The sequence below is a fragment of the Centroberyx affinis genome, unplaced genomic scaffold (genome assembly GCF_046629955.1).
Source record: "Centroberyx affinis isolate AG114_WGS23_722 - 3 ecotype Tasmania unplaced genomic scaffold, CSIRO-AGI_Caff_v1 ptg002095l_1, whole genome shotgun sequence".
Classification (NCBI taxonomy): domain Eukaryota; kingdom Metazoa; phylum Chordata; class Actinopteri; order Beryciformes; family Berycidae; genus Centroberyx; species Centroberyx affinis.
This window is the reverse complement of record NW_027280421.1, coordinates 44,561-187,008: the sequence shown is the minus strand read 5'-3', so window position 1 is coordinate 187,008 and position 142,448 is coordinate 44,561. Positions and strand designations below refer to the sequence as shown.

The following is a 142,448-nucleotide window of genomic DNA, read 5'->3' as shown; positions in this document are numbered from 1 at the left end:
GGGGTATAACAACGCAATCATTGCCTTCAGTCATTATACTCACTGAACATCAAACCAGTTTCTTTTTGTGCAAATTCAACTGTAATCCCTTTGTGCAAGGAGACCAACAAGCTTTTGAATACCGCCAGGCTGAAAAGAGTGGCAAGTTAGAGAAGAATGATCATTAATGTATGATTAATGTAAAATAGACTACAGCAAGATTGTTATAGTCTACTGACATCATCTGTACAAAAAGTACATAAAAATGTCAAAAGAAGATTTGAACCACTATAGAAACAGGAACAATCTGTGATTTTTCTATTAAATTTCCAATATATAGACTTAGGCAAGTAAAGATTTTGAACATGATTGATGGCCATGACTGAAAAATAGGATTAGTGTGTATTTACACTTTAAGAACTCAGTTTTTAGACATTCTTTAGTCTTTCCTAGTCTTCTGATGTACTTGGAAAAAACATTTTTGAAAGCCCCATTAGTTGTGAGTATAGACAAACTCAAACATAACATGTATTTCCAAGGGTAGTGTTATCACTTGCCTCTTGTTCACCCTGCTAGGCCTTCCTGTCACCATGGCAGCAGCAATAGGAAGCGGTTTGATAACTCTGTTTCTTTATCAGAAAAAGCCTGGCTGACATTTGGACTAAGATGGCTGATATAACATTGTGGCCCACATTCATTTCACCTCTTTCACCTCACCTCTTCATCTCTTTCTATACATATTTTCGCAGGTGAATAATCATAGTGGGGACAGATATGTTGTGATAAAGCGGTGGAATGTATTATTGTCAGCTACACTGCACTGTGAAATCCAAAATGCATGATGTTACCCATTCATCATACATGTTCTTCTGATGAAGAGGTTGGACTGTCAGTTCCTGTGGAGGCTTTGGAGCCGCGGCACAAATCGCCTAGCAACCACGATCATGGCTACATTATATAACTGGATTAGAGATACTTGAAGACTGTTGTGGTGTGTTGCGAGTGTTGGTCAGGGTTAGGGTTAGGGTTAGTAATGATAAGGTACTTTTGTTTCCAAATTTAGGTTTTGCTGTTTCTTTGGCTTTGGTAGTCAATAGTGTTGCAGCAATAGGCAGGACATAGCAACACTAGTATACTTGCTGGTAGGTGATGTTACCTCAAACAATTTTTTTTATGCACCAAAAATCAAGAAAATGTGGTGACCACAGTTAACACTGGCCAACATTTCTCTGGTCATAGGAAATGGATGGAGTAGTCCATCCATTGTCCAACTCTTGTCCAAGGAAAGTAGCTATTGGCTGCTGAAAAAGTCACTAGAAGTCGCCGGATGATGTCCTACTCTAATTTGCATATCAAGACATTTGCTACAGTACCTGCTCTTAGTGGAGGGGAGGGGCTGGGCAGCGTTATGATCATCAGAAATCTTTGGATTAGACAAAGGAGTAGTGCAAACCGGCCTCAGATGTACAGATCTGTCATCAAATGCTTTGGTAGTCAACATAGTAACGTTGCTTCTGTGGGAGATTTTGACTCACCAGAAGGCCTGTGTAGGCCTGCATGAATGTTTAATTAGTATGATATCCAGGATACAGGGATGTTGATGATTATAGCTAACAAGCATATGATGTCAGTGTTTTTAATAAGAAGTATATTGACACCATTTTTGATTGTGTACATATTTCTAGATTAGAACTTTTTATTGAATGTTTGAGGTCATGAGAACACCATTATTTTATCAGAATTTAAGGTCACGTTAACACCATTATTTGATTATGTACGAATTTCTAGGTTAGAGCTTTTATATTGAATGTGAGAAATCATGAGAACACCTGTATTTTTATCAGAATTTGAGGTTACATTGACACCAAGCAGAAGTAGCAATTAAAAATAATGATGTATTATGATGAAGGAAAGTTAGGGGAGTTATTGAAGGAGGTATCTGTTATTAAGCCCCACAAAAGGTGGGGCGTATTAAAGAATATAAAAGGATGTAAAAAAACAGAAATCAAGTTAGTTGCTCCATGGTCCAACTCGGTTTACGTGTACTTGTTTTGATTTTTCAGTAAACCTATATCATATTGAAGGGTCATTATAGGGTCAGAAAAGTCTCTAAATCTGCAACAAAGACACCAAGTTGGCAACAGGGCTTCCCAAGACTAGTTTCTTGGGTTGGGGGTCACAAAATTCAAAGTGAATCCTACAGTATAATATCCCTTATCTTCTTGTCCTATATAAAATAATAGGTTAAGGTCTATCTATCTATCTATCTATCTATCTATCTATCTGTCTGTCTGTCTATCTATCTATCTATCTATCTATCTGTCTATCTATCTATCTATCTATCTATGCTGCTTATATCTCTTAAAACACTGTCCGGGGGATTTAGTTTAACTATAAATTAAGCTGAATATAAATGGACTTTGATGCCCGAGGAGGAGCAGACTAATTTATGTTCAATTAAATTAGTCATGTTGAAAGTGATAATTACTCATGTTAAGTGAAATGATCATCCAACTCTAGACGCTGATACGATGTGCCATGATTATGGCTGCTGGGCATGTTATTTTCTTAGTCATAACAGGGGATGGACCAACTCATCTTATTTAAAGGCGTGTAGGCTGAAAATATCCCAACTAATCGCTAAAATGGGTTGGGGTAGGGTGTGTGTATGTGTGTGTGTGTGTGTGTGTGTTGACGGCGGAGAGGGGGGGGTGGGGGGGTGCAGTGGGATATACACAAGATACACACAACCCACACATACAGTATATGGTTGGTGGGATCACAATATAGCCGTCTTGGGAGTATACCTCCCTTTACGTCTATAATAAACTGATAAACTAATTAAAATCATAAACTTTATTTATATAACTCTTTTCAAAACATAAGTTAAGTGCTTAGCAGGCAATAAACAGAAACCTAGAAGAAAAAAGACAAGCAATGGAAAAAAAATGAAGGATAAAACATGCAAGTTGAATTATGAAAAGGCCTTTTTGTACAAACAGGGGTTTTGAGAAGTGATTTAGAGGATGACACTGATTCAGCCAGTCTGAGCTCCTCAGGCTTTGTCTTTAAACTTGATAGGATTCTAAAACTGACAGGCAACCAACATAAGGACTTTTTTTTATGATTTTTTTTTTTTTTACTTTATTAGACAGTGCAGTGGAGAGGGGACAGAAAAGACTGGGAGAGAATGGGGGATGACATACAACAAAGGTCCTGGGCCGTATTTGAACCCTGAATGCCGCAATTACATGTCATGCACCTTCGCCAACTAAGCGACCAGGTCAGCCCAATGTGAGGACTTGTGACTGTCTGTAATGTAATAGGCTCCACTCTTGAGCTCTTACACAGCAGCCAGTCTGCTGCTGTTGTCCTGTTTCTTGTATTTTACTTTATTGCACTCTTACCTGGTGTTTTTATATTTATTTTTATATATTTCACACTGAACTTGCCTATTACCTGTCTGGGGTTTATTTTATTATTTTTTGTATTTTATGATGTTTATGTTTTTTGTATTGCAGTTTAACAACCTGATTATCTTAACAGTGACTGTTTTATAGTCAATAGCTGCTCGTGTTGTGGCGCTCCGCCTGACAGATCAAGCTTCTTACTATGGGCTAGTCATACTAACACAGTTTATGTTTTATTTTTGCTGCTGTTTTGTGGCTTATCCACTTGAGTGTCACAGCTAGCATCGCTCTCTTAAGCCCAAGTCATGGATGTTCTGCTGCCGGATGAGCTTTTACACGTCAAGCCTCTGAGATAAACCTCCTGCGACGCGCTCGTAGCTGTTAATACGAGGGGCCAATAATCCGCTGTTTATGTGTTGAAAATGTAAACAGAATATTAAACTCAATGACCAGGTAATAGAGCTTTATAATGAAATCAGGGCTAGAGAAGTGGATGCTGCATGTCAATCCATGCTCGGCTGGAGTGGGATGGTTCTCAAATATGACAACAATCCCCCCCCCGCCTCCATGGAGGAAGCTCCTGTTGGAAAACAAATAGGCTCTAAGGTCTGTTCGACCCGTCTGGTTCAGGAGACGTGTGCATGTTCCAACATCCGAGAGACAGGGATCCAACCAACTCCATTCTCTATCTTTGCTCTATCCCTGATACAATTTCCAGGCACTGGGTTCACTGAAGCCCCTCCCTGCATGTCAGCCCCTGAGTCTGCAGTGTTTTGGGTCACGGGGGGCCATGGAGGTCCCACCAGCACCACCAGCTCCTCCAGGGCTACACCAGACGGCCCCACTGCCCTCGACACCGCTGCCTCTGGCTCAGACACTTGTGTTGGCTGCTGGATCTGCATCTGCCTGTGCCAGAGATCCACACAGTCCTCCTGCTGGGGGTCAAGGCTGAACTTCATGTGGATCCACGAGGCCTACTGCTGCTACCACTCCTGGCACTTGCCTTCCCTCATCTCCTTGCCATGGCCCATCACCTTTCTCCTTGATAATCCGTATAGCTCAGTGGTTAAAAATATGACTCTTCCCAAGGCAAAAACATTTCGCTATCCTGGAGCCCTGGTCCTAGACATTAACCACCAGCTTCCCTCGCTCGCTGCCAGGAACAATGTGGTTCATGTAGGATCTAATGACATCAAACTCGCCAGCTTAGAGAAGCTGAAAGATGATTTTATTAGTCTTATTAGCACCGATAAAGAATCTGGCAGGCAGTTTGTCCTTTCAGGCTCTTTCAGGTCCCCTGTCTTCCCCCACTCCATGGCTGCTTCAACTTTAAACGCCTTTGCTAGTTACACATGTGGCTAAAAGGCTACTGTAACTCCATCAATATCACTTTGTAGACAATTTTGCTTCCTTTTGGAATAGACCGTCCCTTTTTAAACCTGATGGCATACATCCAGATGCATAGGGTTCAAAACAACGCTGTGTTGAGGCAATAAATCCCAATTGTTTTCCCAGTTAGATACTCAAAACTATTAGGCAAGCTACATCCAGCAAAAGCAACCTAATCAATGTTCAGCAGCATCTCCCTGCTTTTTCTCTGTGCCGTCTCTCAGTGTGTCAATGCTAAACTGGCTCTTAATTTCATTTAAATGTATTCTTAATGGTTTTACTACATGTGTGAAATTGGATGTTTTATTTTCAACTGCGCCCTGGTTTAGGCCTCATGAGCAGAGCCACCTGGTTGAACTTTGTCCCCCTGATTATTAATTTTCCAGCTCACTGTGGGTCCCTGTCACTGTTTCACTGTTTTTAAAAACCTTTTTGATGTCCCTTCCCTATTAGTGATTTTTCTAGCTTTGAAATGCTAATGTTAAAAGCTTATGCACTCTAAACCTGTCCTTTGTATGGTTGTATATCACCCATCCCACCTCCTAAAAAATAATTGCTTCATTGGTGTTGAACTACAGTGCCGTTACTGCAGATGATTTTAATATCCAGATTACTGCTCATCTGCCAACTGAAAATCATATTTTGTTGAGAAGTCTGAGGATATTAAATTCTAGATCACTCACCCAGTTACTTATGTTGAAATTCTCTGCCCTCACATAGTCACTTTACTGCAATTTCTCTGCAAGGACTCATTATTTTAAATATCTCCCTGACAACTGGTTGTGTCCTTTTAAGATGACAAGTGTCCAGCCTCCACTGAAGAAACCCAACCTTTATTCAACCATCCTTAATAACTATAGACCCATTTCTAAGTTGCCTTTCTCTCTAGGATTCTGGAGAAAGAAATAACATTTTTAACAAATTTCAATCAAGTTTTTGCCAGCACAAAAGCACTTAAATGAGTTATTAATGATCTCCTGATCAGTGCAGATGCAGGCGAGTACTTTAAGTTACTGCTGCCCAATCCAAGTGCTATTTGACACCACTGATCATGATAGACATAGGAAATGGGTTGGGATCTCTGGGACTGCCCTGGAATAGCTCTAAATTTACCTGTCAAATTGAAAATGTGTGCTTCCATTAGTACCTCAATTTTAGGCCCAATTTTATTCTCACTATGCATGTTATGGCCACCTCATCTACTGGCATGGCATTACTTTCCACTGCTACACCTAGGATACTCAGCGATGTCTTTCAGTAAAACCCAGTGTTCAGTGTTAAGGATGCCAAATGGGTATTATGTGGTTCCCTTCTTTTGGACCTGGTCAAAAGCCTTGCTACAGCATTTTGCACAACCTTGAGCTGGGAAATGGCCTGTTGGTTAAAGCAGGTCAATAAGGCATTACAGTAATCAAGACAAGGAAGTGTAAAAGCCATTGGGAGACAGGATCAATCTAATTTTGGTAATATTCATTAGTTGGAGAAAACATAGCTTTTTGTAATGGTGTTCGAGGTTTAAACTTGGATCAAAGGTGGCACATAAATATTTAGATACAGCCTTGACATTATCTGTTAAAGGACCAAAAAAAATGCAGATTTTTTTCTTGAAATGCATTCAAGACCCATAACAAGAACTTAAGTTTTGTCAGAGTTCAACTATGCAAAGTTCTGGGGTATCCAATCCTGATGTAATACGTCATATCTTACTTAACAGCTGTGAGACTGTCCTATACAGCTATTCTGTATACACTACATTAGTATATACTCTACATTGCAAACTATCAGCAAATCTTCCCGTCTACTTATTATTTAGTTGCATGCAGATAAAGATGATACATTATACAGAATTTGTGGAAATGTATTTAGTGAAAATCGATATAGAAAATGTCATATGGTACATTTTGTATTGCAACAGACTGCACTGCAAGTGAGCTCGTCTTGCAAAGGGCATGCATGAGTGAAAACCCCCAAAACCCCAAATCCCTCTACAAAGCACCAGTGACTGTTTAGGGAGCTTGAGGGAGCCATATTCTTTCCCACTGAGCTGTGCTTGGCTGAATACAAAACCCTATAAAAAAAAAAAAAAATTAAAAAATCACTGTCTGTCCTGTCAGTCTGCTGTGCCGATCCCAGCTCTGAGGAATTGGTGTGCGACCGCTAAATAAGCAGTTAATATGTTTCATCATTTTGCACCAAAGATAGAAATAAGACAAATTAAAAGGAAAGTGACTGAAATGGCAGAGGGTTAAAAGAGCCAATAAAGACAAAAAAAAAAAAAAAAACGAATGGAGAAAGACTGACTTTGCATGACAGGGTGGCTTATTACCCCGGGCCTGATTTAGCCGTCTACTAATCATTCTCATTCTACCATTCAGCTCATCCTCAGTAATTCAATGGCCTCCTGACATGGACTGTACCTTCTGCTGCAAGATTCAAACACAGTGAGGCAGCTATCAAATATTGAGAGCCATTTTTTTGTGTATTATCCATCACAATGTGACTAAAAGGCTAAGGGAATGCATTGGAGATATGCTTCTCTTTTGAAAGATCTGTGTAGAATGTTATGCAGTTTTTTGTTTGCTGTGTTTTTGATGCACAGTCTATGGGACAAAGAAGGAAGCTGTTGTGATAGTGGGTTAAACATTTTCCTGGACCATCACAAAACAGTGTGAACACAAATGGGTGATTACAGGGAGGCAGGAAGTATGCAGTGATAGGCACGGTAAATGACAGCAGTTATATTTACAAGGATGCTTATGTGAGCTAAATATCGTCAGATTCTCTTTAATGTCAGGCTTCAACCTGTGATTGCACATTAGCTTGACTGATTGGTGCTCTCTGGCTTTGTAATTATCTAAGTGTCTTCAGCCAGGGGAATGGCAGTTCACACAGGCAGGGGGCAGTCTTTGTCTCAATTAGTCTGCTCTATTTCATCTCCTTTTCCCTCCAAACACACTCCGGCAGCACTGAAGCCGGCGTTTGTCCCATATACAGCTGGTGGGTCTGTCCCGTCCTTGACACAACAGAGAAATGTCACAAAATAGAACGGAAGCAATTCAGAAGCTTTCTTTGAAGTCAAAAAACGTTCTTTTGAAGTCTGATGCTGCTTTACTGTTGAATATGTGATCTGCAAACGAATGGCATCCTTTTGATGAAGAAATACAGCATAAACATCTGCTGCCTCCTATGAAAGCAGCCTCTCTGATAGAGGTTTGATAGCTGACAGCTTCTGATAAGTCACTTATGCCAATTTGTCTTTTTTGTCACCAGTGTTTATTTCTCTTGTTCCCATTAATGCTCAATCTGGGGAAGGCTGAAAGCCTTTGTTGTCGAAAAATTATCAGAAGGGTGCATTTTCACACGGTATATTTCAGTTTTCTCCCTACCTGTTATAACGGAGGAAGTCACAATCAGACCTTTCTAGAATTGGATAATTAGGAGGAGGAGAGGCTTCCACCACATCCCATAGATACTAAAGAATTTACAGCGCATGTCAGATATACAACATAAAACACAGAGCAAGATTATGTACATCAATAAATACTAGCAGAATGAATCCAGAAGCACACACACACACACACACACAGCACACACCCACTCACACATTCACCTCGCCTCACCTCTCCGGCGCAGTTGTACTTTATGGTTATGTACCAGTGTTAAAGCAGGAGAGGGAGAATCACCAGCAGGTCTTTGCTCTCTGTGAGTCCACTTCATCATGTTCCAATCCACCACAAGCTATACACTCTGTTCTAAAAGCCCAGAAAGGGTAAGAGGAAGAACTGTCATCATGACAGGGCACCAGGGGTGTCAAAGAGGCAGGCGGCACTACAGGCAAGGTCTGCCAGCGCTGAATGAGGATTTTGGTGACACACAGGTCGGGGCAAAGCTGCAAATGGCTCGCTGGCCCTCCATGCAACACTACCAGAGAACGGGCAGCTTCAACAGCAGGGTTTGTGCATTTTAATGCTGAATTGGATTAGGTTGTTATGTAAAAATACACCCGTTCCAGTCTAAATCACAAAGTGGGGATGCAACAGAGAAGAGAAAAATTAAATTTAGGTCTCATATTGAGACCTAAATTAAATTCTGATGTCTTGAATGTACCCTTCTCCCTCTCTCGCCCTTCTTCTCTGAACTCCTCTGAACTTACAAATTTGTGTACTATTTTTTTTATATTTATCTATTAATTGTGACTTACAAGAAAAATATAGTATGTCCGCCTCCAGCTTGCCCCGGCCCAAGACTTAGCGATTCAAATTCACTTCTAATGATTATCCAAAGTGAGGTGCAATGTTTAAATATGTAGTAAAACATATGGATTCAAAGCTTCTAATTGGTGTTTGAATTGGCGTCAGTTTTATTGCACTGTAAACAAGACATGATTTAATTTCACATTCACTCAAGCAAAGTGCCCAACACTCCCACACAATCACCGTGGGGAAGATTTGAAGAGGAATGAAATGCCAAAATATTTTAGGAGCCATTATGCTGCCCATTACACCTTTTTAACTCGATAACAAACAAGATCTAGACTCACATAAGAGAAGTTGAGTCATGATATAACAAACCACAAATCTCAAACTCAAACTCGACATCTGAACACTGATGTCTGAAAATTACGGTGTTTTTCGTGGCGCCTTCAAATTGCAAAGTGGCAGCCAGCCTGTCCGCGGGAAATCGCTGCAGGTACGTTCTGAACTCGCCGCCACTCACACTATTGTTGGATACTGTCGGTATTGGCACCATCTGGTATACAGTGAAGCACTCCGAGAAATATGGCTGCCGCGTAGATGTGTAGCTGCCAAGGGCAACCTGGGGCAAGCGTTTTGCAGTGGAAGATATCTTTACAGTGGATAATAGATTGGGACGGGGCCAAGAAACTGACAATCCACCTAAGGCCACAGGCAAGGGTCACATAAAACTGGGGATACACCACACAACTTTGAAAATCCTAACAGATTATGAAAAGACTGGGCGTATACACTAACCGACAGGCTTCTGCAGATTTTTTATGATCACTGGGGATCAGACACTTAACGACTACGCCAGATGAGGGATCACACACTACTCGACTTGTCACTGCAACTGAACCAAACTGAACGCACCAAACTCACATGAAAACATGAGCTCTCGCGGTACGCTACGAGATGCCGGTAGCAAAGCAAACACAGGGATACAGCATAGATATAAATTCACATTATACATTTTTACGGGTACTAGAGCTTGCTGTTGTTGTTGCGCCACCATCTGCATGGAATAAAGGAAGAAACAGAGGGCAAAACAGTCCATGTATTTTTTGGCCATTCTATTTTCTTTTCAGAAACAGAAAATGATGATTTAATTTTCATTTCAAAATCCATCCAAGTATATAAGGCATTGTCCATTTTCCTGGTGAGAAACGGCAGATACAACATTTACAAAGGACTTGATTTTCCTTTTCTCCTTTGTAAAACAGAAAATAAAATAACAAAAATTAAAAAAAAGCCTATTTTGGGATTGCAACCTGTATATAGAGCTTTCAGCACCATCAAGGCCTGGAAAGCGGAAAGGAGAGAGAGAAGCAGAGAGGGAGGAAAATAGAGTTAAGCTACCAAAGAATACACAGACCCAAAACGCATTTTAAGTTGTGGAAGGACAGACGTAGCAGGATGGACCGCAGAGGAGCTGCAGGTGAGCAGCAATGTGAATCAAACACCTGTTGCTACATAAGGAGCCAAAGCTATGAAGTGGGAGCTGAAAATGTTTGTAGGCGATGTTGGCTACGATGCCAGATGATATGTTGCAAAACCGGACTGCGCACATGGCTAATAAATAATAATTATAAAACCTGACTTTCCGGTCTAAAATCGGCATCTGGTAGCTAAGGTTTTGTGTAATCAATAATTGAGTCTTCCCTGTATTTTTTTCCTGTGTGCCTTGGTACCAGAAAGATCAGTAGGCCTATCTATAAATGTATTGTATGAAGAATTAACTAGTTGATTGCTCCTTGGTGTGGCTTGTTATGGCATAGCTTCATAGTTTTTCATTGGCTATTGACGGGATCTATTTGCATTTGAGTTGTTGACGAGTACACACTAACCGACTGTGTCCAGATTCTGCATGTAAAAATCAAACATGTTTGATATGATCGTAGTGCTCCGACTCACGTCGGGAGGCAAGAGATTAGAGTCTGTTCCCCTCACACACTCGTCGATTGGAGGCGGTGGAGTGAGATGTTGAGGTTTAATCACTGAGCACTGAAGTGTCGAAGGGCAACCGGAAACCCAACAAGCCTTCTTCACGCCACAGGCAAAATTCCTCTGCTGTACTGAAAAAAGAAATTAGTTTATTTGCATTTATTTGGTGGAAAAAAATGAGACGGTAGAGCCATGTGATTTCCCTTTATTATAGTTTTCTCAGTCTCGTACAACTGCCAAGTCATTTTCTGTTGATGGTTCCCTTTAATGTCAAAATTCAACTCCACGTCCGCGGCTTGAAGAATTTGCATGCTCGGTATCATCTATTCCCCCAAGTCACAATCCCCATAAAACTCGTTGCTTCCCCTCCCCTTGCCCCCTGCGCAGGTGACAAGCTAAAATGAGAGATAGCTCCATTTGCTTCCTATAGCTAATTGGATTAGTGCTTAAGGCACTACAATAACGGCTGAATTTAGAGAGGCAGGCAGAGAGAATGGGGGAGTGGGGAGCTGAGTGCTAGAGCCAATTTTCCACTGAAATGAGCTTTGCTCCAGGTGAAGAGAAAACTCCTGCAGAGAAAGAGAGAAGCTCTGTGTTGGAGAATTTTATGCTACCAGACACAGTAATATTGTGTCACAGAATTTACATCCAGTGCATTACAAGAGGGGGCACACAGTTATAAATGACACATGTTTACACCTTCACCACAATGCAGCAGATTAATTATGCATAACGATAGGAGGATATTATGTCTGTAAAATAGTTGTATATGGTCAGGATCTATATGAGCGTGCATTAATATGTAGAGGGGCAATAATTTATCCAGATTTAATGAACTGATATATAAAACATACAGGAAAACTGGACTCTGTTTCACTAAGTAGCTTCTCCAGCCTTCCTGCAGCCTGGCAGCCTGTCTTGGCAGTGATCAGAGCAGAGCGACTGAGGCAGGGAGAATAAAAGTATATATATATAACGGTGGGAAATTACACAAGAAGTCCATTCAAGAACTTCCCGAGAATGTCTTAATTAACTTATTGGCATGAAACCTCTTCACCCTCCCTCGCAGCTCTCTTTAAGAGCCCGTCCTCCCATAGCGGTGTTCATAATATTTCTTTTCCTATAGGGCTTTGTGACCAGTTGATTGGCACAAACCACATGATAAGCTGTGCTTTTACTTATTTCTCATTAATTTTGGCATCCATCTTGGAATGCAGATATATAGAATTAAGAGCCATGTTCTGTAATTTTCAGTCGGTTCACCTGTAACCAACTTTTCTGATAATTGAAAAGTTTTCTCAATTCATCACGCATGACTTATACCTGCAGTAGGCACTTTTGCATGTTGGTGCAATAGGAAACAGTTTGTTTTCATTCTTAAGTTTTGATTTGTCACTTCTTTTGGGTGGAGAAGTGTTCATACCCAACACCAGAATTTGATTTGGGCAAATGTTTCCAGTATAAAACAGGATAATTTCAAGGTCAGAATGGATGAGCGAAATTCACATAATACGGATTGTCATGCGGTCATGTAGTTATGACAAAGAATCTTAAACATGTACTTTATTATCCTGCTGTATTTTCGATACTCAACATTTACCTGTTGGCCATGCCAACATGAGCCGTACAGCTTTATGCAGACTGTAAATAAATGTAACAGTCAAACTGGCAGGAAATGAGGGGATGAAATCAATTAGGGGCACAGTATTTAAAAGATGACATAAAATAGAATATTGCTGAGATGCGATGGAGAAGACCATGACTTATGGCCATTCCACAGCGGTGATTTATCTGATGAGAGAGGCAATTTAACACTTCTGCTCTGATTTGTGGATGTTCTTCATGCCCTGTCCACCTACATCGATATGGGTGTCACAGCTATGGCCCTAAATTACTGTTAGATGCTCATTACGGAGCAAAGCTCAATAGAATCTGGGGTGTTAGTATAGTTTGTGGTGTGTATGTGTGTGCGTGTGTGTATGTGTGTGTGTGTGTGTGTGTGTGTGTGTGTGTGTGTGTGTGTGTCTGTGTGTGTGGTGCACCTGGAATGCATCTTTTTGAAGTGCCTGCCAATACATACCAAGGCCATAGGCACTTTGAGTTACAGAGGTTTAATCAACCAGAGGCATCATCTCTCTCTCTTTCTCTCTCTCTCTCTCTCTCTCGCTCTCTCCCTCTCTCACACACACACACACACACACACACACACACACACACACACACACACACACACACACACACACACAACAACATGAAGCAGGGTTAAAAGACCAAACTCTCCTTGAAGTATACCTTCCGAGAACATGAGGCCCTTACTCTCGATGGTACGATGCTATACAATATTACATAGCAAATAATTTTGCCGCGCAGATAAAACATGAAATAGTGTTTCCACAATGGGACGATCAAAGGCCAGAAAAAGCAATAAAAGAAGTGTGTCTATCCATCAACGGGCTGCTGAACACCTAGAATGATCTCAGTCTCAGGTGTAATGGATGCCTGACAGAGAATCTCTCCTCTGTAAATCACATGGCTGCTCTCTTATTTCCTGGATGACTGGACTGTTTCTCCCCTCAGCCAGGTACAAAACAAGCAACTTTTTAAAGGGAAACTTCACCATCAGTCAATGGTGAGCCACATTTTATGTATTATTGATTTCCTGCTCAAGCATGAGTTCATCTTATGAGGGCTAAGGAATTAATAGAATTCAACAACGTGTAAAGGTAATTGTTTCTGCTAACCACCTCCTTGCTTTGTGCTTTATAATGAAAAATCATTTTTATACATTTCAAAACTAAATCCCCTAATCCCCTTTTTTCTTTGAACCTTTATTAATCCAGAGAGGACTGGTCAGGCATGCATGATCATTTTACAGCAATCCCATACTTCTCATTTATGCAGTTACACATATTCACAGCTGGTCATTATCCAGAATAACCCTGTATACCCACAGATTTCCCCAGTCTGGGGATTCGAACCGGCAACCTAACAGTGACACTGTGCAAACCACTAAGGCAGTGGTTCTCAAACTGAGGGTCGGGACGCCCCAGGGGGACGCAAGATCATTTTTGGGGGGGTTGTGAGATGAGTTATGGGATAGGAGGAAAAAATCATATTTCTACTATACAAATGTATTATCGTAATTTTTGCTTTTTTCTTGAGAAATACTGAATCGTTTTCAGCCTCTAGTCCTGGAGCAAACAGCTCCAGCTGTGATGGTTGTCGCAACTAGGCATCACTTTGATTTAATGGGTCACAAGTCAAAAAGTGTGAGAACCACTGCTCTAAGGCAGTGCCTAGCCAACAGGGTTCACAAGTTTATAATACAAGTTCCTTTCCTATGCATGGGTCCCATCTGTCTGGGAATGGAAGTGGCTGAGAAGGGTTTAAGTTGGACAAACACAATTTCTTTTGACTGAAAAATGTTGATCTACTTGGGAGGCAAGAAGTGTCTATAGAGTGTGTAGAATAACTCCTTCAGATATAGGAATGGGGTCATTTGTCTAAGTAACCTTATAGCCCTTGTGTAGGCAATTTACCCATTTTAATGAGTTAAATGTTTTCAGAATTTGTTAAAAAAAAATTACTTTATATATTTCACAACAGATTGTCTTGATCAGGAGATCAAGGAATCTTCAAAGTCTTTAGGACCTTCTGAAAAATTAAAGCCCATATGTCTTTGAATGCCTAATAAAGCATTCAGGCAGCGTGAGGAGGTGTCTTTGCTCTATTAACCAAAACTTGTCAAAACGACTTCAAATACACAGTTAAGCAAGCAGAAGCATTGCACAGCATTGCTGAGGCTCAAATTAATGCGCATTTTCACCCTCTCTATATTGAATATTTGAATTGGTGAAGCTTCAAACACTTGTACAGTTAATTGGGCACTAAAAGGCCTGAATTTGTAATAGCCCCAAACCTCCCAGACTCTTCAACAGCCACATTGTCTCAGGTCTTTGGATTCTGGAGGCACCGAGCTTTTTCATGTGGTCCCTCTGGTTTAGACATTAGCATATGTTTATTACAGATGGAGTAAACTAGACAGAAGAAGACAAAAATGGGCTGATAACTTGAAGAATATATTCCCCAAACAGTATATGAACAAACAAACAAAGTGAGTGAATGAATGAATGAATAAATGAATGAACGAAATGTGGTGTTTCAATTTAATAAGGTGTCTCATATTTCAAATACTGGATATTTGGAGTGAAATTCCTCACAGGTTAATCTTAAAACAACAACCAATGATCCATTAAGATCCATATCTGTTGTCTCAACACATCACTGTTCCCAGTCGCTCATGGTGAAATATTTCGGTGACTCCATGTTGCTAGAAACACACAGTGCCATTCAGCGTAATTAGGATTTTGTGTGGCAGTGTCTACAAAGCTTGTTGCCTCTGTAGATAATCCTAACAGGCCACACAGTGTGTTTGTCTGAGCTATGGGAGGACGGTGAACCCAAGCCTGAGCCTGTAAGCTGCCACAGAGGAAAATGAATGAACACCCACCTTCACAACACAGCAGACTTAAAGACAGAGGCAGGGAGAGGAAAGACAGAGGCAGAAAGGCCGGCTATTCTAGTGATGACACACGGCACATTTCTTCATAGCTCCATTCTATACCGAAGAGGAATTACTTTGAAAACTGGTTTTGCTTAAAGTTTCAGCCGGTGTATAAGTCGGCCCTGCATTTGTCCTGCAGCAGTAGTTTCAAAACAGCTTTTCAGTGCTGCAGCATTAGTGCAGTAAGCATGCAAAGAGTGGGACGTCCAGGATGCCTGCATCATGCTACGGCAAGCCTTTTATCATTTAATTACTCCAGGAAATTCAAATTATAGAGTCTATTATTCATTTTCATTGTCATATATCAAGTCATAGTCATAAATTCCAATTGGCATATCCATAATGTAATTTTGACTAGTCGTAATTCTAATCAAAGATAGTTAAAATGAAAGTATGACTAGACACATGGCGATTCTTGGCATTTACAACTCAATTATGGCTAATCAAAATGTGAATTTGACATCTACATATCCACAGTTGTGACTAATTCTAGATATCTAAATATCTGCAATTATGACCAGTCAAAATGTCTTAATTCGTCATTCTGACAGTAATTACATTTTGACAGGTGAAAATATAATTAGGACAAGAGAATTTGAGTGATTAAATGTTAAAACGGCTTGTCATACATGTGTACACTTTCTGCTAACTTGATGTTAGATATAGATGATAGTAACTTGGTACAGCTGCCACACATTATTTTTAAACTGCGTGTGTGTTTGGGTTTATGTGTCTGTTACCTTGGTGACTTTTTCACTAAGAATGTGATTCATTATTCAAATATTTGGTTTAGTAGAGCTGAATAGTTGTGTTTCTGCTTAAAGGAATCCAGTTCTTTTCTCACATTCTTGACTCATTCCACTGAATTCTGTTGATGAATTTGGAAATAAATTAAATTATACTAATTCATTCTTCTGGGTTGTTTACCCAATTAATAACAAAGAATGAAATGTACTTGATTCTATCCAGTGTTTCTATTCCTGAAATCCCATTAAGATCTCAGGGGTTTCTTCCTTTAGTACCCATCACTGGTATTCTTTCTTATAAGATCATCAGTTTTATCTTCTAAAATGACATCTATAAAGAAAAAAGGAAGATCTGTACCCTTGAATCTCATCAGCTTTGACATAAAAATCTAATAGTTAGGTTTAGTTTGCTTATCTGTGCATAAGACTTCTCACTTCTCACATCTCACTTCTTCATATGCATATCTCACTTAACTTCTTCTGAGCAAGTCGTACCATTGTAAAAGTAAAACTGATATAAACCCATTGATGCTCATTTAATTGTTGATGACTTTATGTGTCTGGGGCTCATTAAAACAACAGTCTGATGCACATGCACAGCCGAGCGCAGTCGAACTCACATCTCTGACCTCCAAGGACCACTGCATTTAACAGGGAAGTGCCGCTCATTACTTATCCTTTATCTGCTGTCTCATTATACTCTTGTTCTGCTTTTTGAATTTTTCTATTACTGTCTTTGCAATGCAAATCGACTGCTTAAATCAGCAGCTCTGTGTATACAAAGGCAAGAAAAAAAAATGACTCATCCTATTAGCTTTGAGAAATCTGGGTGCTTGGGGAAGTAGTCAGGGTGTAAAAAGGAAAGAGCTTCTGAAGAATTTCCACATCATCCTAAATGTTGTTTTTTTTTTTTTTTTACCAAAGTATGATTTATTTGAGAGGGAGAGAGAGAGAGAGCCTTCCCATAATCTCTGTGCCGCAGCATCAGGTCTGCGGTAAACTAATGTGTATGTGCTGATATGCCTTCCTGGATTATGGATGATAGCTCATGTGTCATGACTGCAGGCCTATCGCTTGCTGTGTTCCCCCCGCAGCACGAGCCAATATGTTCAGTAGACATAGATGTGGGCATCGCCTAATGGAATCCAGTCAGCAAACGGCAGATACCATCACCAAGTCACACTGCCAAGCCTCGATAACACCGAGCTCTCTCCCTCTTTGGAGCCATGGCAAGTGTCCTGGAGAGCCCTGCAGGATGTTACATATTAATACTCCTCGACATTTGCTAGGCGATAAGCAGCTCGGATATAAATATTTCTTTTTATGAAACCACTTCGGCACAGCTTCCTTATAGAAGACAATCTCAGGCTATTTTCTCCTGGCGGACTCCTATCAGAAAACAAATGCTCTGTCCTCAGTAACCTGTGCTTCTAAAAGATGCATCGCCACACTACGGGAAAGGTAATGCATACAAGGGAAGGGTCCGCCCCAGTGTGATGTTCCCAGTGTGGCAGGAATAGGATTCATATGGTCAGTGCTGCATCATGTGAAATTAGTAGAGGGACGATCTGCTTACACAGCTGCCACGGGCTATCTGCCACATCGTCTTCCTCTGTGTGTGTGTGTGTGTGTGTGTGTGCGTGTGTGTGGTGAAGATCCTTGAAATCAAAATGCAGAGAGAAATGAATACAGACCACCAGGATCTTCTCCTCCCCCCCTCCCTTCCCCCCCCCTCTCTCTCTCTCTCTCTCTGCAGAGTGAAAAATTCATGTTCTATTACCCCATCAAATATGAATTGGAGTTTATAAGATCACATTTGAAATTCCGGTCACGGCTCATGCATTCCTAAATACTTTTGGTAACATGGCTGGCCTATTTCTGGAGCTTGATCGCTGATTGATATAGAACTAGTTTAGAACTGTGTTTTTTCGCATTAAAATGATCAGAAGATTATTACATAAGGAACAAGTTCAGGTAAAAATAAGTCACAAGCAAAGCTAGGACAAGCAGATTCTATTTCACTTAAAATGTGAAAACAAAGAAGGAGAGCTACACTGCAAAAAGGTCATTTAGTCTCATATTCAGCCTTCAAACCTTACTTTTCTTAAACACAGAGCAAAATTCTGCTAATGAGGTGAGATAACGCCACTTGTTTCCATTGCAGCTTCACTTGTTTCAGGGATTTTCTACAAATGAGTGTCAGGATAAGGCAGATCACTGCACTACTATCAAGAAAATGACACTTGATTCTATAAAATTCTTGAAAGCAATTAATCGGCATTGGAAACAAGTGAAATTATCTGACCTCATTGCCAGATTTTTTTCACTTATTTAAAAAAAATACGACTTTAGGACTAGACTAAATGACTGAGATTGACTGGAGATGTTTTGCAGTATATATGCAGATGTATGCTACTCAGCTACAGCAGTACTGCATGAGCTATGAGATTGCCTGATCACTTGTCATGGGCTGGCATAAGGGAATGAGGCATGTGTCATATCTTGTTTAAGCAGCCTGATGCAGTGTGTTTTGGTGGATGCTTCACAGCTACTCCTCAGCCTCTCATTCCAGCTCATGTTGTTGAACGGTTCCTCCCCTCCGGCTGTTAAACTGACTGGGGAGGTTTCCCGCTGGATACCATGACGACGGCTGGCATCCGTGCTTTCCGCCACGGCAAATGGAGGTCATCTGAACAGACAGCACCCTTACCTCAACCTTCACCGCGCTGCCATGGTTACGTAAGCCGGCAGACTCTCTCTCAGCCCTCAGCCGTCCCAGCATGCAGTTCACCTCTCAGCGGGTTTGAGCCACGCAGCCGTCCAAACGTACATATGCTCATAGAGAAGAACTCAGGTGCCAAGAGACTCGCACAGCGTGTACCGGCATCCTTTACATATTCAAGTACTTTCGAGTTTTACATATCCAACTCCCTTAAGCTTGGTGTAGAAATCCACCAGAAAAAAAAACAAAAAAACACATAGACGCGTCTATCTGTTAACTGCTGCAATGATAGATTCCAGCATCCCCCTCTTGGCAAGTAGCCCACAGCGTGAAATGATCAAAACACATTAATCATTCATCACAAAGTAAAGATTCCATATCTCTGAAGTTTGCATGAGCGGGTTGTTTAACGATTTTGGTTTTGTTTCTTGATCCCGTTCAAATCCACAAAGTGACCGGCAGGATTTTAGGAATTATCTATTTGTGTGTGTGTGTTCTGTGTGAAGTTTCGCACCGCTGCCACTACTTGGCGAGTTTTGAGCTTCACAGGTTACATTCCCATCTACTGGTGTAACATCAAGGCCATAAACATCAGACGAAAATGTGAAATATTAAAGTAGACTAATCCATTTTGCAGTGCGCTGCTGTGGATCTGCTCCTCTCTCCACTCGGACTGCAGCACCTCTGAAACACATAACACAGATTTCATTGAATGTAAATCTCTTATCTGCTGGTATGCTCCATGCAAACTGAACTGAAGCCAGCTAGTCCTGAGCATAAAGGCCCCATGGTGTTTTTGTACTAATGCAGTGACATGAATACCAATACTCTGGCTTTTGTTGTCAACAGTGCTTGATTCCACTACTGTACGTCTTGATGTGGCTCTGTGTCGGGCGCTCGGGGGGGGGAGGGAAAACGTGTGATTGGCAGGCTGTGATGGAAGCGGTGGTATAGAAGACACTGGAAGAATAATACAGCATAGCCACCCGCTGATAGAGAGGCCAGGTACAGAGAAGGATGAGCCGGCAGCGAATATTGAGAGGGAAAGTATTCAGCTGTACCATTCCAGATCGTATTGTAAAGTCCCTCTGGCAATCAAAGACACAGACAGTTGGGATGTAGTCGGAAATAAGGCGGCATTTGAAAGACGTTTTTTCATAAGACTAACTCCATCTGTATCGATGTCAAGCTTACCGTACATATATTTTACAAATGTACACACACCATACCTGGAGCCAAGCCCGCTCTCTTTCTCCAGTATTACACTCCATTCAACGACACAGTGAGGACAGTGTGAGGTGAATTGCCAATCACAGTGAACCCAAATGGCGTTGCGAGAAATTGGGAGCATGAATAACAAACTGAATCAAATATTAAATCCATTCAAAGCGGATAACACTGGCAGTGACAAAGTAATCAATCGTCATTTTGGCCCTGATCTATTGTGTAACGGCACAGACAGGAACACAAATGAAGGGAGAAGTCGATTTTCGTCTCTGCTGTGAAACCCTTCTGCTTTTCACTCTTTCATTCTCTGCAATTATATGCCTTTAATTCATTTCCTTGTGTTTTCTTTCCATCCTCTTTCTGTGCTCAGTACAGCTTAAGTTCAATTAAAGTCAATTTCCTTGACAAGAGATGTTTCCGCGTGTGTAATTTCTGTATGTTACTGTTTCGTATATATATAAAAAACATGTCGTAGGTTCACATTTAAGAGTTATTTTCTCCATAGCAGCAGTGGTTTATATGTGGCACCAGTACAGTGCAGAGACTGTGCGTTTCATTTCTTTCCTTGTGACAGATTTCATCCTCTCTATATCCATCTTTCTTACCAGCTTGGGCCACATTGCTTCTGAAACAGGAAGAAAAGGTCAGAGCGTTAATGCACAAAGTGACAGCAGATACATCACCTAAATCTATGGCGACTTTTGGCAATACATCCCACACATGGACACTCAATTTTCATTGGGAAAAAACAGGAGTGATGAGAAAGATTTGGAAACTGGCTCACATACATTCTCTCCTTCTCTTGTTTTTTTTTTTTTTTTTTGCCTTGTTGTGGTTTACAACACGGAGATAAACACGGAGAAAATGAAATAGGGAAGTTGTTCTTTCTAATATCGCTAATATCAAAGATAAAATGTTGGCTCGCTTGCAATCCCATTACATTATTCTTAATATCACATAATATAATATTGATTTATGTGCTAAAAAAAAACAGATGGTAAGGGATGCATTTCATTTTCATAATGCGCCCCTCGAGACTAAATTACGAGACCCAACTTGGGGCATTTCCTTTAACAATGAATTTCAAATACATTTTAAAGGCTCAAAGAACGTTTGTTTTAGCTTTTTATCCACTTATTATTTTTCCATTAGTAGCACTATCAGTTATAAAGCAGGAAATGCGGCCACAACACCAAGGATATTGTCACAGTGAAAGTCAAACTGAATTGTCCAAGGCCAGATTATCGAGTCTGTGAGCTTTTATTATTGTGCTCATTAGGCTGGGTTTTCCCTTTTAAGGATTCAGCAAGAGTTCAGCAAGAGTAAATTTCCAATAGAATGCAGACAGTAGGAAGCCCAGCAAGGAGCCATTTTGTGTAAGCCATTCTCTCTCTCTCTCTCTATCACTCTTTGTCCTTGTGGGTGATTAGAATGCACCCTGGTTGTCTGTCTGCTCTCTCATTAATCACACTCTAAGAGACTGGGCCGAACACTAAATATACAGTTTGTCCTCATCTCAGCACTCCACACAAAACGCTATTACAGCAGAAAACCACACAGGGTCATAAATGACTCATAAGCAGGGCGAGGGGTTAGCTCCCGCTCATATGGGTGCTGGAAAATATAATAGCGCTACCAACGCACAGAATGACTCCCCTCCCCTTGTGTCACTCCCACTAACTAGAAAATGGAGGGTTGAAAAATTAAAAAAAAAAAAATGCTTGGATCCTAACTGTATTGGATTCATAAGAGCATTCTGCATAGATCAACATTACAATAACTAAATAGAAGATATCATGTTTTCAAGGCTTTCTTCCACCAGAAAATATAAGAAACAATTGAAATTTGATAATAAAACATGTTCCTTTTCTGAAGAAATAAGCATCTGGCTGTTAGCAGTCGTCACCTATCTGACTGAGTATTTTGTCTCTCAGTAGATGAAGCAGTGAATCTTACAGCGGCAGACAGCCAATCTCCAGGCAGCGTGTTATAAATCAGAAGCAAGAGAGTATTTGAGCAGTGCCGAAGACAGTGAACACACCATAAAAGTATCTCCGTCAATAAACAGCCATTATACTTAATCACAGTATTGAGGTTCTTTTTTTTTTTTTTAGGTGTATGCTATAATTGAGGCTACTTTACATTACATTGTAGCCTCTGTGGCTGGTTTAGCTGCATCAGGTTTCTCCCTTAAGCACAGACTTGTGTTAACATGGACTGGGAGACTTTAAACTTAATTTTGAGCGCAGTTCTCTAATTTGAGGAATTGTGTAGACACAAGAAGGGCGTTTCAAAGGGCAAATAGCCTTCTTGGACTATGGGAGGAAAGGTATATGTTAGGGATGGGACAATACGCTTATCTCACAATACGATTAGATACATGATATGGGGTTCACGGTTCGATACGACCATGACACGATGTAATAAATAAAGTCAACAAAGTCTGACTGTGCAGAATTATGTTTATTTCTGAGCCACAAATCTTTCTAGCAATGGCATTGGCTTGCTAGAATGCAAACAACAATCTAAAAATGTCATTACAAAGTGTAAATAATATAATTTGGATGGAGAGCTTGTCAAATTGTGATGGGCAAGCCGTCTCAGTTGTGTGATACCTATTGTCACATTTTTGCATTGCGATATATTCAATTTCGATATATCGTCCAATCCCTATGTCCATGGTTCAGCCGTTCCCTTTCTGGATGAAGTCAAACGGAGAGCTTGGTTTTCTGATGACTTGATCTTGATCCTTACAGACACTTGAATGGAAACTCTGCCAATATCAACCTGAAGTTAAACTTAGAGTTACAGTAAATCAACTTTTTGAAGCCAAAGGTTACAAAGGATGCGAATGGAGACCTTCACAAAACAGCAGCTTCGGTAATAAGGGCGGACAGCTTTCCCCCCCGTCCAGCCTCATTGCCAACAATAATTTTAGACAGTTTTAAACACCAAGGAGAATTTGTGATTCAGAAGAGAGCTTTCATCAATCAACAAACTGCCAAAACGCAACAGAAACTCAAAGAAAGTGGCAACACGCCCGATGTCCTTAACCGCTCAAATGCCAAAGTCAAGTCTCCTCAGAGGAGAAGTCGCACTCAGAAGAGCTGTAGTGTTCCCGCAGGCATACTTACCATCCAGCACACAATGGTCTGTGACGTCGAGGATATGATTCAAAAGAACTGGGACGCTGTAATAACTGACCCCGTTTTCATATTCTACTTTCCCTAATTATCCAGAATTTTCCTTTAGATGGGCGCCCACATTCAAACACAGACCTGAGGCCAGTCATTTACCTGCAACCTAAACTCATAAGCCATTATAGCTGCAGAGATTCACAGGCAAACATAATGAGGCTGCTGCAGTCGCCACACTAATGGAATCCAAACAAACCCTCTGTTTTTAGATATTTTCCATCCAAGGACTTGCCAGATTCAAAGTGCTGTGAACTACGACTGCGCGAATGTGGATTGTTCTCTATTTGTATCAAGTTTCTGCTCTTTGATAGATCAGCGTACCACAAATATGCAATGCACACACCCAATACCAATTATCTAATGGTCAAATATAAATATGAATTCTAAAACAACTGCAGGTGTAAGCCTTAATTCAATAAAGGTCATGGGCATTGGGGTTATTCCATAGTCTCTTAGTGGAGGGGAAAAGTTCAAGCCGCTTCTCCAAAGGGAAATTTGGGAATTATGGTTTGTGACCCTTGACACCACCATCTTTACGAGACTGAATGCAGCGAATTTTCTCCTGTAAGTATTGCTGATATTTTTTAACTTTATGTGTTCTAGATGGTCGGTCTGCACAACTACCACATCCCGAAATCTCTAAAATATGAATGAGCCATCAAATTTTCTATAAATTATGATCTGTCTTTGCAGTTGTATGACTGTATATTGTTTTATTTTCTATTGATTACCCAATTACTCTTCTTTTTTCATCCTCCCTATTGATTGTCATTATGTCTGACTGTTTTGATACATGGATTAATTTTATGGCCTTGTGTCAAGTCAGAAACACGTCAGTCTGTATACAGTATTTTATAATCCTTTGCCACAGCATGGTGAAATCAAAGCTTTTTAACTTTTGTATCAGACATCAACTTTTTTTTGTGAGTATTTCATATTTTTATGGCAAACAACCATATGCAAACTGTTTTTATTTCTTCAGTTTGATGGGTTTAAGAGTCTGTGGGGTGAGTTTTTCTCGAGGTACATGTTTGGGTGCGAGGTAGAGTGCTTTTCTGACAGGTTGTTGGCTCAGGTGGATGTCAGCAGTGGTTCATCTGCAGCATATTCACTTTGAAATGCACTTTAATTCAACCTGTGAACAGTATTTTTCTACAAGCGCAGGTGGAAAAACAAGCTGCAAAACAAGATCTATACTTACTCTGTAACTGTATGCTGGGGCTTCCAGTACGACATTAAGGTCTTACAGTATGACAACCAGGAATGCTGAACGCAGACTGTGCAATATTTGAGCGTAATCTACAGGACGAGCAACGAATCATAAACAAGTTGTCTTATTGACTTATCGACCCTTACACACCTCGAAGAGGCTGTCTGTTTTGTGTGTGTGTTTTCAGTTGCGCACACACACACACACACACACACACACACACACACACACACACACACAAATACACACAACCACACCAAAGAACATAAATATATCCATCCCCCATGCCATTTCAATTTGAACCACAATAATTCTCTGGAATGCAATTCTTACATTTCACGGTTGATTTCATATTTCTCTCCACATTTATAGAAAAGCATTTGTGCTTGCTTACGCAATTGACTTTAATAGCTCTGGAGATTGTTTTGCCATGGCTAAGACAGCCATAATGTGTGAGAAGTTGGTTTATAAAAACAGTTGTACCCATTGTTACAGGTCATCTAGCATCGTTTCACCAGGGAAATAGGATACTGTGCATGGCATAAAGCAAGGTATTTTACAGACATGTCAACTTTCCAAACTATTACAGTATCCAGTTTGTTCAACACCTTATTTATAACCATTAACACTGTTATGACCACATGTCATTACACACTGGTAAATGGATACACAGCTATTAATATTTCAACAAGACTACTACTAATAACAATAACAACCATACTACTACTATTCCTTCTACAACAACTACTACTGCTGCTACTACTACTAGATAATAGAATAGAACAGAATAGAATAGAATAGAACTTTATGACACAATACAATAGATACAATACAATACAATACAACACAACAAAAAACAATAGACATAGCCAACAATATCAAAACATGTGAGCAATGAGGAAGAATGGAGTTAGGAGTTCAAGTTCTACTACTACTACTACTAATCAATCCACACCCCCTTCCCATCCTTTGCAGTATCTTAAATCTGGATTTATTCCTTAGCATTTTATAATAAAAGCAACAGTAAAGTAAGGTTAAATACTTCTATCACCAACATTACAAGCAACCAATAGCACAGACTGCAGGAGTCAGAGCCACAGCGCCTTGACAGTCTCTATAGTAAATATTCCTTTGTTTGTAGAAGGATCATGTGATGAGAGAGAAGTGCAAACTAAAGAAATAAGGTAGAAACACATCTTCCACCTGACTCGTCCACACACCCTGCCTGGGATGGCTGAAGCTCCAGTTCTTTCTTTTAGCTGACAGCCGGTAGTAAACACACCGCAGGACGCCTATTTTGGCTTGACCAAAGAGCGTGTGTGCATGTGTGTGTTTGGAGACAGAGAGAGAGAGAGAGAGAGAGAGAAAACACAGGGACAGAGAGATGGTTGCGTGTAACACCATCGCATAACTCCACAAGATCCTTCTTCATTAATATTCTACATACTCTTGTAAAGCACAAACAGCTCAGCTCTCCATTGCAAACATGAGCAACAGTGAAGTCCAAGCTGTGAGGAAACTGCAGAAGGGCTGTGTTTGTGAATCTTTTCTTTTTTTTAATGAATGCTATCCAACAACTTTAGAATTGATGTGCCCTTCCGAAAGCGATCTGGGGGTCAAGATGGTTTGGTCCATATCGGCAGGGGCAAATTGACTTCTCTAATGACTTACAACCTGCCCTTTGATGTCAAAGGTAAGGCGTAAAGTGAATCTGAGCATGACATTTATGGGTCATATCTGCTGTAAATGACTGGAGGGCCCTTTGTCTTCATGGTTTGAGTTAATGGTTGTGTCAGAAAGAAGGTGAGGCCGTGTCTCAGAAGTGGAACAGATGGGGGAAAAAAAGAGGCCGGTGTATGTGTATATGTGTATACTAGGGATGGGACGATATGCTTATATGATATAGATATATATATATACGATTTAATACGTGATATGGGGTTCATGATTCGATACAACCATATGATACGATGTAATGAATAAAAGTAAATAAAAGTTCAATGACAACAAAGTCTGTGCACACAAATGATTCCTGGCAATCTTTCCAGTGGCACTGGCTTGCTAGAATGTAAACAATATAAAAACCTCATTACAAAGTGCAAATAATATAATTTGGATGGAGAGCTTGTGAAATTGTGATGGGCAAGCCGTCTCATTTGTGATTACTGCAGCAGAGTAAAATGGAGCTAATATCACGATTCATTTTTCTGCCCCAGGATACGTATTGTCTCACTTTTGCCTTGCGATATATTGAATTTCGATATATCGTCCCATCCCTAGTGCATACGGTATAATTTTGTGTAGAATTACTGCACATCCCTATGGAGACTTTTAAAATGACTGAGCAGGTAGAGGTTCAGTTTCTTGCGGGACAGTTTGACGGGACACATGGCTGTTGATGGCCATACTGACGGGTCATGGGGATTAAATATGTAAACCTTCAGTAACGGGTTTCACTAACCATGGGTCAACAGCTGAGGCCGGTGCAGAGCGTCACCTAACCGCTGAAAAGACAGACCTTTATAGACCTGATATAGACCACTGCCCTTTAACACTCCATCATGATTGATTTGTCCAGAAGGCTTTGCTCCTCATTCAGTGAATATTAAGTAAATCACTGTCTCTGAAATTAGACAGCTAATACACTTAATACGTCTTTTAAAAAGAACCTGTTAATTACAAGAAATTAACACCTGTGATGCAGCAACGTTAATGGTTAGTATGCTGCGTAAGCCTTAATAATATGCAGGCATAATTACTGACAGCATGCAAGTTTACTGTGCACACATTTGGATGACTGCACAGCTATTCTCTCACGACTACTACTTTTAGATTTCACATTTTAATTAAAAAACACTTTGAACGGAGCCCTGGGAGGAAATCACTCCGAAATAAGACAAAAATTGTAAACAAAACATTATCTAAAAATGTCAGCCCCCGGCATCTCCTCGAGTTCATGCATGAGCATGCTGTCGCTCGCTCTCTCTGCTCTTTCTCTCTCTGCTCTTTCTCTCTCTCTGAACACACACACACACACACACACACACACAAAACAGCACATTAGCCATTGCACAGCCCCTAGTTGGGCTGACTCACTACTTCAAGGAGCAGCGTGGCCCGAGGCGCCGTGATGCACTGAAGGTCACATTATACTTCACTTCCCAAAGAATCTCAAAGGTTAATTCAAAGTCAACACATTAATTCTTCAATAAATCACCCTTAACTCTAATTTTTTTTTTCCCTCCGCTCAGCCGTCGACGGGGAACTCAGGTAGCACCTCCCATCCTCGTGTCATCCTGGGACAGTATGGCGTACTAATGCTGTCCTACTGTAAGTTAACAAGCTCCAGCCTGTGTAAATCTCTGATTAGCCAAATATGATAAGGTTACGGATGATAATGAAATCTGTGCACATAAATGATTCCTGGCAATTTTCTGTTTCCAGCAAGAGCCAGGTATGTAGCTAAGTTCAGGACAGGCTTTAGCCCTCTGCTGGAATAAGGAGAGTCATTACTTTCATGCATATGAGCCCTCCAGGTGAGGATGAATTCACTCTGTCAGGTCTACCTGCCAGACATCATTATTAATGGACACGTGTCTATATTTATGGGCTTTGGTTCAAGGATGAAAGGTATATCTTAGTCATGATTTTCACTTTCGCAAAAGCTTATGAAATCTATTTGATGGATTGAGATGCTTCTCATTTTCAGCCAGATCCTCCTCCTCCTCCTCCTGCCTAATCTTTTAGCACCACACTGTGGCTCACTTGGGCAGTACAGCAGTGACAATTTAAGTGTGTGTGTGTGTGTTTGTGTGATGCTCAGTGTGTGTGAGGACATTTTGCTGGTCCTCAATTTTTTAACTGGCTATTTTGGGGTTAGAGGTTGAGGGGTGATGAATAATTTTATAATAAAGACAAGTTTGCCGTCCGTTGATTTAGTGTTCTCTTTAATGATACAATGCTGCATGGAGAGAAGTACATCATAGCAAAGGGAATGGTGCAGTTCTCTGACAAGGGACTAACCAGGCTTATATCTTCAAGGACAGCCACCTGCAAGCCTCCCCCCCTAGACAAAGCATTGTCTCATGATCCTAACACTGCCGTATTTGTGCGGATGTTGTATCAGTGTGTCTAAGGCAGTGATTCTCAACCTTTTTCATATCAAGGACCCCTAATTTAGACTACATTAGGGCCACGGACCCCCATTTGATGAGATTTTGTCTCTCAAACCCATTAAATGATTTTGTCCAGAATTCCATGACTCCATTCCAGACTATCTGTATTGTAGGTAGAGAGATAACAGAGAAACTATGATCAAAATAGTCATTCTTCTACATTCTCTAATTGTGTTAACTTCTTGTAAATGAAATAATGTTTAACAATTCATCAGTTTGCTGGGGACCCCCTGGAAGCCCCTAAGGACCCCTGGTGGTCCCCGGACCCCACATTGAGAACCACTGGTCTAAGGAACAATAGGATCTTGTCTATGCATGAGAGTCGTAAACCCTCACATGGAAAGCACATGATGAGCTCATGACAATCAATACACTGGAATTGTACATATTTTCTTTGTGTTGAAGGTTAGGGTTATGGGTTAGGGAATGAATGTATGGCCCTCACAAGTATAGTAATACAAACCTGTGTGTGTGTGTGTGTGTGTGTGTGTGTGTAAGTGACAAAAAAGTGGGAGAAAGAGAGAAAGAGGGAGAAATTACAACCAGCAGTAGGCTACCATGGCTCTGTAAATACCGTCACAGGACAGACTGGCCATCTGCTGCTCTCTGGGCTTCATGTGATGGGCCTTCTTTTCTCTCTGCCAATTATGCTGTCAGTGTGTGTTATTGTTTACCACCCACCCCAAGAAATTAAACATGTCATCTGCATTTCTTGTTCTATTGAGCTCCTGCCTTAAATTTCATGGGTGGCTGTCCTCTGTGTGAGAAGGGGGGGACACTTTCAGGAGGCCCCAAGCAAGAGCATTCCTGTTGACCTTATTCCCACGGTGGCCATTTTTAATTTACGTCACACTCAGTGGGAAGCTCTACTCAAAGGACTGGCATAGACAGACCTATGAAAGTAGTGTTACTTCAACACGAGTGAGGACTTCAGCTAGACCTAGAACAGTTAGCTGGTAATCTTGGGCGTATCAAGACTGCTTGAATTCAACAAGGAAGTTAGCTTAGTTAGCTACTAGCTATAGCTACGTAGGCTTGATTCAAGTAGTTGGCCAAATATCCATTCATCCATCCATTCATTTTCTATACTATAAAGCACTTTTTTATCTTCTTGCACTGTCTTTTTAAATATGATTTTCATGCACTTTCACTTTTTATACTTATGTCTTTATTTTTGTTTTGTTTATGTAAATCACTTTGAATTGCCAATGTATATGAAATGTGCTATATAAATAAACTTGCCTTGCCTTATTCCGAGGGGAGCTGGAGCCCCCCAACAGGTCCTGTCTCGGCTGCTTCCTCTTCCGGGCACAGTTTCCCACTCTGAGTGTGATGGAAATTCAAAATGGCTGCCATGGGAATAAGGTCTAACACCTTGTCAGGAGGCTCAAACTCGGTGTGCACCTCTGTTGATGAGGGCCTTGGCAGCCAGCAGGATTGGACTGAATGGTGGGATGTGTCCTTTTTAAAAGTTGGTATATATATAATTGGATATAAGTTTCCAAAAGGTGAAGAGTGCTGCTTTGGTTCAAACCTGCGATATCTTCCACACCCCGCCAGCCTCACTTCTCACAATGCTCTGCCCTTGTTTTTTGTCCTCCCATTAAATCGTATTCACTGTTGTTTCAGTCCCTCACAAGAAAATATGATGCTGCCAGTCTCACTGAAGCTCGTGTAAATTTTCTGCAATCCATCATCCACGCCATATTAATCACAGACTGGCTGCCATCACACTCCGAATTAGCTTTGCAGAATGGAACCCCTCTGAGATAATCACTTTTTCAGCAGCAGCGACGTGACGTGACAAATTCATATTTGGATGGAATGGGTAAAACAAAGGACAGATGTGTGTGGAATATGTCTCTTCTTTTAGCGGCATGCAAAATATCATTCCATGGGTGCTGCTTTTGCCATTTGTGGCTCCATTATATCCAGGAGGCAGTATGATTGGTGCATCAAGCTTTTTCTAACCCCTGCTGCCCTGTGTGGTTTGTATTATCTTTGCTGGCTGGATGAATGACTGTGAGAATGATAGCATCTGAGGCAAATTAGATTAGGCAGCCTTTAATGCCTGTCTGAATAGCAATTGCCAACATTTGAATATTTCCTAATATGAGTTTTTGCACTCTGATCCTCCTGACTGAAGAGAAATGATGTGTGTGTGTGTGTGTGTGTGTGTGTGTGTGTGTTGGGAATGGAGAGCAGAAAATACTGGGAAGAGACAGGTGCATAAAGCATAAAGATAATAATAGTAATGAGTAGCATTTCATTTTTTGATAATAATCCATGATTGATTTCTTACTCTGGTGTATGTAGGATTACACATTACGAATTGTTCCAGTTGGATTAACATTCCTCTGATAAAGCAACCTGTTTTTAAATGTATCCTCAATTCATTATTTTAAAAATGAGTTGAGCTCTGTAGCAAGATAACACTCATTATAATGGAAAAAAATGGAATTGAATACTAGGTGTTAAGAAAGACATCCAATTAATAAACCAATAATGTTTATTGCATTTATTGAAAGCAATAAACCCTGTGGTGTGTAGAGGATAATCTCCCAGCAAAAAGAAAGATCATTAACAATGTGATATACCTTCATTAATACAGCTATTTTAGGACAGCTTTCCTCTTGCTCAGGTGTTTATATACTATAGAAATGTAGAAAATATAGTTAGTAGAGAGTACAAACTAAGATTCTGTCCCTAAAAGCGCAAACAGAGATGGGGGATTGGGGGGGGATCCTTTCATCCCCTGCATGTAATAGCCTTCAGAGAGTTGAAACCATTTCTCTTGCAGAGTTCAAAGCGTGAGTTAAAGCTATAGAAGTGAGTTGGAAGTTGTCGTCCATTGGAATGTTTTGCTTTCTTCCTGACAGTCGCGCTGCTCTACATCTGTAGCTGAGATGATGTTATCTTGTCTGAAACTCGATGTGTGCTGCTATCTCCTTGGCCATGTCTCCCTTGGAAGACAAATTGGATCTCAGCAGTGCTGGCCTAGTTAAATAAGTGCGTTTTTAAAAAAAAAAGGGTAAAGGTTTTCATGCTACAGGTATTGCCAAAATGTGTCTATTTGCATAATACTGACTCACTCAGAAGCTTGTCATCAACACATTGACTGTCTGTATGCTGATTGAAGGAGTAAAGATTTGGTTTTGAGTGAGATGGACGGCCCACATTTGCCTTCAGTCTGTCTCACCACCGAATGTCAATCTGCATTTGAGCAAAATTGCATCGTCTGACTCTGCAAAAACCACATTCATGTGTTGCAATGAGCACACATTGCAGGTATGTGATAGTGTGGTGGTATGTGACATGATACTGCCACCCAGTGGTGTGACCCATGAGGTGACCACATTAATAATTGATCATTCATCATGTACACCATGGGCTGATTTCACAGACAGGAATTAATCCTAAAGACAAATTCAATGGAGATATCCATTGAAAAACATTCTTGGTCTAGGACTAGGCTTGATCCGTCCGTGAAACCAGCCCTATATGTAACAGGGAGAGCAATTTCAGCAACAGGCCTAGCAGTAATGAAAGAAAGACACTTGTACAATACGTTATTGGCATTTCTTTAATAAACATTTGCCAAAGGGGTGGAGGGGGGGACAAAATCATTTTAGTACAAAAAAAGACAATGTTGTTCGTCTCCTTTTTGAACTTGGGTTACGTGTTTGTTTTGCTTATGATTTTACAATGGCTATTGGCAAAAAGGCGTGTGGAATTTAAAGTGAAAACAGCCTTTCTCCATCAAGTCATTCAGTAGCTTCAGTTTTACTGCAGTCATCCAAGTGCTACCAGTCTCTCTGGGACCAACAGTCCTTTTCGTCAGATACCTCCCCGTCCTGTTACCCTAAGCCATCAACCCAATCAACGGAGCCATCATTATTTCAACATATTCTTGGCCAAAAAAGAGTAAACTACATTACTGGTCATATTCCTAATTGTGCATATAAAGCACATCATTCATTTCCTTTCATAGCTAAAATAGTTTCCGCCTACTTGAGTCAGTAGTGCAAAACATTAATACTAGTCTGCCCTGGAGCAATTACAGAAAGGCTAAGGTAGAGATTTAAAATTTACCTGGCCTGATAAATGTACACTCAAAAAAGGTAAAAGTTTAATTTAAAAGACAGCAGAATAGATTACAAAAAAATATGAAAATGGTATGAGCAAGAAAAGCTCCTCCGTTGTTATTTTGCTGTCCTTCTACAACGTACTCCACATTCCAGATAGAGGAGGAATACAATGCCTTACACAGATTTAAGTTATTACAAATTGAGTGTGCATCTCCAGATCCCCCTGGTCTGGCCTGAGAGGCTTCGGGCTCAACATTCTGAGTCCTCCAGTCTATGTCCATTGTCACAAACTGCCAATTCCTATTTCCACAGTCTATCAGAAGGGCAGGCCTCGCCCTCTGATCGTTGCTGTCGAGTTCACATGCGGGACGAAGCCGAGGGGAAGTGGTGGAGCCCCCGCCTGGGAAGGGGAACCCCAGGACTGGCCCGGTGCCGGGATGGGTGGGGGAGGGGGTACACCGTCCTTTCTACCCATAGCGTGGTTGTACAAGTGGATAGCATTGGGATTGGGCTGTCCCTCCACAGGTAAGGGGCTGTGATTGTACTCAAATCGGTGGTCCTTGTCCCCAGTGAACACCATGCTGCTGGGGCCAGCGGCTCCGGCGCCTGGAGGGTAGGGGTCCTGGTGGGCGGGGGGCAGGGCTCCTGCAGCCGAGGAGGAGCCAGCGGCCTGGGCAGGACCGCTGAACACCTCTCTCAGGGTGTGAGGTGGGAGGCCTCCCCCTAACATGTGACCCATGTAGCTGTCCCCAAACCCTGCAGCAGTGAAGGGTGGAGGAGGTGGATGGCTGTAATCTCCCCCGTATCCCGGCCCTTCTGCAGTGGGGAGAGGTGGGTAATCTGGCTCTGGGGGTCTCCCTCCATCGCCTCCGCTTGTAGATGCAATGGGGGGAGCGTGGCCCGTCTTGGGCTCAGGTGGTGGCTGTCGGTAGTCCAGGTCGGCATGTGGAGGTGGCTCTGGAGGCTCAGGAGGTCTCTGGTCTGGAGGGAGGATGGACACTCCACCTACCTCAGACACTGAAAGACAGAGAATATGATAATGGTTACTGGTTGATATAAAAGGGCGGAATCCAGTTCTGATTCAAAGTTGAGAGTTTGAATTTCTGTTTCAGAGCAATACTCAACATTTCAGACTGTCATTCAAAAGTAAAAAGAAGAAAGAAAGAAAATACTCTGTTGGTGGGTTTGTATCTTCTAAAGAAGTCTTACCTGGGGAGACTGGGCTGGGCTCTGGGGGCTGTTTGACCTCTGGAGGCGGAAGAGGCGCCCCTGGGGCTGCTGCTGCTGCTGCTGCAGGATTGGTACTCTCTGCTCCCTCTCCACCATCACTGGGTTCCTGCCTCTGAGCCTGCTGAGCCTGGAGCAGCTGAGCCAGCAGCATAGTCATGGCTGTCTGGGTGGCAGCTGCAGCCTCTCCTTCTGGAATACCTGATGGTGCAGAGACTGCAGACAGAGGTGGTGAAGGAGGCTTGGGCATGGGGGGTGTGCGGGGCACTCCTGCTGGAGCAGCGGGCTGGGGAGGCTTGGTGGGTGCGGGCTGAGGAGGCGGCTCAGCAAGCCTCTCTGGGTCAGTGGGAGCGAGGACTTTGGAGAGCTGCTGCAGTGTCTCCTGGTTGACCTTGGAGCTCATAGCCTGGACAAACTGGGCAGTGTTGACTGCACTCTTGGGCTGGCCAAGGAAGTTCAGGAGGACAGCCAGCTGCTCCTGGGTCAGCTGAGAGTTGGGACCCTTTGCATCTGCAAGAAGAGAGAGAAAAATTATATTGTAATGCAGAGTCATGTTATGAGTCAGTCAGTGTGTGTAGTCTGGGAAATAACATTTTAATGTGTTGGATCTTTTCACACTGTGCTCTTTGATATAGCCCCAAACACATCTGTGCACCATATAATATATGTATTTTGTCCTGCTAATATACTTGATATGTGTATCTGAGTTTTTGTATCTGTGTATTTGGACTAAATTGAGAACAAAGAACTACACTTTCCTCTGTGACATGTTGGTTGCCACAAGAATTGTGCAGCAGAGGTATTCTGCATACAATTGATTGTATATATCCTTGCCCAGTTCATTGAGTGTATTGTATCTCTGAAGAAGGTCTACCTGACCGAAAGCTTGGTTTAATAAAGAAACTCGCATGAATCTGTGTGTGCAGAAGTTTTGCTCTTCCACAATGTGTTGAATCTAAACATGACCAACATAGATATGTGGCAGACAGAATGACTAGATATACTCTCACCCAGCAGCGCAGAAGCAGCCGCAGTCTGGGCTTTGATGCCTCCAGGAGCAGGGAAGCCCTGAGGAGTGTTGCTGCGGCTGTCATCAAGGCCCAGCTCTTTACGGGGAGCCTTAGGGGCTGCCAGCTCCTCCGGCATCTGCTTCTGTCGCCGACGTTTCTTACTCCACAACTCGTGGCAGTCCTGCCACAGTGGAAGACTAGAGAGAACAGATGTGAAAAAAGTTGGGACAAAGTGAGAAAATGTTGGAATTTGGTAGCTTTGATAAGTTGACCAAAGGCTCCAGGCTCAGCATGGTGACAAAACATGAACCGTAACATACTCTGGTGGTGGCATCTTGTCTGGATCCACATCCTTGAGGAACTCGCTGCCCAACGCTTGTTCAGCCGTACAGCGTTTGCTGGGGTCCAGGTTTAGCATGTGGTCAAACAGGTCCAAGGCTGATGGAGGGATACTGACCAATGACAGAAGCACAAAATCTTAGAACAATGAACTGCTGGAAGGCCCAGTCCTTAATACAACGAATGAGCTCTGTTGTTATCAAACAGCTTGTAGATAAACTTACAAAGCAAACTCCTCCCGTAATCGCCTCCGGTACTGTTTCTTTGGTTTCATGGTGTTGAAGAAGGGAAGCTTTATTACATCTGGCCAGACAGCAGGACAGGGGCTACCACAGATTCGGCTAAAGGAGAGAGAAATTCATTTGTTTAAGCAGAATAGTACATAAAACATGACAATGCTTTCCCAACAATAGTTTATAAACTTTGAGGTTACGGTTGTTTCAGAATGAGATTCTGAGTAAATAAATGATACCCTTTCACTTAATTTCTCGCTTTTACCATTCAGTTTGTGAAAATAGGGGATTCTACTGGCACTCTTGCTAATTATACAACCGTGAAGATTTTTTATTTTCCTATGTTTGGAATGGAGCGGAAAACCTGTTCCAGCACCAATAGTGTCAAAATTGTGCTGTACGGAAAGTATTCTGTTATTGGCTCATTCTACTGTAATGGCACACATTAACATTTGCCTGCAGTGCTTGTTTGTGTCTGCCATGTGACCATCGCTCACACACACAACACTCACCACTGACATTTTGCAGGGGATCTGAAATATCCACTGGCTATGACGGTTTTTAAAAGGTGTGCAGACTTTGCCCTCCCAGTCTGCTGCAGGCGTGCAAAGAGTGGACCGATTTGTGTGTTTAACCCATAATGCACAGTGCTTCATAGATAGGGTGGTAGATTGGATTACATCCTCACTGGGTTTTGAAACATACAAGACCACCGTCCAGTTCTCTTGTTTTGGTCCATTTTTTTTGGTCCGTTACAAAGCCTAAACTTACCTGATGAGCTCTAACTGGGCAAGCTCCTGATTTGCTTGAAAGATGGGTTTCTTTGTGAACAGCTCTCCAAGAATGCATCTAGGATGGATAAAACATTCATGCAATTTATGATTACACTCTCAAAAAAATGGCACTGAAGAGGCAGATAATAAAGTAACACAGTGAACCTGTGTCAATTTCAGTCTTGCTCTTACCCGCAGCTCCACACGTCAATAGCAGGTGTGTACCTTTCTTCTCCCAGGAGCAACTCTGGGGGACGGTACCATAGTGTGATCACCTTATTGGTGTATGGTCGACTGGAAAGGAGAACACAGACGGGGAAATCTGTTCATCAGTACCAACAATCATACAGATGAATGCAAATAATCGTGGACATGGATCTTTGATAAGGCAAAAGAGCTTACAGTTGTGGTACACTACAAATGCAAAGTACAGTAGTCAAATCTATCAGGCCTATAGCCTATAGGAGGCTCACCTCTCTTCAGAGTTATATAGCCGAGCCAGACCAAAGTCTGCAAGCTTTATTTGACCCCTGTTGAGCAAGAAAAAACAACATTCAGCCAATAAAATCTGGTGGGGAAACATTTCTGTGACTAATAAAAACGCATTGCAGCATTGTGTTTATTTTGGTGGAGGGTGTCTATCCTGAGGACTCACTTGTTGTTGAGCAGGATGTTGGAGCACTTGATGTCTCTGTGCAGAAAGTTCTTCTTGTGGCAGTAATCGAGGCCCTCCAGCAACTGTCGCATGAAAGACTTGATGTGGCTCTCGTTGAAGTGGACCAGGCCAGACTCTAGCAAACCCATCAGGTCGTGGTCCATGTATTCAAATACAAGGTAGAAAGCACCTGGGATGGAAGGAATAAAGACGTAGTTATCAGAAAAAGATGTATTGTTATACAAAATTTTTTTACAGTATTGTATGGCACGTATTGTATGTATTGTATTGTCTTTTATTATATTGTCTTTTATTGTATTGTCAGTATTGTATGGTCTTACTCATAGGGCAAAAACATACCCTTGTCGTTCTTGAAATCCAGAGCATCCTCCTTGTCTGTGACAATCTCCTTCATGTTTATGATGCTCTTGTGGTTGAGTTGTCGCAAAATCTTGATCTCTCTGATGGCTGTGATTGGGAATCCCTCCTTTTCATTGTCCAGTCGAACCTTCTTCAAAGCCACCATTTCAGCTGCGGGGTAGAAGGAGGAACTGAATGTCAAGACTAGATCATGTGATGATCTGATCCTTAACAGATTCTCATGCCAATTCCTAGTTTTTGCCATCATGAGAATTGATTGTGTTAAAAATGTCATCACTTGCTTCACTGTAGCTTTACATACCACAAGTTCGCAGGTAGTGGTCCTTTACAATACACACACCCGGAGGGCCAAAGCAAACTCCAACAGTCAAACCAAAAAGTGAACAACACACGTCCTTTCAACACAACAAACACACACTGCAGTTCCACGTCATTAAATAGCTGTGATTGAGTTATAGTCCATTTAATACTTTTTAGCCTTGCTCACACACTTCCTCATTCACTTTGCTGGCTGCCTGTCTTCTGCCACGTACACATCGTATCGGAAAAAGAAGCAGAAAACGTGATTCTGTTGCTTCAGCTTGAAAGCGTTCATGTGTATGACTCGTTGGAACACAAACATCCTGACAACAGTCATTTGTATCTATAAATTTTAAATCAACCATAAACAAACTGCGGCAAATACTTGCTTTTCTTAAGTATGGTAGATTTTATTAGTGTGAATATAATTGATATTTTAGATTTTTATTACCTTGGACAACCAACATCAGTAGCAATTTGTGACGCCAGGTGGGAGATATCAGTTCCAGATACCAGTTAGTATTCACAGAAAATCAGATATGACATGAATCAGACTACTTGAACAGTCTACTTGCCAACATCTAATACCCCAATATATGCAAGTTTCAGGCAATGTATAAATCAGAAAATCAGATGTAGGCCCATCTCATTGCAGTATGAGTGTTACTATTTTGAATGCACATGCTTTAGTGGCTTTTTGGGTTCAATTGTTGGAGATTGCTTTGACCATGATGGCCAATACACACCAGTATTGGCCAGTAGCACTACCTGCAAATTTGAGGAAGGTAAAACTCTACAGTGAAGTAAGTGTTGAAAGTTTGAACACAGTCATGATGGTATAAACTAGGAAAATAAGACCAACGTTAAAAATAGCCAGACTTATCCTTTAACACACTCACCGGTGTCTTTGTCTTTAGCCTTGTACACCTGACCGTAGGTGCCCTCCCCTGTGATTCCAATGATCTCAAACTTGTCCACACAGCGTTTGCCCCAGTCTATCTCAGTCTCCTTAATCTCACCAAACCGCGGGCCACAAATTCTGGGGATTATGAATAAAAACAAAACACCAGATTAAAGGAAGCACAGTAGCTAAACAACAAACAGTGGCAGAGAGTAACAACGGTATAAAAAATATGATATGGTACAAAATGCACCACAGACATACTTAGGCCTGCGGCGAAGTGTTTGGGCCTTTTTCTCCTCAGGTGGGCTGTGCGGGGAAGACGTTGTGCAACCAGGAAGCTCAGGGGGGAGGGGCAAGTCGGTCAGAAGTTGACGGGCTTTGCGCTCTGGCTTTTTCTTCCCTGAGAGCAAGCCGTCCTTCAGGCTGATAGTAGGAAAAAAAATGCAAAAGAGAGTGAGACTAAGCCCCGACGATCAACTATAAAGGAAAATGCAAATTCAAATGACAGTTCACCCATACCTTTCTCCTTTATCTATGTGCTCAAGAACTGTTTGGGGCAATGGTAGAGATGATAGTGTAGAGATGACAGGGCCAGGTACTCGCTCCTTGTCTTTGCCCTGTGCAGAAGCTGGTGCTTTCCTCTTGTCTCGATGTACAGAGTCATCCTTCCCCTTTCCGTCTCGTTCTCTGTCCCTGCTAGGCTGGTGCTCAGCGGTCCTCTTGGAGGGCCGGTCAGAGGGGGACTGAGGCTGGCTGGGTGTGGGGGTTCTGGGACCTTTCTCGGGTTGTGGCGGAGAGGGAGGGCGGCCCTTCCTGGATGTGTGATTAGACTTGGGGCTGGGCTGGTGAGCAGATGAGGAGCCCTTGGTGGGAGTAGAGGTGTTGCTGGAGCTCTTGGCCTTGGCAGCCGCTTCTGCAGCTTTAGCCTTCTTCTGCTTACTGAGCTCAGCGGCAAGACTGGTTTTGAAGGTGATGGTGCTAGGCGAAAGGCTAGAGGGGCGACTGCGGGAGCGAGAGTGGCGGTGGCGGCTGTGAGAACGTGAATGCCTTGTGGATGAGTATGGACTTCTGCTACGTGACCTGGCGGATCGCCTGGAGAGCAAAGACAACCATACGTTTTTAGATTTTGTTTCTATATCATATCACAAGTCACAGCATTCAGTCTCAGTTTAGTTTAGTTTACTTGCCTGTGTTAAAAATGTAATTACTAGAGATCTAATGTCTGTATTGAATACTAAATAGAGGCAGTGAAGTCTCTGGTGCCCTGAACTGAGAACATGAAGGCAAAACATAAGCATATCAAGCAAGGCAAGCATTACACCCTTCCTATTGAATTGAGTAACACATCACATGCAAAGATTTTTTAAGCTAAACAGACCATCTGGTCTGAGGCTTTTGGAAAGGCATGCCAGCAATATCGCGAGCAAACATAGGGCCTCATTCATACAAATGCTATTTGACTTTATCCTCTTTTTGATCGCACAATCGGCCAGTGATGTAGAAAATCAATGCTAAACCAGGCAACATTTTCAAAAATCACAAATTTGTCTTGAATTTGATGATATAACAAGGCACACAAATCTTAAGTAAGCCTAAGTAACCATTAGCTATCATCTTTGAAGCCTTACTTATTATAGCAAATTATGTGAATACAGCAATTAGAATAGAGCCAACAGATGAAACACACAAGTCCTGCTTTATGTTAAGAGCTCACCTGACATCTGGACTTGGGCTCAGTGACTTTCTGTATGGACTTCTTGATCTCCTGCGGTTCCCATAAGGACTTGAACCAAACTCGCCTTGTTCATATGGACTATGTCGGCCATAACTCGGAGACCTGCGCCAGTTCACTGGGCTCACAGGGGACCGCTTTCTTTTGTTGCTTGAGTATGAACTGGGTGACTTCGAAATGTTGTACGCCCCATAAAGCTCTGCATCCCGGCCGTAATACGTTGAACTAGGAGACAGTCTTTTGCTCCCATAAGTCGGGCTTCTTCTAGGTAGCAGCTGATTATAACCACCAGGAGACTGATAGTTGTATGAATATGATGTCCCATAGGGACTTTCTGCTTTCAAACCAGGACTCCTCCTGTATGCCCTGAGGTCTTCACGGTCGTCTCTGTAAGATTGTGGAGCATCTCTGTATGCAGACGGGGGCTCTTTGTCAGATCTCTCAGATCTCGTTTTACTTCTGTGGCTTTTTGAATCCCTTTTATCCACAGACACTGGGGGCTGAGTTGCAGATGTCTTTTTGCCATTTCTGTCATTACTCCTTGTAGTGTCCCGGTTGTTTTTAGAGCCACTTATGCTACCTCCACTCCGAGCTTTCGAAGAGTCTCTCTCGCGACTCTGACGGTCCTTTTTTCTTGGTTCCTTCTCCTGCCTGCTCCTCTCTGATGGTCCCCTGGTTTGCTCATCCTTCGTGGGGTGCACTACATCCCGATCTCTCGGGTGACCTCTGTCTGGGGATGCTGGTCCGTTGTAGTCGCCTAAGTCAACATCGCTGAGTCGGTCCACCGAGAGCCTATCAGCATGTGGGTCAAGTTTGGGAGAGGGGCTCCCAGAAAAGCGCTCTGACTGGGAGCTCACGTCATCATACTCTACCAAAGTCCGAAGTTCCCCCTCTCTTTCGAAAGTGCCTTTTCGTTCACCATCAGGCTCGTCTGGCGTACCGGTATGCCACGAGTCTCTTTCCCTGGCCTGTCTACGTTTCTTTCTCCTAGACGCCGATGACCGCCTCTTCTCACGGTGTCTCTCTCGCTGAACAGCACCGCTTCCAGGTTTACTGCGCCTGTCCTGTCTATTAGCATTTCTCTGTGCAGAGGGACTCCTTCCCCGACCCTCGCGAAGCACCTCTGAATTAGGCATTTATCTATGAAATATCAAATATAGCCACGTTTGGGAATAATATTTATGTTATATATCTTGCTTAAGCTATACCCCTCGTTGCACTGTAGTACAAAACATTTGGCTAGCTGGGTAGTGGGTAGCAAGCTAGTTAGCTAACGTTACAGCAATTGCACAATTACACAGCCAGCCAGCTAGCTAAATCACGAGCCTAACGTTAGCTTTCCAAAGCTAACTCACTGGAGGCTTGTCACTAACCATCTGAAGTGTGTTATTCCAGATGATAATCCATTACACTCAGCACCACCAAGGTCCACGGTCCGATCAAATCCACAATAAAGTGTTTAGTTACGGAGCCAGCCGATAATCAACCATTGTATTCCCGGGCTGAACATCTCCCAGATTTGCTAGCTAATGCTAGTCAATTTAGCCAGCTAGCCGCCACTAGCTAACTGTGCCCTGCTAGACAGTCGCATTCCATTTCATGCTCAAAGCATAGGCCTGAAGACCCTCCAATTTTAAAAACCAGTTCTTTCGAAATGTGGCAGTTCACGTAAACATTTAAATCCATTCGCCAAATAAAGTTAAAGTAGGAGGAAAAAACTATTTCTCCTTCCCACAAACTTCTTCACGCCTTCCATCACACTCCAATGTGCAACAAGGAAGTGACTAGCACGCGAGTTGACTGGATAGCCACCGCTAGCTAGCGGCTAGCAATTTAGCCAGCTAGCCTTCTTTCTCCTTGCGTGGAGTTCAAGTCAACTCCGGCAGATGCAATAAAACAATGCCATTCAAAAACACATCTGCTCCCACGTATCCTGGCGAGTTGGTGCTCCTTTTGGCAACCGCATTGTCAAGAAAAGCAGAAGGTGCCTTTTAGGGTAAAATGGCCAAACAATTCCTTTAATTTATATCAAAATATTAGAACTTTGTTCGCAAAGTAGCTAACGTTACAGCTCGCCTGGGCCCCGAGAGCTTTCAAACTGTAGGCCTTGTGCGTCGGTGTTAACCAATGATACCCGTATGCGTAATCCAGATCAGTGGTTACGTCACCTGCAAAGGAAACCCCTGCTTTCACGTTATAAAAACTCCATATGAAAACTGTAATATAACTGTAATACACAAATACATAACTGAGAGTGGACAAGCACATATTTTTTGGAAGGATTGTAAATATTTGTACTCTGTACACTGTAAAATATGTCTATAATAGGGAAGTTGTGATGAGTTGTGAGTCTGTTGATGAATTTATATAAGTAGTATACTCAGACCTCTGCTTGTTTCACAGTATTTTTTGTAACTATGTTAATGCCAATATCTTGTCTCCTTGTGTTTACTGCCAGTGTGTGTACTGTTCATGTTCAATTGACTGAAGCTAGTGAGTGATTTGTGCTAATGCTAAGTTGTTACAAAAGCCTGCAAATTGCCAACTAAATATTGATTTAATTGGAATCCTATATAAATATAGGATATACCTATTCTGCACTGGCCTGATAAAATCCTTAAAATTAGGTGTTTTAATACTTAACAAAATTGATAGTAATAAGAACATCCATACAGTGAGATTGCAAGTTATGGCCTTTCTTTGTACTACCTAAAATGGATAATAACCCTCCATCCATGACATTTGTCAGGTATACTTCAAGCATAGGACCCCATATACAGTATGTACCAAGTGTCATTGTGACTATGCAAACCCCAGTTATAAGCTATTATAGTTGTAGGCTAAGCCATTATGTGTGGCATGCTATTCCCACATACACAGGTCTAACCCAAATGTCATACATACTGTAGAACGAAACCAAGTCAAACTGTCTTTGCTTGCCTGCACATTAGGTAGACTCCTTTGTTTATGGTGCTGTCTAATTTCGTGAGCACTGTCTTAGGATACAAAGATCCAGCAGCCTATGATTTGAGGGAAAAACAATATGAAAAACTGAAAAGATGAGAGAGCATTGCTTTGATTTATGCAGGAAAAAAGGAGTGACATGAACACTGTCTCAACTAACTTATGATGTAAAATTGTTTAAATTTTAGCGCCCCCATCTGGCCAATATTGCAAAAGAAGCACTGTCATTGTGCAGTTTCATGTTTCTAGAAAGTGCAATATCACTAAAAACCAATGAAACAAGACTCCAACCCTTGAAAAATAAATAAAAAAAGGATTAAAAACTCTAGGACCTTGAACCCCTCAATATAAATGCTTAAAGCCTATTCAGCTACAGTTTTGACAATGCTGTTATGATACTCTCTCTCCTTCAGAAAGGTCAAAGGTCAGGGTCTGCTGCAGGACAGCAGCCTGGAGCTGGGAGGGATTCAGTGTCTTGCTCAAGGACACTTCAGCAGGGCAGCATGCTGTCCCATCCTGCTGCCCAAAGATTAAGTTCTTAAGTCGAGACACAACTCTTCACATAAGGACTATTTGAATAGCTTTAGAAAATGTTATTAGTAATATCCACTTTATTTGCCATTTCCAAATAGCTCACAAAAATGAATTGAAATGTATGTTTCATTTCTTGCAGTCACAAATAGTTAGGCTACATTAGTGGTTATGTTTAAAATAAGTAAACATGAAGGAAACAAATGTAACTGATGGCATACATACAACCATCCAATCAGACATAGATATCTATTTTATTCCGAGGGTGTTTATATAAAAGGCAAAACAAGTTATTTATATACCCCAAAAGAAAACAAAAAGAAGAAAAAAAAACAAAAAAAAAAACAGTATGCTCATGGCTCTCACACAAACATCACAAATTGTTGCTGACAACTGTTTAAATATCACCCATTTAATCCTGCTGCAAACATTTGGGCCATCAAGTCCATTAACCTACACATGAAGACAAAAAAACAACAAAAAATAGTAGTATAATGATTCTGAATAGTGAATTTGTGTGATTGCTAATACGTATTAGAACAAGAATTAGAGTTAAGCCGGTGTTAGAGTAAGCAAGCACCATGGCAGTCACCGTAAGTATAGCCTCAATCCTCAAAAATTCACACGCACAATACTTCATTTAATGGCCTTAAGCTAGGCAAGGTACGCTATATCAGAATCAGAAACTTATTTTGCAGTACAAGACTATTCTCACACTTTATCTCATTTTGTATACCTGCCATTTTAACTTTCAGCTGTTTAAATCATGGTATGTACTGTAGGTTAGCCCTTAAAATATATTAAACCAAACAACTTTCTGAACTTGCCTAAAATTGTGCATTCTGATGACTCAGCACAGGCCATGTATTCATGACATTGTGGGTTCGAGTCCGGCTCACAACCTGTCATATATCAAACCGCCTCTCACTCTCCCACCTTTAAACTTGCTCTCTCTCTACTGTGTGCTACTTAATAAAGCAGAAATGCCATAAAACATTCTTTTGAATTCTTATCATTTTGTAGTGTCGGGGAGTACAATTAACACCTTGCATTATATTTGACAAAAACTGTTAACGTATCACTTCAAGGAATCAACGCAACAGTTTAAAGTATGTTGAAGTATATTCAAACATGGCTCATAACAATCTTTGAATAATGTCGGATTTTCTATGCTGTGGACAAATTACCGGCATCCAGGTTTAAGTGCTTCTACACTCAAGAGGATACCAAAACAGTGTCACAGACTTAGTAAAAATATTTTAAAGACACTGACAATATCTTTTGTACTCTCTTCCTTTTTGCAATTTAAATAATCATTTTTGCATAGTCTACAGTGTTTGGCATCCTATTGGTTGCAGAAATCCTACAACGTAAATTCTGGACTGTTGCCCTTGGCAGTATGCACCACATTTAGCCTAGAGCAATGAACTACAAAAAATAAATAAATAAAAAATTACCAGATCAGAGTACAAAGAGGCAAATCTTTACCCTTTGATGAAGAGATTTTTTGTGATGGGTTTTAAAAACTACTGAAAAGATGAAATAAATTCTTTGAAAAGTTTTCTGTAGTGAAGACATGAGTGGCTCAGAGACAAAAAAAGGGAAACAATGAGAATGGAGGGAGACTTCACAGTGTGCTTTGGTCTATGTAATTAAGCTGTAATCATGTATTGCATTCTCATTTTGCCAATTTCTTACGTTGCTTTAATCTCCACTTGACTGTAAAATCACTCAACCATGACAGCATGATCAAATAAACCAACCAGATATTTCAAGAAGTTGTGTTATTACAGCGGTATTACACAGGGCAACTTTGCAATTAAGTATAACAAAAGGTAAACAAAGCAGTATGTCAGTGACCTCTGAACTTTGCGTATCATTGGCAATCTAAGAGCACAGACAACTGGGATGGGAAGGGGAGGTTATTCACATTCACAGTGGACAGAGAGGCAATAGTGATCTACTGTACAAGAATAACTAAAGCCCTCATAACCTTGTATTCATTCCCAGGCTGCGTTGAGAATGAAATCCTTTCGCTTCTACCGACTTCCCTTTGACCACTGCCATCATCAATCTAAAGGAAAGTTTTTACACAAAGTCCTGGGTCGCACTAAAAAGATGCGCTGTAGTGCTTACTCTTAAAGTTCATTACAGCGAGATGTCATTCGCCTTAATTAATTACGGTGGCTAAGTGGGCACTTGTTTGCACTAGATAGCATTTCTCTTTGGTGATGAAGTACAACCACGTCAGACAGGAGCCACCTTACTTTGATATCGCCCGCATCCGATTTCTATCATTTTTGCTCTAAAAGAAATCTACCCATGAATTTATTCCCACTTCAATCCCCATTAAAAAAAAAACTTAAATAAATAAAAAAGGGGGAGTGCAAGGTAGTGATTAACGGTCTGAGCCAGGGGAAATAAAATTGGCAAAATAAAACGTCTTTCCTTACATGACCGGAATCAACTCCTTTTATCGATTCCAAGATGCGTTAAAGACATTAAGATGTGAAGGATTTAGTGTTATGGAATCACCTTTTATCAGAGCACCAGGGATTCCTTTGACAAAAAGGCAATGAAAATCTTTAACCAAGTGAGGTAAAACTTCTGAAATGTTAGAATGAAATATTTCAAGTGTTGCATGATCCCTCGCAGATTTAAGGGCAACGATCAACGCAGCTTGTGCAATTGAGAAGAATCAAAAGAGTGACTCAAAAAAAAAGGGGAGAAAAAAAAAACTGAAACATTAGTGCGCTTATCTTACACTGGTTGATATCCTAGAGAGGGAGAGACAAAATAAAGAACAGTTTGAATTCACAGATAAAAGTGTGTGTTCATATCCATAACACATAATAAAATCGAGGTGTAAAACGACAAATAGGAATGGCATCAAATTTCCAGCCCTGGCTTAAATTATACAATTATGTTTCAATTAAAAATGCTTTTCAAGATTCACCAGTGCAATGTAAGCTTTCTGGGTGGCACTCAAAGAATTCTGGGTTGACATCACACTGCTGAGTCTAATATTAACTTGCAATTCTTCCCCAAAAAGATGGACTAGACATATGGATTCGGGGCCCTGCAACGTCCAAGTTCCAGCAACATCTTCCCAACTTAAACCTTGGCTCTGACCCTTTCATTTCTCTTATCTGTTTAACTTCTGCACAGTTGTCTGAAGATATCATACACATCGAACTCTACAATGAACGGTTTTTGTAACATCACTGGGCTTTAGCCTCATCTCAAGCTTAGGCCTAAATTAAAACACCATCCATTTATTACACTCTGTAATGTGGTCAGAGAGAGAGAGAGAGAGAGAGAGAGAGAGAGAGAGGAGAGAGAGAGAGAGAGAGAGAGAGAGAGAGAGAGAGAGAGAGAGAGAGAGAGAGAGAGAGAGAGAGAGAGAGAGAGAGAGAGAAAGAGAAAGAGAGAGAGAGAGAGAGAGAGAGAGAGAGAGAACATTAATTATTTGGAGTGTCAGCACATAAAAAGTTAAATTGAGCTATAAATGGTGTATGAAGTGCCGCCTTACTACTCCTGACACATGGTCAGATGTCCTGGGAACCAGAACAGAAAGTCATGGTCAGGTTTGGGCACAAAATAAATGCAAAAGTCTGAGAAATGTATATGTACATAAGCAGTCATCCTGCTCTCTTTTGCCACTATAAAATACAGCATCTCTCTCTAATTCTCTTGGCCAAACTTTTACTCTTCTTCTTTCCGTTTTTCTCTTTGCTGTCCTCCATTTTCCTCGCCCGGATCTCTCTCATCAGGTCAAAGAACACCTGTAAAAAATGTTGTGTTCAATTTTGACAAAGCGGTTTCATATTTCTGTGTGTGTGTCAAATACCAACCGAGCAAACTCAACTTGAGCCAAGTCAACTCTTATCTTTAGCCAACCAGACTAACCTTGTCAACATTGGCACGGGTTTTGGCAGAAGTCTCCACATAGCACACACCCCACTGCTCGGCACGCGCCTTGGCCTCATCTGCGCTAACCTGCCGCCGGTCCTCCAAGTCCGACTTGTTACCGACCAGGAGGAAGGGCACATTCTCATCCTCCTTCACTCGCAGAATCTGCTCCCTGCAAAACAGGAAATCTCATTCAACTCATCCATGAATTGTGCAAATGAACTGACCACTGCGTGCAAAAAGTACATTAATGTGAATTAATTTACTGAATCAAATGCTATTTTATGTGGCCAAAACAACTGGCCGGAGAAGTAGGAGAAATCTCCAAAAAACCAAGTCACTCTGTTTGCAGGTACAAAGAATAAAACGCTTTTATTGTGGTGGCTCCATATTAAAAGGTCATTTAGGTCATTTTTAATATGGAGCCACTACAATAAAAATATGGAGCCACTACAATAAAGGCTTTTTATTCTTTGTACCTGCAAACGGAGTCCTTGTTTTGTTTTGTGCAAGATTTTACACATTTTGTTTCCACTGGTCATCTCCTGCAAGTTCTTGTTTTGGTTACTGAGAAGCCCATTCCCCAATAAGAACCTGTCTGCCTACACATTGACCAGACCCAAGCGCCTACTTCTTTCTCATGTTTTTCCTGCTGTTTTATGTAATTCAAAAAAACAAAAACAGGTCAGCATTGTTTTTAGGAGGGGAAGAAAAGGCTGTGACTGTTGGCATGACTTCTAACGCACGGGAAGGTCTTTCATGAAAACCTACTTTACCTAAAGTCTACCGTTGCTGCAAATGATTCCAGTTCTGTGATGGAAAATACACAGAGGAAGCCCTCGCCGCTGCGGAAGTAGTTATCCCGGATGGCTGCGTAGTCTTCTTGTCCAGCTGTGTCGAGGATGTCGATCTGTACCTCCTCTCCATCCAGCACCACTTTCTTCCTGTAACTGTCTGCTTTGGTGGGCTCATAGTCTTCAACAAACTAGGGAGGTAAAAAAAAAGAAATAGAATGAGAAACTAATCATTATGACAAAAACAGTGTGTGAACAACCTTGGTCAACTTCGATATCCATTATCCCACTGAGAAAATACAGCACAGCTCAAAACCTTTTCCAACTTAATCACTTATGAATTTACTTTGACTGCAATGTCAGTTAATGAAACTACACACACACACACACACACACACACACACACACACACACACACACACACACACACACACACACACACACACACCTGCTCACCTCATCATACATAAACTGGAGAGTGAGGGCCGACTTCCCCACTCCACCACTGCCCACCATAATCACTTTGTGAAGGGCTAGAGAGTTCTGTCCTTTTGGCTTCGCAGCTGCCATGGCTCAATGCACCGACTGGTCCAAGTGTGAGAGGAAGCAAGTTCAAGGTGGAGGAGTTGGAAGAGGAAAGGGAGGATTGTGAAATTAAGACAGTGAAATTGTACCACAGATCCCAGCTGCAGTGAGGGGCAGAGTTATTATTCCTGGTGGGAACAAAAAGAGAAAGGAAATTACAAGATGGGTATTATTGTTCCTCAGGCTCTAGATTCCATTCCTGTAGTTACATTGCATGGTTATCATTATGTCCTATAGTCATAAAGTCCATCGTCATCAATAAATAACATTACATAACTAGGAGACACTGCCATCACACGAAGGATTTTCTGTAACTGGCCTACATTACTGCAAATACTAAGGACCACTGGCATTAGATTGATGAATTTGAACTGCTTTTTAATCAGCTTTTTCATTAATACCCCTCCCTACTCTTTTAGATGTGTCTGCAAAAAGGTTACATATTGAATCAACAGAATAACATCACTGGGGTTTATACTGTAACAAAATTTTTCTTTACTTTTTGCAATTAGAATGTGTCATCACAAATAATTTCACAGAAACAGCTTGTATTGCTGAAAAAATGTCCTGCTCATCATCATGGCTTTTTTTTTTTAAGTAAGCAAGTTCAGTGGCATATGGATAAGCATGCTTCAATATATCATGACACACAGCAGCTAAAATTCCACTCGGCCAGGAGGAACCTGTGAAAGACATTTTGCAGGGGAAATAAAAGCTTCACCAAGCTACCGTTGCTTCTAGTTAACATCTGACAGCGCTTTCAAAAGTTTGATAGGTTTGAAAAAAAAAACTGACATACTCTGTGCAAGAGTGGCTCAGTGGTCAGTTTTCCAGAAATACTGAACAGTCCAAGATGTTCCCCTTTAATGCACTTGCCTGCAGGCCTACACAGAGCTATGGGGGATAGGGATGATGCTGTGGGAATGTAGCCAATATGTCATTATACAAATTACCAACAGGGGCCTATGCATTGGAATTCAATATTACGATTTATGGCCCTTTGATCATAACCATTTAACCCCTCATATTAAGGAAATAAGTTGCTTAACTTAAAGTGTATTCTTTATAGGAAAGATAGTTTTAATGCCAACTTCCTTTCTAATAGCTTGAGTCTGGCATTATTGTCCAATCGAATTGACAAATGAGTTGAGCATTACTGCTGCGATAGTGAAAACACTGTATGAATACCACCTTTATTGTAGTAGGCTTTGCTGTGGTTAAAAAAAAATAAAAAATACTACATGGATGCACTTACTTGCATCCATGTACTAGCTGTTCGTGACAGATTTTATTTGTAATTCTGAAGAAACATTCTATACAATTTCTAACAAAAGTTATTAAAGCTATTGAGATAAGTTACTCAGCTAGAATAGTCTCAAGAGGAAGATATTGCAAATATAACTAGAACAAAAGGCATTACAGTGCCACTCCAAATGAAGTATAAGCCTATTACCATGATATTACAGTTTAATCAATCAGTTAAGCCGTGAAATTGGCTACTTTGATACACAGGCAGGAGAAGAACACAATAACCTGGTCTGGTTAACATTAGCTGGCTCAAATGATTAACGTTACTATTTTTACCTTATTACAACAGACAACAGGATAGACAGTTATAAGAATGACGTACAAAATACTAATAACCATGTTAACTTATTAGCAAGTTAGCTGGTGACATGACAGCTGTAGTCAACTACAGGTTAGCTAGCTGACCACAGTGGCGTTATGGCTAACAAGCTAACCTGTCTAGCTAGTTAGCCAATTAACGTTAAACAAAGTTCATGACAAAGATCATGGCTCAGACTATTTATAAAAGACCAAGCCTAAAAATCTGATACCTGGCAACAGATGTTTCGTCGATCGTTTCACACTCAGCAGCTGGGCTGCCTCAGTTAAGATGCTATCTCGCTAGCCAGCTAGGATGGCTAAATAGCAGCTAAATAGGCAAAAGGCTAGCTAGCGTTAACCAGCAGCTAATCAGAACAAAATGATGCAATGTAAAAGAGACCAAACATGACCGGCAGCAACCACGATAACGTTGACATTTGTGTAAACAATACGAGCTAGCGTTAAATAAAAAGATGCTCACCTTGGCACAACGTTAGATGAAGGCTGAATTACTGTGGCAAAATGACAAGACTTTAGCTAGCTACTTGTTAGCTCATGGCTAGCTTCCTTGCTAACTCCAGAGACTGGGCTCGCAGCTCTCAGAGGCAGACTGCATGTCCGGTGGGCTTGGCTCGTCTGGCTGAGTTGACAACGCCCGCCCGCCTGGGAGAACCACACAAATAACATTGTACTTTACTTTTTCTGCTGCTTATGATTTTAAGAATTCCTCATTAACACAATTTCAGTGCAAAGGAATACTAATTGAGTTTTGGTAATGATATTTGTCTTATGGTTGAACATAAACTGCAGATTGAGGGTAATTGTTTGAACATGCTAGATAATTGATTAAGTTAATTGGCTATTCCGCTTACAAGTTAAATGTTGGCACGTTTGTTCAGGAGGAGACCCTTTGTCAAGAACTGCCCGAGAATAAAATGGAATTTCAGAGGCCAGGTAAAGTTGGTATAAATGTTTTTGATGTAGGCCTACAAAATCAACATAAACTTAAATTAATATGGACTGCAAACATTCTGATTAAGAAATGCAATCATGCAAGTAAATTTTGTGAAATGAGGTTGATCTATCACACATTTCTGACTAATTGAAGTCCAACAAGAGCCTATGTGATGTTGCCTAAAGTTAAAATAGGCTATACTACTTAGACTATATTAAGGCAGTGGCTACTTATTAGTTTCATCGTATCAGACTATCAAATTGTTCTCCCTTTGTATGCATTAGTGACGAAGACCAAGTCCATAATCTCTGAACTGCACTTGAAATTTGCAGAGAAGAGCTGGAATGACACCTTTCAGCTTGTCCGCAGATGCATGGTGAGACAAACTCCAGTAAACATGGCTCCTTTATGAAAAATGTGACTTTGCATCTGATGTAATTTCCTCAAAACTGAAACCAAAAGATGTTTGACTGTAAGATCAGAATTGCTGTGTAACATCCAGTTCCCTCATCTTGTCAAACAGTAATATTTTGCCACTGTTTGACTATTCGTTTTAACAACTTAATCCCCTTTAATACCACAGGACAAATTATGGAGATCACACAAAATTACTTACTATTTGAATGTAACTAATTCATTTACAATATGTCCCTTATTTGTTCTTCATGGAGTGAAGTGATAATTGCATGAATAATAGTCATTAGAAGGACTCATTACTGAATGGTTTCTCTTTTGTGATGATGTGCTTTGAATAAGGAAACTGGTGCGGTGAGGCATTGAGAATGAGATCATCATTACTATTCTGGAACACTTAGTCTTTGTCCGATAAGCACTTCATGCTTTGACCGTTATTGAGTTTACTTTGATTCACTTCTAATCAACTGCTGGGCCTATGATGGGTAATTAAAACAGAGTCAAATTGGTCGGCTGTCTTCCCTCATATTACTCATGCTGCCTTCTGACCTCACTTGTTTCCTTTGACACACTGTCCTGTTTTAGAAAGACATTGCATTCAACTGTGTTTGGTTTTGCAATATTTAAATGCACAAAGACCTTTATGCCCCATTCTTTGTAAGATGCTCCTCTAGCAGATGCTACCATTTGGTTCTAGGTTTCAAGAAACCAAAACTAGTAATGCCTCTTACATTCCTATTTGTTTTACATTCAACAGACTGCAAAGTATGAGGCTAGAAAGTGTGTGACACTTAACTGTACTGAGCTGTCCATTCAACTGTCAGGCCAGTCTGAGGCTCTGCAGTTTGCAGAGGGAGGTTTAGTTTTGATTTGTCATGGGTGGAGCAGCAGGATGGATAATACTTCGGCTTAATAAGAAGTTGAGCTTGGCAGGTCTGCTGGAGGAACGGGCTTACTAGGTAGTGATGTGTGGGCCAAGGGGATAAGGCAGCTGGGGTCATGCAGCTGTATGCCAGCAGTGATGCTCAAAGGGAGTTTTTGTAGGACTGGGCTTGTCAAGAACTGGGTAATGAGGGCACAGCTCTGAGCTTTCCTGATGGTACTTTCAATGCACACATTTATTTTGAGTGGGCCAGGTGCATAAAGATGACAACCCTCTCTGGCAAATGTCAACATTTGCTATTGCCATTGTCTCACTGCAGAAATGACACCATGTTTGTGTGTTGCACAGAGGGATGGGCCGGGGCGAAGGACAGTCATCGCTACACAACTGGTTCATTGTCTTTTGTTTTGTTTTCGTAGGACAAATCCAGAGATGACTCTAAACCTCGTGAGCCGCTGGTTAGATGCCTGGAAAGGCTCCATGAAGCTCTGAATGGTAAACAAGCAATATATAGGATGATTTTATATTTTCTTCCCCCACCAAAAATGTATAAGCATTTATGTGTTCGCTGTTACAACATTGTCTTTAATGAAGTTGAAGAAATTAAGGATATCTACAGTCTTCATTATATTTTGGCATTACCTGTGAATAAGTCAAAATCTTTACGTTTCAGTGTCGTCTGTGAATGTCATGATGTCTCGTCTGGAAATGATCGCTAAACAAAGAGGGTAAAGAGTTCACCCATCCTTGAATTTTTTTTTTTTCATTTGTTTCATTACAGCCTTGTAATATTAGATTCTGTACCTCTTTACTGGCTTAATTTCTTGTTTGTTTTAATTACCTAAATCAACTACAGAGTCTTGACTTAAAGCAATATTTAATTTTTGCAGAACTTTTTCACTTTTTTAACCTATAGGAGCGCATGGAACAGCCAGACATCAATATTGTCAGATTCTGCTGTCTGTACTGCTGACTCTGACTTTCTTACCTGTCCTCCCTGTAGGATGGGCTTTCACTTCACTGAGGCCACATGCTACCTGACAGCCGACCTGTTCTACCTGGAGGTGGTGTTGCTGCCAGGCGGCGGGGTGGAGGAGGTCAAGGTGGCGCCGCACGGAGAAGCGCCTGTGGTAAGAAGACGAGTCTGTTTTCCAGCAAGCCACTCATTCGCCCCCACACCCCAAATTACTCCATTATGTTAACAAAAATGAAAATTGTTTTGCAGTCCAGTGAGTTCCTTCTTCAGCTGCTGAGGTAAGTTTATGTTTTGGATATTTTGCTTCACACTGCAGCCAATAGTGACTATGGAGATGAAGTGACAGTGTTATTTGAATTATTTTTCTTAAGATTTCAGATGCATGTGTTTCTGCTTATTAACACAGGTCAAATACATTTGCGGAGTTCTCTATGAAGTTGGCGGGCCTCTGTACCCATTACAACATCCCTGGAGACAAGTGCTGCCTTTAATCTTTGTTAGCCATCAATATTTTGGACCTCTGGTAGTCTTTACTTGTAGGTAATTCTGTCTTTTTTCTTCTTTTTTTTCCAGTGAAATCAAAATAAAATTGTTTACATCTCTACAGCACCTGGGGAAAGATTTGCAGAATATATCACATTTGCCAAGGTGAGTAACATGAATTGACCCGGCCTAAAAACCTGTTGTGTAGATGTGAACCAGCAGCATTTTTTTCTGTTTTTTAGGGCAATAAAGGAGTGTGACACCCGAGTGGACATGATTCTCAATGGCAGGATTGGGTGTCTGATAGCTGGAAAAGAAGGTGCATGACAAGAAGGAAAAATACCAGAAATGCATACATACAGTATTTTCTTCAGATGTTTTAATGGTGTACTGAAAAGAAAAAAATCTATATTTGTCACTCCAGATTGCCCACTGACTATCCAGTTCTATATCAGCCCCACTGATGTTATGAAAACCTCAGATTCAAGTAAGGAGCCACATCTCTTAACCAGCAACAAATGCTCATATTTGATAATCCAAGGGCCAGTCTCAGAAATGCAGACCAATCCTGGTCCTAAACAGAAATATTTGCTAATATTCAGTATGCTAATATAGATCTATTAAGATAATTTTCTTAGTCAAGGACTGATCCCAGTGTTTGAGTGCAGACTGTGGACTCAGGCCTTGAGGGCTTCGTTTGTGGCAGGCCACTCGAGGTATATTGTGAATGAAAATGAGGTGGATTTCCATATGCAAATTAAGTCCTAGAGCATGTGAAGCTGGCCTTAAAAATGTGCAGATTTTCCTTTTGAAAAGCTCTTGCGTTTTAAAGAGATTGCAGACATGGAGCCAGTTGTCCAGGCGGCCCAGTTGATTGTGGGGCTCAGTGATGCAACTCACACGCTGCAGATGACGTCTTTGATCCCGCAGCCTCCTCAGCTTGATCCCCAAGGGTAACAGTCTCTCCCTGCTGGGGCATAATGTGTTACTGCATAATCTAACAACAGGATACTGCATTCATATTAGATTCTGCAATGAATTTGAATGTCGGTGCCAAAGAGCTATATTTTGGTGTTTTTGTAATATGCTAAAATTATGTCTTGTGGCAGTCATCCCGTGTTTATTCCTTTGAGTGAGGTGCAGCATGAGACTTTGCCAGCCTGCTTCCTGCTCAAACTACAGCCAGCGCTACCAATGTTCTCCTCTTTTGTAAACAAGCTCAGCCAAGTTACAGGTCTGGAAACATTGCACAGAAAGTACTTCTACTGAATGAAAATTGATATGCTTGTCTATTCTTCTTGTTTAGCTCACACAGGATGGAAGGGTTAACACATATTTTTACACACTTACTTTTGGAAGCTAGTTGGCACAACCACAGTTTTGTTCTCTTGGCTGGGCAACTCCAGAGAAGCGCTGAATTACAATGACACTTTACAGCACTTTAAAGGGTATTTAAGGATAGGAGGCTGTTTTTTATTCACTCCCATGGTTTTCTATCCAGGGATTTGAACATCCAGCCTACAGGCAGGTATTTATGTCCTACCACATGCTCTTCTTTCCTTGCCTGCTGTTATTTTTCATAGATGTTACTATACCAGATGTTGACCTGCAGTGGGCACCCTTTCCCAAGCTTCTGATGAGAAGTTCACTGTGCACAAACAGTTGTGGGGAGACATTTGATGAGCAGGATACCATGTTTATAGTGGTATGTACAATGTGTCTTGACAATGTTTAAGTAATCGACATCCTTGTCTGTTCAGATTGACGCACACGTAAAAAGTCGTAGTTTCATGCAAAGCCACGCAAGCCTTAGTGAGGTGAAAAGAATGAACTCTTCTTTCTGTCCAGCCTCTTCCTGGTGAAGTGACACACAGTTATGTCTTCCCTGGAGCCGCATGGGAGGCGCCTGCCCAGAGAGGAGCTGTGGTGGACAGCGTTCCCCTCACACACCCTGCCCACGTCCCCGCCCTGCTGGAGCTGCTTCGTCACCAGTGTGCCATCAACACACTGCTGAGCAGCTGTGTCACCTCCCAGTGGGCCAGTCCAGGTAAACTGCTGTACATGATGAGTTTTTACATTACAAAATAACAGTTAATATGGATTAAGGTCATCCTATTGTTTGGAAATGACAAAATATTCTTCATTAGTCACTAGTTCTGTAATTCTGAACTTTATTGATGAATCCTGTCATCAGGTTCAGTTTACGATCTGCACTTTGAAGTCCTGCCGGAGTCTGACACCAGCCTGTCTGTGACCTTCCACCGACCCGACATCGACTGCCTCGCTGTTTGTGAGCATTTGGTGGAGAGAGATGTTTTATTGAAGTTAACATGTCACTGTTGTTGGAAGAAAACCTTGTAGCTCCAAAATGTAAACTTTTCAGGAACTCAGAAAAATAGCCCTGTTTTTAGCTTGACTAGCATGTATTTTTGAGTTTATCTAATTGGGTTTGAAAAGGTTTGATAAACCCAATGGTTGTATAATTTTCTCAATCAATAGAGTTTTCACCCAACAGTGACGATATGACAAGTTCTGTCTTAATAGTGCGTTCCTGTCTGCAGTGCTGGTGAACGTTTCTGGCTCTCGTCAGCTTACCTGCAGGCTTTTTGCAGCAGGAGTGGAGGATCCCTCTATGGATGAATACATTTCCAGTGTTATGAACAGGTATGGTTTCATAACCTGTATCCTCCCCTCCTTGTTCCACCAGTAGTCAGTTTAATAGTGTACAGTACACACATGTAGATGAAAACTGCAGGAGTGTTCAGGGAATGTGTGACCTGTTATCTGGACATCCTCAACACTTTGAAGCATGCTTTCGATTGGTCAGTGAGGCTGTGCCCCATCACAAAGCCGACATGTGCATGATTGCTGTCCTCCAGCACTTTTTGGCCAGGTTCCCATTGATTGGATTTGAGAATTGTATTTTTTTTTTATTATTCAAATATAACACCCAAATTCATCAATATGCCTCAGCTCTCTGGACCTCTCTTCGTCCGAGGATCAACGCTTCACATCCTGAGGAAAACCCTGTGATGGATATTTGCCTTGATATAGCAGAATTTCTTGACATGACAAGATTATGAATAAAAAAAGATGTCTAATTTTGATCAGTGTCATATCTTACAAAACTTACAGAGTCCTTGAATTTCAGTAAACAACACCTTGAAAATGTCCTAAACTCTGATGTCAAAGTGAGTGTGGAAACCCTGTTATCACCATCTTTGCATTCTGCTCTCAGAACCAGCTTTCTTCTAACTCACGCATCATGTTGTATGTTGTAATGACTCAGGTGCATGTCCATTCCCGTGACCATGAGGGCGTTGTATGATAAGCTGGAGAAGATCCCCTCTCCCCCACTTCCTCCTGTGTGTCCGGCCGCCACAGAGGCTGGAGATGACCGCCCAGCTCCCCCTCCTGTCCCCGTGTCCTCGGACAACGAAAGCGCCACTGCCGCAGAGCCCAACGCCGTTCCCTCTCCCTCGACCACCTTCTCCCAGAGTGCAACAGGGCCAGAAGACAACTCCACAGTTCCTGGTTCAGCCTGCTATACCATGTCTGTAGCCACATCTGAGCTTCTTCCTGAAATAAACGCAAGTCCTCCTGTCAACCCTTACCCATTTACGGCTGTGGGTGTGTTTTCACATTGGATAACCAGTAATGGCCATCATCCAGAGCTTATCTGAAGTTTAAGTGCATTAAATGTGATCTCCTAAAGTTGTTAAGCCTTTAAATTGTTGCATTACTGTTTTTAGAATTGAATAAATATATTGACCAATCAGTTGTTTTGTTCATGCATCAGATCAGTATAATCTATCTGTAATATAATCCATGTAGTGTAATCATTTTGTTTACAGTTGTTACGGCTCAATTTCAGGCTCATTCTTTCCAGTTAAATTTGCTTGTAGTTTGTTTTTTAGTTGGTAAACTGACACACCTTCCATTTAAACCATACTGGTTTGAATCCTGCCTTTTTTTTTTATGTTGTCTAACTTACTTTAGCTAATTTTCAGACTGTGGTCAACGGGACATGCTGTGCAACTGCAGCAGTGTGAGTTTAGCAAACTATCTCTATTTGTTAATTCACTTCTTACGCTCGCATGCAACAATAAAACTAAACGCAGGATGCAGAACACTTTCTCGGTGTGCATTCCAGTGTGGCAGCGATGTTTGGCTGTAAAGGGGTTTGAGGCTTGGCATTTGACCTCTCTCAGACAGCCAAGAGCCCGGTTGATTGGTACCATGCGAGCCAATCAAACATTGTTAAAGTATATCATGCATTTTTGATGGTTCCAAAGAGAATGAACCAGAAATCAACACACTGCAAATTTAAATGAGTTTAAATGGTTATGTTGGATGCAAGAACATGAGATCAAGGGTGTGGACTAAATGTGCATATTTAGAATAGCTCTGTAGGCCCCAAATTTTGGTCAAAAAAAGTCTACAGAAGTTGTATTATAGCAGTTTATTTGAAATGCATTGTCACTTTATTGTATGTATAGCAGTTTTCCTTTAAGACAAGATGTTTGGTACAATTATTAAATGGCATTAAATGTGATACCAGAAAGGAGTTCAGCACTCTGGAATGGAAATATTATGGTCTGTAATCTCTAATTACTGCTAAGAATTAGTGAGTGCCGTCTGCACAGCAGTGCTGCTTTTCCTGGGCGCCAGCCAGAGCAGCAACCAATATAGCCCAAAATATGTGAATAATCCAGTGCATACCAGAAGTCTGGAAATAGACTTTTAATTATATCATCAATATTATGCCAGCTAATGCAGAGAAGCAAGCAATGTGTTTTGCATTAAAGCTTCATCAGGTCCACAATGTGTTGAACAGCAGAAGATTTGACCTTTTGTAAATTTGCATCTCACCACTGAATTTAGGTACTTCATTGGCCAAAATCCCTCTGTTGGCCCTCCGAAAGGTAAACATTTATCAATGTACCTATACAGAATGTATTCCAATTTTGTGTGGTTATTTACTTACCACCCATTTTTTATAGGGGTTATTTCAGTATACCCTTAATTATAAAAGGGATAGTTCCAGTCCTCGATTCTAATTGGCTGAGTCAGTCAGTAAATTTAGTCACACTTGTGATGGCATAACAGTTAATAAAAAAAAAAAAATACTTATGATTGGCAACCACTTTGTTTAGCTACTGTTCAAGAGCTTTGCTGAGTAGTAGTTTATGATAAGTTTTTCTAGATGGAGATGTTTATTGTACATTTGCGTTCCTTTACAGCTCTTTAAAAGCAATGCGCCACTCGTTTCGTCTCCAACAACGTCTCGTAGCTGTTCTAACTTCGCAGTGAAGCACGGCCTCTCCTGTCTTTTGTGTTTTTTATTTTTTTTAATATCCACATCTCCCTCCTTGGTCTGCGGGCTCTTTAAATCCAAATCCACTGGCCGACTGCTCTGCGTCCTCAAGAAAGTTGCTTGGCGGCTGTGACTGGCCGCACTCAACCTGATAAACAGCTGCTTACCATTTAGGGCAGTTGAGAAAGTTTTCTCGATAGCCTGCTCCACGAATCGGGATTTTTGTGAACAACGCAGCCCGGGGATGTTCAGATATAGCGAGTCTACATTGTTGGGAGCTGAAGTCTGGATTCTAGGTTTGCGTAATGTTGAGGCGTTCTCTGTTCAACATCTGGATTAACTATTTGGAGTCAGAGTCAGCGGCCCTGTCTAGCCTATCTCCTCCTGGAAAGACTGTCTGTTACTTTGGAATTTAACTACTTTTGATAAACCGAGTTTTGCGCATAGATTATGTATTCTTTACAATGGGTGCGAACAATGGAAAACAGTATGGAAGCGAGGGTAAGTGCTGTAATTATCACTAAAACATCTGTTTGTTTTTTTTACATTCGACTTTTAAAGAACGTTTTGCCTACAAATCCATTTAGATTGACCTTTAGTGCTCTTCGAGTGTAAAATAACGTTATATGCGGCGAGTGCGCTTGGTTTGGACAAAATTGAAAATGCCAACGTTACAGTGTGCGTTTTGTTGGGTCTGATACTTCAGTTTTTGCTCTTGGATATTATAGTAAGTTAGCTGAAAGCTAGCGACGCTTGTGCTATTCCCACTATTTCTTTATTATTATGATTCTCACTAAAACTTTAACTTTAACTTCTTCTAGGTTACATATTTTCAGATGGAGGCTCCGTTCCAAAAATATTCAGGCTCTCTAGGATATGTGCTGACGCATTCAACTTTTGTTACTCAACTTTTTATACTTTTTATAGATAGGCTACGTAACTTAAATATATTATTCCCAATAGAATTGAATGGTGTTAGAGTGAATAGTGACATCTGGTGGTCAAGTTTCAAGAACTTCTCAAAGATTAGCTCTTTCTAACGAATTCAACTTTATAACATTTCAAGCTGAAGCAAACTTTCAGCTCGCCCACACATTTTCTCCAGGAAATGGCCATTTCTAGTTGACCTTATTGTCCATCTTGCTCCAGGCAATTCGTTTCCGCAGTATCCCTAAAGAATTTTAAATTCATGTCAAGGCAACACAAACTTGCATAGTAAACATTTGACTCGTATCATAGGTCTTTAAGTTGAAGTTTATAGCACAGATGAAAGTTTTGACCAGTAGCAGTTATTTAGGAATAAAGTGAAGTTTAGTAAAACATTTAGCCTATCTCACACATTTAACCATATTTTATTCCTAATACTCAACAACAAAAGACCAAATGACCATATTCATACTGCAGTCTTGCCCCATTCAAACAACAACAAATAGTAATCTATGAGATTTTTTTTTTAACTTATCCCTGCAAGTCTAGCTGGGTTAAAGGACATGACCAGTGTTTTGACATCATCAGTCATTCTTATCTTGATATGAGCTAATTCCAGAGTTTTTTGTCCAAAATCCTTGACCATTGTTGTTTGATTTGGTAGCCATTTTGTGCTCATTCTTCACTGCCATATGCTTCCAGTTCATGTTACAATGTGTATTAGACACCTTGAAAATACACAAAATGACTACATTCATGAAAAAATATGCTAACCTGAGAGGTGTCACTCAGAAAAATTGTGGTTCTTCAGCTCCGCCCGTTGATGTTTAACTAAATAAATCATTTCAGCCTCCACATTAGTAATGTTTGTATAAATAAAACTCCAATCTGCTCTCTTCATAGGCCAACAACTAGAGATTGGAACCAAGATATAAAATCTGGACCTGCTCCTTCTGGGGCTGCCACTTTTTTCTGCTGCAGAATTTATATTACAATGGAATTAAGCCAATTTAGGTAGAAAAAGTCATTGAAAAAATAATTGGGAAAAAAAAAAGTGATTTCTCCATTTTCTGCTGAGCAGCTCCAGATGGGTCTTACCCAGTTCATAGCAACTTGGAACTCATGAATTTGCGACGACTGATCTTGGACCAGTGAGCTCCTTTACATTCAAGCATTAGGTGGAAAAAAACTGATGTTGGCTATGGAGCTTTTAGGTTTGTTGCTGAATAATAGTCACCTTGCAAGGTCTTGACCACTGCTAGCACAGATAAGATAACAGATGATTTATAGTTGGCACTTGGCGAGTTTGCACCTCTTGGCATACTTTTTCATCCTACATTAGTGCAGACAGCTCTAAAAGCAAACAGCTCAATCAAAGTCACCATAGACCCCTGTGCTGTTTGTTGATGTGGCATCACCTGGCGTTAAGATGAGGATATCAGAGCTCTAACCTAACTTCCCCACTTGGAACTCGTACTTTTTGTGTCCACCCAAGAACTAATTTAATTTTCTGGTTTTAAGGTAGAGATTTATAAATCAACAAATATTGCCTGGAGTATCCTACACCAAAGCAGTATTAGTAGTATTCCCCTTTATTACTTAGCTTATGAACAACTTTGCAGGAAAAAAATGACACCTCAGATGTGAGTGTGTCTTCTTCATCAGATGGGGTACCTTTGGGGGGTTTCAAGGTGTTTAAGGCACATTTTCTCATACAGTGGAAATGTCTGTGATAACTCACCACAACATGGCTACTGTTGGAAGATACTAACCAATAGTCTGATGTATTAACTCCTATCTATAAATAACATTGTACTTATATGGACTGCTGTCCATGCCAAGTATCTGAAGTATTGTTACATGCTTTCTCAAAAGAAAATAATGCATAGTCATGTTACAGCCATCTTGATAGTGTCTAATACCAGTGTATCAATTACAAGAGCAAAATACTGCAGTCCATCTGTCCACATCTGTTTTCAAGTCCGACTCCACAATTAATTACACATTGGTAACAAATATGCAGCAACTGTCCTCCAACACATTATATAAGCATAAGACAGGAAGCAGGAGCTTTTCTGAAAGTTGTTTTGTCCATAAAAGACAGCAAACAATTCTGAGGCGCCTCGCAAAGATCTACATGTGTCAGACCAAAGGCCCCGGAGAGGAATCCTGAAACCATCGAAACATTAAAATCTTGTTATTTTGTCTCAGCTAAGATATTGATGGAGGACTTTCTCTCAAGTGGACATCTGCAAGCTCCTCAGCCATGAATATCTGACTCATTTCTGAGGACTGTAGTGGAAGCCGTAGCAGATGTGCTGGCTCAGTGATGTCACCACAACATGTCGTTTATACCATACTCATACCATATGAGCTGCATTGGTTTTAAATAATTCTGTGAGTGTGTGTGTGTGTGTCTGTGTGTGTGTTTTGGAGGGTGAGTGTGCATACTCTGGTTGCAAGACGGGGTTAAACTTGAAATTTGTCAGTCTTGTAACCTTTAGATTAGTTTAACCATTATAAACTCAATGTATAGCATTTTCTTGGATATACATTATTATAATAGCTGGCTCAGATCGCTTTCTCCCTCACAAGCTTTCATATTTACTACTGTTTTTGGCAGCTGTCGACTCTATTTAGATGGCTGCACTTGACGTGCATGTGGGTGTGACTGTTTGACTGTTTGAGAATACCTCTCAGTCTGTCATGCTGGGTAAAAGGCACATACTTAGTCTCAGGAAAGCCACAAAGCCGCATTTATGATCTGACAGAGGAATGAAGTGCAATAAACAACTGCTCCACAGGCAGCCTGCAGTCCCCATAGCTTGCAAGACTATGGCTCTCTAGCAGCAAAGAGGCACACTCTGAAAGGACATCTTGTTGAAATTCAGTGCTCCTATGCAAGGTCATCAACGTTATATCTTTAGTTGTAATACTCTGCCTGTGTAGATATAAAGGACTAAAATGGATTAATGCAAGCACAGCTCATAAAGTAAAAGTTGTAAATCAATGTAAAGGCAATAAAAGGCACTTTCGAGTGGCTGTTTTGCAGGCTGAATGACCTGAGAAGTATGCTGTTGATGACACATAGAACTGTAATCATACATCAGATAGAGCGATTACTTGTATCTCGCTCAGGACTGTTTCCTCATTGGTTCCCCGTGGAAGTAAAGGCTAAAGGGGATTTCTGGAAACTTTTATTCTTCTTCCAAATATCAAGAAGGGACACTTACTCAAACAAACGAGCAGAGACTTTGTGCATTTGCCAAGGCTAACTATTCATCCAAAATTGAGGAACATAAAAGTCATGAAAGGAGAGAGCGATGGGGCTTATTTTTCATTACACTTCATACCTCCTTACCATACTAAAACATCATCAAAGTGAGATTCCACCTCTTTCAAGAGTAAAGCCCATATCTCCACACAAAGTAATCTTCAGGAATTAAGAAAAGGTTGACATCCATATATTTCTGAAAGATTACTTTTCAGATGCTCTAGGATAAAGAACCTTCAATTCTGCATATGAAGTGCTGTGCAAACTTTCAATTCAAGCAAAGAAAAACACAAAATCTGGGGTTACAAGCGTCTCACAGGACAGCAACATACAGAATATGACATTAAATTAAACTCAAGTTTGCTATCCTGTGTCAACCTAGTTTCTGTTTTTCTTGACATGTTCCCTACAGGTAAAGGGAGCTCAAGCATCTCTTCTGACATAAGTTCGAGTACAGATCACACACCAACTAAAGCTCCAAAGAATGTGGCTACCACCGAAGGTAAGGCATCTGGTGCTCATTAACCAAACTCCCCTCCCTTCTTTCCCTCCTTTTCTTCTCCCACCTCCCTCCCCTCTTCCCCTCATCCACTCTCTGTACTGCCTATTTTTGGAGAAACCTGTGTGTTCCTGGGATAACCCTAAATTGAAAACAAACTCGCAGCTCCCATCAGAACCAAGAAGCCAAAGGCATTTCTCCTGGCTTCTCATGGTGGAAGAATGCTTATCTAAACTGTGGTAATATCAGGCCTTAAGTGTTGCCAGCGAGGGAGGTATGTGTGTGAAGAGAGAGGAGAGAGCGAGAGAGGGAGTTTGCAGGAGACGGAGACGGTGTGGGGAGTGAAAATGAGAGAGTCAAACTTCACCTTCCAGTCAGACGTTGTTGTTCCTCGTCTCCGGCTCTCTGGCTCCCTCTCTCCTCCCCGGCTCCACCGCCTGCCCAGGCAATCCTCCAACCTGGCAGCCTCACTGCAGGGAACTGCTCCTCTTTGTGAGCAGTGTATGTGTTGTGAATGTAAACTGTATGCTCACTGTAATAGTACAAAAATACTTTATGGCTGACAGATGCCTTTTGAAGCCTCTTGTCAACAGCAGCTGTCTTGAATGAGGATCTGTCTGGTAAATTCTTTTAACAGAGTGTCAATCAAAGGAGCTGATTTTTCTACAGAACAAAACAAACCATAGGAATAAAGAATCGTGTTTTTTTGAGTTCGTGCTATGCTTTGTACAGCTCTTCAAGGCCTCAGCTCTCATAGTCATAGCTCAGAAAGTACTGTAATGCCAGGTGATATATCATCAGTGCAGCCTCTTGGCCAGGTCTCCCCTGTAAAAGAGAAATTGCTTCTCAATGGGACTTCCTGGGAAAATAAAGGTAAAATAAATAAATAAAAGAACCCTAGGGTCTTGCAAAAACCTTATATCTCTCAGTAAACTTCTCAGCAGAACCTAGCTGATTTTGTAGTCAATTTTTCTGTGGCTTAGCTTTGAAAATTGCAGTAAAAAGGTAGGACATGAGAGTATACAACTTATCTCACATTTCTATAACTTTTAAGTTTTACAAGAGCAGTCTAACATGCAGCTAACCCCAGTTTTTTATCCAATTAAATTAGTACAGAAAACATTTATATAGTGCGAGGTGTTTACCAATGATGGGACACTTAAAGGGCCATTGAGTAATCTATGACTTTTATCAACCTCTATCAGCAACCAAGGAATTGCAGCAACATCAACAGATGTCTGGTACAGTTTACGGTGGCCTGTAACTAACATAAATAATAGTCACATTTTCACAACAGAGACGAATAAGGCAGCTAATCAGAGCAGAGATTCAACAGAAATTTCTAGTGAAGAGGTAATATATCACACAATATACAATACAATACAAAATACTGTAATGATAATACTGCTTTGTCATTTGCTTTTTTGGCTTGAGAAATGACAACCCTATCAACCCCCTAAAGATATATTATGGTGATTTTGTTATGGGACAGTAAAAATCATACATTTTTTTCCACCTTTAAAGCATATAATAAACTTAAAATATATAAAGTGGCATCTCTGTTTTCCTCTGAGACTACCAGCAAAAGCTGAGTTGGATATCTTGCCAGCTGGTACTTCTTTTCAGTATTAAAAAAGAATGCAGCACACTGCTTCCAGTTCTCCCACATTTATTCAACTAGTGCACAACGTTTCAACTCAAGGTCTTCATCAGGTATCTAGCACAGGAAGAAACAGGTGTCCATTTGTAGTCAATCAACCATGATCACTTCCTGACATAGGAAGCGCTTCCCTTGATTTGACACAATAAAAACAGATTACAGTTTACACCATACAATCCCAGAATATATCAACGTTATCCAGTGTGGTAGAGACATGGCAATACAGTGTAAACAAAGATCAAACGTCTTTTTGATAGACACAGAACCCTCTCGCCGCTCACAAAGTTATGAAATGCGCACACACACACACATACAGTATATACTATATATATATATACACACAGGCCTCTCATGCATAGTCATCACCAATCTTAAATTTGCTTTGAGCTTGATGAATGGGGTATTCTTGTGGTTTACAGCTGGCCACAAGAAAACAAATGCCAGCCATAGCCTGTAGTTGTAACTGTCAGTCAGCTCGAGATTTCAAGGTGTTGCTTAGAGAGAACAGAATGGAGCGGAGAGAAGAATGCGTCAGGCAAATTCCTCATATAACATCAGATACAATTGTGGTTTCATGCAAAATGTATGTGAATTAGTATGTTTGCTTTTCAGTATGAAGGAGTATCCGCGTGCTGCCACTGGCTTAACATCCCCCAATCCCTCTCCACATTTAGCGAGGTTAATTCACTGATGAACAATCCAATTAGCTGTTAGTGAGCTTTACCCCGCTGGTCAGTTCAGTTCAGTTCAGAGTGTGCTTTCAGACAAGGGAGGTTATTGTTACTCATGCGGCTCCGTTGAACTGGCGGAAATTAAATGCTGACTCACTGGGAATTCTCCATCGAAAGAGCTGCTGGAACTCCGAGCAGGGGATTATGGGAAATTGATAATTGTCCTGAATGTGTCTGCCTGGAGAACAACCTGTGCAGATAGATATATAGAGAGAGTATATACCGTGGCCAGTGGCTACCCGACCATAATTTCCCTCCTGTGTTATGACCGAAATTGTTATTTTTTTCTCCCTGCTAAGTGGGAGTAATTACATGGTCTGGAACCGCCACAGCCACAGTCAAATCCCCCCTCCTTAAACAGGCATACACACACATGGATGCACACACACACACACAAACACACGCACACACACAGATACACACACACACACACACACACACACACTGACAGATCATACACTCTGTGCCCACCCAGTCCTGTGGTCCACTAAACTAATCAGGAAGCAGTCTGGTCTGTATCCCCACCACACATTGGGAGTATTCAGATTAGGATGGAGGGCTAGCACAATGCTCTGCTCTTCATGCTGGAGTATTGTCTTTCTGCTAAAATTAATATTGATGGTCTGGAAGATTGAATTTGACAAGGTAAGTGTTTCGTAGTAATATGTCTTGTTGCATCAGTATAAATGTATATAGTTTGGAATCATCTATTCCTAGATACGTTTAAGACTAATTTGCATCAGTATACAGATGGAAAGTAGGTCATTGCCCCTCTTTGCTGGCCTGACATGTTTTCCCCCACAAAATCAAAATGAGAAAGATATTCTCATTTGTCCTCTTCGCAAAGTTTGAAAACAAAAAGAGCCGGGCAGTCATCTGCCGTGCTTTTGCAATGTGTCTCTGTTTTCATTTATTATTTAGAAGGGCTTGTGGTGGCCTGACCCAGTTGAGATGCTTATTAGCTGCAGACTGAAATGCGCAGTACTGTACAGTAAATCCTTCCTGTGGGATGGAGCTGAGTGTCTCACAGCAGGGGTTAAACTATGACCCCGCAGTGTCTGGGCCTCCAGGGTTTGCTTTGGCACACCCATACTCAGGGGTACCTCAGGAATGTGCCTCAGACATGGCAGTAGCGTGCAGGAGCAGAACTGACAACACCCTTCGATGCGTGGCCTCTATTTTGTAACTTTGGGAAACCGCTGTTTTGATCCTGCTGTATCAGCTGGCATTGGTGTCAAGCTTCAGCCTCGGATATAACACAGACTCAGAGGGACGTTGATCATGTCAAAGCAGCCATGCTATGGGGTTAACTCCTTCATCCATTTGTCACGGCACCAGGAAGGTAGCTGAGAAACAGGGAATGGTGGGAACAATGCACATGCCTACTTCCTTTCTGTCTGCCAAGGACCAAAGAAACTGTGATAAGAGCGAAGGGGAAGACTTACTCTCTGCCTGCACACCAGAAAACACTGTGTCAAGAGATTACCGTGCAAACATGTCACTATTTATATGCAAATTCCCATTAGGTTGAAGGTTAGGCAATAAATCATACGGATCCTAAATCTCTGCAGATCTCTGTTCATTTTATGCTTAGAATCAAATACAGTCTGTCTATAAACCCAATGAATCTGATTTGCATTATGTTTTGATTAGCTGGAGCAGCTTTCCTAATGATGGCTATAGAATCACAGACTCAAATCTAATATGGTAAATACCATGCCCTCATAACATTGATCAGCTCCAGGTCAGAGTATTCCCACGTTGGCTAGTCTGAGGGAAGAGTGGGGGTCAGCTGTGCAGTCTAAACAGCTCTGCAGAGAAAGCTCCTGTCTCCACGATGTTAATATTTTTGCCCTCCCAAGGGCAACAAATCCCTTACACTTCATCTGTAAACTAACCTCACACTCCGATGACCCATTTAGTTGTGTTTACTCAACTAGATATATCGTATTTCAGTGTTGATTTTTGCTATGCCAAATATGGAAGAGCCTGCAATGAGGTGCCTGTGTCTGTCATTGTCATGACATGCACAGCAGTGAAAAGATATAAGTGGCTGTCCTCCACTAAATCAAAAATGTATCATTCATCTGTAGTAATTATTGCAGTATATCTTCTAAGCCAAACAATGATATGGACACTGGGCAAACTTCAAGCAAGTGTGACAAATTTATCTGTTCAGAGCGTTGGGGAAACTTTGTGCTGCATTTGTTCTGCAGCTCGACAGCTGTGTTGAAAGGTGCTCAAACAGGCTGAGAAGTTTGTTTTGTTTGAAGAGGAAGCCTCACTGTTTCTGCAGGGAAATATTTGGCAGGTGATAGACTACCAGTGTTATTGATCCCAAATGTTATACGTTTGATTGCTTATGGAAGATTAGAAGCAGCAGTGTTTGAGATTTCTTTCAATTCATGCACAGAAGTTAAGAGCTTCAAGAAGTTTTATACTTGCAAACTGCGGGCAAGACCGCTGGAGGACAAACTTGTCCATTTTGAGTATTTCAAACTAGGACACAAAGCAGCACGCAGCAGTTATTTTAAGACCTTTTCAACAAGCCTATCTACAGCAGCTGTAAACAGAATTACCAATGGTTTACTTCTCTTGCAACCTAATTCTCTTTGGAAGTTGTCTATTTGAAGAGAAGACAGAGAGGAAAAGAATGTCAATGCTGTTTTCCCCGTATTTTCTCCATCAGCTGTCCTGGCTCCTCCCCCTGCCTTCTCTCTTGCTCCCAGAGCCAGGAAATTTGAGTGAAAATGCACAGAAAAGGGCGGGCGAGAGAAAAAGGAAAACAAGTGAAAGCCGTTTACTGAAGGAGGAGGGGAAGGAAGGCAGTTGAGCAGTGCTCCATCTCATAACTCTTCTCTGATTACTGCTTAGTCTTCTTATTCTCTGTCTCTGGGAGGAAACACAGTCCCTCTTGTTTTGAATGCGTTTGCCATTTTAGTTTCTTCAACTGAGTCCCGTTTTTCAGTGCTGTTGCCGGAGCATGTTGGACAGGAGTTGGGAAAGATGCCACTTGGCCGAAACATATGCTTGCTGCCTGTAAGATTTTGGCTCACAAGTGATGTTTTTACTGTTATACACCTGGGTCTTTGGGCTTTTATGTGGCAATATGACCGCAGTTGTGGACCAGCTGAACTGACACATTGGACATCACCTTCTCCTCTCGCTCTGTGGTTTGTCTCGTTACGTAAGAGGGAAAGTGTCAGCTGTGGCTAAAGCTGCAATAGTATGTAGATGAGAGGAAAATTACAGCTCTCCACTGTACATTATTCTTCTAGGGGTCTTGGCTTGATAAATGGTGTTTTATAGAACCATCACTATTTGAAGAACCACCTGCTAACTGACTCATTTTGTTTGAGGAACCATTAGTGGTTCCATGTAGTACCTGGTCCTTCCATATAGAGCGAAATGGTTATTCAGTAGTTTGACTTTAATAATACCTAACTCCAATGGAACAAAGAAACATTTACTTTTACTTTTGGCAGTCTAAGCATCAGCCTTTGGAGCAAGTTTACCATTGATGACCCTTGTTGAAACTTCCCTTGAACTTGCACTATTAAGTCTCCATGCTGTCTATATAAAAATAAAATAAGTGTAAGGCAAATCAGAAGCTTCTATGGTTTTTAAAAAAGGTTAATTTAATCCAGCTGATTTGGAGCATTTCATGCATTTGCTTTTGTCTGTGAGGAACCTTTCTACAAGAGCTTTAATTGTGCAAAAATGGCACTGCTACTGCCCAAGACAAAACAACCATTTTTGTCAAAAGTGTAGCCTCACATCTTTCAGTTCCACAGAACGCAGCTTTTGAGTTTCCCAAGTCCCTGCACCTCCCTTTTTCTGCTGCTTTAACCACATGAGATCATTACATTTGCTCCTCATCATAACCAAATCAAGCCTTTGGGCTAGTGTGTGTGTGTGTTTCCATTCCTATCTGAACTGCAGTTCTTGTGTGTTGTGCGTAGCCAATGTTATCCTCCTCGGTCATTTAACATGACTATCACTCTACACTTGCCGTCCACACACACTAGAACCAAGACTAAAAAGGTTAAACCTATTGAAAGCCAACTCATGCACACTCAATATCCCCTGCGTAGAACTTTCAAACTCCATTTCCCCATCTCGACATCCTGATTTAACAACCTGTAAAAGATTGCATCACCTTCTTATATTTCAACGCCGGTGATTTGCAAAACCCGGGATCAGTTTTGTCCCCTGTGCCAAATTGCTGTTGGAGTCTGGAATGTCATCTCCGTTCTGGAGAATTAGCGCTGTGATAAATAGATATGCGTTCACCACACACAAAGGCTCTTCTCTGAAGGAGTGAGTTTGAGTAGGTCAAGCCTTTAGGTTTGGCTTTCAGATGTCTTGAGTATCTGCAGTCCTCCCCAGCTAAAGATTTACAAAGTACAAAGGAGGGCAGAGTGTGGGAGATGATTGTGTCCTTGGAACAGACAGTAGGGCCTTCAGAGGCACAAAGCTGCCCCGAGGAAATTAGTAGTGTTTCGGGGGGAAGCATGTCAGAGGGCCTGGCACACACATAGAGAAGCCTGGTGCTGCACAAGCTTCAAAAACGACTTCGGTGTGAGAGACTAGTTGCAGTCCAGCAGTAGTGTGGGGGTTGTGTGGAGCTGAGAAGTCTGTTTCCTGTCCTAGTGTGCACATTGTAAAGGAACCACCAGGCCCTATTGTCTTTCAGGTTGTCTAGTGACGTAAGACCTTCCTGTAGTGAAGGCCTTGCTGATAGCCGAGCCGCCGAACTGTACAGTAATATCAACTTCCATGTATTCAATAAAACACAAGATAGACCCAGATGGGTTTTTTTGTCCTAATAGCACTCTCTTTAGTTCAGTCGGATGTTTCTCTTCAAAAAACTGAAGCACATGGGTTTGCAGACCGGCGTTTAGTGTTGGGAATTTTAAATATATGCATTATGGATCCTGTTCAATCTCTTTTCAGTCAAATAGCTATTTTCTTTGTAACACTTTCCCCTCTTTTATCGATTTGGAAGAGATTTGACTTGTGCCTTTCCCTGACCATTTTTAGGTCAGGGAAAGGCACAAGTCCCAAGTACCCAGGATTAGGAAATGAGTGTCACTGATTTCCTCACATACTGTACACCACCCTATCATATAACCGCACCCCATCACTCCCACCCCATGGACTTGGCAGGGAGGAGCACCATGGAGAAGACTGAGGAGCAGGAACATGTCACAGGGCTAATGGCATTGAGGTAATGGATTGGTCTGTTCTGCCAGATGCAGCGGTAATAATCCTACTAGCTCCAGACAGGGTCTTAGCAGCGCTTCACAGCGCTGCAAGATCCTGAATAGAATCCCTCTAGCTTTAGTTTATGACCAGACTGCGTCAAAGTCTGGATTGACCCTGCCTGTGCACTTGTCTCTGTCTCTGGTAAAGTCTGCAGGCTCTTTTGCCAATTTATCTTCCCCTTTTCTTTTCTTTTTGGAGGCCCACAAATGATTCCCCGAACCCTCTCGCTCCTCTGTTTCCCCTCCCCAGGCTTAATCCGTTTGTGTGTATTACTTTTTCTGAAATGTATCAACCTTTGTGTCATTTACAACACTCAGAACAAACAGCTGCGGCTCTTCATCTTGCAGTCATCTTGTCTTTCCAGTGATCACTCCGATTGATTTACATTAAACTTCTGGTATCAAAGGATGCTCCACATGTGTCCCAGAAGTTGGGGTAAGCTGATGTTAATGGGATCCTGCTGGGGGACTGCTGTGGATCATCATAGATTTCGGCATTAGTGGCAAATGATTTCAGCCAAGTATGCCTTGCTGTGGCTATATGCACATTCAAAATGCATGAGTTTCTCTTTCATTTTCCCACTGCCCCGTTGTTCTTTGTCCAGGGAAAAGACCAGATGTTCGACTATTTTCCCTCTGATTTTCCCAAACCAAAATGAATCTTCCACCATCTGCACTCGCAGCACCTTCAAGAGAAGTTTAACCAGCTGCATGATATTTGTTCTGTTAATGATAGGTTTGCAAGCTACAGAGAGATATAAAACACGACACAATTTACACACATTTCAGCAGTGAGTGAGAGTTACGGAAAAGTTCATGCTCAGAGTTGGGAACTGCAGGTATATGTTCCTAACTTGTCCATTATTTCCAAAAAGCAATGATAAAGTTGATAACTGAGATTATTTTGGGTCTGTTGGTAGAATTTAGTTAGTTTTGTTTAGAAGATAAACAGTCCAACTGCTAGTAGTAGTAGTAGTAGTAGTAGTAGTAGTAGTAGAATTTCTTTTTTGAGACAGAATAGTTGAGAGGCACGCTGTGTATGTGAAGATGTAGTAGAACAGACTTGGTGTGGTCCTGGATTTTATCCCAAAGAAATAGGCCCTTCAGAGCAAAATGTGGTTCCAGATGTGAGGATTTTAACCTTTATACCATCTCAGGCATGACAATATTCTTTCTGTACCTGAAGGATTGTGATTGTTTTTTTTTATTACAGGTACCTACAGTAATTTGTTTCATCTGGATCTTTGTGTTATGTCTGGCAGTTTTTTGTCTGCATACTTTTTATGTCTAAGGCGGTGCCTCTTTATTTACCCAGGGCCAATAGCATGCAGTAGAATAATAATTAATTTAGACTGTCAAAAGGAGTGTCTACATGGCTTTGAAAGACAGTGCGTGTTTGTCTTACTCTTGGGACTGGATTGAGTGTCTTTGAACACTATAGCAGACAATGTGTAGAACCACAGAGGGAAGTTCAACTTTTATAAGTCATGCTCTAGCTAGTGAAGGCTGACTGATGCCGAGGCTGGAATCTAGAGTTTATTGTAAAACTCTGTTTTTAATCAAGCTCACAATTTTTCATAACTGCTGAGGTTGGGCGCCATGGCAAACAGTAGTGTGTGTTCTCTGAGAATGTGGGTCTCAATACTTTTCTGCAAGAGCAGGTTTTAAATACGGATTGCAACTGCAGTGTGCATGCAGGATCAGTGGTCAGTGGTGTTTTTAAAAACAGATGTCTCGCTTAACCAGTCAACATCACCAGTGTCTTTCTGGGAAAACTTCATTCTTAGATATCATCCTTTCTTGTATCCATCTTTTAAAGTCGTACTCTTCCTAAAAGAAGGTGCTATCTATCCATAATGCGTTGAAACAAAGCAAATGGAAAGCTGTCTTCATTTAACTTTTCCCACCAGCTGTGTGAAAGCGTGGCTTAGAGAGAAGGGAAGGGAAGGGAAGGGGGGGAAATGTACTCTAATTAGTAGCACTGTGATTCTCCGAGCTTGGAACGTTCTTATGATCAGTGACACATGTAATTACGCAATTTGGAAGTTGCTCCTTGGCCAGTGGCAGCTGAGTTTGTCTCTTGCGTGCAAAATCCATTGCATTAGCTTGGATTTGGATAATGAAACAGTACCTCATTCATCCATCAAAACTAATGGTTCAAGTAATGTGTTTGTGTCAGGCATGCACAAGTGGAAAATCTGATCTTCTCCTGGATGTCATGATTTTGGCACCGCAAGACCCAAACATGTAGATCTTTTTGATGTTGTTTTTGATGTTGTTTTTTTATGCAGTTAAGTATAGATATCATTGCATTATCAATACTCATGTTATTTAGTGAAGCAAATGGAATCACATAGGCCCCTTTGGACCAGATGTCAAGAATATACTGACTTCCAGTTGTTTGTATAGTGCTGTGTTGCGCAGTGTGTGGCTCCAGTCATGTTGGATAAATCCACAAACACTAGGTATTAACTCAGGAATCTTCCAATATTTATGAAGTACTTGAATAAACACAAAAGCTCAGAACCACCATTGCCATCATGAAATATTTGGACAGGCGTGTGAAATTTGAAATATATGAGGTATTTAATCAATTTTGACTTCGGACCATAAAATCCTTTGTATAAGCTATGAAGTGTATTATCGTCAGCGAAAGCCATTTGAGAGCAGCACAAGCCAAGATAAGTTAGACGACTTCTCGGGAATAACCCAACCTCTATTCATGTTGGTGTTTAATGCTTAACATGCCACATATTTCAAGTAGAACCTATTTAAATCGACCACCCACAAGAAAGAGACGCATTCAAACCCAAACTGAGGTCAACCGTAACCCTTGAGAGAACCCTAAAGTCCCAACATCCTCATAAAAGCAGAATAAAATTTGTTTGCCACAAGCTAAATTACAGATTTTTAATGTGCCTGAGTGTTTGATGCTGTTTGGACAGTGATTCTCATGCTTATTTTGTTTGTGTTTGTGTGTGTGCGCGAGAGTTTTAAGGCATACAAGAGGGAGTTTTAAAGTGCTTAGCTGTGAATCTGAGGACATGTTCCCCCGGGAGGATGAACCTGTGGATGTCATCAGAGGCGGACTGACCCGCGGTCTGGAATACAGATCTACAGGACCGTCTTTAGGAGTGTCACTGCCCGCCCGTCTGTCCTAGCGCACAAATCTATATGACAGGCAGGACATATCCATTTGTCATGTAAATGCTGACATCGTATAGAACCAGCTGAACGTCCGTCTGGAAGCATCTGTAAACCAACATTATTGAATCTGCATGACTGGCAGTAGAAATTTATGGTCCTCTGTCCCATTTCTGAACCTGCACATTCTGATGTCTGGTCAGTATTGTAAAAGTATTAATTAAGCAACCTAATTTTATGTTAACACACAGGTGACACACTGTTGTAACAATGCAATTATATGTTCCAATTCTTAATATTATATTAATTTGTTCATACACTCAAAGGTTAGTATAACATAAATTATTACCACCATGTGTTATGTTGGGGAGTCATTTGGAATAATTAAATAGTAATTAATTAATTAATTCCAAAATGAGATATCCAACATTTGGAAAATTTAACATCTACTCTGAGAAAATGAACTCATCAATGAGTTATGAGTTATGAATTATTGAAGGTATTAACTGCCTTAAGATTTCAGATTTTGATTTGATTTTGGTCGTAACATGGGAAGATATAAGCACTTGTATTTTTCATACTAGGCACTAATGTTACGGAAACTTTTGTCCAAAAAAGTCCAAAATGGATATATTGCGTTTTGGAATGAAAGTCTTAACTTGAGAGCAGTTCCCACATTCTGTAAGTTTGTTTTCATGAAGAAGACTCACTAGAGAAAATTGAATTGAAGAGATTAATTCATACTAAACTTGCCCCTACCATCACATAACACTGAGCCATAAGATTCCTATTTAGACAGATGCTAATACCTCATTTTTAGCCGATAAAGCCTTCAGGCTCCCACAGTTGGACAGCCGTTGGTGACATCATACTAGTGACTACTTTCAAAGGCTTTTAGTGATGACTATCAATCCAAGTGAACTCTTCAAGACTGGACGAGGCGAGCTGGAGGGGTGATGAGGAGACGCAGATAGCATCAGAGGAGAGCACTCAGTGTCCCAGCGTGATGGGTCGACCCCGCGAATCAGATCCAACGCCCCGGCCAAAGAAGGCGGCGGCCTCCACCGTCTCACGCCACAGTGATGGGATCCAGCCACCGCTTCACACGGCTGCGTCTCTAGACGTGGCGGCAATCAGTGCACATCTATCAGGAGGGCCTCAGTGTTTACACAGGACTAACCATATACTGTCAGCTGCAGCACCAGACTGCTCAGCTGCTTGCTTTGAACCCACTGAGTTCCTGTGATGAAGAGGCCCTGTGACTGCTGCCCAAGTGCCTGGAAGATAAACTCGACACTTGTTTTTTTTTTTTTCACAAACATCCCAAAACATGATAACAAGATCCATGGAAACCTTAGCACTTAACCATTGATGATAAAAGCTGGTGTGGCTGTGGCACCATCTGTGCTTGAAGGGCTAAAAGGAAAAATTACCCCTAAAACACTAACACTGCTAACAAACACTGTTAAAACAGCTATTGCCCAAGGGCCTTGCATTTCTTTGCCCGGTTTGGTGGTGTACTTTTCTTACTTCCATGGATAACTGGCCAAACATAGACAAGATATTTCCAGTGCAACTACAATGGAGTTTAATAGGAACAGTTTTTTCAATGATCTAAAACATCAACAGTAAACACCGGGTTTCGGTGTCAGTCCCTCAGAATCAAAGAGCTAGGGTGTATTTCTAGAGCCGCCATTTTGAACCGATGTTCAACAATCCTACAGGGAGAAATCCATCGTAGACGAGGAAGAGATACTAATCGCTCCACTGACAGTAGCCTCAATAGACCATAATGCAATGCAGCCATAATACATGTATACTGTAGTATAAGGGGCACAAAGCTCACTTTTTCTTGACTGGAAACTCACTCACTCACTCACTCACTTGCTCTTACTATCTCTATTGTTATTGTTATTGCTGTCTCCACCAACATTTAAAACCCAAAGTTGAATGCAACAAGTCCACACACATTCTTTGGGGTTGTCAAAACTCATTCTGGGAAATGTAGGAAATCACTAACTGAAGTAGCTGAGGCAGGCTGAGGGAAAGTGGGTATAACAAAAAAAACTAAATTCCAACACTTCATCGCAAAATACCTCCTGGAATGCACTGAACATCACAGATTGAGGATATATAACTGCAACAGTATCCGAGGGTGGAATTTTCCTTGTAATAGAAGTTGATACAGTAGGTGCCACATTCACAGCGTCTTTGAGAGGTAGAGGGGTTTTGAATAATGACATAAACTGTTTGATAGGAAAATAGTTCAAAAACAGAAACTTTTCCAAACAATGAGGACTTTACTGGGGAAAATTTGTATCTGGGTTATAGATTCTCTGACATCTCAAGCCTTTTTCCTTCCTTTTCTTTTCCTTCCTTTTTTTAGCCGGAGATTAACTCTCTCTCTGTCTCTCTCTCTCTCTCTCTCTCTTTCCCCAATTTATTCAGGTTTGGACTCGAGCACGCGGACTCTGAGCACCCCGAGCCCTGGTCTTATCCTTCCGTCCAAGTCCTCCTCTCTCTCCTCACCAGCGCTCTCCAGCAACGGCCATGAGACCAACTCCTCCTCCTCTTCTTCTGCCCCCGCTGAGACTGTCGCCGTGGTTCACCCTCAGCCAGGCACTCACACACGCTCCCGACAATCAAAAAGCCACCACCACGCCCCCATCGACCTCCTGCCCGACCACGCCCTCCTGCAGATCTTCTCTCATCTCCCCACCAATCAGCTGTGCCGCTGTGCGCGGGTGTGTCGCCGCTGGTACAACCTGGCGTGGGACCCGAGGCTGTGGAGCACCGTCCGGCTAACGGGAGAGCTGCTGCACGCCGACCGCGCCATCAGGGTTCTGACCCACCGGCTGTGCCAGGACACCCCTAATGTGTGCCTGACCCTGGAGACAGTGGTGGTCAGTGGCTGCAAAAGGCTCACTGACCGCGGGCTGCATGTAGTGGCTCAGTGCTGCCCAGAGCTGCGTCGCCTGGAGGTCGCTGGCTGTTATAATATCTCCAACGAGGCGGTGTTTGAGGTGGTGTCCCGCTGTCCCAACCTGGAACACCTGAACCTCTCAGGTAAATAGAATAGTGAATAGCGCTCTCTTACGCTCATCTTGTGTTTGTAAAGCAGAAATCCCATAACTAACTATTCTATTCCACTTCTATAACAAACAATTCACTGCACTCACTTAAAACAAGTGAAAAAATCTGCCAATGTGCTTGGATAATTTCACTTGTTTCCAATGCAAATCAACTTGTTTCAAGAATTTTGTAAAAATGAAGTGTCATTTTCTTGATAGTAGCCCAGTGATCTGCCTTATTCTGACTTTGTTTCGAGATATTGACATTCATTTCTAGAAAATTCCTGAAGCAAGTGAAGCTACAATGGAAACAGGTGGAGTTATCTCACCTCATTGGCAGAATTTTTCTTTTGTTTTAAAAAAAAAAAAAAGATTTGAAGACTAAATAACTCATTAAGTTAGATGTTTTTTGCAGTGTAGAATATCTCCTCTCTTGATTACTGACTTAGAGCAGGATCATTCACGGTTTTATTGAGGAGTGGCTGCTACCTTACATCACACACATCTGTGGACGTACCTCTTCTTCTCAGTCCCTCTCAGCCATTTCTCCTGAAGCTGGGAAAAACATTAGAGGAGCAGGAGAAGCTCTGCCAGTCTTAAGCTCCCATGTGGGAGTTGAAAGGCTTTCTTTAGCTGAAAGCAGGACTTACCTCAACATGAGTAAGAGGACCAGTCTGCTGCTTTCATTAAAGAAGGGACACAAAAAACATTGACTTGGACAGGACTTTGGTGGCAGAGCAAAGTCTGCACCATTAGCAAGAGGAAGTAAGCCCTTTGTTGTAAAAATAGCTTCAAACACTTGTGGTTTTTATTTTAAAGGCTCCAAATAATGAAATGAAGTATATTTCTTTAACTGGAAAGGATGTCCGCATTTTTTCCCCCTGAAAACTGACCCCTTTTTGGTTTTCTTCAAGTTGTTTGCACTCAGAAGTTCTTCATGCCTTTGCTTCAGTTCATTGCAGGCACTTAGCCAAACAGAACAGCTTTCACTCTGGCACCCTCAAGTGGCCTTTCATAGCTTTGCTTAGCCTTCAATACTGAGAGTATCTGTGAAGACATGAGCAGTCTACATTGGGGAGAGAGTGTTTGCTTCTGTGATTGTTGACTGAACTAGAGCCAATAACTGCTGCTTCCCCTTCCTACAGGCTGTTCCAAGGTGACGTGCATCAGCCTTACCCAGGAGGCCTCGCTCCAGCTGTCCCCACTGCATGGCCAGCAGATCTCCATCCACTATCTGGACATGACTGACTGCTTCTCCCTGGAGGACGAGGGCTTGCGCACCATCGCCTCCCACTGCCCCCGCCTAACTCACCTCTACCTGCGTCGCTGCACCAGGCTGACGGACGAAGCCCTGCGTCACCTGGCTCTCCACTGCCCTTCCATAAGGGAGCTCAGCCTCAGTGACTGCCGCTTGGTAGGGGACTTCGGCCTGCGCGAGGTGGCCCGCCTGGAGGGCTGCCTGCGCTACCTGAGCGTGGCTCACTGCACCCGCATCACGGACGTGGGCATGCGCTACGTGGCTCGCTACTGCCCGCGTCTGCGCTACTTGAACGCGAGGGGTTGCGAGGGGCTGACGGACCACGGCCTGGGTCACTTGGCCAGGAGCTGCCCAAAGCTGAAGTCCCTGGATGTGGGTAAGTGCCCCCTGGTGTCGGACAGCGGGCTGGAGCAGCTGGCTCTGTACTGCCAGGGCCTGAGGAGGGTCAGTCTGCGGGCCTGTGAGAGCGTGACAGGCAGAGGACTCATGGCTTTGGCAGCCAACTGCTGCGAGCTGCAGCTTCTCAACGTGCAGGACTGCGAGGTTTCACCAGACGCACTGCGGTTTGTCAGACGCCACTGCAGGCGCTGCGTCATTGAGCACACAAACCCTGCTTTCTACTGAGATGGCGGGTTTTTGGATTGGTCTTCTGACAAGTGGATGTTTTAATATTCCTGCTATGGTGTTGGCAGAGTTTTGGTGGCTGATGTGTCAGGACTTGTTGGAAACTGGTGTGCAATATTCGCCAAAATTGTTCTTTTTAATCTGCATGGTTGTTGATAATGCTGCCCTTTGAAAATACTTCCATAGAATGTATTTAACATATTTATCTGTAAAAAGGTGGAGAAATACAGTATTTCAGTGTATTACATTTTGTTCCACGTCACCATGCAATGTAATGCTACATGCTACATGCTACAACATTGAGCACTGGGTACAGATGTGTTACCATTTAAATGCATTGTAATATTCATTGTTTTCATCATCACCTTAAGGCCCTGAAGCATAATCATTATCATGCATTACTACACCTATTTATAAACAGCAAGTATCTTCAAACTAAGCCACTAAGAATGTAGCTAACCCAGCAACAGAGCAGATCTATAACCTAGTCAGTTTCACTAAGTACTTCAAATGTTCCTCCTTTATGTTGTGTGCATATGCACTTTAAGCAATTTTACTGACAATCACTTCCACTGAGCTCAAAGTGTCATGTTTCAGATGATTTTGCCAATTGAAGTACTGTCAGTTATAGTTTATCACTAGCCAGAGGAATCTCACTGCCAAATAGAAAAAAAAAAGTGGTATGGAACCATTGTTTAAAATGAACAGGAACACATTGCTGCTATAACTGCGCCAATAAATGCCTTCAAAATCTATCCAACTGTGAGCGTTTTATTAAACCCTTCATTACCATTCCAGTAAAATCTTATGTAATGGTACAAATTTCAGGTTGTGCATGTGTTTGTGAGCATTGATATTAAGGAAGTATGAAGGAATACCATATATGGATTCATAAACAGAGTTGTATTGCCCTTTAAGGACTGAACCGCGTGGGTTCAAAGGGTAGTGTGATCAAATTCTCTTCTCCGCACATGGGTGGAATGGTTCTTCCTGTTTATTCATTCCATTGGCTGAGTTAAACGTGCCCGTCACCTGATACGGTAGTGAACACACCTGACTGTAGCTTGTATCCACGCCCCAGTGGCACCTTACACATATACTTTGCCCTTTGGCTGTGAGATATGAAGATTTTTGTGACAGAGTTGTAAGGTGAGAGTCCAAACCGTCCCTGCTTCTGTCTAAAGAACATAACTATTGGTGAATGTGAATGGGGTTTGTCTTTTGATAGACCAGAGAATATTTCCATGCCTTGTACCAGATACAAGGATCTGTCCACTATGGCAAAGGTTCTGCTCAGCCTGTGCTTGACTGTGGTGCTCTTAAGGTGTTCGCTGGCTCAAGCAGGCAAGTATGACACAGTCATAAAACAGTAAAACAAGTAAACCATGAAAATCTCAATCTAAATTGATCTGAATTGCTAAATTTGGAAAGTAGTGTTGTTGCAAGCAACTATGCAGCTGTGAAAACAGTGTGTGTTTCTGTGTTTGTAGAGCGCTCCAGCCCAGTCGTAACCCTGAAGACTGGTAGTGTGTGTGGTCACTACAGGACAGTGAGGGGCACAGACCAGCTGGTGGAAGAGTACCTGGGCATCCCCTTTGCCCATCCACCCTTGGGACCTTTACGCTTGGCTGCCCCGCAACCAGCTGAGCCCTGGGAAGGGGTGAGGGATGCCACCAAAATACCTAACATGTGAGTGTATATTGGCTCTGGTCATTGGAGGATGTCTTAAGTTTTGGGGTTGCTGGAGCGTTTATTTGCTGCCAATCAGTTGCAGTCTGGGATTGTAATAAAAACTGAACCGAACTGAAACTGCTCCAGCTTATAGGAAATTAGTTTCCCCTGAGGCAGGAAGTTTCATCAGACAATGACCTTATATGGATAGCTAGCCTCAGATATGTTTTCCATTTGATTTACTCATAAACCAATGATGCCTCACTGTAACATGCTAGGTATAAAGGTTCAGTCTCCCTGTTTGGTCATGTTTCAATCTATCACACCACACCTGCTCTCTCCCTCTTTATGGAAGATGTCCACAGGATAGGACGTCTATGGAGGCCTTCTGGAAAAGCTTTCCTGTGAAGTACCCATCAGTAGAGATGTCTGAGGATTGCCTTTACCTTAATGTGTACAGACCCACTGGAACTCCTTCTGGAGACAAACTACCGGTTAGTGTACATGCACACACAGATTCAGCTAAATAGCCAACAATAGAAAACTATAGTAGTGCTGGGCAGCTCCATGGTGTGAATGTTTGTAACTGAAAGAGTGTGAAACTGGACTTTGCTGAAAATGAACATAGAAAAGTCTTTCCAGGGTAAACAAAGGTTGAAAAAAAGGAAGATCCATGGTTATAATAGAGTGACAGATGTTATGTTCAGGTGATGGTGTGGATCCATGGAGGAGGCCTGGCTGCAGGAGGGACCTTCCAGTACGACGGCTCACCACTGGCAGCCTATCAGAACGTGGTTGTGGTTGTCATTCAGTATCGTCTCAGTATTCTGGGATTCCTAAGGTATTAGACTGAAATGCATCTAATATTACATTGATTATTGTCAGTTTGGATATTACACTGTATTTTTCCTTGCTCAGTGAATTGCTTTGTGTGCTTCGGCAATGGGTAATATTCAAGGGTGGAAGTAACTAATTACATTTACTCATGTTACTGTAACTGAGTAGCTTTTTTGTGTATTTGTACTCTTTTGAGTATTTTTTGAGTAGTACATTAGTACATTTCCACTGAAGTATTCACTACACTGCACTTCACTGCTTTTTTACTTTTACTTAAGTCAATTTTTACACCAGTACCTTGACTTTTTTTTTAAGTAAACTTCTACTTGAGTAGGATATTTTAATACTCTTTCCACCACTGGTAATATTGGTGTGATAACACCGCTACTCAGTCAAGTGACCACTGTTTGCTTGTTTTTGATAAGTACTGGAGATGAACATGCCCCCGGCAACTGGGGCTTCCTGGACCAGATAGCCAGTCTTCAGTGGGTCCAAGACAATATAGAGGCCTTTAATGGAGACCCAAACTCGGTCACCATCTTTGGACAATCTGCTGGTGGCATCAGTGTCTCGATGTTGGTGGGTATGAAGGGAATTCTCTAGGTTTACTATATGCAATACTGATTTATTTATCTCATTCAGGATGAAATACAAATTTTTGCAATTTTTCCAACAAATCCCACATCTCCTTGGGCAGGTCATGTCCCCTTTGGCTGATGGGTTGTTCCACAAAGCTATTGCCATGAGTGGAGTCGCACCACTGGAGGCCCATTACACCAACAACCCACTGGCCATGGCCAAGGTACCAACATGTACAGATAGAATACTCTGAACCGCTGCTTTCTTCACAGCTGATTTCATATTCAGTTTCCCTCTCACAGATGATCGCCAATTTGACTGAGTGTGATGACAGCAATAATGAGAAACTTGTCCAGTGCATCAAAGGCAAGTCTGAGGAGGACATGCTCAGTGCCATTAAACAGGTAGGCAGCTGCAATGTATCTCAGGTGGTCCACACTGCTGTTTGATTTTTTACATTGTTGTATGTTGTTTGTCTTTAAATTGTATGTTGGGCATGATGCTGTTTTCTTGGCCAGGTTTCCCTTGGAAGAGATTTTTAATATCAGTGGGACTGCCTGGTTAAAGCTGCACTTGGCAAGACTTTCATGTAAAAATACACCTGTCTTATCAGCCTAAATCTGGAAGCAGGAAGAGTGTCCCATACCTAACTGAGATGTACTGTAGAGTCACCCTGTTTGCCCAAATGAAATTCTGGTGTTGGTTATGTTCAGTTATGGGAAGTCTTCTCCACACACAGGAAGTGATGAAATGAAAATCGATCTGGACTAACCAACGTTTGATATTCTACCTCTCTCATCCATTTGGTGATTTTGTGTGCAGCTTACTGACATTGTGTTACCTGATTTCTGGGTACTGAAATCCTTAAATGTCCCTCAGTTACCTCTCGTTGCCATTAGGGGGTGCCAACATGCAAAACTGCCTACTGCAGCTTTAAATACAGGTTAAATAAAGCAAAATCCAGTCAAAGCAGTGTAAAGAACTCTCGTGAGAAGTATATGTGTGTTTCAGATGAAGGCGTTCTTGGGTCCGGCTATCGATGGCGTGTTCCTGAAAGGACCACCTGAGGACATTTTGAAGAGCAAAGAGTTCCAGAAGGTTCCTATGCTCATAGGAGTGACCAACCATGAGTTTGGATGGATTCTCCCTCACGTAAACTCTCCACACCCTCTAATCTATAAAGCATGTCTGTGGTGTATGTATGCATATGTGTATGCATGTGTTTGAATGTGTTTTATGTGCTTTTATGAAAAATGAGCACTCATCTTGTATTCCCTGTCTGAGAATTCAGTTCATTTTCAGTTTCTTCATAGTTAACATGTCCACTTATAATTAGTTCTTAGGGCCCGCTGGATGGAGTGAAGGAATGGAGCAGCAGGCTGTGATATCAGTGATGGACATGTTCTTCCCCTCCCATGTAAGTGGCCACTGTCCCACTTAACATGACATTTCTAATTCACCGCCTATAATTATTGAAGTGTATGAGACTCTGAACACATATTGTTCAATGGTTTATAGTCAAGATAACTAAACAAGAAACAGGAGAAAAATATCTCAACAAATTCCTTGACCCATTCATGAAGATGGCACCCAAAGATATCTAGAAATTATTGTTTTTCTTCTGTTCTTCTAGTCCAACCTCTACCCTCTGTTCCCTCTCTCTCAGGCTTCAGGTGGGAATGAGCTAATATTGGAAGAATACCTCCAACATAACGACTCTCCAGAGAAAATACGGGATGCTTTCACAGAGATACTGGGGGACATGGTGCTAGTTCTGCCTGTCCTAAAAGTGGCTGCATACCACAGAGGTGAGTAGGCCTATATATAATAAGACATTACACCCAGAAAGTCATGGTCATTGATTACACCTGTTTTCTTTTAAATAGGTTAGGCCTCTCTACACCAGGGGCAGTATCTACAAATCAAAACATTCACATCTAAAACAACAAACAAAAATTACATTCATTCTCACATAGGCCTACATAATCAAAAAAATACCTATTTCTATTGTTTACATTGTTCTATAGGACTACTTCGTTTTTCACCCACATATATGAAAGCTGTACAAATGGAAGTCACATCAACATAATATCATAAACATGACAGTGTATCAATACCTTTCTCTTAAACAGATGCAGATGCACCTGTGTACGTATACGAGTTTCAGCATTCACCGGTGATGCACAGTAAGACAAGACCCAGCTTTGTCAAAGCGGACCACTTTGATGATGCTTTATTTTTCCTTGGGGCCTGCTTTTGTACCGGGCACACTGTAGTCACAGGTACTGAAAACAGGAGTGTCCCTCATTCATTTCGACCCTAAACATTATCCATGTCAATAGTCTCTGGGCCTTGCCCTAAACATTTGCCTCCCAAAGGACCTGTGACTGAAGAGGAGGAGGAACTGAGCAAAACTGCCATGGCGTACATAGCAAACTTTGCACACACTGGGTAGAGTATTTTATTTCACTCTGTGCCTCTTTTTCCCCTGGGGTGCTGTGTAGACTCGAGGGTCACCGTTGTATTTTGTTCACAGGCCGTTTAGCTCATTTTATTCTTGTGTGTTTGCTCTTCCTCATAGGTCGCCCAATGGGCCCGGACTGGTGGATTGGCCTCAGTACGACCGCAACGAAAACTACCTGAACCTGAACCTGCAGCAGACAGTGGGCCAGAGGCTGAAACAGAACAGAGCCCATTTCCTCAATGTCCTCCTGCCTCATAAACTTACAATGTCTCACCCAGTCAATGATGAGCTCTAATGTGTTGAAGTATATTGTACCAAATTGTTCCATAAAGTGGATCAAGAGATTATTAGCCAAAGGTAAATTATCCATACACTTATAATATAGATTCTAAAACAATCTCAGGTAAACTTCTTGTTGGGTAATAACTCAAACACAAAGATTGAGGAGGCCATTGAGTTAATAACTCAGTTTCACAGTCTGATATCAAAAGCGTAGCCTATTTATGAATGAGGTTTGTGTCGTTGAAGTTGGCAGCAGTGCTGGGTGTTCGGAGAAGCTCTAGGATAAGTGTTGCCGTCCCGGGTCGGCTGGTTGGCTCGATGTGTGCAGGTACATTTATGGACGGGTTGGGGTGATGATGGAGTCACCTGGAAAAAGAGACAAGCTACGCTGATGAATCGATGCATTTATGTATCCTGAACCAAAGATCTTAAGCCATTACCCTGTATAGCTTGACTCGATAAAGCACAGCACAAACACTGCCAGGATTAAGAAATAAAGGTATGTTCTCATGATGCTGTAAGGTGCTGTGACTAAAATTGTTCACCTAATAGCATATTGTCGCTGTCGGGTGAAAACCTCATATCTCCAAAAAAAACAGGAACTAAGAAAAACAGCCTTGTTTATAACTTGGCCATCCTGTATTTGTGAGTTTATACAACAGATTTTGAAAAGGTCATAGACTTTTCTCATACAAGGTTACTTGGTTTTCACAGGACAACAGAATTATGTATGTTACGTTGAATGATCCATAAGTCTCTACCGGTAAGCACACAGGCTCCAGACATATACTGTACCTTGAGGTTATGTAGCTCAGTGTTAACTATCCTAAACCTCCTCTCTAGTTCTAGATGCTTCCCCTTAAGCTTCTCCCTGTCTCTCCGCTCCTTCAAAAAGTCTTCTTTGTAGACCTGGGCCTGTTGGCGGACGACAAGGAAACAAGATATGAGGATACTAACGGGAATTTGGGAGAGTGTTTGAATGAAGCTATTACAGACAACAAATGATATAGTAAATAGAGATTCTATGTAATCTGAACAAAACCTACCTGATGTTTCCAGACTTCCTCTTGTGTGTCACTGCCCTCCCCAACAGGTAGAGGGGTCTGAAGTGCCCCCTCCAGGGCCTGAACAACCATATTAAAGGAGCAATAACAATATTGTTACAGAGCAGGGTTAGGACCATTCATGAACTGAATTGAGAATGCATGGTAAATTCCAATTCAATTCATGGAGTTGGAATTGGAATGTCACCCAGCTCCAAGAAAACAGAATTGGAATTGAATTGGAATGACAGAAAAAAATTCCATGAAATTCCACTTCTAAGAGAGTTTGTCTTGACTTGCTAAACATTATGAATCAAATATTATGAATCAAATAAAAGACAGCTAAACAAATCAAATACATTCAATCATAATGTATGCGGTATGATTACATGTTATGCATCAAATTCCACCCGAAAGGTACCTTTAACATTTTATGATATTCAGTATTGATAATATATAACACTATGTGTAATATCAGATATGTGGTAAGAAAAAACAAAAAAAACATGGAATTTCACAGAATTTCATTGAATTAAATTCAACTTCCTAGAATTCCAATTCAATTCTAATTCTGTTTCTTGTTTTTTTTCAAATTCCAATTCCAATTCCTCAGTTGAATTGGAATTGAGAGCACAAACATTCAAAGTTAAGTGCCTTGACTGTTATATGGAAGTGTATTGAAGCTAATAACTAGTCACTTATTGATTGCATATCTATGTGAGTTAGGTTTGTAACAGTAAATGAAGCCAACATGTCATGACTCACCTTATTGAGCCGTCTGATCTCCTGGTGCTGATGCTGCCCTCTCCTGGTCAGACTGCTGTTCTGCACTCTCAGCTGCTCCGCCTCCTGCTCCGCTCTCAGTAACTCAGGAGTGACATCACCGTTTCCACTCTTCGTCATCGTCATTTTCCCATCAGAAGATAACACAGTGGGTACAGAAATTAATTTATTAATCATATACACAGTTTACAGGTTTAATCCAATGAAACACTTTTTAACTTAAAAATCTCAATGCTGCATTTATCCATGTACTCTCTTTATTTTCTTTGATTGTGTTGAATTTTAAATCTTTCCCTTATGCACGGTGCTTTTCTCCTCCTTCACACTCCCTCATCGCCTCTTCAATTTGACTGTGGTCATGCTGATGTAATATTTTTACCCCCAGACTTAAGCATTACGTAATTGAAGGAAAGGAAACTTCATGAAATTCTACCGAATTTAAAAACAGCTGGGATGTATTTCCTGGACATATTGTGACATGAAAGTACACTGTTAAAATAAAATAAAAGTACAATTTGTTCTCTCCTTACCTTCTCTTTGTAATACTGTACCATGGTCTGGTACTCTTTGGCCCATTGCTCGTTAATGGAAAGAAGCTGAGTGAGACAGAAAGATCATGAGCCTCTTAAGTCCTAAAGGTGTTTTGTGATGATCACGAATTTCAGTATTGAAATTGACTCACCTCTCGTCTCTGCTCCTCCAGGATTGCTATCTGCACTTTCATTGTGCCGTCACTATTGGCAGCAGACATTTCTGACTAGAGCAAATGAGAAAAAAAAAAAGAGGAACTATTCAAACGCTGTATACATCCATCAGCAGCTTAACGTGTGTGACTGTATGGGCAGTAGTGTAATATACTATGTCCACTGACTTCCTTTTACACATTTCTGGAAGTTTTCCTCTAAAGTGTTTCCAGTAACCCAAAGAATGAGGTCACTTCCTGCGCAGAGTTGCGGTTAGGGAATGAGACAGAGGCAGAGTGGTGGCGTGAGAATTAATGTCACAGTAGGAAAAACTCTTTCTGGCCTTAACTACCTGTGTGTCTCCCAGCAGTCTGCCAGGATGATCCACTGCGTCTGCAAGGAGCTTCTCTCTAATGGAGCGGTCCGGCTCTACACCCTCACACCTGGTAACAAATGACTTACATTAGGGTTTACAGCAGTTTTCCCCCCCAAACCACACAGGCTAATTCAAATCCCCAGTTGATTACTTCAATAAAAGTAACATTTGGCATTATTGAGCCATTCATAAGTGCCAGAAAGTCTCAAAATCATAAGGAGAGATCTGCATACAGCATTCGATTAGAGGTAATATCAAATTCAGGTACAAACAGAATACTGTAGACTATGACAGGATGTCTTGATTTACCTTTCTGTATTCGGCAGTGATGGATACAGTCTGTCGGTCTGTTTGTTGTCGCTCTCTCTGCTCACCATGGCAATTCTGTCACCGGCCTGAGATCTCTCCGCAGGCAGCCTGTCCATTATATTCTCATGTAGGGACTGTCAAAACAAGGAAGACAAGTCTTAGAAACTGGAAACAACAGAATCGCACAATCTGTGCAGTACCCTTTTTGAAAAAACCTTACGCACAACATCGGCCCACAGCGTGCCGGATTATCCCTACAGGGCACGTGTGTTATGTTCTCAGCATTTGATCTGAGTGGGCACTCGGCTTCCCTGCTGCCCACCCCAACATATAGGCTTTACCGTGGGTTTTCAAATGCTTTCAGACCCTCAAACAGTCATGTACAGGTTTCATCAGCTTATATTTATGACCTTTTAAGACCTTTTTAATGCCAGTTAGAATGGAAAATAAGACTGATGTCGTCACTGAAAACATGAGAAAATGAAAACAACTGTTGACTGATCAGAAGATAATCTGTATGACTGGGCTAATATCACACCAGAGGAACATCTCACCAAGAAACCACAACATTTTTAATACTTCTGAAACTAAATCTAAGACTTAAAATGCTATATACTGTATTCAAGACCATGTAGGGGAAAAATGAGTCTCAACCTTGTGGGTCAAAATGAATGAGCAAAGGTTCAAGAGTCTTCCGTGGATTCTTTATTCAGTCTGGAGAGACAACCTTAAGCACACACACTTCAGTAGGCTGCAGGATATTCTCTGACAAAGGGTAGAAATGTCAGTTTCTTTATACACTTCAGTATGTATAGTTGCTTTGTTCATCCCTTTCTAAGAAATCAATACATGGCTAATGTAATATGCATGCTTCAAACTAGTCAAAACCAGTTCTACAATACACACTAACATAAAGTCTTCATGTGATCAGGACATCATCACATGAAGATCCTTTACTGAATACTCCACTATAATATTCAGGGCAAAGGACAGTGTTGTTTTATTTCCTACAACCACTTCAGGCCTTGACTTTAGATAACATAATTTAAGATATTTTAAGACTTTTTCAGGACTTGCAGACACCATTGACCCCCATTTGAGACTGAATCCCAGGGTCCAAACACAGGAAGATTTGTGTTGCTGTTGATTTAAGATTGAATTGTAGAACTGTCTACTCTGTATGTGAGGAGATAACAGCTGTGAGAGTGAAACCTGATTCAAACATTCATTATTATAGATTCCCTGACTGGGATAATTTCTAGTGAATTAAATTATAGTGAAATCAAACTACTAATTTAGCTGTGGAACCCATATTACTACAAATTATTCAATGTATAACTACTAAAGATAGTCAAAATAGTATGCAGATTTATTATTTAACTTTATCCACATATGAACCCAGGGTTTTGGGTGTCCTTGGTGATCTGGGCTCCCAGGACATATGTGTCCTGAATAATCCAGGTGTGGCTGACAGTGTCATATACCAAACAAATATCATATCTCATATATCATATATCAAAGTGCAAAGAGCTTGTGGTTAGATCATGGCTATCACTGGAGGTGTGGGCGCTTCTAAAAACGAATGATACAGCCAATAAAAGAAACAAAATACACAGAACATATTCTAGAGAAAACACTATAGGCTACATTATTAGGGCTTAATTGAACTGGCATGGGTTTAATATTTATGTTTTAAAATATAAGTAACTCACCATCTGGCTTGTTTTGAAGTGCTTGTTCTCGCGTGTATAGCTTCCAAAAGCTGAGGTGTGAAGAAGTGTGTCGGTCTGCATGTTAATTATAGAGAGGATCCCGCGTGATGTGTCACCGCCGGGCGGCACGCCTTTCATAGATATCCAGTCAGTCACCTGCGGGATTCCCTCTGCTGGGCATGGTACCAATATACATCACTCTGGGCTGCCTGCTGACGGCCTTTACCGACGGAAAGGAAAGTACAGCAAGTTGCTCAACACCTCGACCAGTAATAAACGGAGCGTTAAGTGTGAACGGCTGACTAAGAGAAACTAAACCACCGCACTGAAAAAAATGACGAGCATGGCAAGGGGTTTAGTTTGTATCCAGACTTCTCAAGCTTATTTCTGGATTTTTTAGTAAAGGTTTTGCACTTCAGTAAATGTAATCAAGACATTTGGAAAGAACTAGTAGGACGTTATATAAATTCTATATAACTTATAACTTATAAGGTATAAGTATGTAGTAGGAATACTACAGTGATACCGATAAAAATAATATATTAGGCTAAGTATGATGAGATCACTGTAAACTTCTATAGGCTACTACAGACACACATTAAGTCTCTTTAGAAATATTATAGGATGTGATTTTCACTGTTTCAAATGTGGGAAATTGTCTTAAAATTAAATTTATTGAAAATAGCAAAATTAGGGTTCATATTAAGTGTGTCATTTTATTTTATTTTATTATTCGGCTATTATTATTATTATTATTATTATTATTATTATTATTATTATTATTTTGGCAGTAGGTAGCCTGCAATTTCATGTCAGCAACAGGATTTGGCTACCAACCCATGTGTGCGAATAGCCTATTTTGAGCATATTCACATCCTGGGTGGGCGAATTGGAAAAGAAGAAAACATTTTAACATTTTAAGTCACTATAATATCGACCAGTCCAGAAATCAAAACTTAGGCTGTAGCCTAAGTTATGGGGAAATTACACGTCATGAGATTATCATTTTACACAATCCTCTTGTGCTCTCTATTCTCAAAGGTGTTGACTCACAGCAGCCTTGTTTCAGGGAAGAAAGAAAAGGGAAACCACCCCGCTGCCCGGCCCCCAGTAACCGGCAGCCAATGCAGGTGACTCAGCAGAAAAGACCGGGTGGGTGCAGCAGGAGGGAAACCACGTAAAGACCGACCTGATTGGCCAGAAGGGGCGCTCGAGACACAGGAAGTCTATAATGAGCTTGTTGATTGATGAGGATTTGTACAAAATCAGAAATTATGACTAGTTGAAGTCATTTGTTGGGAGGGTTCCTTTACTTTTCCAAACAGTGTATTGTAAATTATTGGGAAAATAGCATTTTTGTTTATTACATCATGAATAATTAATGAGGGCCTCTGTGCCTCACTAGTAGGCTATGTGCTGAAACTGCTATACAGCACGCTTTTGTTTACTGTGATCAAGCTGGAAAGCTTTGAAAGCACTGTACTGAGGAATGTGTTTATCATTACAAAACCTGCAGTTTTCAACTTCTTTGAGTGTTGAGGCTGGTTGTTATTAATGGACGTATCGCTGCTGCTCCGTATAGCTGAAGTTTCCTTTCTCCTGCTTTGTTGGCGTTTCCCATGGCTGTACAAAGCTGTGGAATCTCACACCTAACGTTAGCAGATAGCCTACAGCCTAAATTGTAATTAGATTGCAAAAGTAATTAGACACATGGCATCAAAATTGGAAAAAAACAGTTTGAGAAATGATGATCAGTCATACATCGCCTAATCAATGTTAATTAAATTTCATTTCACACATTGCACCTCAGATGTACTAGAGCTGTCAAACAATCAATTAAAGATGACAAGTGATGCTTGTTGTGAAAGGAATTTTTTATTTTTGTACCAACCAGGAATAAAACTTCTATTTACTAGCTGATGACAATGTCAGAATACTGTCACAAAAAACAACACACATTGATTTTTATATTTTGACTAAATTAGCATTAGTTAGTTATAATGCTAATGTGTCAGAATTTTTTTTTTTTTATTGTCAGTAAGTGGTCATGTATTCTAAGATGCTGAGACTGCGTTCATTACAAAACCATGAAAAAATATAGGGTCTGATAGTTGCACATGAATTAGCATTTTAGCTGTGTAGCCCCATTCACACCTAATCATTTGTTTCTTTCATGTCAAATTAATAATTAATTTGGTAAGTAGTGTAATAAGTGAGATAATGTACAGTGAACCAGTCATAGTGTAGGTCCTATACTACAGTTCCAGAGGGCCTTTAGTCCTTAGCAAAATTAAATAGTTCAACTTAATTTTCATTTAGCAATGTGGGAGGATGATGACTGTTCATAGGTTAACTATGTAATTCTGTATAAAGTCATATCTAACAAGAACAATCTAGTCATATGGCATTCCTTGGGACACAATCTTGTCATATTGGGGTCTGTGGTGTAATGCTCAACGCTGACAACACCTGCTACACTGTACTCACACACACTTCTACAGTTCTTTTGGTCAGATCGAGATCAAGATCAGATGTTGTGGTCTGACTAAAGGGGCCTTCTGAATGTCATACTATAGCTGTGTCATGAGGAGCCGGCTGCTGCTCTTCCCAGCACCGGCCCTCAGCTCGGCTTCTTACGGGACTTGTTGTGACACAGCAGCAAGTTATTAGAAAGGAAAGAGGAGGCACACGCTGCTGTACTGTATAATCATCTTCCTTCCTGCCACATAACATCCTCACACTCACACTCATACATGTAGCCCACTCTCTGTCTCTCTCTCCCTCTCTCTCTCTCTCTCTCTCTCTCACACACACACACACACACGCACACACAGCTTTAGTTAGGTAACTGGAAAACTTGAATGACAACAAATTAAGGCACTCTTAAACCAAAAATATAAAAAATGACTTTATTTTTCATTCATTCATGACCATGGCATTCATGATCTTGGACTAGCCATACTAAGTTATCTAGGTTAGTTACCACCTAGATAACTTAGTATGGCTAGTTTTCCTTACTGTAATATAATCTTCATAATATTAGATTCCTCCTCACTTTTGTCTTTTTACTGGGCTTCAGTCTAATGTTACTTCACCAGAAAAACTGAACTGTGGTTCTTTGGCTCCACGCATTGAGGTTTAACTCAACCAATGAGATTATTTCTGTCTCTGAGAAATGTTTGTAGAACCAAAACCTCAATCAGCCAAATGCACCCACTCTCTGGTGAGACGAATGTCCAGATGTCATTATTTCACAACGGCAATCATTACCACGGTTTAGTCAAAACCAAAGACAATTTCACAACAGCAGCTTGTTTCAACATTTTATTCCAAAGTTTTTCACATTTTATCACAAAGTAAGAAGTGTGAGATAGTCAAATATAATTTGTCAGCAGTACTGATATGTTAACCTGGATTTTACCAGATCCCTTTCACCAAAAAATACAAAAGCTATTGTCATACGTAATGAGTTCTGTGTAAAAAGACATTTTAGAAAATGTAAAATTTCTGTTTTGTTAATCAGTGACTCTCAACCTTTTTCATATCAAGGACCCCTAATTTAGTAGATATTAGGGCCTTGGACCCCCATTTGATGAGATGTTTGTCTCTCTGACCCAAACCTGAGAATATTTTTATTGTTATATATGATTTTGTCCAGATTTACATGGGTATCTGTATTGTAGGTGGAGAGATAACAGTGAAACTATGATCAAAATTATTCTTCAACATTCTATAATTGTTCTTGTAAATGAAATAATGAAGTTTAACAATTCATCAATTTGCTGGGGACCCCCTCGAATGCCCTGAAGGACCCCTGGTGGTCTCCAGACCCCACGTTGAGAACCACTGTTGTAAAACAACACTGATCACACTAAAGATCAAGTTGGTCCACAAGTACAAAAGATATTTAGTCTGTACAAAATATCATACAATACATTCATGAATTTGCAAAGTTTGAAATTAAATTAAAACAAACTCTGGACAAATATGCCGTCACCAACAGGCTCCACACGGAGTTTCTGGATGGGAGCCGCAGGCTTGGATCTTGGATCTACAGTAAGAGGCGGATTAACAAGAAGTCAAGCTGCTGTGTAAGGACAAGAATTTACATGTGTAACACACACACACACACTCGCGCACACACACACACCACACGCTGTACTTACTCAGTCACTTCCTTGCAATTGTATTTAATTCCTTGATCCAGTTCTTTCTGTAAGTCCTTTAAAGAGGCGTTGGTACAGTTTGTCCTAAAGAAGACAAATAAACAGAGGATTGACAAAAAAGATTACTTCATTATCAATTTGCACAATTCAAGTTTGTCCTCCTTCCTCTCCCACCAAAACCACCATTGTGGAAGACTTTATCTTGGAGTTCCCCTTGTTTTAAACACATCCTGTATATTCACATAGTACATACAAAATTCATGATTAAAAGAAAACGAATAGTGCAGTGCAAAATGCAGTGTATGAAGTGAAAACCTTACACAGCGTTGTCCTGGGTGACCAGCACAACATTCAGGCTCTTCATGGTGGTGGAGTTGAATCTCTTCACCTCAATGCTCGCGAAAATACTAACAAGAATAAAACACCATGACTTAGAGAGGTGACATGACAACAGCTCAGTAGGGCTGCTTACACAATGCAGCGATGAGAAGCAAATGGTTTAACATACTGGATACTTCAACAATCATTTAGTTCACAAGTTGTATCGTGTTTTCAAATGAACTTAGCAGCTAAGATGAACAAATTGTTCAGCACTAATAATAAAACAGCACTGCCACAAATGAAGGGTTTCAATCCAAAATGCTATATATGTATTAGGAGAGAAAAAATATAAAAACATCCTCAAAACAACTGTTTCTTAAGAAGATTTATAACTTCAAAAGTGACGTATAATCTGTTTTACATTCATGCCATACCAATACACAGGATCTGACATAACTATAGCACTATAGTTACATAACTATAGCAATCATTTGTAGGTGCTGACATCAGTTGTTTTTAATTGTAGATGTGTAATTTTGGACTGAAACTCTTAAAATTCAAACAAGACACATACATCCAAATAAACACATTCAAGTAAAACACTGTTTAATATCCTCAGCTGACTTGATTCAGTATCTATAGGATAGAGTCACAGGACCGGCTGTTTTATTGCCTGTGTGTCTTGTCTATGTGTTGTATTTCTAGGTCCTGTGTCACACCTGTATCAGATCTTCAATCAGCCCGGCCCATGCAGCTCCTCCCTGCACCAGTTGACTCTCATTCACTAATTAGTCACACTAGTATATTTGCCAGTCACTTTCTTTTTAGTCTTTGCCAGATTGTCTAGTGTGTTTGTGCCCAGCTCTCTGTATCTACTGGTTATCCAACTCTGTTTTGTCTGATCCCTGCCTGGTTTGTTTGCTTTACTGGCAATAAACTATTTCCACTGTTTACCTGCCTCAGTGTTTCTGCATCTGGGTTTGAATTTGCCTAACTGTCACAGATAGGCCTTTAAAAATGCTGAACCTTCATAAACTTTGTCTATGTTTGTTTTTATGATATTTATTTTGGGTTCACGGACTGTACCAGTTTGTGACCTTGCATCTATGTATGTTATTTTCACTGATTACTGATTTGAATAGATGTAAAACTGGCTTATGAGTAGTGACTAGACAGTTTCTTAGTGGTAGATTTAGGTATTGGAGTTGAGAGGCTCACTCATTGTAAACCATGGTTACTGTGTAATCTTAAACCAAACTGCAGATGGTTAAAATATAATATTTACAGAAGATCTAACTCCTACGAACCAAAATATGTCATGAGTATTTCTTAACCAACTAAATACTGCATCACTGAATCCGAAAATGCTCAAATCAGACTTAGTGTTGTGGTGTCTTGCAGCAACTAAAATATTCTGTGTGCACTTAACATGCTGGCCTGTTATCTTTAGCTGCTCACTGAACAAGGACCTCTTCTTCTTAAAGGTCAGGACAAATCTGTAGGGCTTGTTGCTGGTGATTCCCCGACATAAGCCATAAAAATCTTTTATGAGCTTTGCTCCCGGGCCAAGAGGAGATATAAGCATACTATCAGATTTTATAGTCATATGTATTGGAATAGTTAAATATCCAATATATAAATTATAGAACTATATCATCTAATTTAATAAAATATATAAAACTGCATATTGGAAGTCTGAGCACAGTTTTTTCCCCATGAAGAACCACTGAAAACGTTTTTTCTTCGCTTCATTTCTTTTCCTCCAGAGTTTTGCAGTCCAAACCTCATTAGATATTCATTGTGTTTTATTCTCAGGTGCTCCTCCAGTCAGTTTATCCCTGTTTGTATTCTGCTGCGGACTACGCTCTGTTCTAAATTACTCCTAAAGTGCTACAGTAATTAAAGCACCCGTGGTAATCTCAAAGCATTATTCTCCTGCTATGGAACTTCTGAATGGATTTTCCTTCTCACTTAATTTTAATGGGAAATTGGTCGGGGGAAGTAACTGCCAAAGGAATCCGTAGCTATAAAAATTATTCATAGCAGGAACATGACGGTTTAAGGCTAATTGGGTATTAGATACTTGTAGACCTTTAGTGAACCACTCATACCATACAGCATGAGAGAGACGCTGTGTTTATATTTTGGTATATGGAATTACATAACATCAGAAAAGGAATATAATTTTTTTTCTTCTTATCATTAAACTGCTGTCTATAAGGGAAGTGTAGTGCAGCTTACCTTGTGGGACTGAACGGTGTGGCTATGGATCCATTCAGCATCGCCGTGACGTCACCACAGGCGCTTCCTGCAAACTACACACATGGAGATGATGTCAGGGAAATACACAACATCCTTTGCTGTTAATCGTTTTATGCTGAAATGATTACAATCATATTTAAAAGACAATGTGAGTAAGGGCGGGAGACAACAGAACAGGCTTATTTCTCTCAAATGTTGTTCACAAATTTGTTTAAATCCGTGTTAGTGAGCACTTCTCCTTTGCCAAGATAATCCATCCACCTGACAGGTGTGGCATATCAAGATGCTGATTAAGCAGCATGATTATTGTACAGGTGTGCCTTGGACTGGTCAGTTGTCAGATAAAGAAATATTTGTCTTGGCAAATTTTATCACCCTGTATTTCATGAAGGTTATGCGTCTTTAGCAGGATGTGTAATGTTGAACAAAGAGTTAAAAATATCATTAAAAGGCAACTTCATAACTTTGGGACTGACTAATTTCAGACACCTATTAAGCACATCATCATACTATAAAGCAAGGAATCTCTGTCTGTGTGTGTGTGTGTGTGTGTGTGTGTGTGTCCGCCGTATATCTCGAGAACCTTTCGTCCGATCTACTTCACACTTGGCGGGTGTATTGCTGGGGACCCAAGGGCGTGCAGTGTCGGATTTTACGTTTTTGAATGCAGATTCAGGGAAACTAACAGCTAGTATATAATCCCCATCCTCTGATCCATCCTGAATTGCCTCCCACCTTTTCTGATAAATATTTGATCTTTAAGCAGGATTGTTTAATCCTGTTTAATGTCAAACGACATTGGTGCCAACAAGTGTTAGTGTCTCTGGATGGCAACAGCAATAACAACCCGACATTTGTCTTAGCAGGAAGGGCCGTGTTGTGACAAGACGTTTCTTCCTGTATTTCATGCCTTCACGCCTATTTAATGTTAAGATGTTAAGCGGTATGATTACCTCTCCCTCTCTGCAGGATCTCAGGGATTAATGAATGTAGCTGTTTTAATTATTTCTTTAAAATAGGGATTATCGTTTTGATTGAACAGACAGGTGATGCACAAAGAAACCTCCTGCCTTCACATAATATATTACACACTGACTTCCTGCCTGGCACAGTCTATGTGTTGGATAACAGCTTGAAGTGAGACAGCCAGGTTGTTTGTTGGACTTTCCCTCCCAAACAGTGTGGCTTGTAGAAATTACAACAGGTGAGATAATGACTAGGTGTCTAAAAGCACATTCCAAGCATTCTACACTCGTATGCAAGACTGTCCTCGTCAAGGTGTGGGAAAGACTTAACATTTGTGTTTTTCTCTCAAGAAGAACAAACTGTTTGGCCTGTAATGAAAACATATGAGCAGTACAAAAACACTGTAACAGTGAAAAGTAACACTGCAGCCAAGGCTATCGAGGATTGCTGGAGGAAAATTGCTAATAACGTCATTAACTGTCAGTAAGACACAGTGTTCATTCTTCTCATTGATACAGTACAGTGTCATCACATTGAGTCTGTGAAAACAAGCTGTCGCCCAGAGCCGTGTGATGGAATATGGGGTCAGTCTATAACTAATCAGGCTTGGGAATCCTTTGAAAGAATTTCAGTGCCCTTAATATGCAATCGGCCTAAATTTCATTCACTACTGATAAATATGGTCAACTAATGTAAGCTACCAGCCACTTGTTAGGTGCCCTCTTTTATGGCCAGAGTGCCTGAGAGTACCATATCTCTGATCTAATAAATATGATATCTCTGATATAATAAATCATCATGGAAAGCAACATGGTTCTACTGGTCTGTAAACAGTCGCCCTGCTAACAGCCCTTCCTATACTATCTGTTACTTCAGTAGTTTCCCCCTGTTCAGTTCTTTTTATTATTTGCCCCATTCATTTGAATGCAATGTTTGTGTTCATATTGGGATCTTGTAAGACTCATGACTCCATGTTTCCAGAGAGCTGATTGGCCTTTTATCTGATCTGATAGCCTGAACCAGCTGCAGAGCAGTTCAGCTGTGCAGCAGATTACCATGGTGATTTACCCCGGTTAAAAGTGAGCCACCTTTGTGAGACCGAAAAGCCAGGGTTAAGCACAAAGTTAACTCGCTAACACACTACACTCACTTCGTGAGACAGGCCCCATATGAAGTGACCACAGGTCAGTCTCAGAAGCCCACTAGTCCAAAATGTCCCTCAGCAGCCAGCCAATCAGCAGCCAGCCAATCACACAGCTCGACCTTGGCAAGTTGCATTGGTGCTACACCAACAGCTAAAAATAATGCCCAAATCTCCAATTAACTTGATTTGTTTAAAAAAAAAAAAATCAGTTGAGGTGTGTTTATTAGACCTTTGGGGTGTTTTTTAATCTCACTTGTACAAATTTGTATTTTTTCCTCCTCTTCCTGTGTTCTAGTCACTGTGACCTTACAGCCATGTTGGGCAGAAATATCCTCCCACACTTGCATGTATGAAATGTAAACTCTCTAAGAGGTTTGCCTCATGTCACACAAATCAGTGTTGCTGTTTTGCATTCCTAAAAATCGCAACAGAGAATGTGAAAGTGTGAATGTGTGGGACGCTGCTCACTCAGGAGAGAGCTAAGCAATGTGCCTCCATGGAGACCGACACAAAGCCCCATTGATGCAGAGCCAGGCAGAGGGACCCTTTCCTCTCTCCTCTTCATCACAAGAACTTATAAGCAGGCTGACATTTGCATCACTTTAAGACCTTCATATGTGTCATATTGAGCGTTGTTGGATGGCTGCATTTGTAGGGAAAACTATTGATTTCTGGGTCTTGTTGGACACTTACTGCACTGGAGACTCTGTTCCAGAACGATCTAACTGGGTTGTCGTCACAGTCCGACCATCCTGGGCAGCCAGTAGTGAAGGTTTCTAGGATGACACACACACACACACACACACACACACACACACACACACACACACACACACACACACACACACACACACACACACACACACACACACCATCAGATGTGATGTGGCCTACTTTTCTATAATAATAGAATAATATCAGCTTTTATACCCATGTTATTTTGGGTGATATTTCCAAAGCATGCAAAGTCAAAGTGCAGAAAGAGTGTTTTATTTAGATGGTGAAAACTAAATTTCACAGCAATTTGATGGACCTTAAATTAGTCCATGGGTATAAAAGGCTTAATTGATTCTAGTCATCGCTCTATATCCATGGGCACTAGAAGATTATTTCATGCTATGATCCGCAATTAACAAGTTATTATACATGATGAATTCTGAATCGGCATCCCATGCAATTTGGGTTCCGTGCCCACCATTCCACAGAATCAGCCAACTGTGTCTTTTTAGAAAAAGTCAAATGCTTACTGGATAAGAGTTCCTATGTTGATGCTGTCTTTCTGGACTTAAAGAAGGCATTTGACACTGTCGACCACCAGGTTCTTTTATCTAAATTAAAACGTTCTGATTTTTCTGAAGAAGCTATCCCGTGGATGAAATCATATCTATCCAATAGAAAGCAATGTGTTTGTGTTGACGGCACCAAATCACAAACCACAAGACTCTATTCTTGGACCAATTTTATTCACACTGTGTATATTAATGACCTACCTAACGCATGTCGAAACATCAATATTCAAATGTTTGCAGATGATGCAGTAATTTTAACAGATGCAAAAGACACCCAAGAAGCCTCCTTAATTCTTACATCTGCAATGACCCATGTTCAGGACTGGCTTACTAAATCATGTCTCTTACTGAATACCCTTGCATGTTTTTCACCAAGACAAACAGTTCTAGTGTAGAGCCAGATGTCTTAGTATCAGGGGAGAGGCTACAGGTCGTATCTGAATGCAAGTACCTCGGAGTTCTGATTGATTCCAAACTTTCTTTCAAGGCTCAGGTGAAAAAGGTCTGTAACCGGATCAAATTCAAGCTTTCAAATTTCAGGTTCATTCGAGATTACATGTTAACAGAGGCGGCTAAGATGTACATGCATTCTATGGTCATTTCCCATATCACTTACTGTTTAACAACCTGGTCGCAGGCTAGCACCACTACTCTAAAACCATTACAGTCTTTGTATAAACGGATGCTTAAAATCCTTGACAAGAAATCGGTATATTTTCATCATTGCCCAATATTAAAAAAATATAACTTGCTGAGCTGGGAGAACATGATTAAATATGTAATATGTTTGTCTTATGTACAAGATTATATATGGCTTGACTTCTCCTCCGCTCAGACAGTTTGTCAACATAAGAACAACTGCATATCGGTTCACAAGAGGTGCAGCATGAGGGGATTGCATTATCCCACTCAGGAAAAGTCCTTTCAGTCAGTCTGCTTTCTCTGTTAAAGCTGCACTAGAATGGAACTCCATCCCAGCAAATATCAGAGAAGTGGACACATACGGTTTATTTAGAGCTCATTTAAAGAAATGGTTAATTAGTACTCAGCTCTGTCAGCACTAAAACTCAATTGCACCTTACTGTCCTCAGTCTGTCTGTGCTGAACTTCCCTTGCTGTCTGTTGTCACCCGTCGCTATCTTGCTATCGCCAGTCTGCCCTCATGTACCTGCATGCATGTCTTATTGTGGTTTTGCTTTTATCGTGTCAGACTGATTTATGTATTTTATACACTGTGCATGCTTTTTATGTCTGTGATTAACATTACTATTCTGTTTTCTTATTATTGTTCTGCATGCTTATAAATGATCTCAATAACTTCCACTGTCCAGGGACTACAGATGAAAAATAGCCTCTTGGCTAACTCTGGTGCATTTACAACAATCTTTATTAATGTGCACTGTCCCTGTTAAATAAACCAACAACAAACAAAAATACCAAAAAAACGGTGTGTATGATGTTTACAAAACAACCAGTAGAGGGGGTGACACATTCTAATGTGTTCCTGAGAGGGGAGGAGCTTGACATTGTAAATGAGTTCAAGTATCTTGGAGTCACGACTCTACATTAACCTTTTAGAAGTCATGTGAAAAAGGTGTCAAACACCGTAAAATTTAATTTACAAAATTTTAAGCAAATCAGGCCATTTCTGACAGTTAATGCTGCCAGGATGTTTTTACACTCAATGATTTTTTCACACATCGAGTACTGTTTCACTAACTTGTCACTTACAGGTGTAACGACACTTAAAACAATAGAATTACTCTTCAAGAAAGCCATAAAAGTTTTTGATAAACTTTGTGGCTTGCCCCACCTCCTTTAAATGAATTAATTAAACAGAGGGCTGACAGTGGCAGTGGCACCACGGCCACCACTAGAGGGGACTGTGAGGTGCCACATGGGCGCACCACATCTGGACAAACTGTGCTGTCAGTAAAGGGAAGTAAATATTGGAATGGCCAACCACTTGCAATAAGGGAGTGCCCTACATATCCCACTTTTAAGACCCATCTCAAACAATGGCTCAAGGCAGACCAGAACTGTGATCACTTTTAACCTGACATGTTGTACAATGTATTTTGTCTTTTTATACTTGTGTATTTGTATATTTGTATTTGTATATTGTCACTTGTAATGTTTCTGTTTTTGTTACCTGCCTAGGGACTACGGACATAAATTAAAATTATTTTTGCTAACTCCGGCATGTTTACATCTTGTTTTTTTATACTGATGTTTATTAACGTGCTCTGTCCCTATCAAATAAATAAATACATGAATAAATTGAACAATATGTGACAGTGAAGGCAGTAGTCTTGTCACCTGACCGCCAAAATGTTTTTACACAACAGTATACCCAGATAACAGATATGGCTGAATTACTGCTGCTATACTCTTTTTTTCTGTGCTTTTTTTGTGTGTATTTGCTGCATTTCATAAATACGCAAATAAATAAACTAAATGAAAACCTGCAGCATAATTTGGTAGTGTATTTTGCGGTCTATTTCAGAGTCTTACCGCTACTGCCCTCCTTTCCGCACCAGGTGAGTCCGTCCAGCACCGAGCCCAGCAGAGTGTCCTCCAGAGTCACAAAGCAGTCTCTCTTCTCAGTGAAGTCGTGGACCACATCCTTTGTTTTGCTCCAGAACATCATCTAAACCAAAAAAAACAGTTCATATTACAATGTTACTATGAAACTAAAGGGAGTGGTTTCCTTTTTTTCTGATTTCCTGTGTGTAAGAGAGTCCTGTGTTGGCTGATATTTACTCTGTTGCACGCGGGATCAAAGGCCGTTGTGGCGATGAGGGAGTCGTAGGCTTCCATTGGGACTTTACATGGGTCCCGCCCCACATACGCTTGTTCAAACACACTCCATATCTTCTGACAGTCATTTCTGGAAAAATAAATGAGAGTTAAGCAGCTGAAATGTGGGTCTGACAAGGAAACTTCAGTCTTATTGTTTTGAATATTGTGGAAGAGTAGGACTACTGTTCAAGTGTAGGAGTAAGACCGTATATCTTCCTGTGAAGCGGTGCTCCTTTGTTTGGATTACAGATTATTTTCCTTTTTAAACTATAAGGATGTTTACTGATTAAGCTGGTTTGCATTTTATGAAAACACACAGGTGCACTTCCTCTTGATGCAAATGAAACCATTTGAAAAAAGCAGAAACAATAGTCTTGTGTTTCTGCATTTAAAGGAATAGTTCACCCAAAAATGAAACGTTTCTTTCATTTTTGGGTGAACTAATCCTTTAATAATAATATACCGATCCACATCAGACAGTGTTTACCAGTAATTCTTGGCCTTTGCCTCACCTTGCCTGGAGTATCAGGTGGATGGGGTTGACTCCAGGACAATAAATAGTATCAGGTAAGTTAAGAGTCACAGAGAAACACAGCATATTAAACTGGCTTTCAAATACTTTTCGTTGTCTAGAGTGACTCAGTTAAACTTTCTGGAACTTGCTGCATTGTCTTATGTGAGAAACCCATCCACTTGGTATTTCATATTTCTTAAAACCAACGCAAAGATTAATTTGAACCACACTCCCTCCCATTGATTATTTTTGTTTGCTCCCATTGATTTTTATTACTGAACAGATATCTGTCGTTCAAGTTGTATTGGTGTTATTTTTAGTTTCAAGTGTGTGGTTGGTTTCCCTCGGGCTGACACCCGGCACTGAACCAATAGAAAATATATTTACAAAGTAGAGATCAAGACAGCTGCTTACCTTTTGCTTTTCTCCTTGAAGCCCTCACATTTAGCAATGAATGTTGACTTGAATTTGTCAGCTCCGTTACTGAGCGTCAGTCCCAGTGAAACGGCTATGACAGTGACAAGAACGAGGAATGCGCAGACAGTCATGGCCAGACAGCGAGTCCTTCGTTTCTTCCTCGGGTTGCGATACTCTCCATGTTCCATGACAATTCAGTCCCTTTAAAATAAAACCTCCGGGGAATTTTTAATCTCAAAGACTTGTTTGTTATCATTGACGACGTCAGTTGCGGACGGACGGGCTTTATTTCACGTCTATTTATGGAGACGCGCGGCATGGAGGAGCGCAGGCACCGTGCGCGCGCACCGACTCCTCGCCAGTCAAAGGCTGTTGTGCGCACAAGGCTCCGCTCCAATCAGGTGTCTGAGCTATAATGGCAGTGGTTCCCAACCTGGGGGTCCGATGATCACCTGGGGTCCTTGAATTTGTTCCAAAATTAGGACTATTTTCATTTCTGAAAAAGACTGGTGTGTTTCCTCCCTGCACTAACATGTAATTATGTGTCATATAAGTCATAATAGTTTGGACACACCTGATTGAATGTACTATATTTTTCATTATGTTTTTAAGCCACTTTGATCTAAAGGCTTATGCTTAAATGCTTGAGATTTGTTTGTTAGCCAAATATAAATAGTGAAGTTGATCCTATGAATTTCTTTCCAAAGCCTTTGCCTTTCCATCAAGGCAAAGGGCGGCTACTTTAAAGAATCTAAAATATAAGATAGTTTTGATTTGTTTAACACTTTTTTGGTCACTGGATAATTCAATTTGTGTTATTTCATAGTTTCTACATATCTACTGTTATTCTTGTAGCGTATTTAAAAACAAAAATCTTCTCAGGTGTTTCTTAAGTGAAATATATCAAACATAAGTCTATTTGGGAGTGCATGCCATGGGCAAGTGTGGGAACACCTGCCTTATTGAGCTCCTCCTTAACCACATTAAAAAATTTCCCTTAAGCATTCTTGTGATAAAGAATAAACCATTCACAAAGTGGATCTCTCCTGTCTTTGTGCTCGTTTTTGGCACAGGGCAATGGAGTGGGCTAATACCACACCTATCTCCCATTCACTAAATCCAGTCAGACAAGCTAAGGACCTTCAGTATGTTATCTGGTTTCAGTTCAGGCAATTAAATGGTAATCAGCTGTTGGAGAATACGGTTGGAGCAGTGGGCTGTAAGTCCAAGAACTGCTCAAAGGTCATGAAGTAACTGTCAAGTGTTGTGAACATGTTGGGAAATGCCACAGACCTTTGAATATCAAGCATGAAAATTACAGGCTAACTTGTTAAGTCAGTAAGTCCCATATCTCTGTTTTCCAGGATGCAGTTAAGGATTTCCCTCAGAATGATTAAATAGTGCAGGGCAATCATAAAATGTGCAGTGTGGTGGGCGCTCTTATTCACATCGTACCAGAAATGCATATATCATAATTTTTTGTGTGTGATGGTGCCAAGTGGGAATCAAACTCCACAACTTGGGTTTGTAAGTGCCAAACTAACCATTGTCATCAGTGCTGGCAAAATGCCTTCAGTTACACATTTCATATTGTATGAGAGTGTTAGGGCCTGAGGCTCTGCATGCTAAACCAGTTAAACCAGGTAAAATGCTCCACACTAAACATCAGTGGAGTGGATCCAAACAACAACACCACCAACAACACCAACAACAACATTATCTCTGTTTCAATCTAAAGTCACTGAAGCATAGTTTAACAGAAGATTGTACTTATATCTACAGACATTTCCTTGAAGTTTGCAAATGGTGGAAAAATCACAGCAGGATTTCCTACAGATGTCTTGATCTAACTGAACAAAACCTTTCAACCCTTGAGGGTCAGAGTTCAAGACAAATCAGTGAAAGAGCAATATTTGAGTTTATTGCACACTTTATAAAATGTTACAGACTCTCAAGAGTTTTCAAATTATCAAGAATAACACACACCTATTTCCATTGTGGACCTTGGTCTTATAAACATAGCCATAGCCAACGCCATAACCATAGCAAACACTCGTTAGACTACCGTATTTCCTCTAATATTGGCCCGGGCCTTTATTTACCTCAACTGCAAAGGGGACCAGGCCTTTATTGGAAGCAGGCTTATATTAGAGACAGGCCTTTATTTCTAATTCCCTCTGTTTGATAAGTATATTTGCTCATATTTTAGTATGAAGCCTCCTTGTTTTCTGATCTGCTTCTGTTTGGGTTCGTTAGGTAGCCGTTTTTTTGTTACTGCAATGCATTATGATAATTACGGTAATCGACGGCGGCATGCTCCAGAGACTTCCGCCAGGAGTTTACCGGTGTCCACTGTTGTTTTTAGCTGCGACCAGCAGCTCTATAGCTCGCTCTGTTGGTCGGTTGGTTGGTTGGTCCACAAAAATTTCCCCACCCTTTGGCGGCCTATAGCCATACAGTACGTGGTCGCAGCTATGGCGAATTCACGCGTGTTTCCTTTGTTTTTTCCCTGTCTTGTATTTGGAGCCGGCCTTTATTTGTTCGTGTCGACCACAGCCCCGGCCATTATCGGAGACCCGGCTTTTAATTGACTACGGGCCACTATTAGAGGAAATACGGTATGTCAACTCCTTACTGAAGCAATAGCCTCAGAGCTGTTTTCTGCCTAAACAACCAATCGATTTCAAATAAAATGGAAAAATACACACACCATTTTAATTGGGTATTACAGCCTGACCTTTGCTTTAGTGATGTTAATGGTCTTCTTAGTGTCAAGTTGTTCCTTTTTAGCGGCAGTTTCATTCCTGTTGTCCTGAGTATAAAAAAGGAGCATAGGCCAACTTTGGTTTAAAATGTATCCACACATCTGTAAATGTTGCAAAAATGATGCAAGATTTTACCCTGATCTTCCAAACATTTAGATGAGTGAAACAATTGCTCCCACGGGTGTTTTCACCAGAGAGACATTAAGATCCCTATGGTTCTCACATTGTGCTCAGAACATACTGATCTTGATAAGGCGACTGGGATTGCAGCAGGTGTTCCACATCTGTAAGAAATCCTGTAAAATTTCCCAGCCCTCACCGAACATAAGCTTGAACAGAAGGACAAATCAAATGAAATTGGTAAGAAACTTCTGAGTGCACGCTGAGCTGTGTTTGGTGATTCAGTTGAGTGCCAGGCTCTTTCTGTGGAAAAGGCTGTTTAGACATGTCTGGCAGGAGGACTGTTTGGGGTTGTGGATACACTGAAGGAGCATCAGCGTCCTGTGGAGAAATATTTTTACCCCGAGTCATTTTTCAGGATACGTGAAGCAGAAAGTTCACAGACTGATAAAGAAGAATATCACTGACGGATACAGAACATCTGCATCTACATCAAGGCAGGTATATTAGTTTGTGACATGATCTGATTTCATCCACAGTTAACCTCCCTATACTCAGTCTTCCTGCAGAGAGGATCTGTGCACCATGCTATTTTTCTGTTTTATTATTTAAGTCCGATGTCACTTACAGGTCGTTGTCTGTGCAGGTCCAGCGGAAACCTCTGGACTGCAGGATTTTGATCAGGTCCACAATGGATCCTTGACTACATGATTCTCTGTAGGACAGAAACAAAGACCTTGACTCTTGGATGTGAATGTTATGTAACATCACATCGGTGTTCCTGGCAGAAATGTGATGTGTCGATACAGAGCGTCTACTGTGTTTATCCTCACATAAAGGGTCCCTCTAGATTGGCCACCACCTTGATGTTGACATGATCCACCATTCGAGGGTTCAGGCTGTCCAGTTCCACACTTCCAAACATGCTACAAGATGAAAAAGATCATTTCATTACACGCTCGACAAGCTCGCCCACCTGCATATTTGCTTGATACTTCACCTTTGCGTCTTACTTTACCTTTTCCTGTTGAAAGCGTTTTCAATAGAACCATTCAGTAGTACTGTGATGTTGCCGCATGCCGTTTCTGCAAACTAATAAACACACAGATGAAGAGAGTCACGCGAAAACAACACTCACTGCTGCGTTTAAAAGATACACACAACACAGCTGTGCGGTATGGTGTTCACACTATTTGTGGTTAAACTCACATTTTGTGAGGCCTGCCTCCACAAGGAATACACTGGATGATGAACACAGGCTGCCCACTCCGGACAAGAACCGAAATCAAAACCTGTGTATCAAATCAACGACTCTCAGTTAAAAAGGCTGGGTGTCATTACCTTGATAAAACGCAACATCGACATGGATAAACAGTAAAAGAAACAGTCCAGGTATTTGTATTATGATGCTGGTATGCATTGTTATGGAGTTGAATGTTTATCATAAAGTCAGAGCCAAACATTTGTGATTACAGCTGCAGCTGCCTTAGAGGTGATGCTTCCAGTTTGAATCCCAGTGCTGCCATGCCAATTCCCCAGTCTGTATGAATTTAACCAATAGGCCTAAAGAGGACCTCTGGAATCTTAAGTATCTGGACAGCAGTGAAACAGCTTGTTGTTTAAAAAAATAAATAAATAAATAATAATAATAATAATTCCCAATGTGTAAAGCAAAAAGCTGTCCAAATACTTAGATTCCAACTCCCCTTGTCCTGTCCACTGCATGACAAAAATATTCATCAAAACAATGTATGTGTTGTGTTTGCCTTTCAATACACTGGCCTTGCTGTTGAAAAGCTATTAACACAACGATACATAAAATTCATATGCATTATTTGATATACACTGTTGTAGTTGGGAATATCTCACAATAAGTGAGCCTTGTCTTTCAACATCCTTAGATATGGCTTCCTAGAGTTTACCCATGATTTAATTAACAGAGAACTCACCACCACAGTTAAAAATAACAGGGTTAATAATGTAACTTGTGAAAATATCAAACACAACGTTTTGTGGGCACTGTAACTTCAATAATGTCTCAAATCAACCAAAAATAACTTTGCTAATCACAAATTTAATTATTGACGTTTATATTGTGACTGAGTTACTGTAGTTCTTTTGAATTCTTTGCAGTCATCAACTAATATGGAAGTTTTGTTATATTTCTTATTATGTTTTGCATTTCTTATGTTTCTCTATAATTCTTTCTTGATCATGTTAGAAGAGGTTTACCTAAGTCCTCGTCTTGGCCACACCAGATGAGGTCGTTGAACATGTATCCCACCAGCGTGTCCTCCAGCGTCCAGAAGTGACGCAGCGCAGCTGCATAGCTGTGCATCAGAGTCCTGGTTTTACTCCAGAACAGGAACTGAAAACCAGGAGGGGATATAAAAAACTGTTCAACTGGTTTCTTCTGATTACTACAGAATGCAATGGAGTGGAATTTTGCTTACATGAGGATATAGTGTGCGGCAGAATTCATTGAACCATTGAAGCTTCAGGAAATGTTTTAGTTTCATTCCAGAATGAGATATCCACCAACATAGATAGTGTTTTGGAGTGAAACCCTTCAATTGCGCTCACCCTGTCACAAGGCCATGCTTGTGGCATTGCATGAAACATCCGACGGTAGTCCTTCACCTTCACATTACAGGAGGACCGCTGCACAACCGCCTCTTCAAACTCCCTCCAGATCTCCTCGCAGTCATACCTAAACACACACACACATACACACACACGTAAAGACAGAAAAATGTACACACACATAAGACAAACACTTCCATGTTTATTAATGTTTTTGATACATGGAGACTGAACAAAAACACATAATAAATTGGAAATATTATGATATGAGGATATATCACTGCACAGCACATTACCTTAAGCTAGGGTTAACTAGTGTGATATAGTTATAACACCGTCCAACCACAATGTGCTTTATGTTGGGGGTTGTTCCCAGCTCCGCTCTCAGCTCATCAGGGCAGAGCAGAAGCATAATAAAGCCTTTGAAATAGAGACAAAGATAGAAGAAAGAACAAGTATTATCTAACCTGTTTGGGAGGGGAACGACAGGATAAAGAAAGAGAAGAAGAAAGAAAGAAAGAAAGAAAGAAAGATATTGTATCGCTCAATATGAGTGGAATTCAAAGCTTAAACTTATCCAGTCAATGTTTTTTTTACAAAATTATTCATCAAAATCGATAAAGCACTCACTCTGTGGAGATGTCAGGAAGAATTACTTACATATTGTCAGGCTGAACATTGCAGAGGACACTAATGTTTTATGGGCGGCCATGATGGAGAGAGGGGGACCATGGACCGTCTCACTGCTCTTCAGAACTGGGCCATGTCTATGGATTCAGTGGCAGAGCGAGTTCAAGGTGTGTGTGTGTGTGTGTGTGTGTGTGAGAGAGAGAGAGAGAGAGAGAATGCAGGCTATAGTATTTCAGAAAGTGTAACTTAATTACAGGGTTCTAGATATTTTTCTGCTGGGCTGACTGTAGATCAACTGCAGACATTTTGTGTCATTTTAGGTCGTGGCAGCAGGCCAGCAAACACTCTCCTGGCTCTGAGAACACACAATGAGTTTGTGTGCTACTGCATGATTGACTGAAATCTAATCATCTTGTGGCATGTAGTCTCTTCCTGCTTTTTTTGTCTGGAGTGGTAAGGCGTAGCATTTTTTTAAACACCCAAACACCTTCAAGAATTGCTCAATAACAAGTCATTAGGCTGAACTTTTGACAACAAAACAAGTCTGCCGGTGCAGTTCAAGGGAGTTGGTTCTCAAAGACATATAAATAGATAATGATGATGGTATAATTATGTACCTTAAAGGATAAGGCCAGTGTTTTTTAATGCATTGCTTACCGTCAACAAATCCTATGAAAATAACAAAATCAACAATGTGTTTGCTCTACTCCCGTTACTTTCTGACTTCCCACGTAACGTTTTTAGCCGTCAACCCGGAAGTCATTGGCTCCAACTGTAAGCTAAAAACCTTGAAATACAGCTCACAAAAACATAGTTTACATTTTAAAAATCGCTAACTGTTACCACGAAAAGTCAGGCTGTTGTAGTTATTACCAAATCAAATTCAAATGGGAACAAATTCTTCATTCATTACGCCGGGGACTATTTTTGGAGCTACGGAACTACTTTCCTGAGATCACAAAGTGTTTACAGCCCGCTTATTATGTTGCTGAAATATGTTGCCCAGAGCAACGGCATGGCTCTTTGATGTGTTTTTAACCGTTTTTTTAATACAATGGAGTTCTATGGCTGCTGGGACATCAGCTTCATTGGGCACCGGCTACATGGACGAGACTTGTTGGCAAAACAAAATCATTGCTGATTTTGTTATTTTTATAGGATTTGGCCTTATCCTTTAATGGCTGCAAAAAAGCCCAGTTCATTTCTCCCACTGAATCTCAGCACAATCTGCGAGTTTTAACACAACAAACGAATAGGAATGCACAGCTTGGTAAGTCCAGACAACAAAGAAAATAAATGCTTACCACCTCCAGATTCAATGTTTTGATTACAAGGCTGGATGACCAGAGCGAGTCCATGGGAGTGATATTTATGGTTCTGCCCGGTCCAAGTTGCAGAGTCCTGGTGTGGTGTGATCTGACGGACAGACAGACACAGCTCCTTCCCAACCCAGAGACACATTCTTAAAGGACAGATGAGACTTTTTCCCCCAGGCTGCTGGTTAAATGTAGATCCACATGACTCTCATTATGGTGCCATTAGAAATCTCCCTGCGAAGAGTACAGGCTTTTCTCTGGGATTGGGTGGAAGAAACATGCTATGTTTATTTTATCTTATTTTATTTTTGCTGTTTATGTAATTGGATTTACTAAATTATGACATAAATTCAGTTTAGAAAACATTTTTGGTCTCAAAATGTGCATGCAGTACTACTTAGAGGCCAGTAGGTGGTACCGTGCAGTGTTTTATTTATGTGGAATGGTAAAACTTCTCATGCAAGCCTGACCATCCATGTATGGGTGAGGCAATACAGGCAACCTGATCAACTGATCAATCTATTGTCAGTTGGTATCAAGTAGTGTATAAGTGGTAAAGGCTGATTACCAAATGCTAGAACATGTTGTTTTAGCTTAGTTTGTGGATATTACATGTGTATTTTTATTCCCCACAATTAAATTGCAAAGAGTAGTAATAGAGTACTATACTTGGTCTCCTTCTGTTCCATTTTGCACTTGTCCATCTGTCTATCTCAGAAAGCACTGATCACATTTTGATGGAACTTGAAGGATTAATGGATCTCCCTAGTGTGTTGCGACATTTTCAAAATCACACTGGCTCAAGGATGTCTCTCTGTGTCTTTCGTTCATTTGTTCATGTGTCACACGCAATATCTCAGACACCACTGGTCATATTTTGACAGAATTTGGGGAAATGATGCATCACACCACCGCACTGCAGCATTTTCAAAATTACATTGGCCCAAATGAGGCACGACATCATGCATTTTTTTAATCCACGTACCACAGTCGATATTTCAGACACCATTGGTCAGATTTTGACAAAACTTGAAGAAATGATGCACCTGATCAACATAGTATTTCCCAATTTTAAAAACTACACTGTTTGCCTAAGAGGGGCATTGTTCGTTTGTTCATGGGTCACGGGTAATATCTCAGACACCACTGATTGGATTTTGACTAAATTTGAGGAAATGATACTTTTCACCACTCCAACATTTTCATCAATGATTGATTATAGAGTGATTCCCTCACTGTCACCATGACAGTGTGAATATGATACCATGGGTTTTTCCAAATTTGGAACACTGTGATTTTCATTATGACAAAATATTAAGGAAATGAACAATCCTGAGATCACTGACTATACTTTGCTCACTCATATATTACCTCACATGAAGGGCTCCCTATCCTAAAGGACGAAACATTCTGTTTTCATTCAGTCAACATTCTGAGTTGGCAATCACCAAACATTTTACAAAATGTACTTTCACATAGTATTTTGACTGAAATTTAGTACTCACTATTTCACCCTAGGTCAAAAACATAATGCAAGTATCATTTGACCCAGGTTAGGGGGATATATGCCTAACTTTTTCTAGACTTTTTTTTAATAATTTCTTTAAAATAATTGATGATTTAGAATTTCTGCCACCTCTTTGTAAGGTAAAGGCTGTCTGAGGTGAAATCTGTAGAAAGTGTGGATGAGAGCGTTGTGCACTGCTGTCCCTAAGGTTAATTGTGTTCTTAGTGCTCTGCACAGGCTGCGGTGGCGGACACAGAAAGCATCTCCACTGGGCTGCCTGACCCAGTCTACTGACACAAAATGCTCCAAGGTTAAGTAGCTGAGCAGAGCCAGGAAGAAAAGGATGCTGAACAAAGCCAAAATCTCATTCAGACCCTGGAGCAAGAGGCTGCTGAGCTGAGGAAAGCAGATTCTAAGACTGAGCACCATTGTAGTCAAGTCAAGTCAAATTAATTTATAAACCGTTAACGCAACAGTCTTCTTACCTAAATGTATTCCAGTTTCTGAGTATAAGTGCATCATAAATCATAAAAAATTATTTGAGCTCACTGGTGTTCTTGCTACTTCACTTTATGTGGAAATAATTGCCAACGTTTTGAAGGCTTTAAAGCCTTCAAAGCCCTGATGAAGGTCTTGTGACCGGAACTTCATGACCGAAACGTTGGCAATTATTTCCGTGAAAAGTGAAGTAGAAAGAATATGAGTGTGCTTGAGTAATTTTGTATGATTTTTTTCAATTAATTTATACAGCCCTTCGTCACAAAGCATATTCCAAAGGGCTTTACAGAGAACGAGCCTACCTAGATCTACAAGACACAAGTCCCATGTAAAGTAGGTGAAATCATTCTCATTCTCCAACAGATACCTGCTCACGTGGATCTCAACTTATGTTCCCTGGGAGGAGGTGGGGGAGTATCGACCGCTATCGTCCCTGCCATTATTACCTCCGCTTTTACTGGAAGTGCCCAAACCTCTCACTATTTCACATAATACTATAGTGATGGGGAAAAGGACATTTATATGGCACCAATAATTGTTCAATCATCAGTTCATACAACGGAGAGATGTAAAAATGACAAAGCAGGTTTGATCTGCTTAATGACAGACAGACATGTATAATACCTCAGTATTAAAGTATAAAAGTAATTTGTATGCAGACACACTCCAGGGATTTCTCAAGGTGGCACGCTTTATTCTCACCTCCTTTCTCTCACTTCATTTTCCCCAGTCATTGAGGGTGACATTAGATTGCAATTTGGTGCTTTTTCGATTCCAGTAGGCTTTTATGTAATTTTCACCTGGAGGATAGAGTGCAAATGTTAAATGGGGGCAGCAAAATAGCACTGAGGTAGAGAGGCTGACTGAATAACTGGAAGACTGCTGGTTTGATCCCAGTATCAAGAGAGTGAGCTGTTGACTGGAGGAAGGAAGGGGGTTCAGTTTTATCTTCATGGTGCCTAGAGATCAATGCTAAAGTGCTGAAGTGCAAGGCATTGAATCCTCATTTGCTCCCGTTGTGCTGCACTGTGGGTCAAACTGTACTCTGACCTCTCCAATGGTAAACAAACTGCCCATTAATATAGTCCTCTTAAGCATTATCAGTACCCAATTGAACATAGTAGACTTTGCACTCTATTGGCTACTTGGGAAAGGGTGAGTGGCTGATAATTCTGTCAAAGCTTTTGTCACTGCAACTCAGCGAAACATTAAGAAAATTTGAAAGAAAGAAAGAAAAATTGTTTCATTTTTCTCAAATTTACCCTAAAATGTTTGCACATTCATTCCTTTCAAGATGTTTAGCTGGACTTTTTTTTGACTTGGCTGACACTCATGATAAACCAACAGGTTTGCTTGCATCTTCTTTCAGAACACAAAACACAAAATCACAAATCTTCAAGTAGAGCTCTTTATTTGATTTTTTTTATCCTTCTCCATGGGACGGGGGTAGCTGCTGTAGCCGTGAATTATTACAGAGCAGACAGAAACGCAGTACAGTCATTAACCATTTATGACTTCAGATCTTTCAGATGACAAAGTTTAACACAGTCTCCATAATTATAAAACTCAAAGCCTGGATAAAGAGGATGCGTGAACATGGTTTGCACTCTGTGGATGAGATTAATTGAGTCTGAGACGCTGTAAAACGACAGAGTTCCTGCTTTGTGATCCAGATACACTCCTATCCTTGAAGCAGGAGGGGCCGGTAAAGCAGTGCGTTGGTTGTTGTGCCAAAAAGTGAAACCATATTCAGAGCAGTCCAAACTCCACGACAGCTGATTCAGTCCAAGGCGAGTGTTGTCGCCCCGGCCTTTCCTGCCTATCTCTTTGTATGACACTGCTATACACACCTGCTGCCCGCTCCATTGCACCTCCCAGTAACAGCACCCAGACAGGCCCTCTCTGCACAGCACCTCCTCCCAGTAGTCAAATCTGTCCGGGTGGTCGGGGAGCGACTGAAGCTGTTCAACATACGTGGCTTCAGTGCAGTCTTCAGAGAGGCTGAGCTCAGGATAGGCTGTGTTTGGATCCAGAGTGAGATCTTGCCAGTCTGATGAAGGGAAAAAGTATGTAAAGACACTGAGGTAGAATGAATAGACTTTCATGTACACCTTGTAAGCAAATATATAATGTTAGTAGGCCTAATCATCTTGGCATGTGCTACAGTTTCTTTCATTTTGAGATGTGCATGTATGTATAACTTACCAGATTTATCTTCTTATACCAGATTTATGAAGCTAATTATTATGATTTTCCATAAAATAAAAGGAGAAAAAACTCACACTTGGAGAAATCATCCCTTGTTGCTGGCTCTCTTGCTGCATGAGAGAGAAAAAAAAAGTACTTCGAGTGAAGGTGAAGTTTATAATTACCTATTATTTTATGTTTGCATTTATGGACTTTGTGGATACTGTGACATTAGCTTTACCATTCCTTGAAGAGCCTAGATCTGTCTCTTCTTGTTTACAAGCTATCATCCTCCGCAAAAGATTCTCCTTTCTTCCTATAGTGATTTCTGACAGTTCCCTAAAAGGGGAGTTTACTTTGCTGTAGCCAATGAGAGCGGCGCTTTTTAAACTCAGTGGTATTGATTGACCAATGAGAGTGGGAGTTACGGTTAGTCCCACCCCCCAATCTGTGTGGAAGTCAAGACTGTTGACAGAAGGAGTGAGTGGGTGTACAGTTAGCAGGGCTACATTGTGAATCTGGAAAGAGAAAAATAAAACTGTCTTAGCAGCACACACCAAAGTAAGTTAAGAGTCATGGCATAGCTAGTTAGCAAGTCATTTTGTTTTATCTTGGTTGTTGTATTCGTTACTAAACAGAACGCTCGTTTATTTCTGCTTTCTCCCTTAAGAGCTAACTAGCAGAGGCAACAGCTAGCTAACGATCTATTAGATTCTATTGAATTGGCAGCAACATCCGCACCGTTAGCTTGCTAGTTTGCTTGCCCCGGTTATCTGGTTGCATTTCCAGCGAGATAGCTCGCCGGTTTTGATTGTAACTGTTATTGCAACGGTAGAGGAATGCCGCTGTAAACGTGTAAGTGTACATGTTGCTTCTTCATAACAGGGTCCCGTAGGTCTGTGCATCTGTGGACATTTCTACATTTCTACATCCCTTACCATATCAACATCACCATGACTGATCCTTGGCAAGAATGCATGGACCACTGTGTGGAGGTCACCAAGCAGGCTGGGAAGGTGCGGAAGTGCCATCATAGTTGTCTATATATCATCCTGTGGCCTGGTAAAGAGCTATTTTGGGTTGAAACATTGCACTACTTAAGCTATTTCACTTTGGTTAGCCTATGTATTTTTCTGTATCACAGTACTAGTACATTGATTAGAAAACGTTAGTCCATGTGTGACATGATGTGATGAAAACGTGATATCCATGATCAGTTAAAAACGCGTTATAAACATTGTAAAGATAAGGAAGACACGTGTTTGGAAGATAGACAGCTTGTCATCTGTGACATGGCTTGGCCAACCATCTGCAATCACAACACAAAACACGTCAGGATAATTGAAGTAGCAGATGTAGTCAGTCATCCAGAGAAATCCCCTTGCTGAGTTTGTCATTGTGGTGTTTCTGCCAGATGATCCGCGAGGCGCTCCAGAAGGACATTTCCATCATGCAGAAGAGCTCTCCGGTGGACCTGGTGACCGAGACAGACCAGAAGGTGGAACAGCTCATTATACACACAGGTACTGTGCCTCATCACTAGCAAATCACAGGAGACATGTTCTTTGTGCTGCTCGATCATAGGATATTCATTGAAGAATATTTTACGAGCAGATTTTTATCCAGTGTCTAAATGTTTGCTAGCTATTTAATTTTCAATGGTCTTTCATGTAATGTTCTTGAACTTAGCAGGCTTAAGCAAGCTTATGTTTCATTCAACCCTTGACATTAGTCATCTCATTTCACTTTGCTTTAGCTTAGACAGTTATACAGTTATAGTCTGCAGCCTGGAGGGTCCTTCGCTGCAATATGTGGGCATATGCGCACGTTCAAGTTCCTTTTATTGCCACTCAGCCAGGCATGTGGAAACTATTTCTGTGTATGTGAAAAAATATTTACATCACATAACAGACTGTAGTGGAACAGTGAATGTACAGCAGATAGGCAATATCAAGGGCAATAGTGCCATACATTAATTTTACAGTTGAGATCACAGAATTGTGTATGGCTTGTGTGCTTTTTGAAGCTTCATAGGAGAGGAATCGGTGGCAGCAGGCGCCCCCAGTATCCTAAGCGACAATCCTACATGGATCATTGATCCTATCGATGGGACTACCAACTTTGTTCACAGGTACTTCTTTAGCTTGGCATTTCAAAGCCTCCTATATCATAACTACTGTATGAACCATTGAAATCTTAATACTGTGCAAAATGTGTTTTAGTTTTGTAGCTCCTTAACTCTATTTTTATCTTTTAATTAGCTTCTCTCTTAGAATGACCTCTCTGTCAAGGATAATTAGCCTACCTAGATGAAACTGAACTGATAATAGAAATTGATTCCTCTCCACTCAAATCCTCAAGGAGTTCTCTAAATTACTACTTTATGCATTTTTTTTTGTTCCAGGTTCCCTTTTGTGTCTGTATCAATTGGCTTCACTGTGAAGAAGGAGGTAGATTATTTGTTCATTCATTTTTGTTCCTCCACACTGCATGTGTCAATGACAATTTAACCTTTTAATTGAAATCAACATGAACATAATTATTGTACCAATAAGCCAACAGTATTACGCATATCAAAAATATATATTTTTAGAATGGCTGATGAATAGTGGTTTTGCTGTTGTAATTGTTACACCTCCTGATGTATTGCTGCTGTTTTATTCTTGGCCATCCTCCCACACCACATAAATCAACCGTGTCTTCCTGTGCTGTATCTTGGTCTCAGATAGAGTTTGGCATTGTCTACAGCTGCATTGAGGACAAGATGTATACAGCACGGAAAGGGAAAGGCGCATTCTGCAATGGAGTCCCTATCAAAGTGTCCGGACAAGAAGGTTCCTTGTGCATATTGACAATCTCATCAGGCTTTGGTGTTGCAGTGGTAAACAAATCCACCAGGTGGAAGCATTATCCATGATTACACAGCAAGACTTGCATCTTGCCAGCTTGTCCAATAACAGAAACAACTCAGAGCTGCAGAGTGATAGAGTTGGAGGGAATAGTTATACATCACACAGTGAGATTCTGTGTTTTGATTTGATAACTGTATTTCCCACAACAGCGTGACCAGGGTGTGATTTGTTGAGTGATATTTTTTCTCATGTCCTTCTTAGATATTACCAAGTCCCTGGTACTGACAGAAATGGGCTTCAAGAAAGATCCTGAGCACTTCAAAATAATGATGGGCAACATCAACACCATCCTCGCCATCCCTGTACATGGGTAAATAAACACACACACACGCACACACAAGCACAAACACACACAATGTAAACAGAGCTTGAAAGTAAACCATCTGGAAGGCAGCAGTGTAACACATATTAGAATTCACAGCAAACCTCCAATCTCCATCCACAGTATCCGATCCCCAGGCAGTGCAGCGGTGAACATGTGTCTGGTGGCGTGCGGAGGGGCTGATGCTTACTACCACATGGGCATCCACTGCTGGGACATGGCTGGAGGGGCAGCAATCATCACTGAAGCTGGAGGAGTTATTATGGACATTTCAGGTGAGTCACTGAGACAAAGTGAACTTTTCAAAGACCACTCAATAATAAATCGTTACCATATTCATTTTGAGATGTCACCGTCGATATAATCACAGTGAACAACAAACTAATGGCGAGAAAATTTGCCGCCTCTGCTAGCGTCTACGCTACATTTTACATTGTGTGCCACTGAGTGTGATTTTGCAGGAAAGCTGATGGATTGCTTTACAGCACAAAGGGACATTGCTTTACAGACCAAAACAGGAACAGAGCTGCAAACCAAGCTATTATTGTTTGTTAATTATTAATAATCCTTATCCTTCTTGCTGTCAAAATAATGCATATGAAGCGCTGTCAGGGACGGGCAGGGAGACAAGTGGCAACATCCTCTTTGCAACAGGAAGTAACGGGGTTTATGCGAAATACCGTCTTGATTTTGAGAAACACAAGCAGTAATAATACCACTGGAATGAGACAGAGGCTACCAGTCTGTCTCAACCATGGTTTTACGGTAACAGTACTTAATCTGTGGTGTCACTGTATGTAGCAATGATATTTTGATGTTTAAAAAGAACCTTTAACAACTATCTTAACACAAGTTGCATACATGCCAGCTGTGAGCGTTTAGGCAAATAATGTAATAAAATTAAATTACCAATAGTAGCTCACTACTACAACTTACAACTAACACTACTGCTAACATACACTTAGCAAGGTCTACTACGGTAATGTTACATCCTCAACAAAGCATTAAGCCCACTTAAAATGAAAAAGCTGAACAAACAATATGCAAAACCTAAATCAAACAATCTATGTTGTAATGTGACATGATTTACTTTGTCAGGAAACAAGCAAACTTGAAATTAATCCTCTACTTGCTTGCGAAACGCTTCCACAAGCAATTTGAATTGTAGAGAAATGTGAAATAGAAAAATCAATCTTCCAGTGCAATAGCACTGAAAAATAACCGCAGCAGGCACGCTACCTTACGGCCATCAGCTGGCCTATAAAGGATACTACCACAGAAATTTCAGACATGCAGTTCATCAAGGACCAAGTGAAAATACTACAGTCGCTTAGCTACATCATGCTTGCCCTTGGCAAACATAAAAAAAATAAAGAATTGTGAGTTCTTTCGGTCGTAGTGATCACGCTAATTACAATTTTGTTTTATGTTCAAAGCAAGACACAGTGATGTACTGCTCAATGTTATGTTTGTTTTTTTGTTAAACCAGGAGGACCCTTTGATCTGATGTCTCGGAGGCTGATCATCGCCAGCAGCAGAGCGATAGCAGAACGCATCGCCAAGGAGATAACAGTGTTCCCGTGCGGAAGGGACGACACAGAGGGCTAGTATACCACCCCGCCCTTCTCCACCACCTACACACACTTAGCTGTTTGATTTTTACCAGGTCAGGATTCTATCTTTGCCTTAAGAACCAGAACGATGTACTCACCTCTGAAAAACACCTCAGTAGATTTGTGAAAACCTTCAGTGGTAACGTTTTTAGCCTATTTTGTCTCAGTTCATTCATTGTTGTACTTCTTCACTTAGCCGCTCAAGGGCACTGATATTTTATTCTTTATTTTTATTCTTTGTTTGTATTTATTTGGATAGTGCAGCCAGGATATGATCAAGGAATTTGATCACTGTGGTTCAATACATTAAAGAATACAGTGGAGGTAATGACTGCAGCATCTGAGGGAACAAACATCAAGAGATCATTGAAAATGCACTTTATATTAAAGACCACATTGCTTCAGTACAGCAGTATTGAAGTAAGGTTAGTATAACAGTGTTTAGATTTTGACCAATAATCATGTTTTTCATACAGGAGCTTGGTGTTTTATTATGAAGTATGTTTAATATATTATTTGAATTTAAATTCTAGAATTTGAATAGCATTACATAGTTTGCACTAAAATGAATACAAAAATATGTACACCATAAATGCCTCAATTTCTAGAGGCTACTGTTACAGTTTGTACTGTATAACTAACTGCTTTTCTATCACCATGTGTGGTATTTCATTGACACTGTTTAGAAAAGTTCAGCAAATAAAAACTCAGTGGCATATAAATATCTCATGCTCGTGGTTAGCCTCTTTTAACTTGCTCCAGATGGACAAATTCCTTGTCATTAAAGCTATTGAGAGACAAAACATGTATCAGGAGGGACTTCAGAGATATGGTCCAAAGTATACTGGAGCACATGGATTAAAGGCAACAAACTTTATTGCAGGACTAACGTTTCGATGCCAGGACAGGCCTACTATTCCTTGTGAGTTGGTTGAAGCGCGTTAAACCTCTTCCGTCAGGCAAAAGCATGTATCAACGCGCACTTGAACACAGAAGATACCAAAACACCAGTATCAAATATCAGCAGAGAGATTGTTGGCATAGTAATTTGAGAGCTAACATGACTTAATAAAGGAGTCATACACAGTCATGACCGGTTTCCTCTGAAATACATAAGAATCTGAAATACATAAGAATCAATAAGCTGAAGACCAGATAAAAAACATACACACCAAAACAAAAGCAGAGAAAAAAGTAAAAGGGAAACAAAGAACAAAGAGCAAAAAAAAAAAATCTGTAAGCCACCTCCCATCTGCTGCCGTTTCAGCCTAACACAAAATGCAACCCCTCCCCTGTGACAAAACAAAATATCTTCTCAAACATGAGGATATCTCATTGCTTTGCAGAAGGCAAAATACACTTTTATTTTAGCTCTAACAAGACCTTGGAGAAAGTTAATCAACTGATATTTCTTTCCTTGTAATGATGTCCATAAAATAAAAACATACACGGAAAAAACCTCCCCCTTGGCAATAAACAGAGAATCAAATAAGCAGAAAACAGGCCTTAGCCTCTGACACAACATAAAACAGCGGAAAACCGTCTCTGAGTGGACAAAAAAACATACTCTGCTAGTGTTGTGATTCAGCACAGGGATAAAAGCATTCACAGCTATTACACCATGTAAAAATCTCCATTGCATGTCCCCTGCCCACTTAGTCAGCGGTGGTGCCCCCAGGAGATAATGCACATGGAGTGTAGTAGGGTGCCCCCCAGGCTGTTGTGTTGTCTGAATAAGTTTTGCTCTCTGTGGAGTATCGTGTCTGAATTTTGTGTTTCTTCAAGACAAATGCCTTGTAAAGCGCTTCTTTAGCAGAGTCTTGTCTCATACATTCCATCAACCCCCAGAGAACTCAACGGTCCATTGTTGTCTGTAACACGGATGTCCGGTATAATCACCAATTCTGAGAAAGCATCTCTGGAGTCAGCCTGCTGATGGCCACGCAGCAAAGCCAAGTCCTCCTCCGTCAAGGCCCACCTGTACATCGCCAACAGCTGCACAACGAATCTCATTGACCTCACCCCCGCTGCCTCCACCACTTGTAAAGCAGGTCCTGCCAGTTGTAGCAGCCCTCCCAGTGTGGTGACGATTGCTCGCTTGAAAGTCTCTGACAGACCTGGAAGTGTTGATGTGACATCCAGCTGTGCACCATTCATCAGGGGCTCCTCTAGCAGCCAATACACAGAGGCTGAAGGTGCCAGTCTCTGTTCTCTCCTGAGGCTCCATACACTAAGCAGACCCCTGTAGAATGGTGGCAGGTGATTAACAGACACCTTGCAGCTTTCCGTCAGAAAAAATTGGTGCAATATGAACCATGTCACTGCCCTCCTGTATCCTTTCCCTGTGCCATAGAGAAACACTTGCGCAAAATGGAAACGGTAGCCCGCCTCCCTACTCGCCAAATGTACTAAATCCTGCCCACCCTCCTCCTTAGACTGAAAAAGGTTTATGGCACCCAGTGATACGTGCCCCATAAAAAATAAATAATATAATATATCTTAATGGTGGATCTAAAACTTCAAACTGGAGACATGGTGCTGAAGCTATCAAAGTATTGACAATGAGTGTGTGCCCCCCATACAGCATGGGGTACTGCAGCCTTTTCCAATGCCACTAGGCCATCTCTAACACTCCCTCCCACTTCCTTTGCATGTGGTCCTCATCCTGTAAGTAAACACCCAGGTAGCTGGAGCTTCCCTGAGTCCAACTAAGGCCTCTGGGAAGTGAAGGAACTTTCCCACCCAAACCCCCAGCTGGAGAGCAGAGCTCTTATCCCAATTGACCTGATGAAGTAACTCCAAATAGTCTAGAAATTTCACAGTTTGTCCGCATCAGCCTGGGTGTGAAGAGGACAAAGGTAAGCCCGTGTGAGAATGTCACCCCTTCCAGTTTTGCTTTTATACAGCTCAAAGGGGCTTGATGGCAAGACTGTAAAGTATTGCAGACAGGAAACAACCCGGCCTTATGTCCCTACACACCTGGAAGGGTGCACTATTCGCCTTCAGCATAACTTCAATGTCCGCATAGTGCTTCTTGATAATAGCAGTGAATTCAGGGCTGAAACCAAAAGCTTTGAGATAAATGCTCATAAATACTCATGTTCAGTTTGTTCAAATGCTTTTTTTTGGTCTACTGAGATGAGACCAGTGTCAAAAGCAAACAAACCAAAACATCCCAAATCAAGGATATGCTATTCATAAAGGACCTGCCAGGAACACGGCAGGCCTGATCTAAGTGTATGATTTGCCCCATCAGTTCCTTCAACCTGTTTACCAACACTTTAGATAGCATCTTGTATTCAGTGCACAGCAGGGACACAGGCCTCCAGTTTTTGATCTCCAGTAGATATGGCTTTTTGTGCAACAGGGTGAAGACTGCCCTACTGCTGCTCAATGGTATCAACTCTCCGGTCAAACTCTTGTTGAAAACTTAGCAAATCCCCATGATGCCCCAAACTGACTTGTAAAAGCCAACAGGAAGTCTATCCATTCCCAGTGCACTGCTTTTCTTCATGTCTTGCAGGGCCTTATGTAATTTGTTTAGAGACAATGGAAGCTCAAGCCGCCTTTGGTTGAGCAACTACTGGATGCTCCCTATACTCACAGGTGTAGAGTATGAATAAAACTCTACAGCCTTTCCCTTATGTTAGTAGGGTGCGTAAGTTCCTGGCCTGTACCTGAGCGGAGGCAGTGATTGATCCGGTTCTGACCATTCTTCTTTTCCAAACTAAAGAAAAAACTTGGAGGGGGCATCCATTTCAGAAACATCCTGAAACCTTGATCTAACCAATGCCCCCTGTGGCCTCTTTAGACTGAATATGGCTTCTATTTCTAGTGGATCTGGGAAAGGGCACAGTGCTTTGACAATGCTGTGTGTGAACTTCATCATTGTTTAATCAGGCTGTAATGATAAGTTGAGTATCTTGTTCTAAGGTGATGAGATGCAGTGTGTGAACGGACAGTAAAGACAGGTTTAAGGCATTTCAACACATGTGGATTTGAGTTATGCAAGGTGTGGCAAAATCAACCTCATGTCTGAACCAGTCCCAACAAAAAAAAACATTACACTTCTGCTTTTTATCAACACTTTGTCTTCTACTGTTCTAGCAAACTTGAGGGTACTGTAGAATGTAATATAGTTTGATAATACATCTGTAATACTATGTCTTGAAAAGGGACATTTTACCATCACAGCCATTTCAATTACTACTAAATACCATTAAAAGATAGACAAGGCAGTCACTTGTATTTCACAAGGGTTAAATATTGTAACTGTTAAACCTTCACAAGTTTGGGGTGATACATACATCAACACTGTCATCATATTTGGCTCACAGCCTCCTCTGAAAACAATAGAACACAGCTTCAAAAACACATCAAGTCAGTAATAGATATTTAAATTATGATTATATATTGAACTTAGGTGTGTTGGTCCACTCTGAATGCCTGAGGTTGTCTATTCATACTAATGGTTTGCTACATTTTTCCACATCCAAACCTTCTTGGATAAATTATCCAGACTGTGACCTGCATTGTACTTTGTTGATCTCAACTAAGCCCCTGAGAATGCCTGTATGACAAAATGAAGTACACAGCATTGTAATTCTAGTGGAACATATTCACTACAATAACTGAACAACCTTTGTCTTGCAGTATCTTGTATCTTTGTATTGCAGCTTTTTGTTAAGATGCAGCAATGTTTTCGAAATAAGGAAAACCTTGCAGCAAGGTATGACTCAACTGTTGGTGTTTCTTATGACTTAGCTTGAGGATTTAGAGGATACTCTTTTTCACGCCCACATGTCTGTGACAGTAGTCAAATACAGCATGATAATGGGATATTCCCTACAATTTAAAGTTAAATTTTGGGGGTGGGGGAGTGTCAAAGGTGCTGTGCTTTTGGTAGTTTTAAAGGACTATTATAAGTCATGCTCTCTTGCTGCCCTGCAGTGTCTCTTGTTTGCAGTGATTCTCTCGTGTAGAGACAGGGCTTTAGAATGCGATGAAGTAATATTCCTTATAGTCAGATATGATTACAGCATGTTCTCTCCTGCTCAAACAATAACTACTGGGGAATGCATAGTTATGATAGATATGCATATAGGGATATGTGGATATAGATGTAGATCTATGAATGTGTATATACATTTCTATGCTCAGACAGAAAGAAATAAGCATGTATGCTCACAAAACCTACAATTACTCACCAAGGGACCTTTCAAAGTCTTTTCCAGCAGTGGAATATAACAAAGGGGCATAAAGTGAAAGCTCAATAACTGTGAAGCTGTCAGGAAATACGAAACTGACGGAAACTGTGTTTGTCATACCGGTGTACCAAATCCCATGTTAAAACTAAGCCAGGCACTGCAATGTATCCTTTATTTTTTGCAGTGTCTAAAATGTAAGACTTTTACCGTTGCAAATCCTTGTTAAAGTGGTATGGTTTATACAAAAAAGGTCTAATTATAGAATGAGCTGACATGAAACTAAGAGTTTGGAATTTTCCATACTGCTCTGTGCAGAATCTGATTACAAGTCGTGTGTGCTGTTGCATTAAATACATTACAGGGTGTGTCTCACTGACTGACACCTGTATTATTCAGTGAGATTGTCCTGAACAATACAGTATTAGGAAGCCACTGAGAATTTTCCATAAACCTAGCTGGTCATAATTTCAGTCACTAAGCATCATGTTGTTGCAGGTCTGCCTTTACAAGGACAGCATTTTTTTGTCTTTGGTTGGCTATGAGGAAATGTGAGGGCGGTGCTAGTACTTTTCCCAATCTGTCTCATGCCAGCTTTTTTACAGCTACTCTCAAATGGGCAACTTATAGTTACTTGAGCATTTTCAAAAGAAGGTAGCATCTAGAAACTACCTCTGACAGCCCCACTCAACTTTTCAAGGTAAGATTTTCTTTATCTGCAGCAATGCATGGGTATCAGGTATCAGCAAAAATGGTGTGCAGGTGGGTTCTAATCATCACAGTGGACAGTTATTGTCATTTTTTTTTTTTTTTTTTTTAATTGTAGCTAAACTCATGTCTAAAGGTGCTCAAAGTTGGGTGGATTCTTCACAAACCAATATGAAATATGATAAGAGATAATGCATATGAAGTACAGTAATGCAGAACTGACTGGTACAGTGTGTTCTAGTATAACAGGGTTCAGCAGATTTGAGGGGTGGGGTCTTGTCCTCAAACTGCAGGACATCCTCTCTGCAGATGCAAACGCGTACTGTTTGTACTATTGAAACCAGTTCAGCTTTGAGTGATGTGCATGAACTTGATCAAATCTTTGAAATGAGTAAATGTCAAAGAATTAAAACTGACTGGACCGTGGGCTCATGATCATAAATCAAGAAAATAAAACGCCCACTGACTACATGACCATTACTGCTTCTTATGGAAAGCATAGCTAGCATATAAAAGCATATCTGCAATGCTTTAAAAGTCTAAAACCTGTGGCTGCTGGTGGTGATGTCAGTGTCTCAGGAACAATGTTCTCACAGGACAGACAGATGCCAGCAGCAAGGGAAGTGTTACGTAACCTATTCTGTTCCAAGAGAGGCACGCAAAGCATGCAGTTTTTATAGTATTGGTTTGTGGGCCTCAGAGACAGTGTGTCACCATTGACACCTTTACGCCAATGGAAATCTACCAAAACTACTGTGTATGCATCTGTTGCATGTTGAATCTTATATTCAAACGATGTAGTTAGTTCAAATAAAATCTTTGTTTCACATTTACTAATTATCTTAAGTTGCACTGTATTGCATTTCTCATGAATGACTGATTACACCTCATTGCTGCACTTTTATTTTTACAGGCTCTCATCAGCAAGTACCCCATAGAAAATAAAATGGCTGACCAATGGAAGGAAGCATTTGACCATGCTATTACTGTGGCGAATAAAGCTGGGGAGGTAGGCCTGAGCCATCTGAAATTATATATTTAATCTCAGTAATCTCAGCATTCATCATGCCATAGGACAGACAATCAAAGCCAAAACTTGCACAAAGACTTGACTTGACACTTCCCTTTCATGACAGTTGAAATATGATTTTTATTTTGTAATGTCGAAGGCCTTATCCTAACCTCAAGATCTTAGGCAGATATTTGTCAAGAGAAATCAGCATGTGCCAATAATGTTCCATTTGATCAGGTGATTAGGGACGCCCTGCAGAATGAAATAAAGATCACGACAAAGAGCTCCTCTGTAGACCTCGTCACTCAGACCGACCAGAGGGTGGAGAAAATCATCATCTCCTCAGTTAAAGCAAAATTCCCCGACCACTGGTCAGACATATGCTCGCACACACACAGACACACACACACAAATGGCACAATCATATCTTAATGTTTTGTCACTTGGTCACTTGGTTCTTTTATGTTCCAGTTTAATTGGGGAGGAGTCAGTAGCAGCTGGGCAGGCCTGTGTCTTTACTGACAATCCTACATGGATCATAGACCCAGTGGATGGCACCACAAACTTTGTACATGGGTAAGACCTCAGTGTCTTTTCACTGTCTTGCTAAAGGACACGACAAGCACATAGCTGTTGATGGATACATTGGACACATTGTGGGGTGGAGGGTATATCAATATTGCAATTCCTACTGGTCACCAATAGAGGTCAATAAAGATCATAGATTACTTAATGCCCCTTTACTCTGATTTACTGTGCTCATTCACAGGTTCCCATTCGTGGCAGTGTCTATTGGCTTTGCTGTCAATAAGCAGGTATGTCAAATCAACTAAGAGAGAAGTTTACAATTACTAAATGTAGTGGACCCATACAATGCTGCTGCGTATTTGCGCATTTGAGATGCTGCTCAAAGAACGATGTGTGCATTTTCAGCTGGAGTTCGGTGTGGTGTACAGCTGCTTAGAAGACAAGATGTATACGGGAAGGAAGGGAAAGGGAGCCTTCTGCAATGGAGAGAAACTGCAGGTGTCTGATGTGACAGGTATAGTCAGAGATACTGTGGTGTGTGTGTGTGTGTGTGTGTCTGTGTGTGTCCCTTTGCAGTTAAGTACACTGTCCCACCTGTCATGATACATAATAGTTACAACATAGGTATGCTGTTGTTGCAGATATCAATAAGTCCATGATCATTTCTGAGCATGGATGTGACAGAAACAAAGAAAAAGTCACCAAGATCTTCTCCACCATGCAGAAGATCCTCTGCATCCCTGTGCATGGGTAAGTCGTCTTGCTTTGCATACATGGACTCATTACTGTACAGATATTTTTGCAGGCACATAAGACAAACTACTACCAGTCAAAAGTTGGGACACACGCATTTTTCTTTATTTTTACTATTTTCCACATTTCAGAATAATAGTAAAGGCATCAAAACTATGAAATATCACAAATGGAATTATGCAGTGACCAAAAACGTGTTGAACAAAGCAAAATTATCTTATATTTTAGATTCTTTAAAGTAGCTGCCCTTTGCCTTGATGGAAAGGCAAAGGCTTTGGAAAGAAATTCATACATAGGCATCAACTTCACTATTTATATTTGTCTAAGAAACAAATTTTAAGCATTTAAGCATAAGCCTTTTAGATTAAAATGGCTTTAAGATAATGAAAAACATAGAACATTCAATCAGGTTTGTACAAACTTTTGACTGGTAGTGTACTTGTATTAATTTGTGCTCCATCGGTCTGTCTTGTCAGGCTCCGTGGGTCAGGGACAGCTGCCACCAACATGTGTCTGGTGGCAACCGGGGCGGTGGAGGCCTTCTTTGAGATTGGGATCCACTGCTGGGACGTTGCTGCCGGTGCAGTTATAGTCACAGAAGCTGGAGGAGTTTTACTGGATGTCGATGGTGCGTAGGCCTTCAAACTCTCCGCTAATAACAGAGCATCAACTGATTAGGCAACATTACACTGATTACACAACACTGGTTGTGATTGTGAAGTGTTTACAACTAAAAGAAATGAATGAGAAGGTGATTACATTGTGGCTACAAGCAGGAGCATTCTTTGTAAATACTGTTGACTGTGTACAGGTAAAACCCCCTCATAATGAAAGCTTTGTTTGACAATTCAGGGGGTCCATTTGATTTGATGTCCAGAAGGATGGTTTCAGCAAACAACAAGACCATTGCTGACCGGATCATCAAGGAAATCGACGTATTCACAGTGGAGAGGGATGATGCTCCGAGGGAGAAGAAATGAGATGAATGCTTACACCTGTCTACATTGAATCTGTTCACTGTCACAGTTTCATATGTTTCTTAGTGTTCAAGACCAGTTCATATATTATTTTCCTGTGAAATCCATTCCCATGACATAAATGAATCATTATATCAGAACACGAGAAAATAACAGTTCAGTGTTGTCTGCTGTCTCAATAAAGTTACTGTGCAGTAATCAACATTGATTGCCTTAATTTGCATACTAGATGTGTTTCCAGAGCACATTGGCAATACATTTTAATCAAAGGAAATAAGTTCAACCCAATCACCAATTACAGCATCTTCAAGGTTTACTCTTATTTACCCTTCTGTCATTTGTCTAAATAATTTTGCACTTAGCATGCATTTTTGTGCACCAGCTTAATTTGGAGATTGATGTGTGCACACATATGCATGCATGGGTGGAGTGTGTGTGTGTGTGTGTTGGTCTGTCTGTGAGTGCGCATGCATGCATGTATACCTGTGTGTGTGTGTGTGTGTGTATGTGCTTATATCCTACATGGATTATTCAGCATGTAAATAGAACCAATATAGATGTTTGTGTTACTTATTACTTGAGTTACTGACACAATTTTCAACTCCGCCACACCCCCATGACCACAATAGATTCCAAGAGAAGCAGACCTAATCGAAAAGTGATGGTTATTTTGACTGGGAATCCAATCAGTTAATTTATTTCTCCTCCCGCCTCATATGAGTCTAATGTGTAATTATCTGATGGCAGTGAAATTCCACCAGCGTGATTACCCTCATTAGAGGCAGCAGTCCTTAGCACTGAGAGAAGTCAATACTGGAGTCACATTATAAACATGGGTCTTGTCAAGCGCCATATAATTTACTTAGGGACAGTTAACATTACTGTTTTGCCTGAGAAGGACCCCAAATTCTGCATCATTGCTGTTTACATAATTTATTATAGTGATATTACCATTTACCACTAGAGGTCAGTAATATATCAGCAATACAGATGTGATCTCCAAGAAGCTCTCATTTACTTTGGTCAGTGAACTTGCAGTATGTTTTTTTTTTATGAATGTTTGAATTATTATTCATTAGCGTTGTGGACTTAGTCTTAGTTGCAGTCATAATCATTAGAGATTAATGACACAGCATACATAGTCCCTTTATGCTCTATAAACAGTTTTTCTAGCCTCAGGATTAGAGAGGAGTGAAAGAGAAGGGTGGGGTCATTTTTGAAGGCACTGAGTGACAAGCCTCTGTTTTGCTCTGTTCTACTTTATATCGATCTGTACATTAAGTACTGGCCAGCACACAAGTTAAAAAAAAATTTGGCAATAGAGAATGAAGGTTTTGAGAACAGTCACAAAAAAACAATGGAATGCAGGATCAAGCTGAGAATAATAATTAAAAAAAAATACAGCAACAGCAAACACAACAGCAGCAGCAATAACAGCAACAATAACAGTAGGAACAGCAGCAGCAACAAAAACAGCAGCAAGAATAACAACAACAGCACAATAGCAGCAGCAGCAACAACAAGAACAACTGCAGCAGCAGCGACAACAGTAGCAGCAATAAGAACAGCAGCAACAACTACAACCACTGCAGTAACAGCAACAACTGCAGAAACAACAACTGCAACAGCAAAAACAATCACAGCAGCAAAGACTGCATCAGCAGCAACAACGGCAGCAACAACTACAACTGCAGCAGCAACAACTATAGCAACAACAGCAGCAGCAACAACTAGAACCACAGCAACAACTGCAGCAGCAACAACTACAACTGCAGCAGCAACAACTATAGCAACAACAGCAGCAGCAACAACTAGAACCACAGCAACAACTGCAGCAGCAACAACTACAGCAACAACAGCAGCAGCAACAACTACAACCACAGCAACAACTGCAGCAGCAACAACAGCCGCAACAACTACAACTGCAGCAGCAGCAACAACCGCAGCAACAACATCAACAGCAGTGACTGCAGCAGCAGTAACAGCAGCATCAACAATAGCAACAACAGTAGCAGCAACAACAACAGCTATAATGAAAGCAGCAACAACAACAACAGCAGCTATAATGAAAGCAGCAACAACAACAACAACAACAGCAGCTGTAAAAATGACAGCAACAACAACAGCAGCAGCAGCAACAAGAGCAACAACATCAACAGCAATAACAGTACATCTGAGGTCAGACAGGGTCAGACAAGCAGGGCATGTGAGTTACCCTAGAGCCTTAGGCATATCACCCGAGAGAGAGAGAGAGAGAGAGAGAGAGAGAGAGAGAGAGAGAGAGAGAGAGAGAGAGAGAGAGAGAGAGAGAGAGAGAGAGAGAGAGAGAGAGAGAGAGAGAGAGAGAGAGAGAGAGAGAGAGAGAGAGAGAGAGAGAGAGACTGCAGCTATCACATTGTGTCTTATGTACCTTTAATCCTTACGGAGTGAGTGTGCTGTCTATGGATGCTTTTGAAGTACTGCTTCTATAATTATGCTGCTATACATCTGCCATTGCTGTATCTCTCTGTAGTGTAGATCAAGTGTATAACGCTGCGATAGAGATGTTGTGTGTCTTTCAAATGACAAAATGAATTTTCTTGATCACAGATAAGACCCCATTCCACAGCACAGTGTATTCACTAGTACTTTATCAGATGCAAAGGTTTTTTTTTAAACTGAGGGAAATTATGCATTGCAGTAGACTTGGGTCAGATAGTACTTGCAAATATTTCTTAACATTTGCTTGAACTTGCCTGAAGTACCACATGGGTGGTATTTGCCTCAGTACAGTAAATGTCAGAAAGGTCAGACAATCACACGAAAGTACCAGAAAGTCAATTTAGCATACTTACTTGAAACTATGGGAACAGTCTTCATGCTGTATTTCATACTTAATGGACTTCGGAACAAATGGTAATTCAAATTTATTATGTGCAAATACTACTTAGCTACTAGTTACATTTGTATGACTGGAGTTGTATTTGCTACTTTGTGTTAGCCGAAGTGTTGTGATCTTTTGAATCAGTGTCTAAAATCTACTGTTGGCTATTCAATGGGAATTATTTTGCATGGAAAGAACAACAACATCGGAAGTAATTGAAAGCTCACAACACAGTTACAGTAAATTGAGTGTTTTATTAGCTCTCAATTAGGATGCCAGAGCACAAGAACACCTGGAAGAAGATGGAAAGAAGACAGTATGCAAGATGAAATGAGAGAGAGAGAGAGAGAGAGAGAGAGAGAGTGAGAGAGAGAGAGAGAGAGAGAGAGAGATAGACCATCACAAGCAGAAAAGCCCCTAGATATCCACTAAGAGTCCACCTTTCTGGTTCAGTAGAGCCAAAAACAAAGCAGGTAGCAGCGGGAGATTGAGTCTGAAGATCCTTTTGGGTGTAGCATATAAAAAAACCATTGTAAACCACAACACCATAATGAAAAGGGAAAAGGAGGGAACCGATTAATTAGAGCTTGTTATCATTAGCCATCATCATTACTACTGGCCCTTGGTTGCTTCAAATGCTCCACATGATGCACAAATGCTGCACAACACTGAGCATCCAGTCATGTACAGTTTAGTTCCCTTTTGGTGATTTGCAAAGGATTATACATAACTTGAGCATACTGGGCTTCACTTCCATTTCTGTAGCTATCTGCTTGTGTTTTTTTCCTCCAACTTTTATGTCAGTCAGTTAGAGTCATGTTATGCAAAACATTTGAGGCAAAGCCAAAGAAATTAGCTTGTCCTGGCCAGCAGCCATATTGACTTGGGGCTCCCAGTCCCAGTTGTTTTTGATGCACTATTAAGCTAATATAAAAGTTGAGACACATTTCATCCGAGCGTGTGTTCGGCTGAACTTATGCTTCCTATCTGGACCAGATCGATGTTTGCAGTCCTCCTTGAGGAAATGAGTGAGGAATGAATGGTCAAGACAATGTAATGAAATCTAGAACTGGGAGTTTTATGAGATGCGCGTGTGAATCGTGTCTATCAGAACCTACCCAAAGTGTACATGAAATCAATAGGGATATCGCATCACACTCACACAAAGCTATAGACAAAATCAATGGTGATAATCCTAAGTAATAGCCCTCGGAGCCATCTTTACATTTATATTAACTGCTTTTTTGTCCCTTTGAGATTTCTGTGACATATTAATTGCTTTCCTAAGTGGTCTATTTTCTGAGCAGTTTGATCAGTCTCCTTTGTCTTGTCTGTCCATCATTATTGATCCCTTAAACACACACTTTTTTTAAAGGCTTTTTAAAACCTGAGATTTAATTACTGCTGAAGATGTGTTTCTTTTCCAAGCGATCACACCTATTTTGCTCTCCTGCTCAGATGGCCAATACTGTTCTCACTCGTCACCTGTCGAGATAGCGAACAGCATCAGCCGTTTAATGTATTCTGGTCTGAAGAGTTTTCAGGGCGAGGATAGCGGTATATACATATATGTATAACATGGTCACAATAAATCACTCTCCCACAGCGGTATCTTACTCTCTAATGCGTTGGTCTGTCTCCACCGGTTTCTCTGTGTCATTCAAGTTGTTTGAAATGTGAGGATGAGGAATCAATAGGCCTGCCTGCTGCTTGTGTAGGCGTTAGCAATTAGCAGTTACAGCCTTAGACTGGTGGCAGATGGATCAAACTGCAGTGGGAGAAGGTTTCCTATTAGACACTAATTTGACAAATAACCATGCAAAATGTGCTGGTCTCACCTTGCACTTTGACATTTTTAATCGATGGGAACTGAAGAAAGTTGTGAATTCTAAATGGAATTAAAGGTGCAATTCACCCCAAAATCCCACATTGTTAATAACCACATCTAACCTTCCCTTCCCCCCCAAATTTCCACCATCTTCCAATCTCAAAACAGGAAGCTGTTGCCCTGAGATGCCTCCGAATAATCACCCAGGGAATAATCATCCGCTAGATGATGCATTTGCAGGGTCGGAGCATGGCTCTCACGTTGTTACATAAACTACTTCCTCCTCTTCCTTCTTTGTACTTTTCTTCTTTTCTATTCTCTCGGTCTTCGGCGGCTTCTGCTCGAGACTGAAAAACCGGTCGTGCTGCATAAGACTTCATTTGATGCCAGACATAAAAGAGTATGTTTATTTTATGTCAACATCCATCCGTGATGCCAAATTGGGTTTCCACATTTTTCTAAGCAATGAGGTAGACATCTTGTGAAATTCTAAAAAGAATGTCAACCATCAACTCGGTTTGTGTGTGTGGGTAGCGTACAAGGCCACCGGCTAGACGGCGTCTCCTTGCGTCACCCGCGTGTCTGAGACCAGTCACCGCTCCCCCAGCCCCACAGAGGAAACACAGCACGAGGGGGTTATTACACATGGGGAGTGACCACGGCTTGACAAAAGGGCAACCCCAAAGGCAAGGCATCCATGCATTTGAATAATCTATTGCACCAACACACACATTTGCATATCTGGGCACTTCCAAGTCACTGGGGCACTATGATTCACTTCCCACTGCCACACTGTGTTGTTAGTAGTATGAAACAGGATGGATATTAAGCTTGTTTGAATGCAAGCCCCTTCATGAATCTTTAAGGACATTGTGTAATAAGCAAAAACGAGAAAGCAATGACATCGGACTACAGAATTACATTGCTGTTTTATTCCAAAACATCTATGACTGCAGGGGAGGTTTGTCCACGAGGAAATACCTGACAGAAGACTGACACCAGTGTGAATTTAACAATTGCCAGTTAGAGTGTAAAGAGAGGTTGTGTGGTGTGCAGTGAAGCAGTCCCTTCATGCTCTCTGCCTCTTACCTACCTCTCATAGATCCTGTAATGGATACAGTCTCTGAAGGATTTAGGGATGGCCAGGCTGCTCACCTGTTAAATAGGGCTTGTTCGTAAGTCCGTCTTCTGGCAAACTTTGACAAAGCATGAGGTTTCTACCGCGAGCAAATGATCTCGGGGGTAGCTGGGGTGTCGGATGTTATTCAGCATTGTACTCTACACATGCATGGTGTACACAGAAGTAATTAAATCTGTATTCTGACCTTTCGCGCAGCTTTGAGAGTTCAAGAAAACACTGCTGCGTATTCAACACACTTTTTTTTTTAATGAATGTGGAGTGTTTAAACACTGATATCCACCAGTGCACCGCACTGAATCAACACAAAGCAACGGGGAACACTGTGTAGCCATGCACTCACCACCAAGGTTATTGTGTTGTATTGTCTGGGAAGAGGAAGAGCGCAGAGGAGCTACAGGAATGAAAGATGTTAGTCTGCCAGTTTGTCACAAAAGCAGTGTGCTCCTGTGTGATAGACTGGCAGACCGTGCTAGCTCGGTATCCTTGGGGACACACAGGCTACTGTTATAGAGTCACATTTCTGAAAAGCTCCTCTCATTTTCTGAAGCAAAAAGACAGAGAGAAGCCAGTGGTACCGTGTCTTGGAGCAGACATGCTTAAGTCTTGTTAGGCTGCCTGTGTCTGTGAAAGTTTATGGCCTGTGTCGAACAGAAAGTCCACAATCAACAATGATAACATGGAGGGTATCAAAAAAATGTCACACTGGACTGACCCTCTCAGCAGATTTTGTGTATGTTTGAAGAACGGCCCAAAACGGTTTATATTGACATCTACCAAAACATTTGGACACTAACTTGTAACACTGTATATAGAGAGTGAGAGAGCCGTATAGAAGCACCCCAGCCCCAAAATTCACTATGGATATATAGTCGTAAAGTGTGTAAATAATAATGTGTGCACACCCAAAGCCACTTATGTATTCAACTTATTAAATACTTATATCTGAAATTGAATTGCCTATTTATGGGGAAACAATGCATGTACGTATATGGTGTATGGGATACAGTGATAGAGCAAAAATACATGAAATCATTGGACTTAAATTCTTATTGTTAACTCTTTTGTCATGACAGTTGGTTTTGGAATCATTTCTAGTCTAAATGACTAAAGTGCCCATTTCTCGCTGTCGTATGCCTATATAATTACAACAAAATAGCTTAGATGTGGCTTTTACAGAATTTCAGGATTTCTGTTGTTTACTTTCTACCTGGAGCCATGTTCTGCTTCCTGATCTAATTTCTAAAAGTCCAAATAGGCATATTAAATAGAAAATTGCACTTGTCAAAGGACTTATATTTTGAAATCCAAAGTTCTGCAGTTTCTTGAACAATGTTTGGTAAGTCTTACTTATTTTGTATTCCTGTACTCCTGGTGGAAATTTGTAAAAAAAATAAAATAAATAATATTGAGAAACAAATAATAATAAAATAATTGTGTGCAAATCAGATATGAAAAAACACTGTTGTCACATTTTGTAAAGTTGTTCATACACTTCGCCCACACAACACATGTTGCTCTGGTGTCATGGTCTCAGTATCTGGCAGTGAAAGCCCATGCGTACACAGTAAATGTTCAGGAGAAGGTCGTCCCGGAGCAGAGGTCAGCCGCAGAGCCAACAGGAGCAGGATGGTGCCCCACCAAAAAGCTAATTTCACTCTGAGCCCTGCCACTGTTGCCTGGATACTGTGCAATCTCTATAAATTCTAATTAACAGTTTTGTGATTCACATGCGCTCCTGTTAACCTCGCTTCCCCAAACTTGCCAGTCTATTGCAATTTACGAGGTGCAGCCATTGTTGTGATGCACTGTAAATTAAACATGAAATTCAATTTATGAAATTATAGCCTCAATTGCATAAACCAAACGTGTGTTGTCTTGTGGACACAAACCCAGTTTGTGGGTGGATCTGCCTTCCAGGGTCATGCTCTAACAACCTCTCAGTAGATACCATCCTGCTGGTTGTTATTCTTCATATTATAACACCGCATGATTATATAAATCACTACGGTGTATTATTTCACCGCTTTTTCGCAAACAGTAAAACTCCCTTACATTTCCTGAAAGCTTGAATCGTACCCGTGGGACTTGAGCTCTTTTAGTGATTAGGATAGCTGAACTCTCACAGAGTCTGCTCTTTGAATTAAGTCCCCCTCCCCTTCCAGCAGGCCTCTCACCAGGCTGATCTTGCAGGCTAATTGGCCTGGGGGTTGATGTGCAGTGTTTACCAGCGGTCCTTCGGGAGCCGGATGAACCGGTAGAGGGGAAGGGGTGCTGCGGCTCCCCTGCCATCACCAGCTCAAGGCATGGACCGCTAGTCCTTTTAAAGGTCCCCTGCAGCGGCTGGTCGGGACCTTGGTTTTTGCCATAAGAGACAAACTTGAACTCGTCTTTGAGTTAAAGTTAGGCAAATTAAACAACACAGTCTCATGAAATAGTGTGAAATGAGAAGGATCTCTGAAACACAGATTGAGTGTTGTGCACATAAATTATGTGAAGATTACATTCCTCCACCAAGAAGTAGATTATGTGACAACAGCACGAATTGGACTCGCTATTTTCACCTGTTTGTCATGTGAAAAGGTTGGCTAACGGTTATGTTTAGGCAAGTAAAACAACGTTGGTTAGGAGAGGTGACAAGAAACACATTCTAAAATTAAAAAAAAAAAAATTGCCATGGGTTTATTGAAAGATACAAAAATATGTAGTCTTGTACAGCTCTAAAGACCCAAAAAGAAATTTGGTTACAAAGTGTCCTTTTGGAGTCTCCAAATGGCCTTTTGGAAATCCGCCTCAGCATTACCCTGGAAGGAACATTGCCAAATTCTCATTTTTGGCGGTATTGTTATCAACTTTGAACCAGGATGTGGTCGGGCCTGTGGCTGTTGTTCCATTGAGTTTCTCGGCTGAACTGGCACAGCCACAGGCAGCTGTACACTCAACATGTTTTTTCTTTTAGGTAAGAAAAACAATGTCAATTTCCACTGTGTTTGAGCCTGTGTTACTCTGTTAGAGTAATACTGACACTTGGAGAACAAACTCCGGAGGCGTACCTTTCAGGAAAAACCAAGATTATGCCTGTAGTCACAGTAACCACTTTATTTTGGATATGTTATTTCCAGCCTTGTCTTCAGAAAAGGGGGTGCTTTCCAAAGAAGGTTTACGGTTAAGGATTTGATCCTGGTTAAATTAGAAAAACTTCCAAATGAATTCCCTCACTATTCGTGCACAGAGCATGTTATTTGCATTTTAAGACATCATGCTCATTTCACGAAATTTCAGGAGACCAGGCTCCAATTAAAACTGATTTATTCTGACTGTTGTTTTCTGTTGATTTGTCAACTTCTCAGGAGCTGAGAGAACTTCATCTGTTACATTATGTTCTCCTCTCTGTTTAAACTGGATTTGAGTACAGCTAGATTGTTAGTGATTCTGAAAGATACATACTGATGGAGAAAAGTTGTTGCCTCCCAGATGCATTAGGATACCATTGGCTGTAAATTAGCCAGACAGTCATGTTTTGAAATGGGCATTTGTTTCAATTATCGAGATAGAGATGTGTGTGAAGCTGTGCAACTCTGTGCTCGCCTTGGATCTTTTCTGATTGGATGGGGAGCCAGATGGGAAGCACAGAATTCAGAGAAAGAAGCCATGAATGTGCTCATGGCGTATGGCATTCACAATTGCTGAGAGACAAATCAATTACAGATAAATGTCATGTGCACCAAAAGAATGCTAAGACATTTCAGTAGTTTTTGAGTCAGTGTTAAGTGGCACAGCTTGAGTGTCATTGACCTTGTGCAGCAGAGATAAATGAAAAAATTTAATAATTTTGTTTTAATATCATGTTAAAACGGTGACTGTAATTAAATCATTAATTTGGGGGCCATAACAATTAACTGTATGCCTACTGCAATCATTTTACCTCTCATTTTTATGATCATATCTGGTCAGTATATCTAGGAAATGAGGACAAAAATTCTTCCAGACCCAAGTATTGCACAAATAAAACCCGCTAGAAGAAAGCCTGCAAAATAATATGAATATGGGATTCTGTCCCGTGGGATTTCTACCATTGTTCAGTAAGATCTTGATTATGATATTTCACAGGAAGCAAGAACACCACATCCTTAACAAGAATAACACCCTAATGTGAAATTAAAGGTAGGAGAATAAGCTTTGGATGAATAACAGCCACAACCTGGCTGTCTTGCAATGCATAATTTTAGGCTTTCTTTCCTTGTTTATGTGACGGGTGAGTCCACTTTCTTGTTGCTAATACCCAATTAGGGAGATGATTATTGATTGAGGTGTTGAAAGTTGACCGCTAATCTCCTTTCTCTCAGGATGAGATGATCAATAGGTGAGTGTAATGAGCAACCTGGTTTCTCTGTGCTAATAAAATAGAATTAGATTTAGATTGGATACATATTTGTAAAACAAACAGATAGAGGATTTGGGACAAAAAAAAAAAAATAGTGATATATATTGTTGTAATATAACTGACCTGTCAGACAAGTGAACATGCAAAGGCAAAGCACAGCACACACAGTTCACAGTGTTCTCATATTTTCTCTGATATTGGCATCGGTTGCCTGTTAGCAACTGGTAGCAATGTCAGTGTCAGCAAAGGTGCACCCATTTCTGCCAAAACCCACAAGCCATTTCAATCCCTCATGTTCTGTTGCTGGAAGAAAAAAACCATTATATATCCCGATTAGCGATCAAAGAAATAAGGTTTTTCATATCTCAAACCTTCACTTTTGACCAAAACTCTGCCATGCTCAGCTGAAGGGCTTGTGGCATTGTAGGTAGATGTAACCAAAGCTTCAAACCAAGCCTAACTGTACCGACACAAACACATAAACCCACCTCAAAAGAGTAATTCTACTGCTTATATTTTACTTTCAAAACCCTTGGGTGTTTATAAACAAACGGTGATTAAGAGCGAAGGTAAGCTAATGCCACCAATGGTTACAGAACAGCATGATTATGGCTAATTACTTCCAGAAGGCAATTTTCCCCCCTCCACTTTGTTTTACCAACTTTGTTATGATGAAAGTGTCTCATGAATGAATGAATGACTGAGAGCAGAGCTTGTTGCTGACCCATCAAGGGCAGCAAAACAATCAAACAGAGCAATCGCGGGGCCATTATTGTAAACAGGAATTTGTTCTTCAAGGACAATACAATTGTTCTTGACACACGGGTCTTATACCATTCTTGCCTTGATTAGAGTTAATACCTCTGACCGTTTCTTCCGTCTTTCTTTTTATATTATTTTGATATTAGCTTGACATTTTGGGTTGATTTATTAGTACCACAGTCTTCTAATGTATTTGGAAATATGTTAAAAATCCAGGAAAATCACCAGATTTGATGAAAATACCATGCTTATTACACTCCAAGGTTCCCCTTCAGACCCAGTACGATAAATTGAGGAAACATGACACATATACCTCATTATGACTTACGAGTTAACTGACAACAATCTACAAAAAAAAAAAAGTCTACTAAATGTCTTAATAATGAAAAAAATCCAAACAGGTGAGGTTCCTATCAAGTCTAAAATGGCAGAGAATCTACATTACATGTCAAAAAACAGTGGCATAAGTCCTTTAATAACATGTTTGACAAAAGAAAGAAGAAGAAACAAAAAAAAAAGCCTATTTTTTCTGAATGAATGATAGTGCGTTAAACGGTTGAGTAATCTCTACTTTTGGACAGATACCGTATGTGAAAGGAAGCTTCTTGTTTCTCTCAGTCTCTCCAGTGAGACGCTCGAGCATGACCGCACTTTTGGCATTTAGCTTACTCTCTCATCCAGAGTGACTTACAATTAGTGAACTGGTAGGGGTTCATGTGTCTTGTTTCATTCATTCATTCATTTATTAACCTTTAACCAGGGAGGTCCAGTGAGAGTTAGCAACTCTCTTTTACATGTGCGCCCTGTGTACACAGGACAATAAAAGCAGAGATAATACATATTAGAGTAAATGAATAAAAACAGTAAGACAATAAGAATAGACAATAACAATATATATGTA

The 142,448-nt window shown here is 41.0% G+C and overlaps 10 protein-coding genes and 1 long non-coding RNA gene across 13 annotated transcripts; 5 read left to right on the top strand and 6 right to left on the bottom strand.

The window, feature by feature from the left end:
* Positions 1–32,373: 32,373 nt before the first annotated feature.
* cdk13 (cyclin dependent kinase 13) lies at positions 32,374–42,484 on the bottom strand. The gene is made up of 14 exons (XM_071531548.1): positions 40,423–42,484; positions 39,228–39,800; positions 38,970–39,131; positions 38,704–38,843; positions 37,484–37,654; positions 37,124–37,313; positions 36,942–36,998; positions 36,661–36,762; positions 36,467–36,544; positions 35,687–35,803; positions 35,444–35,575; positions 35,124–35,320; positions 34,096–34,623; positions 32,374–33,903 (listed from the first exon to the last, which is right to left on the bottom strand). The coding sequence occupies exons 1-14, from the start codon at positions 41,574–41,576 to the stop codon at positions 33,203–33,205; spliced, it is 4,302 nt and encodes a 1,433-aa protein (XP_071387649.1). The 5' UTR covers positions 41,577–42,484; the 3' UTR covers positions 32,374–33,202.
* A 4,850-nt stretch (positions 42,485–47,334) lies between these two features.
* Positions 47,335–51,454, bottom strand: ralaa (v-ral simian leukemia viral oncogene homolog Aa (ras related)). Its single transcript, XM_071531549.1, has 5 exons — positions 51,316–51,454; positions 49,098–49,354; positions 48,624–48,832; positions 47,845–48,019; positions 47,335–47,720 (listed from the first exon to the last, which is right to left on the bottom strand). Exons 2-5 carry the CDS (start codon positions 49,209–49,211, stop codon positions 47,598–47,600), a joined length of 621 nt encoding a protein of 206 aa, XP_071387650.1. The 5' UTR covers positions 49,212–49,354; positions 51,316–51,454; the 3' UTR covers positions 47,335–47,597.
* A 315-nt stretch (positions 51,455–51,769) lies between these two features.
* med1l (mediator complex subunit 1-like) lies at positions 51,770–58,228 on the top strand. The gene is made up of 17 exons (XM_071531546.1): positions 51,770–51,788; positions 52,074–52,165; positions 53,506–53,581; positions 53,760–53,814; positions 54,090–54,216; positions 54,312–54,340; positions 54,469–54,540; positions 54,636–54,710; positions 54,788–54,864; positions 54,970–55,032; positions 55,378–55,498; positions 55,655–55,779; positions 56,129–56,250; positions 56,394–56,586; positions 56,746–56,835; positions 57,107–57,209; positions 57,835–58,228. Exons 1-17 carry the CDS (start codon positions 51,770–51,772, stop codon positions 58,226–58,228), a joined length of 1,833 nt encoding a protein of 610 aa, XP_071387647.1.
* A 1,988-nt stretch (positions 58,229–60,216) lies between these two features.
* On the top strand, positions 60,217–81,048 carry LOC139654478 (F-box/LRR-repeat protein 7-like). Of its 2 annotated transcripts, XM_071531552.1 has the most exons (5): positions 60,217–60,363; positions 64,476–64,565; positions 77,813–77,867; positions 77,907–78,430; positions 79,581–81,048. In XM_071531552.1, the coding sequence occupies exons 1-5, from the start codon at positions 60,327–60,329 to the stop codon at positions 80,315–80,317; spliced, it is 1,443 nt and encodes a 480-aa protein (XP_071387653.1). In that variant the 5' UTR covers positions 60,217–60,326; the 3' UTR covers positions 80,318–81,048. The 2 variants fall into 2 exon arrangements, with proteins under 2 accessions (XP_071387653.1, XP_071387652.1); XM_071531551.1 differs by having other exon boundaries at positions 77,813–78,430.
* A 546-nt stretch (positions 81,049–81,594) lies between these two features.
* On the top strand, positions 81,595–86,163 carry LOC139654471 (cocaine esterase-like). The gene is made up of 13 exons (XM_071531545.1): positions 81,595–81,661; positions 81,808–82,006; positions 82,344–82,482; positions 82,696–82,829; positions 83,251–83,404; positions 83,523–83,627; positions 83,707–83,808; positions 84,416–84,556; positions 84,741–84,821; positions 85,071–85,212; positions 85,537–85,686; positions 85,783–85,855; positions 85,986–86,163. The coding sequence occupies exons 1-13, from the start codon at positions 81,595–81,597 to the stop codon at positions 86,161–86,163; spliced, it is 1,665 nt and encodes a 554-aa protein (XP_071387646.1).
* Positions 86,162–89,473, bottom strand: LOC139654473 (TNFAIP3-interacting protein 1-like). The gene is made up of 8 exons (XM_071531547.1): positions 89,345–89,473; positions 89,012–89,102; positions 88,659–88,733; positions 88,507–88,572; positions 87,959–88,087; positions 87,197–87,274; positions 86,946–87,065; positions 86,162–86,516 (listed from the first exon to the last, which is right to left on the bottom strand). The coding sequence occupies exons 1-8, from the start codon at positions 89,458–89,460 to the stop codon at positions 86,370–86,372; spliced, it is 822 nt and encodes a 273-aa protein (XP_071387648.1). The 5' UTR covers positions 89,461–89,473; the 3' UTR covers positions 86,162–86,369.
* A 4,918-nt stretch (positions 89,474–94,391) lies between these two features.
* On the bottom strand, positions 94,392–105,244 carry LOC139654477 (ADP-ribosyl cyclase/cyclic ADP-ribose hydrolase 1-like). Its single transcript, XM_071531550.1, has 8 exons — positions 104,935–105,244; positions 103,968–104,094; positions 103,719–103,854; positions 100,609–100,691; positions 97,785–97,858; positions 95,543–95,629; positions 95,223–95,306; positions 94,392–95,107 (listed from the first exon to the last, which is right to left on the bottom strand). The coding sequence occupies exons 1-8, from the start codon at positions 105,123–105,125 to the stop codon at positions 95,050–95,052; spliced, it is 840 nt and encodes a 279-aa protein (XP_071387651.1). The 5' UTR covers positions 105,126–105,244; the 3' UTR covers positions 94,392–95,049.
* Positions 105,245–108,103: 2,859 nt separating this feature from the next.
* On the bottom strand, positions 108,104–110,817 carry LOC139654479 (ADP-ribosyl cyclase/cyclic ADP-ribose hydrolase 1). The gene is made up of 8 exons (XM_071531553.1): positions 110,702–110,817; positions 110,406–110,532; positions 110,055–110,190; positions 109,032–109,114; positions 108,841–108,914; positions 108,656–108,748; positions 108,451–108,537; positions 108,104–108,203 (listed from the first exon to the last, which is right to left on the bottom strand). The coding sequence occupies exons 1-8, from the start codon at positions 110,815–110,817 to the stop codon at positions 108,104–108,106; spliced, it is 816 nt and encodes a 271-aa protein (XP_071387654.1).
* Positions 110,818–115,775: 4,958 nt separating this feature from the next.
* LOC139654468 (uncharacterized) lies at positions 115,776–116,833 on the bottom strand. The gene is made up of 3 exons (XR_011696029.1): positions 116,785–116,833; positions 116,639–116,674; positions 115,776–116,406 (listed from the first exon to the last, which is right to left on the bottom strand). It is a non-coding gene; the product is annotated as an uncharacterized lncRNA (long non-coding RNA).
* Positions 116,834–117,000: 167 nt separating this feature from the next.
* Positions 117,001–122,100, top strand: LOC139654470 (inositol monophosphatase 1-like). Of its 2 annotated transcripts, none has more exons than XM_071531544.1 (9): positions 117,001–117,104; positions 117,429–117,559; positions 117,958–118,066; positions 118,570–118,674; positions 118,948–118,993; positions 119,269–119,377; positions 119,657–119,765; positions 119,901–120,052; positions 121,267–122,100. In XM_071531544.1, exons 2-9 carry the CDS (start codon positions 117,517–117,519, stop codon positions 121,383–121,385), a joined length of 792 nt encoding a protein of 263 aa, XP_071387645.1. In that variant the 5' UTR covers positions 117,001–117,104; positions 117,429–117,516; the 3' UTR covers positions 121,386–122,100. The 2 variants fall into 2 exon arrangements, with proteins under 2 accessions (XP_071387645.1, XP_071387644.1); XM_071531543.1 differs by having other exon boundaries at positions 117,958–118,085.
* A 5,045-nt stretch (positions 122,101–127,145) lies between these two features.
* On the top strand, positions 127,146–130,774 carry LOC139654469 (inositol monophosphatase 1-like). The gene is made up of 9 exons (XM_071531541.1): positions 127,146–127,294; positions 128,216–128,311; positions 128,552–128,685; positions 128,786–128,890; positions 129,084–129,129; positions 129,248–129,356; positions 129,484–129,592; positions 130,072–130,223; positions 130,448–130,774. Exons 2-9 carry the CDS (start codon positions 128,249–128,251, stop codon positions 130,573–130,575), a joined length of 846 nt encoding a protein of 281 aa, XP_071387642.1. The 5' UTR covers positions 127,146–127,294; positions 128,216–128,248; the 3' UTR covers positions 130,576–130,774.
* The last annotated feature ends 11,674 nt before the right edge of the window (positions 130,775–142,448 follow it).

Coding starts and splice junctions, on each gene's coding strand:
- cdk13 (XM_071531548.1), bottom strand. CDS start 41,576: ATGCCTAATTCAGAGGTGCTTCGCGAGGGTCGGGGAAGGAGTCCCTCT. Junction 39,132..39,227: donor CACATAGATAAAGGAGAAAG/GTATGGGTGAAC, acceptor TCCTACTATCAG/CCTGAAGGACGGCTTGCTCT. Junction 35,804..36,466: donor GCCCAGTTAGAGCTCATCAG/GTAAGTTTAGGC, acceptor TCTCTCCTTTAG/CCGAATCTGTGGTAGCCCCT.
- ralaa (XM_071531549.1), bottom strand. CDS start 49,211: ATGGCAGCTGCGAAGCCAAAAGGACAGAACTCTCTAGCCCTTCACAAA. Junction 48,833..49,097: donor TCCAGTTTATGTATGATGAG/GTGAGCAGGTGT, acceptor TTACCTCCCTAG/TTTGTTGAAGACTATGAGCC. Junction 48,020..48,623: donor GCAGCAACGGTAGACTTTAG/GTAAAGTAGGTT, acceptor CCTGTTTTGCAG/GGAGCAGATTCTGCGAGTGA.
- med1l (XM_071531546.1), top strand. Junction 54,341..54,468: donor TTCCTTCTTCAGCTGCTGAG/GTAAGTTTATGT, acceptor TTATTAACACAG/GTCAAATACATTTGCGGAGT. Junction 54,541..54,635: donor TACAACATCCCTGGAGACAA/GTGCTGCCTTTA, acceptor TTTTTTTTCCAG/TGAAATCAAAATAAAATTGT.
- LOC139654478 (XM_071531551.1), top strand. CDS start 60,327: ATGGGTGCGAACAATGGAAAACAGTATGGAAGCGAGG. Junction 60,364..64,475: donor AAAACAGTATGGAAGCGAGG/GTAAGTGCTGTA, acceptor TGTTCCCTACAG/GTAAAGGGAGCTCAAGCATC. Junction 64,566..77,812: donor GAATGTGGCTACCACCGAAG/GTAAGGCATCTG, acceptor CAATTTATTCAG/GTTTGGACTCGAGCACGCGG.
- LOC139654471 (XM_071531545.1), top strand. CDS start 81,595: ATGGCAAAGGTTCTGCTCAGCCTGTGCTTGACTGTGGTGCTCTTAAGG. Junction 82,483..82,695: donor CTTCTGGAGACAAACTACCG/GTTAGTGTACAT, acceptor TGTTATGTTCAG/GTGATGGTGTGGATCCATGG. Junction 85,856..85,985: donor GCAAACTTTGCACACACTGG/GTAGAGTATTTT, acceptor TCTTCCTCATAG/GTCGCCCAATGGGCCCGGAC.
- LOC139654473 (XM_071531547.1), bottom strand. CDS start 89,460: ATGGACAGGCTGCCTGCGGAGAGATCTCAGGCCGGTGACAGAATTGCC. Junction 88,088..88,506: donor TACAGTATTACAAAGAGAAG/GTAAGGAGAGAA, acceptor ACGATGACGAAG/AGTGGAAACGGTGATGTCAC. Junction 86,517..86,945: donor CTGAGCTACATAACCTCAAG/GTACAGTATATG, acceptor CTCTTTTTCCAG/GTGACTCCATCATCACCCCA.
- LOC139654477 (XM_071531550.1), bottom strand. CDS start 105,125: ATGGAACATGGAGAGTATCGCAACCCGAGGAAGAAACGAAGGACTCGC. Junction 104,095..104,934: donor TTCAAGGAGAAAAGCAAAAG/GTAAGCAGCTGT, acceptor TTATTTTTCCAG/AAATGACTGTCAGAAGATAT. Junction 103,855..103,967: donor TTGATCCCGCGTGCAACAGA/GTAAATATCAGC, acceptor TTTTTGGTTTAG/ATGATGTTCTGGAGCAAAAC.
- LOC139654479 (XM_071531553.1), bottom strand. CDS start 110,817: ATGCTTCTGCTCTGCCCTGATGAGCTGAGAGCGGAGCTGGGAACAACC. Junction 108,915..109,031: donor GGAGGCAGGCCTCACAAAAT/GTGAGTTTAACC, acceptor TGTGTTTATTAG/TTTGCAGAAACGGCATGCGG. Junction 108,749..108,840: donor AACGCTTTCAACAGGAAAAG/GTAAAGTAAGAC, acceptor TTCATCTTGTAG/CATGTTTGGAAGTGTGGAAC.
- LOC139654470 (XM_071531543.1), top strand. CDS start 117,497: ATGACTGATCCTTGGCAAGAATGCATGGACCACTGTGTGGAGGTCACC. Junction 118,675..118,947: donor ACTACCAACTTTGTTCACAG/GTACTTCTTTAG, acceptor TTTTTGTTCCAG/GTTCCCTTTTGTGTCTGTAT. Junction 118,994..119,268: donor GCTTCACTGTGAAGAAGGAG/GTAGATTATTTG, acceptor TCTTGGTCTCAG/ATAGAGTTTGGCATTGTCTA.
- LOC139654469 (XM_071531541.1), top strand. CDS start 128,249: ATGGCTGACCAATGGAAGGAAGCATTTGACCATGCTATTACTGTGGCG. Junction 128,312..128,551: donor TGGCGAATAAAGCTGGGGAG/GTAGGCCTGAGC, acceptor CCATTTGATCAG/GTGATTAGGGACGCCCTGCA. Junction 129,130..129,247: donor GCTTTGCTGTCAATAAGCAG/GTATGTCAAATC, acceptor GTGCATTTTCAG/CTGGAGTTCGGTGTGGTGTA.